The 135,445-nt window shown below is 30.9% G+C and overlaps 12 protein-coding genes across 23 annotated transcripts in view; 5 read left to right on the top strand and 7 right to left on the bottom strand.

The window, feature by feature from the left end:
• The window catches only part of LOC123012204 (protein dead ringer), a 71,394-nt gene extending 57,497 nt beyond the window's left edge, over nt 1-13,897 (bottom strand). For all 3 annotated transcript variants that reach the window (XM_044410075.1, XM_044410077.1, XM_044410076.1), the window contains exon 1: nt 13,634-13,897. In XM_044410075.1, the coding sequence (XP_044266010.1) occupies nt 13,634-13,687 (54 nt within the window). In that variant the 5' untranslated portion in view covers nt 13,688-13,897. The remainder of the gene's footprint in view (nt 1-13,633) is intronic.
• A 14,478-nt stretch (nt 13,898-28,375) lies between these two features.
• On the bottom strand, nt 28,376-42,638 carry LOC123011840 (spatacsin-like). Of its 2 annotated transcripts, XM_044409487.1 has the most exons (11): nt 42,403-42,638; nt 42,290-42,346; nt 41,146-41,427; nt 37,209-37,402; nt 36,813-37,149; nt 34,596-36,400; nt 34,366-34,545; nt 30,065-31,507; nt 29,186-29,917; nt 28,938-29,137; nt 28,376-28,893 (listed from the first exon to the last, which is right to left on the bottom strand). In XM_044409487.1, the coding sequence occupies exons 1-11, from the start codon at nt 42,587-42,589 to the stop codon at nt 28,536-28,538; spliced, it is 5,775 nt and encodes a 1,924-aa protein (XP_044265422.1). In that variant the 5' UTR covers nt 42,590-42,638; the 3' UTR covers nt 28,376-28,535. The 2 variants fall into 2 exon arrangements, with proteins under 2 accessions (XP_044265422.1, XP_044265423.1); XM_044409488.1 differs by lacking the exons at nt 41,146-41,427; nt 42,290-42,346; nt 42,403-42,638 and adding an exon at nt 37,481-37,612.
• Nucleotides 37,677-39,341, top strand: LOC123011842 (adenosine deaminase-like protein). The gene is made up of 4 exons (XM_044409490.1): nt 37,677-37,947; nt 37,995-38,673; nt 38,723-38,823; nt 38,875-39,341. Exons 1-4 carry the CDS (start codon nt 37,909-37,911, stop codon nt 39,064-39,066), a joined length of 1,011 nt encoding a protein of 336 aa, XP_044265425.1. The 5' UTR covers nt 37,677-37,908; the 3' UTR covers nt 39,067-39,341.
• Nucleotides 42,639-42,781: 143 nt separating the features above from the next.
• Nucleotides 42,782-44,154, bottom strand: LOC123011843 (RISC-loading complex subunit TARBP2-like). Of its 3 annotated transcripts, XM_044409493.1 has the most exons (3): nt 44,082-44,100; nt 43,962-44,022; nt 42,782-43,904 (listed from the first exon to the last, which is right to left on the bottom strand). In XM_044409493.1, the coding sequence occupies exon 3, from the start codon at nt 43,864-43,866 to the stop codon at nt 42,913-42,915; it is 954 nt and encodes a 317-aa protein (XP_044265428.1). In that variant the 5' UTR covers nt 43,867-43,904; nt 43,962-44,022; nt 44,082-44,100; the 3' UTR covers nt 42,782-42,912. The 3 variants fall into 3 exon arrangements, with proteins under 3 accessions (XP_044265428.1, XP_044265427.1, XP_044265426.1); XM_044409492.1 differs by having other exon boundaries at nt 43,962-44,154; XM_044409491.1 differs by having other exon boundaries at nt 43,973-44,151.
• Nucleotides 44,155-44,291: 137 nt separating this feature from the next.
• On the top strand, nt 44,292-45,832 carry LOC123011841 (phosphatidylinositol glycan anchor biosynthesis class U protein). The gene has a single exon (XM_044409489.1). The coding sequence runs from the start codon at nt 44,435-44,437 to the stop codon at nt 45,770-45,772; it is 1,338 nt and encodes a 445-aa protein (XP_044265424.1). The 5' UTR covers nt 44,292-44,434; the 3' UTR covers nt 45,773-45,832.
• On the bottom strand, nt 45,824-46,741 carry LOC123011845. Its single transcript, XM_044409494.1, has 3 exons — nt 46,709-46,741; nt 46,010-46,573; nt 45,824-45,959 (listed from the first exon to the last, which is right to left on the bottom strand). Exons 2-3 carry the CDS (start codon nt 46,532-46,534, stop codon nt 45,852-45,854), a joined length of 633 nt encoding a protein of 210 aa, XP_044265429.1. The 5' UTR covers nt 46,535-46,573; nt 46,709-46,741; the 3' UTR covers nt 45,824-45,851.
• Nucleotides 46,742-46,949: 208 nt separating this feature from the next.
• Nucleotides 46,950-48,055, bottom strand: LOC123011028 (transmembrane emp24 domain-containing protein bai). Its single transcript, XM_044408283.1, has 5 exons — nt 47,762-48,055; nt 47,580-47,700; nt 47,452-47,522; nt 47,269-47,395; nt 46,950-47,213 (listed from the first exon to the last, which is right to left on the bottom strand). The coding sequence occupies exons 1-5, from the start codon at nt 47,936-47,938 to the stop codon at nt 47,092-47,094; spliced, it is 618 nt and encodes a 205-aa protein (XP_044264218.1). The 5' UTR covers nt 47,939-48,055; the 3' UTR covers nt 46,950-47,091.
• Nucleotides 48,056-48,967: 912 nt separating this feature from the next.
• On the top strand, nt 48,968-50,785 carry LOC123011413. The gene is made up of 6 exons (XM_044408829.1): nt 48,968-49,119; nt 49,170-49,296; nt 49,357-49,429; nt 49,477-49,530; nt 49,585-49,734; nt 50,347-50,785. The coding sequence occupies exons 2-6, from the start codon at nt 49,192-49,194 to the stop codon at nt 50,517-50,519; spliced, it is 555 nt and encodes a 184-aa protein (XP_044264764.1). The 5' UTR covers nt 48,968-49,119; nt 49,170-49,191; the 3' UTR covers nt 50,520-50,785.
• A 1,006-nt stretch (nt 50,786-51,791) lies between these two features.
• On the bottom strand, nt 51,792-58,622 carry LOC123010571 (senecionine N-oxygenase-like). The gene is made up of 4 exons (XM_044407572.1): nt 58,358-58,622; nt 57,827-57,965; nt 52,420-53,034; nt 51,792-52,368 (listed from the first exon to the last, which is right to left on the bottom strand). Exons 1-4 carry the CDS (start codon nt 58,543-58,545, stop codon nt 52,057-52,059), a joined length of 1,254 nt encoding a protein of 417 aa, XP_044263507.1. The 5' UTR covers nt 58,546-58,622; the 3' UTR covers nt 51,792-52,056.
• Nucleotides 58,623-60,553: 1,931 nt separating this feature from the next.
• On the top strand, nt 60,554-64,362 carry LOC123010544 (senecionine N-oxygenase-like). Of its 2 annotated transcripts, XM_044407530.1 has the most exons (5): nt 60,554-60,656; nt 62,579-62,796; nt 62,935-63,073; nt 63,129-63,746; nt 63,802-64,362. In XM_044407530.1, exons 2-5 carry the CDS (start codon nt 62,609-62,611, stop codon nt 64,120-64,122), a joined length of 1,266 nt encoding a protein of 421 aa, XP_044263465.1. In that variant the 5' UTR covers nt 60,554-60,656; nt 62,579-62,608; the 3' UTR covers nt 64,123-64,362. The 2 variants fall into 2 exon arrangements, with proteins under 2 accessions (XP_044263465.1, XP_044263463.1); XM_044407528.1 differs by lacking the exon at nt 60,554-60,656 and having other exon boundaries at nt 62,461-62,796.
• Nucleotides 64,363-64,744: 382 nt separating this feature from the next.
• Nucleotides 64,745-69,084, bottom strand: LOC123010545 (senecionine N-oxygenase-like). 3 transcript variants are annotated; one of them, XM_044407532.1, is made up of 6 exons: nt 68,954-69,084; nt 66,099-66,663; nt 65,908-66,046; nt 65,564-65,860; nt 65,193-65,501; nt 64,745-65,111 (listed from the first exon to the last, which is right to left on the bottom strand). In XM_044407532.1, the coding sequence occupies exons 2-6, from the start codon at nt 66,284-66,286 to the stop codon at nt 64,827-64,829; spliced, it is 1,218 nt and encodes a 405-aa protein (XP_044263467.1). In that variant the 5' UTR covers nt 66,287-66,663; nt 68,954-69,084; the 3' UTR covers nt 64,745-64,826. The 3 variants fall into 3 exon arrangements, with proteins under 3 accessions (XP_044263467.1, XP_044263468.1, XP_044263466.1); XM_044407533.1 differs by having other exon boundaries at nt 66,099-66,290; nt 68,954-69,063; XM_044407531.1 differs by lacking the exon at nt 68,954-69,084 and having other exon boundaries at nt 66,099-67,039.
• A 1,691-nt stretch (nt 69,085-70,775) lies between these two features.
• Nucleotides 70,776-73,403, top strand: LOC123011065 (senecionine N-oxygenase-like). 4 transcript variants are annotated; one of them, XM_044408330.1, is made up of 8 exons: nt 70,776-70,883; nt 71,036-71,167; nt 71,663-71,867; nt 71,920-72,111; nt 72,165-72,303; nt 72,359-72,655; nt 72,705-73,013; nt 73,114-73,403. In XM_044408330.1, exons 4-8 carry the CDS (start codon nt 71,924-71,926, stop codon nt 73,384-73,386), a joined length of 1,206 nt encoding a protein of 401 aa, XP_044264265.1. In that variant the 5' UTR covers nt 70,776-70,883; nt 71,036-71,167; nt 71,663-71,867; nt 71,920-71,923; the 3' UTR covers nt 73,387-73,403. The 4 variants fall into 4 exon arrangements, with proteins under 4 accessions (XP_044264265.1, XP_044264264.1, XP_044264267.1 ...); XM_044408329.1 differs by lacking the exon at nt 71,036-71,167; XM_044408332.1 differs by lacking the exon at nt 71,036-71,167 and having other exon boundaries at nt 71,663-71,884; nt 71,949-72,111.
• Nucleotides 73,404-135,445: the final 62,042 nt, after the last annotated feature.

Below are 135,445 nucleotides of genomic sequence, written 5' to 3'. Positions count from 1 at the left end.
ATGTAATGGTTCAACCGGTTACTTTGTTTGACGAGAATTAAGTAGGCAGTCCCTGAAATGACGTAAAATTTCAGTCAAACAAAGGAATATTCATTTGATTACAGCGTCTACCGGCAGTACGGCCAAAGACTAGGCTTTCCGCGGAATGACGCATTACGCCCAATGACTACGACATATGTATTTCAAACTGAGATATAAGGTAAGTCCGGGAAAAATTGATCACATTTTGAAAAACCTGCTGAACCAATCAGATGCTCAGATTCACGCCCATTACCTTAAATTGTTAAACGTTAATGCACAATTAACCCGTAAATCTGAGCATCTGCTTGGTTCAATTTGGTCACGTGATCAGTTAATCTGACATTTGATTGCGATTAAATTAATGACGCTTCTATAAACCGACCCTACGATCAACATTTTTACCTAGAAGGGCTCTAAGTTTAAAAGTCCATCTATCCCGCTGATCCATCTCTCTCGGATTTATCTTAGGAGGGAGTAGTCCCTCCTGGGGACTTCTTTGTGAACCACCTTCCACAGAGATGGATGTATTAATAAAGTAACTAGGTAATTTATGAATAGATTCCAAACTAAATTTATCGTAACATCCGTTTTTCTACGCAAAAACTTTTAATTTTTAATTCAAGATTTAGTTTATAGCATTAAAACCTTAAAATTACAAAAAGAAATGTTTTTTCTTTTGTCTTAACTGATGGGACATTCTCTGTGTGTAGCTAAAAATAGGTACATAATATGACGGAAGTTTTAAGATAAAATTTCTATTCTCATTTTTTTTTTTAATAAATAAACAATCTGGTTGGCTGAACATTTAATAAATTTGACAAATTCCTGAATATCAATTTAAAATCAACCCCCAGGTAAATCAACATTTCTGAATTGTCTTATTTTCCAAAATTTTGTTTTCTTTTAGTGTAATGTTAAAATTCTGATTCATTCTGACAAACAGCCTTATCAACTAGAATTAGAAAAAAAAATTCTTTTCAAAAGTAAATACAAGGGAATAAATGAATCAAAAAGCAAAAATTTCTCTTTGCGTTACAAACCGGTCAAGTGGCGCATGTCACGATATAACAACTTTTAGCAATGTGATAAATGCATGTTTATTGATAGCCAGCTATTAATTAGATAGGCGTTTTAGGTGTATTTATGTAAGCATGTCTCCAATAAGCCCTCCCTAAATTTATAGCCGCGAAAAAGGTGTTTTACCCCCGCCGCGATAAAACACCGCACCTCGTTTTATAAATTCAATTATTCAAAATAGGTCGTGCATCGCAGCAGACAAAACAAATATTCAAATGCCACTATAAATACTTGGTGACAATATTAAAATGGAACCGTATATTAATATGAATGTAATGTTGTGGAGACTCCCTGCTGATCGCCATGATAAATCAATTCCCTACATCGCTGTACTAATAGTGTCCTCAGTGCCCCCATGGAGATCCTGCATTATTTATCACAAATTTATAAATCTCAAGGCGGCCCACGCCCGGACTTCGCCCCCTCCAATATGAACGATTTTTCTCCTGGATGGATTGAGATGATTTCGAGTGATGCAGCATTTTCATTTATTAAATTGTTCTTACACGGTGTGTTAGGGGAACGTGTCGTCGACAGGTAGTGAGTATTATGAAACCTGAAACTGGTGCGGTAAAATACCAGGACAAAAAAATCTTTAATGTACTTTAACAGTGTGTTAATCGACAGTTAGGTAACAGGTGAATGCAGAAGATTATCTAGCAATTATAGCTGATTTGTTAATGTACGAATGTTTGCCATAGAATTGATACGATACAAATTGAATTAAATTGAAATGGTGGAAAAGTAAGGCGACTTTTGGACCCTTCCTCACTGTCATGAGACCAGTCAAGGACTGCCTATAATATTATTTTCACTTACTTTAGCGAAAAATTTTTATAGAATAAAAAATTGGTCAAAAAAGACGCAAAAATGCAATAGTTTTGAAAGGGTTATGTAGGTACATACCTATTTATTGCTGTCACCAGCTGTATAAAGCATTGATCACAAAGTAACTTTTAAAAATATTAGGACATTTAGGACTAAAAGCTATAGTGCCTACCTCTACCTTCTCTCCACGCTAACAAGTGATTTCTAAAACACTCTATAAAAAACCTAGACATTCACAATTTTTTCTTGAACTCAAAAAAATTACTAGTAAAAAAATCTCTAAGAAAATCCGAAATATACCTACAGTTTTATGAATATAAAAATCATCCTATCCTGAATATATTTTCTTCCTCTTTTAATGGCTATAAATGCAATGTTTGTGTTAATTTTATTTATTTATTTATTCTTTTCATATGGAAATCTTCAGCTTCTTTAACTAGAAAATATACAGGGTGTTTCCCACGACTTTACGAGGCTTGCGCCTAATGTACGCATCCAAACATACAAAAGTCACAAAACAATAAATACAAAAAATACACATTTAATTATTTAATTTTTGGAAACCCATGACAGTAGTTGTCAAACTAATCACTGTTTCATTAATAGTCATAAACTGCGGTTTTTCGGAAACAATTATCATTTGTTCTATCAAGAGACGGCATGAATATGATTCTAGTTTATCTATCTTAATCACTAACTATAACTAAAAAGGTTGTAATTTTGAAAAGGTGAACAATAAACTATAGAAGATTATCCAATTTTTCAAAATTTGTAATCGAGTTCGTATCGGAATATGTATTATTGATTTCATCTTACATATGCAAGCCTTCTAAAATTATGTGAAACACTCTGTATAATCGTAACAGCTTTGATTGTAGACTCAATTTTAAGTCGTAACTTCAAAAAGCGATGCAAAATATGATACAAAGCAAAAGTAAAAAATAAAATCCTAGTTTTGGGAGACGTACTGTAGTACTCGTTCCCATTGTAGCACTCATCACTTCGTTCGTCACTTTCAACTAATAACGGGCCAAAATATAATAATGTCACCTTTACTACTTATTACATTTATACGACAAAAATAGAAAAGATTTCTGAATAACATTTAAAGCAATAAATAGTGAAAGACAAGCACTACTAGCAAAGTTAAAATATTTCTTGATACCTATTTGTAGACTTGGGTGTCAAAAAATTAGTTTCTATAAAAAGTCGTTATCAGTGCTGGATCTTTCAATAAATTGCTTCGAATATTTTGAGTAGAAAAAACTCATTTTCTAGCGTGACAGGTGACAGCTGAAAAGCTCCAACGATAACGTCTTTAAAAACGTAAACGAAATTCTTTTTCATAGTTGATTAGAAAAATATCGCAAATAATTTGCAATACATAAAACAATAATAGTTGAATTTTTATTGTAACTACAATGTCGCAGTTTGTGTCATTGCTCTAAAAATAGCTTCATAGAAAAATGAATATGCATAGTCACCTGATTAGAATTTTCTGATACTCTGTACCAGCGTATACTTTCTCTTCAAATATTACACAATAATAATTAAATATCGAAATGATATTGTTGCCAATCGTGTATGCATCAACTTTCACAAACTCCCATCATTACGACTAGAATGGTAGATATTTTCAAAATGGCCTTCGATGCATTTCAATTTTTTTTCTAGGATGCTTGCAAATTTTTAAACAAATCTCGAATATTTTGGCCAAGTGCCCAGGTCGGGGTTTTATATCATTTGCGGCAATTTATTTAAGAACGTTTAATTATCTGGCAACAGGCCAAATTAGTCAAATTCCATGTGAATGTAGCCACAATACGATTCTTTCTTCAATAACGACTTAATTAAATTTCATGGCAATGAACAAAGAATTGAAATTTTTGGAATATGATTAGTCATGACTAGAATTCGACTTAATTCGATTTGTACACACATAAAATTACGCACATTAAAACTCCATATTGAAATAAATGGACGTTTTATTTTATTTACTTTAGCATAATTTATCGGAAATTTCGTGGGTAATGGGATGACTAACTGCCACAATAAACAGCAACAGGTATGTTTCAATAGATTTTATTCATTCGAGAAAAGTTGTAAAAGATGGTTCCATTTTTTATCACCTTTTATATAGTTTATCATTACATCGAAACTAACGAAGTAAAATTTAAACTTTACAAAATAAAAAATAAGAAAATCCTGTTCAATTTTATGCATTTTTTCTTTTATTTGAATACCGTTATGTTTAATGAAATTTAATGATTTTACTAAAAGAATTAGTATAGTTCACTATAACCACATACAGGAGGTATGGCCCCGGAGTAAAATTTCAAGTAAGATAAGAAACCAGGAACATAAAACAAATGTTTAAAAAATGATATCTGTCCAAAAATTTTGACATTTATTTTTTGACATTTAACTTTTTTTATGTCTATTTAATAATACTGATGATTTTGTTTATGTTTTTTTTTTAATAATTATTTAGTAAAGGTACAAAAATTTTGTAAATAAGAGCCACAAATGACATTAAACAGAGTTACAATTTAGGATACAGCAACATTTTTTCCATGTTCTTGTATCTTCGCTTACATGGATGGCATTTTTCTCTGGGGCGCGAGTTCTGTATAGGCTGTTTCAAAAAGTAAGATTATCTACCTATTTTTTTAATAAATCGTTAATCTTTTTTTATAACTTACTAAAGTTATTTGTTGCAAAGTTTCAGCTTTTATGGGTTCCAAAATTGTTATGGAAAACACCTTAGTAATTACAGAATCGATGAAATTATATAGGAATTGATATAATTAAAGCTAATTGAGTGAGTAACACACCATCAAGAAAAATATTTTTTTAATTTAGATAATTTCAATGATCACAAAACTTTTTTAATAGGTACAATGGTTGCATGTGAGATGAAATTCTGTGGAACCATTCCTTCGAATCCTTTATCGATTGTGTAACAAACATTGGTTTGATATCTGGATCTCTGAACAATATATCACGATTACCATTCGACCGAAATAAATGAATCAATTTAAGTTTTACACAAAGAGACATCACGGACTCGATTAAGATAATCTTGTAGTGGAATCGCAACTCTCCGTGAGTCCGATACGAATCAGTATTGAATAGTGACCGAATCGATCATCATTCATCTAAACTGATTGATTTTATTCCAGCAAACAGTTGACAATTCAGGAATCCTCCACCGACAACTCACTCATCATCAACAATTTTCATTAATCTAAATAATGGAAGTGTTTACGTTATAATTACGATGGCCGATGTGATTATTTACCAATGACTCACATCAAAACAACATTTTATTGTTCACTGTTTGATAATTATGTATATTAAATGGAAATTTTGAAATTATTGATGGCACGCCATTACTATTTCACTAATTTGTTTTCCACTCTAATGCAAACAAATTAAATTTTATATTAAACGATCCATCAGGAATTTCACTTAAATGATCCTTTAATGATCATGCTTGAATGTTAAATTTGGCGGTTTAATTCTTCGCCGATCGTAAAACAAAGGGCGCTCTTTGATTGGTTGCACGCCGCTTGAGCACGCCTTTTATTGTTCAGGTTTACAACCGTGAAAGATTTTTTTTCGATTAGAGTCGTACAATGTATTTTCTAATTCGTGGAATAAGTTAATCTCGTTCTAGGCTCGATTTAATTAGCGGGAAGGTTTTAGGGCCGAGCCGCAACTATAAAAGTGCAATTTCGCGAGGTGAACGTAATTACGGGCCTGTTTTTATGCGGTGGCACTCCTGAAATTCGCCAAAGTGGATAATTGCAAAATGCACACAACCCCAAATTTCACCAATTATCCACAATGATAATATTTGAAACAAATAGAGAAGAAGAATGCGGGACCCTGAGAAATTTTGCATCGGATGTTTTACAAAACACTGTCAATTAATTTTAATTTTCGGATTCCCAAATCCTGGCCTTTCATTAAATCAGAGCTAATTGGTAGCAATTGGCGGAGATTTCTCTTGAAAGTGATATTTAATTAGAACAATTAATTTTAATCTATTGCAAGGTCAGTGTGAGATAAACGAAAAATTGAGACAATAAAAATATTTTTGTGACAGGTTGACTATAAAAATGTCTGAACGGTTTTTCCTAATTTGTGAATCGGTTCTTGACACCGGAAAGTGTCATCAAACAACAAACAAAACAAGTTAAAAAGAAATATTTGGATGATTTATACCAAGTTAAAAAAAATTCAACAAAAATTAAATATCCTACACAAATATAAATCAATTTAGCTAAGTAAATGCACGAAGCCGACACACTTTTTAAAGCTGACTTAAATATCTGTTTAATCTGTTTGTGTTTTAATTAGAAAGCACTTTTCTCGTTATTTTATGAAGCGTGGAATACTTGATAATGCTTTAAAGTTAAGTGATAAACGACCTTTCTCAGTTTGAATTTAATAAAAAGTTATTGTTATTTATATTAGGTAGGTTATTTGTATTAGGTACATTAGGGCAAGTAAACACTTATTGTAAATCCAGTTTAGATATCTAAAAATACAGGGCGATTCAGATAAGATAATGAACCTGACGATCTAGTGGTGCAACCCAAAAAACAAATTTCATTTACGCCTTTGATCAAATTTAAATTAGGATTTGCAAGTTGAATCCAAATTATTATTTAATGTCACTCTGACATCAGTGCAGAGCACGATCATTATTGCCATTCAGTTCTCGCGGAATGATATACAGTGCGATCAAAAAGTCTTTCTATCAAGTAGGCGACCTAGTTGAGGACGTATGTTGCATGGCAGTTCCTATGTTATCTAGATGTCAAAAAAATATTTTATAAAAATTAAAACATTGAGCTAATTAAATTGAATTATTCTATGAAACGCTTCAAAATATCCTAAAATGAGATTTTGTTGGCGTTTATTCATAAAAATTGTTCACCACGGTTTCCTATTATAATTTAAATAAAAATTATTTTGACATTTCTCATTGTGACATTTTATCTTCTACAGACATACGTTTTAAATTTCTACGCTTGCTTGGTAGACAGACTTTTTGATCTCACTGTAGAAATTAGAGAAGTCTTTTTGATATAAACCCAATACAAAATGTATGAACGAATGAAACATTAAAAGTAGGCAAACAGTTTTTTTGTTTTTAATCATAAATTGCTTGTCAAAGCACTGTCAGAGCAACATAAAATAACTTAGATTGCAAATGCAAATCGTAATTAAAATTAAATCAAGACGTAAATGAAATTTATTTTTTGGGTTGCATCGCCAGAACGTCCGGCTCATTATCTTATCTGAATCACCCTGTATAAACCCATAATTTCTTGTGGCAAAGCAAACTTCTTGTAATAACTTGATAATTAATTTTAATAAATCGTTTGATAATAACTGTAACTTTTCAAACATAAAATGATTTTTGGTGTAGGCTTAAAAAACAGTTTGTCAAATTTTATCACTAAACTGTCAACTATTTTAAAAATAAATTAGCAAACGCTAGAAGATTATTAAAAACGGTTATTGTTTATTCTATTTACTGTCTAAACTTTTTAAAGCACAAAAAATTGTTAAAATTTGCCCAACTACCAATAAAGTTTTTGAACATGAAATAAACCTATTTGCTGTTTTGACATAGACAGAAGTATTATATTATTATTAGAGTTGAGATTATTCTGATGTTTTTTATTGAGGAAGTTTGATTTATTTGATTTTGCCTTATCTCGAAATACTTTCGTTAGTACTTGTGATGGTAATAGTTTTCAATAATAATATTCTAGATACATTTGTATCAATATAATACCGTCCAACATCAGCATTTACCCACCTTGAACATATAGGTATTATTATAGCTCTTGGTCCATAATGAAAATGATTAGTAACTACTAGGAGCGAAGAGCAACTTCTCGACAAACTAAATAATGGTACCTTTTACTAGCTAGTAGTGAAAAAACATTCTTTCTTTATCTTATTTAAAGCTTTCGTTGTCTTACAGCGACGGTGGTGTCTAGTGGGAGATTTTGAATTATTTCATCTACTAGTAAAATAATAAAACAAAACTCGGGGTTAGTGCTACTTTAATAGTATAAAGAGAAAACAAAACTGTTATAATCCAATACTAGTATTTTTGGAGAGATTTAAGAATAAAATGGTCTTTTGTTCACAAGCTTCGAAAAACTCCAAATGATGGTGAAATTCTCATCTCTTTCGCCTCTAATCGATGTTGGATAAATTCTTTGAAGTATTAAATACAAACCCACACCATAAATTCTTACACAATAAGTGTAAGTGCACTAAACTAAATTAATTTTAGTAACAAAACTGAAAATTACAAGATATTAGGTCACTCCCGACGACCTAAAAACTTATTTATAATAGACTGCGCACAATGTATTCAATTAATCTTTTTTATAACAGCAAGTCTGACAATTAATCAAAACTGATCGTCACTCCTGTATCTGAAATTATTTCTAGACTATGATATTTTTGGTTCATTCATTGGCCAAAGCATTTTGCTCTCTTAGAATCGTTTATTAAAATTAAATGAGACCTTGTTTTAATTTACTAATAACAATAAACAAAAATTAGATATTCAATTTATTTTTTACTTTAGGAATATACATACCATGTATTCAATTTTTTTTATAGAACTGTTAGTTATGATCCACGTTTTAACTCTTTAAAATATGGATAGGTAATAATTATAATGTTAATAATAAACTTTTTGGTGGTATAAAACAATAATTTTTACAGTCAACAAGAGAAGATTAGGCCATTATATTCAATAAAGTTAGATGTATATAATTCAGATGGATTATCCCATCAATAAGGAATAAAGTGACTATACATTCCTTCGTTTTTACGAATAAATTAGGTAGTTGTTTATTCCCTTGATACATACCTAAATAACTATTCTTATAAAAAAAAAACTTTTTTAAGATGCATAATTATACCTAGTAAATATAAAAGTCACAGCAAATAAAAAAATAGAAAAAGTTACATCAGAATTTTTTTTGATCCATTTTTTGGCAATAAATATTTTCCAAACGTACCTAGCTATACCTAGGTAGATACAGGTGATTCTTAAATAGATCGACAAAATTTTATCACTGCTCCCCAAGGATAGATAAATGGAGAAAAACTGTACCCTTTTTACGTTTATAACTATTAGAGAGGTTAGAGAACCCCCTTGATCTGTGCCACTTACGGCGTTTACGAATTGTTGCAATGATCAAGTACATTTTGATCAAATTAATACCATGGTTTCCACTACCTTTGCTAATACTATTTACAACACATCAGTGGCGTACGCTTTACAAAATTAGTTTTAATAAATTTTATTTGGAGAACTGTTAAAGAAAGATTTTTTTTTAATATTTTTTCCAGCATGTACTTATTTGATACTACCAAGGATAAAATGTTGTCGGTCTATTTAAGAATCATCCTGTATATTTATTTATTTTACTTACAATAAAAAATACGTTCAAAAATGTTTATGTGTAATTAGAAATTACAAAACATCACTTGTTTGTTTTTCCTGAAAATACCTACCTTAACAAACAAATAATTTAAAATTAGTTAAAACAGATAAGAAACTTTTGATAAGTTTATGAAAAATAAAATGTTGCGTATATAAAAACAGTAATGGTTTCATTTATTTAAAGTTGTCTAATAAACGTAGACAAAGTGAAATCTGTCTCGAGCCCATCCATGACCATCAGCAGCCACCAAGGCCAAATGACTTTCATGATGCCCTTTAAGTGCCGTTATCTGTTAGCAACAACTGTAGCCCCTATTATTGTTCCTTTTCAAGAAGTAAATCTGGTTGGCCGCCCGCTGTAAACACTGTTTCTTTCGGTGCAATGACAATTTATGTTTCCCTTGTCAAACTTAATGTCGTTTTATTTTTAAAATTGATGCTTTCTATAGAAATTGCAGATGATGGGTTGTAAATCTATCAAGAGAAGATTAAAGACGATTTTACAAGGAATCTATTAAAACCCAACGTGATTTTCGTATTTATATTTGCAGCGTCGTGTAAGCAAGTACCTGCTGCTTTGCACATGTTGCTACATTATAAACTTTGATGGAAAATTTTGATTATAATTAGGATATTTTCACATTTTCTTTCAAATACACATTATTTTTGTTACTCCTATAAAACCACAAAATACCGTTAAAATTACGATTCATTGAGCAAAACAAAATTAAAAACTGATTTATGACTTAACTTCTTATTAAAAATTATTATAGATGATAATTAAATTTGTTGGACGTAAGTTATTTGTCCTTCAAAATGATAAAAACTAGAAGATTAAAGATGAGCTATTATACTTAAACAGTTCTTAAAAATCTTTATCTCACCTCTGATATGTAAAGGTAGGTACTAATTTCAGTTCAAACTAATTTATAAGATAAAGGCTCGGTTTATAAAAGGCGAATTAAAAGTTAATTCGCGATTAGCTCGTGAATCTGAGCATTTGGTTGGTTCATTTTGGTCATGTGATCAGTTAATCTGACGTTTGATTACAATTAACTTAATGATGCTTCTACAGTGCGATCAAAAAGTCTTGCTTATCAAGTAAGCGTCCGAGTTGAGGACGTATTATGTCGGATGGTAGTTCGTATGTTATCTAGGCGTCAAGAAATTATTTTACAAAAATTAAAATATTGATCTAAACAAATTAAGTTATTCTACGAAACGTCTCAAAACATGTTAAAACGAGATGTGGTTAGTGTGTAGGTACTCGTATTCAGACAAATCGTTCACTACGGTTTCCTGTCATAATTTGCATAAAAATTATTTTGACATTTCTCATTTGTCATTGTGACATTTTATCTTCCGCAGACACACGTTTTAAATTTCTACGCTTGCTTAGTAGACAAACTTTTTGATCACTGTATAAACACTGTATAAACCATCCACTTCAAGGACAGTTTTCATGTTCTTGATATGTAAAATATGGAAACCCTTTGGTGTAGGTATACAGATTCAATAAAATTTTGTACAGTTGCGATCAATAAAAACTGGGCGGCAGTTTTTCCTATAATGTAAATATTACCCATATGCGAAAAGTGACATGGAAAACTGTCATGTTGTTCCTTTTGAATCATGCTAGGAAGTAGGTATATACAAAGTGATTCAGAATGAATGATCATCTGTTGACAGTTCCAATTTTAAAAAAATTACCATTTTTAGTACGCTTTAGATTAACAACAATTCAACAATTTTGAGGGGTTGTACGACAAGTATTTCCGAAGCAAAACCGTATCCTGTTGCAGTGTTGCAAATTATTAACAAAAATACTTTCAAATCTGTTACCAACAGACACACTCTTTCTGGATCACTTCGTATTTGTTTGTATACCCTACAACAATTTGAAAAAAACAGTAGAAGTTAGAAATATAGGAATACTATTTATTCCCTCCCTGTAAGCAGCAAAACCTGAAACTGCCTACATTTATCGAAATTTTATCATCGCGTTTCTGATTTATGTAGACCGGGGGTGCATGAAATAAAATTAATCAAATCCGCAATGTATACGTGAGTCCAATGGAGATGTGTAAGGCGTGGCTTGATGATGTTCTCTCCCAATGGTAGGGCGGGAATCTCGTCCGAGGCACACCGCGATCGTAATATTGTGATATCAAAGCGCATATCCATAGGGACGCTCGACAAGCTTTCAATGCGCCTGCCCACAATTATCTTCCTAAATAACAATCACCATCTTTGTACGCGATTCGCGGCTGTCGAACCGAAACCGAATTAATTAAACAACCAACGCCATCGCGATTTGAAATGTTTTTTCAATTGTTATTATAAGCGACATCATAACTCAAGAGCGTTTCTGTTTTAACTACTTCAAAATATTTCTGTTTAAGTTTCGGTTTTACACTTCGGGTGCATTGTGTGCTTCATAAATATTGTACCGAATTTTCTTTGTTTATTTTTAGGTTTCTCACTTTTGCTTTCCCATCACACGAGACGCGGTCTCGACAATGAAGGAGTCGATAGCTTTGCTTCAATATTCACGGAGTCACAGTCAAATTGCCTAGAAATCTATAAGAACTGTGAAGATAGACTTCATTCGCGAGTAAATAGGTACCTATACGTGGAATTGATTTATTGATAATTCCATTGGGTATAATCAAGGGTGTGGTCCTGTAAAGCCACAATTATATACCACCGTGTCAGAATAGAGAAATTGAATACCTATTAGGCATTTTAACATGGATTTATTAATGAGCATTTGAAGTATTTTATTTATACCTTTACGTTTGCAGTAACAAGTAGATGACTGAATGTTTAGAGAAAAATAAATAAATTTTGGGTTTTGAACAACGGCAGTGCACCAATATCTTTTTTATTCAAATATATACCCACACCTACAATAAATAAAGATAGTATTAGTAGTATAAGTGACATAATGCATAATAAAATGCCGTATATAGCGTATATGAAGTTAAAAAACAACAAACAAATAATTTGCAAATCGTATTCAACTGTTACTTCATATACTTATCACTGTAATATTTACACAATTGGCTTGTTAAATCAAATTACCATATCCATATAATATACAAGATCTTCAACTTATTCAAAAAAAAAAATTAAAACGGTATAAAATGATACCTATAGCAGATATTAATGTATATTGAATGTCATGATTGTCTGCTACAATTTCAGGGAAAAATCAACAGAATTTGTAGAAAAAACTCCTATTGGCTAGCAAAATATAGGTACTAAAGGTGATATAAGACTTGAAGTATATTAAATTAAATAAATAAAGAGAAGATACTTACGATACCTCTACTAAAATATTTATAATTTTTTATTTCAACTATTAACTATGAAAAATAAGTACGTTCATACATATGTATTACTATAGGTACTATTACTACCTATTTCTAAAAAAAAAAACACTTCGCACAAAACATTTCGTATTAGTTAAGAAATTGTTTAAAATGATGCCGATATATTTCAATCGACTTTCAAGTAACCAAAATTTGAACTGCTTGTATGTAAAAGGTAAACATTCAATTTTTAACTAGGGCAATTGAGTCAGTGCTAATGACTATTATCTGGGCACTAAATACTATTTCAAAATTAAATAAGTGTGATGCCTAGGTACCTAACTTATTTTTACAAAAATCTTTAAATTTGAATATTTACAAGGTTTTGCATTTTAAATTTAATTATCGTTAAACCTATAAAAATGTAATTTAATAGGTAATTATTTATAACAAATATATTTTTGAGAAAAATAAAGTGAGTTAGGTATATCATAAAAAACTAACATAAATCTACATGCATAGATATACCTATTTACTATATTTGAATCTTTTAATTTTGTTGACTTCTTTATAATTATGTATTGCTTGTTTGAAAGAAATGAAACTTAAAATATTTCTAATGACGACAAAAAATAATATTTTTATAGCAGTTTCAAATTAATCAAACCAGCGATAAAAATTTATCGTAATTATAAGAGTGCTCATTTTTTTGAAAAAAAAAAAATAGAAAAAAGTGTAGGCACCATGCATGCAAACGAATTAATGCGAAACGTGAATATCACTGTTGTTGTTGAAAGGGGTTGCAAATCCTTTACCTGGGTTTAAAGCTGGCAGGTGCCTTTGTGTCGCTATTTGATCATTAAGGCATTTCCACAAAATTTATTTAAGAAAAGAAACTCACCACCGGACTATCATCCCCCAGATCACTTTCCCGTTCTTGCGGATCCATTTCCATGGCATAAACGGGAACCGGTTCTCTGTTTTTGACGCGAATTTTGATAAATTGTCTTTTGCAGAATGCTAAAAGCACTCTGCACACCACACCGAAAAACGAAAACCTAAACACACTCGCGTAAGCACCCGCGAAAAGTTTGGTTATGTCATGTGCTTTCAGCGTTCAATGCTGATGAAATGTGCTAGACGAAACACTACCAACAAACGCTAGCGAACATCTCCAAGCCCACTGGGGCCAGACCGGCGTCTTGCCGTGCTTTGCCCCGTCATTGTTCGAATCAACCAATGGAAGTGCCAGGAGGAGCTTAGAAAGTGGAGGGGCGGCTCTTAGTTGAGGGCTTACATGTAATCATACGATTTTATTGCATACATTATCCAATCGCACTTGGCATTGTATACATTGTTGATTCAGGTTTTGAGATTGATTATCTTACTAACCGCTCCTACGATATTATCTTTGTTGCACCGATGGCCATGACTGTTAAGATTGGAGTTATTTTTTTTTAATGGACAAAAGTTGGTTGTAATCGAGATGGGTTATGGGAACTAACGAAAATAGTATAGAAGTCTTCTTATGCATCTTTTACTTAAAAAACTTAAAACTAAATCTAATAGCTAATACCTATCTGTACCTCAGAGCAAAATAGTATTAACTCTAGTTTTTAAATTTGATTATTATGAGTAAAAAAGAAAGTGTAAAAGGTAGGTACAAACCCTTAAAAGTTATAAAAATTGATTCATTTAAGTACCCACAATATTGGAAATAAACTAACGTACAACAAACATAATACATATACAGGTGTGTCAGAACTCGCGCCCCAGAGAAAAATTTCATGTATAAGATAAGATACCAGAAATAAGAAAAAAATTCTGTCAAAAAATTTCAACATTTATTTTTTGACATTTGACATTTTTTTATGTCTATTTAACGATTGTGAAGATGTTGTATATGTTTTTTTTTTAATAATTATCTAGTAGATGCAGAAAAAATTTGCCGATAAAAGCCACAAATACTCGTAATATTAAACAGACTTCCTTGTTTCCTCTTCTAATAGCCTGTAGCAAAAAAACTTGGAAAATTATTTTTTCAACAAAATAAACAAAGTCAAAGTGATGCAAAATTTAAACTCTCATAACTTTGAAATTTTTACCTTACATGGCATTTTTATCTAGAGTGCGAGTTATGGCGCAACCTGTATGCTTACTCGTACATCTCCACAAAAATGCATATTTTTTTATTAATATTACGAAAAGTAGGTATTTCGTGTTTTATGGATATCAGTAAAAGACGTTAAGACATAAAAGTCAAATATTAAAAAATAAATATGAGTATCTAATGGTATCAGCCGTGTCAAGTACTCAAGTTATTGTTGAGAACTCATCACACAAGTTGTACAACCTACTATACCTACAGCGTGGCTCATTTGTGCTATGTTCAAACATCGATATTTTGCAAAAAAAAACATATCTATGCCTTTATTAATGTTTTCCATACTACATAAAGCGGTGATCCGAACCTTTTAAATCATTATGCAGATTACGTAGTATAATTGTTTCAATTTTCATTTGTGAAATATATTTTCCAAAGATAGGGTTTTAAGTAGTACTATTTTTACTTGTGGAGAGAAAAATCCGTATAAGTTAAAAGAATAAGATCAATGTCAAAATACCGGGTGTTTCATATAATTTTACGAGGCCTGCCTCTGTAAGATGCAATCAATAACACATATTCCAATACGAACTTGATTACAAATTTTAAAAAATTGGATAATTTTCTCTACTTTGTTCACCCTTTAAAAAATTGCAATTGTAGTTTATGACTATTAATGAAACAGTGATTAGTTTGACAACTACTGTCATGGGTTTACAAAAATTAAATAATTAGATGTGTATTTTTTGTGTCCAATGTTTTGTGACTTTTGTATATTTGGGTGCGTGCATTAGGCGCAAGCCTCGTAAAGTTGTATGAAACACCCTGTAATTCTTCATATGTTGTCACAACTTTCCAAAATAATTGTGGGTTCATTAAACATTTTTGTTTTTTTTTATTTTGATATTCTTTAAAACTTTTATGTTGCCATTAAATCTAGTAACTTTGAGAATCAATGGTATAATAATAAATTAATAATTAAATAGTTTTTGCAAAAACCTTGTCAAATATGTTTTATGCGAAGTTATTTCAGTGTCGAAAACTTATCAAAGTATAACTGGTTGCATTTAATTTCCATCAGGATCAGTATGCAATCATCCATCAACTTGTGTGGCATACATCAGTGTTCCTCATGAGAAGAGTACTTCTAATTTTTTTGCCGCAACCAACAATAGGTACCAAGCAATAGCACTAACTAATAAACACACACGTCGCGAAGTTTGGGGGTGATTTTTTTCTTTAATATCAAAGAGACAAGATTAATAATAACCATCATAATTATTTTCAAGATTCGAAATCAAGAAATTGTTGCAACATGTATAATGGGTTGGGGGCAAAAAAATTCTGAAATACCCCACTCATAAATAACCTTGTAAAAGTATAAAATAAAGATTTAATTTCATCATTATATGTATATTTATGTATTTTATAGATATGTAACGTGAAATTTTAATTACAAATTTCCAATAAAACAATAATTAATTATCAAAAAAATAAATAAAATAAAGATCGTGCATAAATTATGATTGCCTAACTTTTTTTCTTTTGGCATATTAATGTTTGTCAACTCGTGTGAACTGTACACTTGTGTACTTTCGATACTCATAGAATGTCCTTAAACTTACGGCACAAGCCATCATGGAACGTGTTCTTAGCTACCTACCTGTCTTATATCCAATTTTTGAAGAAACAAAGCACTAATAAACATTACAAAATTGCCGATATTTATTCAATTAATAAATGTAATAATGTTTAGTTGATAATATGTAAAATTCAACAAATCTGTAGGTATCTTACAAGTTACGTTTGATGAAATAAAGCTAAAATTAAAACAAACTAAACATAAAACTAAATGTAACTTGTTTTTTACGAGGAAATTATCTACTTGATACTTATAAACCACTTATCTAGAAAATGGCAATATCGCTAATATAATTTTTAAGATCAAATTAAGATATACAGGGTGATTCACGAGGAATAATGAGCCTGACCAAATTTTCGATGCAACCACCATTACTTTTCGCAAGTTATTTTGCGACAACTGTTATGTTGGTTGCATCAAAAATTTGGTCAGGCTCATTATTCCTCGTGAATCACCCTATATGTTAGTTGGATGCTAGTGTCAGGGCTTTAGAAAAAAAGTTTCTGTCTAGGTATGTTTTGTAAATAGATAAAAAAAAAGGCAAGTAAGATAAGACACCAAGAACATTAAAAAAAAGTTATCTATTAAAATTTCGAAGTTATGAAAGTTTAAATTTTGAACTTTGACTATCTATTTCTGTTGGAAAAATAGTTTTACATGTTCTTTTGCTACAGACTGTTCGAAGAGGAAACAAAGAAGCTGTATCCTGAATTGTAACTATGTTTCACGTTATTTGTAACTTTGTACCTTTACTAAGTAATTCTAAAAAACATACCTATACAAGATCATTGGTAAAAATAGACATAAAAAAATGTCAAATGTCAAAAAATTTTAAACATATTTTTATTGTTTCTGAAACATTTGGTTGCAAAAAATCGGAAAATGACCAAAGCATAAAATTGTCAAATTTTTATATTTATTCATAGTTGAACAGGGCTTAATTCTAAACGGTTATAAGCTAGAACTGACAGTTAATCTGTAGTAGGTACTACTCACTACTCATTGGGTTTTCACATAAGTGTTCAACTAATTGATTATCTTGATTTGCATTTGATGCTCTCTGCATTTAAGTGCGGCATTGCAGAAAAAATTATTTGAATGCGACAGATGACAAATTGACAACTAAATTCACAAGGACAACCCCTGTTTCAATCTAAAGAAAATACTATTTTCCGTTTTTATTGCAACCAACTGTATCTTAACTTACTTGTCGTTTTTTTGGTCTCTTTACAAAACACCCTGTATGTATGTAGGTACAATAGCGAGCATTAAATTTTGGTAGTCAATGTATGCTCTCTTGTGAAACCAACGTGTGGATGTCAAATAGCTGGTTTGAAATTGACGGAACTTCTTGCCAGCCCCAACTGATCAGCTAACTCAACTTCAGAAAATCCTCTCTCTAGCATGATAATTATTTTCACTTTGTTGGAGATAGAGACTGGGAACACAAGAAAATGTTTGGTAATTAGTTTTTGGCGTAGTGTCTTGACATTTATATTCATTTTTGACAAAAACACAAGAAAACTACTTCTTTAAAAAGAAAAAGATAAAGTTTCAAAATGACATTACCTACCAAAAGTTAATAGTCGCAATTGTACATACATGGGATTAAATACATAAATGTATACTTATGAATTTGAAGCTTAAATGTTCAAAATCATATCCCTTACCTTCAAATCATTTTACAACTCGTTGAAAGCGTTCGAGAGTGGTAGAACTTTATTGAAGGCCTTTCTATATTTTTTTATAAATTTCCACAAAATCTAATAGAGAGCAGTGAGTGACTGAAAGCTAGAGCAGTGAAAATTGAACTCAAGATTTTGTTTAATCAATGTTGCTGATGAGCACATATCGCACCCATCAGAAGTTGCTTTAAATTAAATTAATTTGCGATTAGAGTGCACTGGTAATATTGAAATTTGGTTGGCAACATTAAAAAATTGCGAGAATGAGACACGTGTCGAACTTAATACCTTCTACAGGGTGTTCCGTTTTTATTGTTACAAATTTAAACAGGTGATAGAATATTCAATTTTAAGACAAAAGTTTCCTATGAACATGTATCAAAAAATGTTATGTGAGCGAGCTACACCCCCTGAAAGAGATGCGTTTTTAATGAGCTTTTCCCACTATTGCTGAATAGATAAAATTAGAAAAGTTGGTACAGGAGAAAACCTTTAAACACCTTAACGAATTCAAAGATCAGTTTATGGCCTGTAACATAAATTTTAAAACTGAATTTTCTCAAAAACGGTAAGTTGTATCAAAAAAACTCAAGACTTTTTTGTGAAAAACTATGGAATTTAGAATTTTGTGGCTGAAAGTGGCAAGAACCAACAGCCAAAATAGTTAGGGTATTTTTTACCCTAAGACTAAAAATTTCGACATTGTATCTTTGAATTCGTTTAAGTGCATAAAGGTTATCAGTTGTACCAAATTTTGTAATATTATCTACAATGGTTTCTGGAATATTGGAAAAAATCCATTAAAAGAAGCACCCCTTTTAGGGAATGTAGCTCCCTCATATAAAATTTTTCGATATATGTTCATAGAAAACTTTTATCTTAAAATTGAATATTCTATCACCTGGCTAAATTTATAACAATAAGAACGGAACATCCTGTATACAGGACGAGTTGAAAAAGTCTATTAGTGATCTTTAAATGGTAAAATTAAAATAAATTATATTGGACATTGATATGTACTAATCTAGTCCATCGCCTTAAATTATTTTCAACTATACAGCGTGTCTAAAAAATAAGTTACAATACAAACTTGTGTTTTTTTAAATGAAACACCATATGTTTCTTAGCGTTTTTGGATGTAGATTTTTAAGACAATGTTTTTGCTTAGATTTAAAATAAGACGGGTTTTTTGATGAAATCATGCACTTTACAGAAAAACTAAGAGATCTAGAAATATTGTTTTTTACTACCGCAAAGAAGAAGGTACAAGCTATAAGGTTGTAACATTTTTTTAGTGTGTTGCATTTGCAAAGATAAAAAAAATAAAGGCGTTTGTTGAAAGTTCAATAACTTTAAAAATTAAAATGGAACACCCTATTTATTGTTTTTGCATTTAGAAGATTATTAAATTGTCTTTCTAAAATTAAAATTTACTTTTAGGTGTTTATAATCAGTAACTAAAAAGATATTTAACGTTAAACATTAAAAAAAATAATTACTATTGTTTCAGTAGCCAAAAAGTGCACAGTTGCACAAGAGATGGAAGAATTATCATTTAATAATCACATTTGTGTTAAACTGAATCCATTATTCTTTATTTTTACAATAAAATAATTCGAATTTCAGTATTTATAACGACTTTAACAATAATCTCTAGATAAATCAACTAATCAACGGATAAGTGATCCGAGGTGGAATTAGTATGATTGCCATAGTATCAACAATGCTCAAATATTGATAGGCATTGTTGCTACAATTAATATTGAATGTTTAAATATCTTTTCATTTAAAAAATTGCTACAGCTTTACATTCTGTACTTTCTTCTTTGCAGTAGTAAGAAAAAAATTGTTCTAGCTCTCTTCGTTTTTGTGTAATAATTTTTTTAAAGTGCATGTTTTCGTCAAAAAAAAAACGTTTTATTTCTAAAACTAAGCGAAATCAACTAATAAAACTTAAGCGTAAAAACATTGTTTTAAAAGGCTACATCTAAAAATGTAAAGAAACATACGGTGTTTCATTTAAAAAACACAAGTTTGTATTGTAACTTATTTTTGGAACATGCTGTATAGTTGAAAATAATTTTAGGTGATGCACTAGATTAGTATCTATCAATGTCCTATAACATTTTTTTAATTTAAAGGTCACTAATAGACTTTTTCAACTCGCTGAGACACCCTGTATATTTCTACACATATACATATTTTGAAGAATTGCCAACTTAATTTCAGAATTAAAAACTACTCTGATTATAGACTGTTAGTCGGTTCGTATTTCAAAGTTTTTGTTGTGAGTGTGTAGTTCTAAATGTTTTAGCATTTATTTATTCTTCGTTTATTTATTACCATACAATATTTTTTTCATAATACAGAATCCTCCTATTTAAAAGGATAATTTACCAGGAACAGGTCCATTTTCCTTTTTTCTCACAATTCTCTCAACCACCGTTTAATCTATTAGAGAATTTAACTTGCAAAGTCGTTGCATTTCATTTGGAATAAACCAAAGCACAATGGCATTACAAAGCGATTATCTCTGAAAAATCCGCATAAATCTTTCAAATGCAAATCACACATTCCGAGAAAGCGTAATTAATGTCCAGTTAAGCTCTTTATCCATTGTAGTACGAGTTCAACCCTCTTTCGATCAGCTTCCGTTAATAAAATTTCCGATAAACCAGTTCTTGGTCCCTTGGTGGCCGGTATGTGTTTGTAGAATCGTTTTTATTTACTTAAAAAAGAAAAAAGCGGGGGAGTGGTGAAATCCTTTTAATTGTGTGGCGATAGATCGGACAAACAACACGAATACGAGAATGATATTTAACAATAAAAGGATGTCTGATGGTAAAACAAAGTTAATATTGATAATTTGAGTTCTTCGAGGTATTCTCAAGAAAGCAAGAGACAATATTGACTCAGCATTTATAGTCCGGACGTTCAGACTCCATAAATATGTTCGTACCAACCTGTTAATTACCTAGATACGTTGTTAATGCACACAATATAACAACTTATAACTTGATTGATATTTATCTTTAATTCATTGTGTTTGTTCTTGGCTTGTGTGCGAGGAATGAACGGACATAGGCTCACATCAGAGCTTCGCACGTCGTTAATAAAAAATCTACGTTTCGAAATGTCCTACTCCTCAAATAACTCACAACAAAAAAGTTTGATTTGTACAATTTCGTATTTCAACGGGTGACCAAAAATTCGTAGAACAGAGTTCTGTTTATTACAATCGATGAAGAAAAAAAGTCTGCATCTTATTATGTCAATAAAGCCAAAATAAAATAGTCTAGCCTAGATTGTCCAATAATTCGAATTTTTGCATTTTAAAACTTTTCTTTCTAGAATTAGGTCTACCGTCTGGGCTTTGGGGAAGAATGAGTCAATTGTGTCGATTTTCAAATCATTATGAGTTCTCTTATCTCTGCTATAGTAATAAATTTTACCAAACTGAAGAATGCAGTAATGGTGACATTTGATTCATGATTTCTGTACTGTTTATCGAAACGACTCCATTTCGATATCTTAAGAATTCGACAATGTTGGAACCATCAGCGCTGCTTATTACGCCTTTAATAAAATTTATTTAACCTTGAAGTGACATTTTTAGAGTATGTCTAGCTATAAAATTTTTATTGTTGTGTATCTATAAACGATAATACGGTAATTTTAATAATTTAGAGGCGAAATGTTAATTATTCATTTAGGACATAACAATTAATTTTATCGAAAATGTTATTCCGATATGTATGCTAATAACAAAGAAAAATTATTTAGAATCTTTTTGTTATCATGAAAATGACTTACATGAGAAAGAAAACCCTTTTAAGACATATTTCTGATAAAACATAATTATTGTATTTAATAAAATATTTAGTGATCAAACACAGAACACTGTGATCTTTTTTCAAATTTAAGTGGGATACCTACTTAATGTTCTTTTTTAAACTTACTATATTAACGGGTATGCAACCAAAAGTAAAACCAATTAATTCTTTGAAAAACTATGATTGGAAAATAAATATATGTAATAATATGCGTCCATAAACCTAGATAGCTGTTTAGAGCGATAAAACAAATAATAAATGGCTTTTTAGAAAAATATATTCTTATGTAGTTTTTTACTATTGGTGTCACGTGTTTCAGCAAAAATGTGCTGTTTTATTAATATTTTAATTTTTTGTAGATAAATACTAACACTTAGTTACTAACACTCCTAGTTGGGATAAAAGAATTCTTACTTATTTAATTTCACGAAAAGCATAATGATTTTAATTAATAAAGATTCTCACTGAGTTAAAATTATCCTAAACAATGTAAATATTGACAAAGTTATCTGAGCGGATGGGCAAAGCTATTGATTTAATTTAAGGTGTACCTATATTTTCATTGGAGATTCTTAACAACCGCATATGTCGAAATTTTCTTAGTATTGTGGAACAAACAATTAAAATGATGTGGGAATTGATCATGCAGGTATGGCTACGTAAATATAAAGTAAACATTTGGTTTGTAAAATCCCATTGATACTTTTAAATCCATGTTTACAAAATGAGGACAAGAATATGTAAGTTTGGAGTAACAAAAAAACTACAATTTGAAAGGTAAAACGGCAAAATGGGCTGGAATTAGTCGCCGACGTATAATAATAAGAGTAGAATAGAATCGTTCTTTTTTAAAAGTAAATTATAAATTTAGTTATTATAATCACAACCTTTTTGATCATTCGACTTGTCATTTTACTAGACATTTTACAGACATACGTTTTCGGATCCAAGGATGACTCGATTACAAATTATCTTGATCGCTCGATACTACATAGATGTCCATCTTCTATAGTGTATAATGGTTAGTGATTTTTTGTACTTATACCTTATACAAAAAAATCACGATGTACAAAAAATGATCAAATTTTATTATTCATTATACTAGAATCGATTTCTTATTTGATCATACGAGTACCATGGCTTGACGTTTGACTTGACTTGTAGGTGTAGGTACTTAACTCCCGTGTGACATACAATTTTTTTTAGTTTGATTTACAAAAACTCATTAACTCATCTATGTATATTTTTTCATAAATTACAACAAAAATAGAGGATGGTTTAAAAATAATTGACTTCCACTTTTTGTCTTCACCAAACGATAGCTTTAGCCTGAAACATAAAAATTGATCTCGTTGTAAAGGAGAAGAAGGGTAGATGTATCAAACCCATCAAGAGCCATTAACGCCAGATAGTTCATCAATTAATCACAGTGTTGGGGCAAACTCCGCCCCCTCATAAATGATGTGTAATTTAGAAAAGATTACATGCTTTATAAAGAATTCATATTATTAAATCAGCCACTAATCGTCCGTCTTGGCGGAAAAAAAGAGCGAAGAGTCGTTGGCATCAGCCCTCGCCTCCTCCATCGTTCGCCGTTGAATTCGAAGCTCAATGTATTCTATATCCCGATAATTACATTCTATGTAGGCAGAGCAAGATTAACGATGTTCCTCGACACTGATATTAAGCGGCAAACGTCCATCTCCACTGTTTTTCTCACACGTGATCTCAACAAGAACTCTCGCACTCAAAGCACCGACAAGAGAAATCGACAAAGGGGTTGATGCCGATTGGGGCGCAAATAAATGCGATACGTCTCTGTCAGATTCTGGAAATACGCCATCTACGGAGGAGAATAAACGTAGCCGTTTTTGCATGCGGAATTCTGCAATTTGAGCGCGGTTTCGGCTGATTGATAGTTTCGCTTGTCACCGCGAAAACGATATAGAGAAATTTCCATTAATTTTACTCGAAACTTTGTTTTATATTAGCAGGGATGTTTGGGAATTCAGCCGCCGCCGCGCCGCTACGATGGATCATGACGGATTGCTTTCGTCGCTTCTGCTTTGTTTTGTTATAAATTGCCACAGACAAACGTTTAATTTAAATACACAGAAACGTGAAAACTCTTGCTTGAATCTCATAGAACGTGTAAAGTGCCTTAATTATTTTAGAGTGTTCGCCAAATAAAGCAAAACTTCATAATTATCAAGACTTTTTTATTTTGCTTTTAACAATTAATTTAATGAAAAATATGCTAAGTAACATCATTGATTAACCATATGGTTAATCAATGGTAACATAGAAAACAGAATACCCAGTATTTATGATTATATCGTAATTATTTTTTTATACTTATGTGTTTTAATTAAGATAAGAAACGATTAAATTTTCAGACAAATCAGTTCATTGTTTCTTGTGGTGTAAGTGTTATAACATTTTACTTCTTAAAACACGAATACTGGGTCTGAGAATGCCCCTTTATCATTTAGAAAAATTGCCACAAAGACGAGCAGGAGTTTCATTACTGTGGTTAGTTGTTATTATTTATTAGACATGGTTTCAAGAAAGACAAACATGAACAGCACGATGTATAGGATGGGGTCCAAAAACAAAAGACTGCGAAGAGCATTTTTTCCACAAGAACGATTGTGGTCTTAGAGGTCTTAGAGAAGATGGAAGTTCTACTGGAACGCAAATAGGTTTTTTTGTCTCGAAAGTTTAAGACTGTTTTTATACCGTCTTCAGTCTTGAGTTAATTCTTCACCCCTGAGCATCGCCAAAATTGACCGCAATGATGCTAAAAAGACTACATCGGTACCAGCAATGTAACACCTTTACCGACAAATCCAGATTTGTTCTGTGTAAACAGAACCGTGGTGGTTATGGTACGAGAGGTTACTGTTTAGACAATATTTTGGTCTGCATCACAGGCGACATAATGGCCCAACGTTACTTTCACAACGTGGTAGAAGCAAATGATTTACCACAGCTCAAGATCTCTCGTAATCAATATTTTCAACAATATAACACATGTCACATGTAGCCAGAGTTACGTTGGACTATTTTGGGTAAGATCAAATTGATTTCATACCTTGGCCACTAAGATTTTTCGATATTTTACCCATTGAAACAGTCTTGGACATAATAAATCTGATATAACAAACAACTTATATCCTGTGAGTTTTTCAATTTTCCAAGGCAGGTATATCCCGCACTTTGCAGTCATCAGTGGTTAGTATTATTCTATTATTACGTGTAGTAATAACCTACTCTGCAAAATCAGATAAATCCATTCTACGAAATTCTGGGAGATTAGGTAATTTAAGCTTCTATACACTTCAGTTCTTTGAAATTCGTAAGTAGTAGTAACCAAAAAAAAAAGAAAAAAAAAACTTTTTAACGTTAATCTTGCTAACATGGATATGAGACGTTAAGTCTGAAAAAATTAAAAATGTTGACAAGATTTTGCAAGCGCATTTTGAATCGAAGTGGAAAGATTTTGGGGCTAGAATATTACAGGGACGGTTTGAATAGAACTAGAGAAGATGCCTATGAAAGAAACGGCAGAGACAGTTTTTTTGCGCTCATCAGAGAGATAGCAGATTGGTATAATTTTTTTGTTTAAGTTTAAAGTTGCAATAAAACATTTATTTTGCTTTTCAGCCATTGTATTTATCATTTTTAGTTATTTGATACACTAAAAAAGTTGCATCCAGTAACAACTGACATTCACGGAAATCACGGAATAATTTTCAAAAACAGATTATATCCGTTTTATTTGTTCAAATATTTTAACGAGATGAAAAACGAAATGCAAAATTTTTACTGGAAACGTTTTATAAGTTCCTCATGTTTATACATGTACGTTTCATGTAATTTTAGTTTTGAAAAATTAAATATGCCTCGGAAATATTCAAGAAAACCTATTTTTCTATGAGTAAAGTGAATAAATATGTTAGAAATTAATCTTTAACCAAGCAGGGCTAAACTCCAAAAAAATGAAAATTTAAATAGAGAACCTTTTACAAGCGTCGTTTTACCTATCCGGGGACACAACGCATATTAATTTATTCGCAAATTTTATACAATACCGTGAATAAACTTTATTAAATGCATAGCTTTTTTTAGAAATTTATAAAAGTGCACTTATTTCAGTACATTTTCACCAGTACTACGAGACGTGAAAATTAAGTATCATTTGGTGGATGTTATTATTATAAAAAAATTCTATTTACATATTTATATAGAAAACAAATTTTAAGTTGCAAAACCACATATCTTCTCTTATACCATCAAAATAAAATTTAATTGGTACAATGACTACTTTTTTAATCGAATAAAAAGTTTGCTTCTGTTTCATTGAACAGCTTGCAAACTCATTAAAATTTATAATTTGTATGATTTGAAATAACCAAGTGTTGCGGTGGACGTAGAGAAAATGATAAAATAATAAAAATTGTACAGTTTGTGGCAAGTGCATTTCGTCAATAATAATAGTTAAGCACTTCACGAGTAATCAAAAAATGTCAAAAAAAAAACAATCGAAAACTTTATTTTTTAAATGCCAATAGGTATGGTTAAATGTATTTAAAGAAATTAAGTAATTATGAAACGGTAAAACTGGCCTATCCGCCTATCCCAGTTTATAAATTCACTTTTTACTCTCACCAAACTGAGTATTGTTCTAATTTTCAATAAAACACTGCCCTAACATTAAAAACAAAAAATGTTAACGGTAAAGTGACTGTATTTGAAACAAAACATTTTTTTAAGTGAAAATGTTAACTTTTATTAGAATTTCACCTAATTCCACTATAATTCTCAACACCTCATTGTAAGCACATATCTTATTGTAGATATTTGTTACAATTACCACCTACTTTTTATAAAAAGTATCATTCTGTTATTTCCACATTTTCACCCGGTATAATGTTCTAGAACTCGATTTAAGTATCTTTTCTAATAATGACGGTGTAATTACTGTCTGGAATTTTTTTCATATATGCCGGGAATTCATTCTTCATTGTTTAGAAGCTTTATCAGCTGACGTACACCTATGTATAAAGCATTCTTTGTTAATTCTAATGAATTCTGGGTATAGTTAGATAGCGAGGTACATTATTACTTAGTAAGTTTTTATAATTTTATTTTTGGTTTGAAAATTGACATAAAATGGTACATAAATTGTAATTTAACAAATTTTCTTTAAGGTATCCAATTAATTGATAATATAAAATATACTATGTAAATAGTGGCACTTAATAATTAATTTAAATTCAATTCAATTTGTTTTAATATAAACCAAACCACGAAATTTAGGCTTCTTTTCCGAAGTGTTGCCTATTGTAAGTTTCTACATTGTAGCTTTTGCAACGCAAAGCTTTTATTTTTATACTTTACCGTTATTTTATTATCTATACAACCATAGCAGCGCACACGCTATAGATAAAGCCACTAAATAAAAACAAAAACAAAATAAAGTTAATTTGTTTTTCGGTTAAAACAAAGACTTTATATCTTTTTAATCGTAAAAAACCCATTGTAAATTAGAATACCTATTTAATACAAAATTTGTTAGAAAGAAAATCGTTTTAAACAATATTTATAATCATTAATATTTATAATATTTCAACAATAAAACAAGTCTGAAATAAATCTATGTACAACAGTAACATTGTGCTCGAATAATTATTATTTAATAGAATCACATAAATTGTTAAACGCCCCATGCAAGACGAAAACAATAAGAAATGTACTAATATGTAGGTATGTACCTATAAGTACGTAATTTTGAATAACTCACCAAATTGTTTATTTTAATCTAATCCGTAATCTCAAAGACGCTGCTCAATACCTCGAAAAATACAGTTTCCATGATATTCACCATAATTTAGCAAAATGTCCATTTACATCACATCACAAAATTGTGATTTTAAAACAAATTAAACATACGTAAACATTAAACAATACCAATTAAACTCGCACTTTAGTAAAACTACTATTCGGAGAAGTCAAAACTTACAAAAAAAATTCTTCAAGATTCGCGGTCACTTATAAACTGAACGACTTTTACAAAATGTAACATGCGTCAATATCGTATTTCAACAAAATGGAACGTAAAAAATATTGCATTTGTGCGAGTTCTGCACGTGGTATTTATACATGACTGAGTTACGTTTTTATTGTTTTTTTTTAGTCAGGAAAATGCAATTTTCATAATCTGTTGTAACATTAGCTAACTTAAAACAAAATTAATTTAAAAACTCCAGATTAACATTTAATTAAACGTTTTGTGGAATACTATTACTATCCTTAAAAAATAGTACTAGTGCACTAGTCTATTAGGCATCATCTATTTCAATAAAAAAAACAAAAATTGCAATATACACACATGTTAAATAGGTATATAAATTTATTGAATAAAGTAAAAAGATAAAACTTTAGTTTGTTTCGATAACATTTTAAATCACAGCCACATATAAATACACATGTAACTAAAAAATCTAAATAAAATCACGAATTTATTGCAACGGTTTTCAACTCTTGTATCCTTTCTTCCACACAGTATCCTTCAAATAAACCAACTGCCCACTCGCAATCAAATCTTCAACCAAATCTGTAAACCCTAACTCACTAGCAATGCGGTATTTGACATGCAGTGACGGCAATCGACTCAAAATGTTCTTCATACATTTTATTTCACTCACAGAATTTATACTCGAGACTATAAACTTCCGTGAAATATCATGAGCTAAATTATCAGTCAATGGCAAATGTTTAAGAAAATCCTCCAAATATGTTGCGTTATTTTTCACCACGTAATTCTCGTAAAGGATGGAAGCCCAATCGGCGTGAAAATTGTAAGCCTCGACCAGAATCAACGATTGCTCAAAACTAAACAAACTAAACGAAAAATTTATTAAAAACCAATAATTTACCTCAATTTTGACGTTATAAGTTCGGCAATTTGCCCACTTTTTAAATTCAACAAACAAACAACTGAAGTATTCACCGGAACTTCGTTCAGTAGTGCCAACTGCAAAGCAATCAATTCGGCTTGTTTCGCTGAATTCATGGCTAGTGTTAATTTTTCGCCCTGTAGATGGAAATCAGTTGCATGAATATAGTTTTCCATTGCCTACAAAAACAGAAAATTAAAAAATCAACATAAATTATCTACACTCACTTTATTTAAACAAATTTTCGTGCCTTGGGTGTTCTCGAACAGTAAAAACGGTTCTTCATCGATGTTAAGTTTGTTATTTTGCATCTCCAACTTTGAAATCGAAATCAAATTTTTGACGTTATTTTGCGCCTCTCTTTCCCACAGAATCGCAACTTCAGAAAAGAGTGTAAAGTGAAGGGCTACTATTTTATAAAGGTCACGATTATCGGGACAAAACTTCTTCAAATATTCCAACAAAGCGACTTTAAGAGTGTTATCTTTTCGTAAATTTTTGCGCAGGAGAAATTCAAATTGGTCGTTTTCTTTCAGAATTTGGAAAACATAGTTCATTTCCGTGTATCTAGCAACACCAGTCAAAAGTCTGACCATTAATTTCCAGTCCTGGAGGATTAGTAAATTCGCGACGACTTCTTTTGATTTTTTTAAGACAATTGAAATTCCTTCCATGTTGCAGTCGGTGGTGAAACAGTCGTGGGCTCTTATCAATAGTTCAATAACGAGTGAAAGGTCCGATGGTTTGAAAGAGTAGTCGGATTCGATGTGAGATTTGTGTAAAGTGCTGGCATACGAGTAGATTTTGTGACCTAGAACTGAACAGTTGTCTTGTAAAAGTTGGAGAATTAGAAGGAAATCTTGATCGATGTTTAAATCCCACATCGTTAAGTGGTCGTTGTTGGAGTCTACATAGGAAGCAGTTGAGTTTATTAGCTCTTCGCAGATAAAATCAGCAACCTGTAAAAACGTTACATTTTTATAATTGTTCATACATTATACATTTCTTTTATTTCATTAGAAACCAAACAAAATTCAAAATAAAATTAAGCTGATTTTGTTTTTGTGTTAAAAAAAAACAGTGTCATTTATTTTGATAATAGTTACCTCATGTTTCGACCATTTATAAGCCCAAATAAAGTCATGGACCACATCGATCTTATTCATACAATTATCTTCCAAGGCATCTTTCAAAATCTTCATGTAATCAGTTGTCATCACAACAACCTGATATGGCACCTCAATATTAATACTAATTCGATAATTCATAAAAATCTTTTGTCCAATCTCGACTCCACTATGCAAATGTTCCGAAAGCAACTTTAAAATGGCCAAAGTATCGTTGGTATAAGACTCCACATTATCTACAGTTTGCATCATCTGTAGAGAATTCGCCGGACTGTGAGATGATGAACTAAAACTTGAAAACCTCGTCGACAATAAAGTTCTTCTGCGACTGTAAGTCCTCAAGTAGTTGACATTTGAGAGTAACAAACGTTGCTCAGCAGCCAACTGATAAGGCAGTAAAATTCCTTCAGCTAGGTTGTGACACAACTTAAGAGTTTCCAAATCGGCACTTTTGCAGCCAAACATTTTCTGAAGCTTCAAAGCCAACCAAAAGTTCTTTTTGTTAAGAACAATAGCAACAATTCGTTCCAACTGATTCATCAAATCTTTACTTAAGTCACTTTCGTATTGACTCACATCTTTCAACATTTCAATCAAGTCTTTATAAAGATACGTCGATTCTTTGATATCGAAAATGTCAAGATCTCGATGTTTGTCATCCAAATACAAAAACGCAATCCACATTTTTTTCTCGATTTCATACAGTGACGACAGATCGTACTTTTCCGACCACTCCCATGCCAGCTTTAGTAAAGTAAATTTTTCGAATAGATCGGAAGTCTGTTCTGAACATTCGAGGAAAAAATCCACGATGCAATCAGCTGTGACGTTATGTTTGGCAAAAGTTTCGTTACAAACCTTCCAAAAATTCTCATCATTTCGGTCATTCATTTTATTTTGCCATTCTTTCGTCAGAATGAGATCAGGAGGAAGATTTTCGATTTGAGAGATTTTTAAAGCTACTGAAAATTTTTGTTTTTCTAATAACGCGTTTATACATTGGATAATGGCTTGACGCGAATTTTTCGTTTCAAACATTAAACTGATATTCAATCTGACTCCACAATTACTAGAATAGAGTGCTTTCAGAATTTCTAACAAGTTATAAAAGTTTGGGTAATCAGACGAGAAGTATTTCCAAATTTGAATCTTGTACAAGTTTTCGACTATTAGGATTTGTTCGTACATCGAATTGCAGTTAAATTCTAAAAGTGCGGATAAGAGTCGGATTGCGGTGGTTTCTATCCAGATTTTGTTATTCAAGTAAGTCATTTCGTGATCGGCTTCGCTGATTATGCTGTTTTTTCGCAAGTTTTTCAACATGGTTTGGAATGTTTCTAATTTTTGTACTAAAGAGGGATTTGTGAAATCAAGGTGGTAACAGCAAAGCAAAAATTCCATAAAGGTTCGTAACGGATTCTCCTACAAAAGCAGTCATTTAATTACCTAAATAAATACCATATTAGTTATCGACTCTTTGATTGGTTTTGTATTTTTGTTGTATGTAAAGGCAACGGGCAAAAAAATATTTTTTCTACTTCGGTGTTAGAATAAGTCTATTCCAGCACCCAAATGACGTCATTTGAGTGCTGGAATAAGTCGTTCGCGTTAATTTAATTTTAGTGACGGACTTTCTTTACAATTCATTTTCAAATGTTAAAATAAGAATTATTTTTATTTTTTACAGCCGCCTAAAATTATTCCATATAACTAAGTGTCGCCAACCGTCGCAAAATTAAAATTTTTGTTTTTTAATTTATAAAATGATATAAAGTGGCAAAATAGAAAAAATAGTATAAAGCACTTGTTGCAGAAGGTTCTTCAAGCACCCATTTGTTTTTTTTTTCAAATTTGTGCTTGAATATGCTTGTACCTTCTGCAACTTGTACTTTAATATACTATTCTCATACCCAAAGATCTAAAATTTTGCGAGTAATTTAATAAACTACAAAAGAATGATTTTTAGTTTTTACTAAATTTAATTAAATTTAATTTTACAGTATTTTACAATCCAAACAAATATTGCAAACAGGTATAAACTGTAGGCGCTTTACTCGTATATTACATCGGTACAATTTTTTTTTAGACCAAAATTGCAATATTAAAAAAGTGTTGAGAAAGTTAAGAAGACGATGTTTTACGAAAGAAGAAAAGCAAAACATTAAAGTAGATCATTACATTTATACAGGATGCGCCAGAACTTGCGCCCCAGAAATTTTTTTTAAGTAAGATAAGTTACCAGGAACATGAAAAAAATGTTTAAAAAATTCTATCTGTGAAATAATTTTGACATTTATTTTTTGACATTTGACATATTTTATGTCTATTTAATGATACTGATAATCTTGTATATGTTTTTTTTTCAATTATTAAGTAAAGGTACAAAAATTTTGCCAATAAAAGCCATAAATAACATTGAGCAGAGTAACAATTTAGGATACAGCTTCTTTGTTTCCTCTTCTAATAGACTGTAGCAAAAAAACTTGGAAAATTATTTTTTCAACAGAAGTAAATAGAGTCAAGGTGCAAATTTTAAACTCTCATAACTTCGAAGTATTTATAGAAAATTTTTTTTAACATTTTTTCGGTGTTCCTGGCATCTTACTTTATATGGCATTTTTCTCTGGGGCGCAAGTTCTGGCGCACCTGTATATGTACTATAAATAAAATAAAATACTTAACAAAGACCGTTTGAGCTTTTATTTTTTTTTCGTACTTGTGTTACAGGTGGTTTGGTGTATTTGTGGTAACGAGTGTACACTAAGATTCAATAAATTATTATTCTTTATTAACAATTAATTTAAGATTAATTTAAGTATGTCTCTTCTATAACTTCTACAAAAAACATGAAAGAAAAAATATTTTTGCCAATCTATGAAAATTTTGATTCCTCGGTTTAGTTTTTTGTGTGGAGAGAAAAATTTCTCCCTACACGGTTTTTTGAGACAAAAACATGTTTTTGTGACATCTAAGAATATTTAAAACGATAAAATTTCACGCGGCAAATTTTAAATAATTAATAATACTGTATACTTATTTGGAGACAAATAGATTAAAATTAGTGTTATCGGTAGATAAAATAACATAAAAATATTGAAATTAAAAGAAATAAATAGGAGACTGTGTTGTCACGAATTATGATTTGAGTGATTCTGAAATTTTAAATTCCTTTATAATTTCAGCGCATTAAAAAAGTTCACTGAAAAAACTAACTAAACTAAAACAAAAAATTTGAGGAGAAAATATGAAATGAAAACGATACTGTTGTTTTGAAAATGAGTTTCATATAGACACTTCATAAAAGCGAACATTACTAATCGTCCTGTAAAATGAGGCAAAATTTGAAAGAAAAAAAACAACAGAAGAATGTTTAGTCTATTTTTAACTTAAAACTCCTGTTCTCTGAGACATTCAGTCGACATTAGATACATACATACAGGCTGCGCCAGAACTCGCGCCCCAGAGAACAATGCCATGGAAAGAATGTTAAAAAATTTTATCTATAAAAATTTAGGAGTTATGAGGGTTTAAATTTTGCACTTTGACTCTATTTATTTCTGTTGGAAAAATAATTTTCCAAGTTTTTTTTGCTATAGGCTATTAAAAGAGGAAACAAGGAAGTTGTATCCTAAATTGTAACTCTGTTCAATGTTATTTGTGGCTTTTATTGGCAAAACTTTTGTACCTTTACTAAATAATTGTAAAAAAACATATACAAGATCATCAGTATCATTAAATAGACATAAAAAAATGTCAAATGTCAAAAAAATAAATGTCAAAATTTTTTGACAGAGAATTTTTTTAACATTTTTTTCATGTTCCTGGTATCTTACCTTACTTGAAAATGTTATCTGGGGTGCAAGTTCTGGCGCACCCTGTATATTAAAAAAAGTACTTTCTAAATAAATAATATTTTTATATATAAAATGGCAATTATTGAGAAATTAAAGAACCAAAAATTAAGAAAGCACTGACTTACACCTAATTTTAAGTGAAATAACCAAATTAAAAAAAAGATACCAACTCGTTATAGAAAATAACATTTTGTGTAACTTTCGGTAAAAACGTGGCCTTTTCTAACTAAAAAAATAGCTGTTTTCGACTTAATAACGTCATCTTATTTGTGTGTGTTTCGATTATTTGTAAATTTTGATAAAAATAAATAAACACTATAAATTTATAAATAAAACTTGCATAGCAAAAATCGATCAAATTTTCTCCCATATTTTAATTAAAACAACAAACCAATCAAAGAATACCAACATAAAAAATACACTTACAGGAATAAAAATTTCAAAACTCTCCAGAATTGTCTTTGGATAATTACTCTTTAAACAATCCTCCAACAAATTCGTAACTGAGTTCGCCGAAATCGCTGTCGTTTCATAATTTGTGAAAACTCTACACAACTCACATGAAACCGAAAGCCAAGTCAACCAATTCGTTATAATCGAGTCAGGCTAAAAACCAAAATTCAAAAACTAACCCACTATAAAAATTCAACGTAAACCTCATAGCTTGTCGCAAAAACCGCCAACAACGGATTCCGATACAATTGGCAGGCCTGCAGCAAAGCTTTGGGTGGATCCGTACTATTGTGACACCTAATTAAAGTCTGGAGCAGAGTCGCTTTGATATTGGAAACATCAATTTCGAAAAAATCTGAACTTGAACTACTTCCCCCACTTTCAAGACTCGATTGCGATTTTCCGGACATCGAAGCGTATTGATTCAAAATGTCGAGATTTTTGTGCAGACCTACTTTGAGCATGAGACTCTTTCGGGAGTAAGAGACGTTTTTCTCCTCGACTTGGATATCGTTAACGACTCCGTGTGTTAAATGTTCCAACATATTCGGACTTTTGAACAACTGGATCAGTAGTTTGATCTGATCGAGAGGATAATCATGGATTTGGGCCAACAACAGAAACGGAAGCCACAAATTACGACTTGCGCACGATTTGAAAAAAAGCTCGGGTAGTTTAATATTTGTGATTTTGCTAAATTGGATTGTGATTTCGTAAAGTTTCAAGGCTTGCACGAGCTGAGAGCCGCTCAAAAATGGGTTACATTCAATTGATTCGATAAGGATTTTTTCAAGAACGTTTTGTACCACATACGGGTCATCCTCGTTTAAAAGCAACTCCAAAAGTGACTCTTTTTCGTACTTGGACTCACTCAAAATTTTTGCAACTCGAATCAAAACTCGCACTTTATTCGAATCAGCTCCGACCATTTCACTAAAAGCGACACAACTCGACCCGATTTCATCGCAATCAAAATTCATAATTGCCAATTTGCAGTTTTTCCGATCTAAAATTTTCAAATCGTGTGATTCACCCAAAATGTATTTTTTCGCAGCAACGCTCGGTCTTGCTTCTTTCAAGTAAAATTTGTAGTCGATTTTTTTCGAGTAGCCATATTTTTGAATAACTTCAGTATAGAAAAGCGCAAGTTGATTATTTAATGATTTTAATTCAAGTAACAATTGCTTATCGATTTTCAGATGTTTCTCAATTAAATCGTAAATGGACAACTCACATTTGGGCGGTCCGGTAATTTTATTTGAACAGACGGTATTAAAAATTTCATTTTGTTTTAACATATTTATGAGAGAATCGGTTAAATTTAAATTATTTATGACTAACGAGTACTTTTCGATCATTTTGGTAAAATCACATTCTTTAGTAAAAATTAATAAAGTCAATAAAATTAAAGGATTATCATTGAAGAACGTTATAAGGTCATTTGAAAGCGTATCAACAACGTTTAAAATATTTCTAGTTAGTAAAAATTCGCTAAAACCATTCACTAATGAACGAAAATCACCAATCAAACTTAATTCTTTGGTATCTTGCGGCAATTTAAAATTTTTCACGCAAACATTTAAAACTGTATAATACTGCTTATCTAAACAATAATCAATCAATAATTTAATAAAATGATCCACGTTTATCGTCGACTGATTTTTTCCTAAAATTTGGTATAAATTAGCTAAACTATAAGAATTTTTCAGTCTTTCCAATATTAAAATCACGTTATTTTTCTCCTCGTTTTGAAATATTCCGAATTTACTCAATTCATTATACAGAACGTGTCGTAAATTCGTGGCAACAGATTCATCAGCAAGAAAATTTAACATTTCGTTTGTGATTGCAAATTTTTTGAATTGGTCTATTAAAATACCTTCCAACATATCGTCTATTTTAGATTTGTATCTGATATTTATCCACAAAAGTAAATTATTCAGATCATTGTTGATCAACAAATATTTCCAAAGCGTTTCGGCATTTAAAAACGTATTTAGTCTAGTGTCTGAAAAAAAAAATACAAATTTCTATAAAATTCGTCACATCAATGGTCAGTGGTGGCCCATTATTTGTTTCTGCTTAGTTTTATCAAATCTATACAAAAAAATAAAAAAATCAAGAGCAAAATAGCACCTACATTTTCATCTAGAGAAATATAGTAGGTACAATTAGTGACAGCTTAAGAATTATTTTTAGATAAATTAGAAACTATAATAAACAATTTTTTTAATAATGAAAAATGTGAACTACCACTGACCCACTTGTACTTGGAGAATAGTATAATTTTAACACAGTTAAAAAAATATTCACCCCACATTTTTCTCTTCTATTTAAACATTAGAAAAAAAATATAAATGAACATTCTTTTAACTGTTTTTTCAATTCTTATTTTTTTTTAAATTATATCTGAGCCAAACCTTCTGTTTTCATTAATAGAACTGTAGCCACTTCTGCCTTGAAACCCTCACTGTGTTTATCCAAACATTCCAAACTTTCTGTGGGTAATTTATACTTTGAAATCGTGATCGCATTTTCCAAAATCAGATTAAGAAAAGTCCATAATTGTTGCAAAGTTTCATCAAGTTTTTCAATTTTCATGAGATGATTTCCAATATATTCCCTCATATTTTTGTTGCTTGTGGTATAAAAAATTTTGGAAAATTCTGCACCTGGATCAATTCCAATATTGGTCAAAACATGGGAAGCCCGGAAAATTTGTTTTCTGTCCAATAATTCATGTACCCATTTTAATACCTAAAAAAGCACATTTACGTAAACATATTATGCAGTGTAAGGTAAACAAAAAATGTTACTTCTTCTCTGAACCAGACTTGGGCTTCTTCCAAAGTAATTCTTTTTCGTAACGAGAGAAAATGAATTGCTAAACTGACATGTGAACCCTTTGCTGCTGCCTCTCTGGCTACTTCCTTATCACCAACGTTGCTCCATCCGTGCCAGACTCCTATTGTTTCTTTATTTAAGGTCGCAGGTGGCGGAGGATTCATTTCTGGTAGAAAAAATAAGGTTATGTCAGACACTTTCACTTAAATTAGGCATACACAAATTAAAATTAGGCAATTATTACCTAAATTATAATTAAAATCGCACGTAACCACACATCGATACAGCACAAAAACAAAACAAATGACCATCTGACGTTTCTTATATCGTGAGTCATTTGTTTCCTTGTACTTATCAGTCACGTGGTCACGTGTTTGATTGGTCGTATCGGACTGTTGAAGTTTGATTCACAGAAGCCCATAATGCGTAAAATGATTTTGCTTTCAGTGATTACTGATTTGAAATTCTAATGTTAAAAAATGTGATCAATTTTACCTACAGACTATTAGTTTTATCAAAAATTTACATATTTTTTTTTATCCTTCGTTGCTGAACTTTTTTACCGACTGGCTGCTAATCCTCCGTATTCCGCTATTGTGTGGACAAAACGATAGTGTTTTGTTTACAACACGTGGGCACATAATCTATCTGTCCTGTGGCACATATTTTAAAATGGAATTTGAACAGTTTTGTAACTTATTACCGAAAATAGTCAGTAAATTTCTCCATTTCTACATCATTGTATACATATTTTTTAGGAATTGCACGCTCATCTCAATGGCTCTTTAAGCGCTTTCAGTTTACAAAAACTGGGATGCTCCAACGAACAAATATCCGAATATCAACAATTAGCGGACTTGCAAGCAACCGAAAAAACCTTAAATGAATGTTTTAAATTATTCAAAGTAGCCCATAGTGCTACTAAAAATCAACAATCAGTTTACTTGGCCACAAAATACGTAATTGAGGATTTCTTCAATGAAAATGTCGCATATTTAGAATTACGGACGACTCCAAGAGAAGAACAAAACATGACGAAAGCAGATTATATCGAATCTGTGATTAGAGCAATAAAAGATTGTGATAAAAACATCATTGTGAAGCTGCTTCTTTCAATTGATAGAAGCGATGACTTGAAATGTGAAGAAAACTTGGAACTTATTATTAAAATGAGGCAAAAATATCCCAATGTAATAAAAGGCGTTGATTTTAGTGGTAACCCTTACAATGGCACTTTCGACCCCAAACTATTTCAAAAAGCACGAAATTGTGGCTTATTTATCACTCTACACTGCGCTGAAATAAAAAATGATGAGGAGGTTGAAGAAATTCTCAAATTTAGACCCGACAGAATTGGGCATGGGACATTTTTGCATCCTAATTTTGGGGGTAATGATAGCATTTGGAAATTATATCTTGACACAAACATTCCATTGGGTACGATGTACCACTCTCGCTGAGCTTGTTGGTCACATTTTTGTTACAGAATGCTGTTTAACATCAAACGTGGCATGTGGAACGGCGAAAAGTTACAAACAGCATCATCTGCAAGAATGGATTAAAAATTCATTACCATTTACTTTATGTGTTTGTACTTTGGTAACTTTTTTGACAAACATTTTAATAGACACTTTTTAGACTGATGATAAAGGCGTATTTGGGACGAATTTATCCAAAGAACTGGGATTAGCCTACCAATATTTTTCTTTAACACCAACAAACCTCTGGGAAATGACTCAGAAAACGGTCAGTTACACATTTGCTTCAGATGAGGAAAAGAAAGTACTCACCAAAATTTTACAAGACTGGAAAGTGAAAAATCACTTCTAACAAAACAGTTTTATATTTCAGATTATAAAAAATACAATAAATAACTTATATTAATACTTTTATTAAGGTATGACTTTTGACGTGTTTAAAGAGAATATTTTTTCTATTACTCACGTCAAAAGTCTCCACCTATGAACTAATACGTCGTTTTTTGAGTAGCATTCATACAGATGAATACCTACCAAAAATAAAAGAAAAAAAAGTGGTTCAAATGATGTTAGTATGAGTATTATAAAAGCAAAAAGAAAACAATGTAGAATTCAAAATTGCATTTAAATAGGGCACATCACAATTTTGTTACACAAATGTCACCTAAAGGCTAAGCTGCCATCGACAAACATCAAAATACTACAGCTATATACCCGTTCTTAATGATTGGTTTTTCGTATTATTCTAATTTCCATTTAATTTCGTTTTAATGCAGGAAAATCAAGAGGTCAACCGCCAGTATTTGATTCTACCCTGTTTTCCTCTTTACTATTTCACTATTAATTTTTACATGAGCATGAGAAAAAGTGCAACAGCTATAAATTTCGCAAAACATAACGGTTATTAGAATTCTCAGCGCTGTGAACAGGAAGATACTTAACGATTAAAATTCTTAGCCTCATTGTGGGACAATGAAATAAAATATAAAAATATCAACAACAAACAAATTCTTAACTACATTAAATGCAATGATTGGTCTTGGCTGTGTCCAATGATGTTCGATTACCGAATTCAGACATTTATACCTAAAGTATTATATACATGCAGTACAATTTCAATGCGAAAGACTTGGGTTACAACATATAAACGAATTTTTTCCAACATTTATGAGTTATGAGCTGCTTTTATGGTTCACAACTTTAGGCGTTTTGTTCAAAATTCAATTGATTTGGAACGTGCCCAACAATGGCAGTAATTAATCATAAACTAGTGATTAATGCAGTTAGTACCTATTATTAAACGATAATCCGATCTATTTTTAGATTTAAGTAGGTGTTTGAAGTGTCAGTATGTCTAGATTCACAAACATTTACCCGCCTTAGAATCGTGAAACAAAAAATATTTAAATAAAGCAGCCTGTGACGAAGACGTATTCAAACAATAAACTGATTCTTTCGAACCAACATTCTGCAGTAAATATTCGTAAATCCACCTTATACTGATCAAAATGTAAGGTTTATTGTCTTTTATAAATGGTTATTCTTAAATACTGAATCTTGATGTGTTATTTTAATTAATTTTTTGTATAAAATCCAGATTTAAATAAATCCTTTTTTTCAATTTAAATTTTGCGTTCTCTGAATAAAAAAATCGTTGCAATTACATAATTACGAAAATTAGAATTTACAAAACAACAATTTATGCGTTACATATTTTTTAACAGTATAATGACATTACAGAATTGTGCGCATTAAACGCCTTGGATTTATCCATTTTGTATTTTTCTTGCTTCGTTGTAACAGCTCACGATTTTTACAGCTTAGGAACATCAAACAAATTTTTATATACATTTGTTACTAACAAACGATAATTATTGCACTTATATTAAACAGACCAGTCATTCGAACTCTTACAAGCTAATGAAATTAAAAAAAAAAGCCATTTTACAGAAATAACACTCATGGAATTAAAAGCTATTAGTGAAGTAAGTAGATTTTTAATTTTCAAGGAATATAAAATGACTGGAATGTTTATGGTGGTGATTCTGCAAAATATTCAGTCATTTTTGATTTCAAACAAATCATACAAGAAGCAAGAACTGGTCACCTCAGTGTGTCTAAACTAAGCCAAGAAATGAATAAACCTGATTGTTTGAGGTGTCACTCAAACGAACGATAATAACTTGAACTAAAAGTTATGAATTGTAACTCGTGTGTCTTTTTCTTTTAAAAACTAGCGCGAATATACTCCTCAACCGCCACCATTTGCTGTGTCTGTGCGGTTTTCGTTCGTTCACCGGCAACCCAAGTTTCTCTCTTTCTTTATTTCTAATCTCTCTAACTAATGTATGAAACGCATCATCGACAAATGTTCTCAAAGCCGCCGACGTTTCGTAAAATGGACAAGCGAATTGTCTCGCCAACGTCCTACCTTCCTCCGTCGTGACTTTCCTCTGCAATTGAAGATCGAATTTGTTGCCGACTAGAACTAAGGGTGTGTCTTCGGAAGCTCGCACTTTCTGGATAAGTTTTCTGTATTCGAGCGCTTCTTGGAAGCTGTGTCGATCCGTGACGCTATAGCAGATCAGGAAGCCCTCGCCGCAGCGCATGTATTGGTCACGCATTGCTGTAAATTCGACTTGACCAGCCGTATCTAAAATGTCCAAAAGGGCCGCTTCGCCGTCAATTACGGCCTGTTTCTGATACGAGTCCTCTGGAAACACCAAGTTAGCAACATAAATTCCAAAAATGCAAAAGCTGAAGGATACTATAAAAAGAAACTAAACATTTTGACACTTTGTTTTGAAGACCTATCTTTAGTGTTTGTGAAAGCGCAAATGAGTTCATAAAGTGACAAAACACAGTAAAACATTCGAATCAGTGACAGATAATCAATTGGAAATAACTTTATATTTTTTCAGAATTAGAATTCCTACATTTTGACCCCGCTTAAAGTGTTTTTTATTGTTTTTGAGACAATTTATATATGTATTTTGAATTAGTAGAAATATGATTGTGCAGTGATGTTGTCACGTCCTCTTTATCTACATGTAAATGCAATAATGTGTAAAATAAAAAAATATTTCGTAAATAGTGTAGTTTTCTGATGTTGAATAGGAAATATACGACCTTACTACCAGTATAGTTTTAAAATGTGTCTATGAAATATTTTGTTTATGTAACACAGTGAACATTTAATAAAACAAGTAAGTTTAAGCACCTATGCTGTAAGCTAAATTAGTAAGCAGTTATTGTTTTTACCCAAAATAACAATTACTTCAATTTTTGATGAATTCTGAGATTTTGAAAAAAGTTCATCCTGAATAAGAATAATTACTTCAATTTTTGATGAATTCTGAGATTTTGAAAAAAGTTCATCCTGAATAAGAATATTCCAATATGTGCTATATGCTTAAATAGCAATGCGGTGCAATTGTGTAGTTCTGTCCTTTCACTAAACAGGGCATTCCACCTCCATATTTTATCAAAATAGGCATTTTCCAATGTGTTTAAGAATCAATTTCACCCAAAATACTGTATCGTCCCCTCAACTCGTGCACAAACTTGTTATTTACCTATGGTTGGGTCGTGATAGTCCAAAAAACTGTGGTTTACAAATTGAAGAGTGACGGCTACAAACACACATCATGAATAAATGTACATATGAGAAAAGACGAGAGTTTCTCACCAGATTTTCCCACGCCTCCGTCTCCTAAGACGACTATTTTATAAACGCGAAGACCTCCGCTAGTCTTGTCTTGGGTGTTGCTGGCACCGGCTGTAGGCCTATCTTCAACTTCTGAACCTTTACCTGATCTGTTTGATTCTTGACGGGATAGTTTACCTTTTTTCTTATGACTAGCTTCACCTGCCATTGTATTTGTGATTTCAAGTGTGGTTACCGAAAGTGACACTACTTTTATTTATAAATACTGGTTTATTTCAAACATTTAATAATATTTGCCACCCCCAGAATCTTCCCGCAGATCATTTTGAGGATGACATTTTAGACATTTTGAAAGAAGGCGACATCTAGCAAGATGAGATAAAACTACACAAAATTGGGCAGCAGTTAACTGTTATAATTTTGTTTCAAACTACGGAGAACTATCAAACAAAAATAACCCTTAAATAAAAAAAAAATATTATTCTTAATTCAAGTCAATACATTTATCTAAAAGAAAAGGTTACTGTACAACTATCCTCTGTTCATATAAATATCTAAAATTACATATATCTCATGAATCAGTTTTGTCATTGAATCTTCTTCACTACGTCCAACAGCCATTACAGTAAAAGGTGTATCTAATCCAAACAACGCGCAAAGTATTGGAGGAGTTTCTTGAAACAATTCTATGTTGTATTTAATATCTAATTTTTCAAAAATGTAATCAATTCCTACTTTATTTTTCAATTTAAACTGTTCTTGGAAATCTTCAAAAGAAACATTTTTTTCTATCATTCTCTTCTTAATAGCTGTCGAAAATTCCCCAATCATGACTGCTCTGTTAGGGATAACATCTAGAGTTGTTGATAATTCACTGTATTTCTTAAGGACTTCATGACTATCTGACGTAATGCTGTTAGACTCAGCAGTAAACTGTTCTGTTAGTTCTGGACACGTTTCCCTAATTTTCTCCAGCATATCTCGTGCTGCAAGTTGCTTAGCTTGCTTTTTGGTATTAGCAGTTGCCTGAGTTGTTATTGAAGCAATACTACATTCGTAAGTAAATTCCCGGCAGTGTGGAGGCCCAACGTCAGAAATCTCCTTAAATTCCGGATAAGGAAGCTTTAATTCACAGCACATGTCTTTCAAATTCCCTATAAAATTAACTGGCGGCTTTAAGGGGCTATCGGATTCATTTCTATGAGATTGTGCATTAAACTCTTGAGCAGGGTTGCTACTAGGGTCATATAAACCTTGCTCGGCAAGAATTTCTAACGCTTTGCTTGCAGCGTTATGTTTTGCTACTTGTTTTGAACGTCCAAATCCCATTCCACGCACATTTGCAACATTAACTTTGTAGTGAAATTCGTTTTCATGTGTACCGGTTTTGCTCATTACCAGGATGTATTCAGGAGGAGAGAAACCACGCTTTACCGTGAATTCTTGGAGCACCATAGCAGGAGTTTTGGTATTTTGTTGAGACATTTTGAAAATCGCAGTAAATCCACCAAATAGGTAGGTACCTACCAAATAATGCGAGTTAAAAATAAATGACATTTACAAAGTATGACACAACAAACCAAAAAATTACCTTTAAACAGTCCGGTTCACGCACATTCACGAATCAACCTAAGATCAAAACTAAAAATAAAAAATCCGTTAAAATTTTTGTATTTGTCATTGTCAATTCGTCAACACACGAGGTATAAGTGGTTAAAGTTCCATGCAATGACATTTACAGTATGTATTTATGGTTGACTAGATTAAAGGCACAAAAAAAGTTTATTTTATAGTGACCAATCAATTTAATTTAAAATTTAATTGATTTATTAAAGTTGTACATTTAAGTTATAATAACAGAATTTTATTTACTCTTGGTTTATGCTTCGAGTCGTTTCTTTAACCACGACCTTGTACAAAATTGTTTGACAGATGGGAGTGTCATTTTGAATTCATACTAACCTCACTTAATTCTATTAATTATTCAATCTGTAATTTTCAATATCTTCGAAATTGTCCCTTAAAGGGGATGAGTTTTTGAAATTGTAACATCATGGCACTTGAAAAAAAAGAAAAATGTCAGGACTTAAACCAAAATTGTTACAAGGGATGGACCATCTTCCTCATGTACCTGACAGGAATTGGAATCCGCTATTGGTTAATGTTTTCAAGATATCAAACCATAATTGCAAACCATATTGAAATATCCACACCTCTGAACTCATGGAAACGAGTATCGGAAGGACTTTGTCTTCAGTCCAAGGGTATAAATCCATATGACGGGGATTTACTCCATGAAGCACCAATAACAATATTATTCTATAAAATATTGACACAGTCGTGGAAATTGCACATTAAGACTATATTTCTCATCGTTGATGCGGGAACAGCAGCGTTACTGTATTTTGTTGCAAAGAAATACATGTTTCACCTATTTATTGAACAAGAAGAAAATAAAAAGCAGTACGCCCAGAACAGTAAGGAATTCTTGTTATCAGGGTCTGATTTCCTTAATTCACCAGTTTTTGTAGCAGCGGCTTTTCTTTTTAACCCTTATACAATTTTCAATTGTGTTGGCCAGTCGACTATAGTGTTTCATAATTTTTTCGTAGCCCTTTTTTTGTTTTCTATGCTAAGCGGTAGTGTTGTTTTGAGTTTACTCTCTCTCGCGTTATGCACAATGATGTCTTTGTACCCGATAGTATTAATTATTCCAGTTTTCTTGTACTTTTACGGTATTTACAAAAATAAATTTCGTGCGTTTATCACACCAATTTTGTTTGTTGCCACACTTGCAGCATTCATAAGCATTTCCATTACTTTAAGCAACGGTACCGCATTTATGAAAAACGTCTACGGTTTCATAATAACAGTCCCAGACTTACAACCCAACATCGGGTTATTTTGGTACTTTTTCACCGAAATGTTTGACCACTTTCGAGACTTATTCATTAGCTCTTTTCAAATAAACGCAACCATTCTGTATCTAATTCCACTGTCGGTTAAGTTTCGCAAAGATCCATTTTTACTAACTTTTGCACTTTTATGTCTGATTTCAGTTTTTAAGTCGTATCCATGTTTGGGTGATGTTGGATTTGCGTTGAGTCTTTTGCCTTGCTTTATTCATTTGTTTAATTACTCTCAACAAGGATTTTTGGTGGGAGTGATTTTTCTTATTACAACAGCTTTGGGTCCGATTTTGTGGCATTTGTGGATCTACTCAAACTCTGCAAATGCAAATTTTTATTTTGGAGTCACATTAGCGTTTGCCATAGCACAAATTTTTTTGGTTACTGATATTTTGTTTGCATACCTGAAACGTGAATTTTGTTTGAATCATGGGAAGGAAAGGAAGATTGATGGAAAGGATGCCTTGCTTATTTTAGAATAGACCATTTTTTAAGATTTGTGTGATCTTGATGTTAATCGCAATAAATAAGACTTTTTTGTACAAATATTGTTTTATTTCCTTATACAATTAAAGACTTGGTACTTGATGTTTGGACTAATGTTTTGAATTGGCTTTCTAATCCACTTTCCTTCACCAATGGGTTAAACTTAATCATAATTGTGACCATCTGAAATTAAATCAGTTACAAATATTGTACAAACAGTAAAGATTGATTACATTTTTGATAATATTAAGGTATTTCTTGTCAAAATGTAAAAGCAATAGTAAAAAATAGGTCATCTTTGACCATTCTTGAGTTAAAACGCACTTTTTTGCAAGTCTCAATATCTGAGTTGGTGAATCCCAGAAAAGACCAAACGTTGAACTTTGGCGTTCTAAGCAATCATGAACTTCTTTTCTTGCGTTGATTGTGTTATTTTCCAAACAATGAATAAGCGAAAGAAGCTCCTTTACACAGACTTCAGGACATGTTGACTCACTAGCATTTCCTTGTCTTTGGCTTCTAGTCTTCTTTTTACTAATTTTACCTACATTTCTACGGTTTCTTATTTGTTTGCTTTCAAACGATTTATTTCTTTTAGTCACCAATTCCAAATTTCTCTTCTGGAGTCTATCCAATAAATCTACGTTTTCTCTGTATTCCTGCTTGTCGACTGATTCTTTCCATATCCTTTTGCGTTCCTCAGCAAGGATGAAATTTTTTAAATTAAATTTCTTGTTTTTACTCATTTTCAAAAACATAACCTCAAATTTGGAATTTTAACATTTCTTGTTTCTATTCTAAAAAAAGAAGAGGGGATACATAACAAATTAAATTAAACACCCTTGAAATAGCTTAATATTTGTGATAAATATTAGAATAATAATAAAAATTAACAAAAAAAACTAAAATAACATCTGATAAAAAAACCTTACTTGCAAAAATACATTATTGCTAATACCATCATGGTTCACAGGAAGTCATAAATTCATTACATCTTTTAATAATAAATGTTTATTTTCAATACCAATCTCAAATTTATTTATTATTGTATTAAAGAGAAACTTTATAACTAAAATTATCGGATTTATACTTTTGAATCGTTTTATGAGGGAATTTATTTGATGAAATTAGAATAGAGATTTGCAAATCGATGAAGCTGCCCAAAACGTAAACTCAAGTGTCCCAAACACATTTATTTCAGGAAAATAATTTAGGTACAAAAATTAGTCCAATAATGTACAAAACTTCGAGAAAAAGTTATATTTAAATATTACAACAAAACAAAATAATCAGTGGCATTGATGTTTGGCAAAAACTATTCAATTAATTTTTTTGCTTTGAAGTATCTTCTTAAATAGAGAACTTGCCAAGTAGCCAATCCCAACAGACAACACATTGAAAACACTGAGAAGTACAATACCCTACTGTTTGTTGACTCTGCAAAATAAAACCAGTTGCAACCGTCTATTAGGTGTAGAAGTAGTATACTCACCATTTGTATCTCTCATCTCTTCCTCCCTCTTCCTCATAAGAGCAAAGTCTTGGACAATTTCATTTGACAAATCCTCTAATCTTTTTAATTCCTTTTCTATGGGTTTTAGTTGTGCAGCTTCACCTAACTAAATGTTTGATAAATAGAATTTGGTTCAATAGTTGTTTTTAATTAATGACATACCACTTCATAATTTTTCGTTTCAACTCCATGTTTTGTTACTAAAGACACATCTTGTCCAATACCTCTTACATCTAGACATGAAAATACAAATCAAGATTTTTTCAAATACAAAAAAAATATAAACTTACTTTGAGAAACACGAGAAATAAAACAAATCTCGTACGTGTCGTAACTTTCCGTGTTGAATGTGAGTTTTCCTTTTGTAATGTCTTCTCTCTGATATAAAATATGTCCTTTCGAGTCCCTAACCTAAAAATAAAATACTCGTTTCGGAGTTCCAGAATCATCAAGAGGATATAATGCAACTTACGACACAGTCAACTTTTTGACCCATTGCCTCAGAAACTTCGAACTCCCCAATAACTGGTACATTTCCTTGCAATTCTTCTTTTAAACATTTTTGTGTGTTGGGTTTCAATGTCCACATAATACATTCTACGTTAACAAAATATATACAAAGTAAACACAAATTAAACCTGAAGTTCATTCTTAAATATGCTTCTTAACAGATTTGTTGAATAATACATAAATTATTATTTTTTTATAAATAAAACAAGTGCTGTTTCCAATAACCGATGAGGTGGCTGACAAGTGACAACACGTCTAGCGCATGCTGCCTACTATTTATTATAGCTACCGCTCATATGATCTAACAAAACCACACGAGCTAGAAATTAAGCTTAGCCAAACCAAATCATCAACATCAAATTTTGGTGTATAGAGGGTTGTCATTTAACATTTCTTCTATCCACATGAAATTTAAAATATTAAAATGTGTAATCTTATTATCAAAAATATATTATTAATGTATTTGTCATAAAAATGTAAAATACTATTATACTATACAAGTTTTATAAGACGATTTATATATTGTTTATTAATTTTTAAAATAAGGACTACTTTTTTTTGAATTTGACAGTAAGTACACATACTCGTAAATTTTAAAATAAAAATAGGTAAAGCTACATTCAAAAAAACGGGAAAATGTCAAAAAAATTTAGAGGTTTTTTTTCAATTTTTCCATGATGCGAACGTGTTTTATTAAAAATAGATTAAAATATTTTGATGGCACTCGAAATTCTGCCGCTAAATTCATAATTTTCTTAACATTTTCCAGGTGATCGACAATTCTGGCTCTTTACTTCACTTAAATGCGGTTACACAAGTTGGTATAAATTTAATGACATTGATAGAAATATTTTTGATAGGTATTGTCAAGTTGACAATTGACAACTAGAACCAAATTTACATTTGGAAAAAAATCATTTCCCGTTTTTTTTTTATTTTGAATATAGCAATTTTATAAAATTTAATCATAAAAAGTGTAAATGCTTGAATATCACAATGCTACTTAAAAATAAAATTTTTCTCTACTTAGTTAAGTTAAAAATTCTAATCCACTGATTAATTGTTTTTTAAACATACGTTTACAGTATTTAAGCGGCATCCGTCATGCGCTGGTCACCGAAACCAGTTCCAATTATTATCCAGTTTCCCAATTCCCACGATATCAGTTTCCAGGTGGTTTCCAGTCATATCTGTTATGCCAGTTGCTTATTCATTTATTGGACGGGCTAATTTTTGTTTTATATTTTACTTAATTTTAGTGCGTTTTAAGTGTTGGCCATTAATTTTTGTTCTTATTATCAATTAGAATATTTGTGATATGTAAGTGCTTCACCCATTTAATACTGAGATGTTTTGACTAGGATCTTTAGAAGTTCAGACGTGTAAAAAAATATGGCTGATTGTGCAAATTCTGATGAGAGACGAAAACTCACTTATAATTTTTCCATTGTTGCAAGAAACGATGATTTAGATTCAGGGGACAACAGCATTGAAAATGTATAGTTTCAAAATTCATCAAAACAAGTTTTTGTTAAGATTATCCAAATTGTCTTGTAGATTCGTGCAAATCAATATAGAAATGGATCAACACTGGAGCTTCGGAGGTCCCAACGAATAAAAGACAACAAAGGTTGTTATTGACTTAGTAGATTATATTTATGAATTCGCAGTTTTTAGGAAATGCATTAACAGGAAAGCTTCGGCGGTCCCACCGAATAAAAAACACCGAAGGTTGTTTATTGATTTGATTGATTATAATAATATTTTTGAATTTGTTGTTTTTAGAAAAAGAACCCATCCATCTAAATAGATTACTGTACATTCAGACAATAATTGGCAGAGCCGTCGGGAAATCGCCAGAGGAACTGAAAGAACCTCAGCGTCCATTTAAAAGGAGGGCACATATCAGTTTGGATGGAGCATCAACGGAAAAAGGTAAGGCTCTAAATACAGTATGTCCCCGGATTGAGTTTACAAGAGGGAAAAAAATTATCTTTGATTTTACTCCAAAACTGCAAAGAAAAAACATTTTTTGCTTTACCTGAAACGAGCAAATCTGTAAAACTTCATTATTCTAACTCAGTCGAAAAAAAAAGTTTATTTTTCTCTTGATTTTGGACTTTACTTTTCTTTGCTTTTTAAGTCCTATCACATTGGCGGTTTTGGGGATGCGTCCACTTGGTTAAGATAAAAAAAATGGGCGTACTTTTCTTTTCTCTCAAATTTTCTTCTTCTGTCATTTTGCAAGAGTTTGCAATTGGGTGATCCCAAATAAATAAATTAATAAACTTATTATAATCGACGATAGCAGCGATGAAAGCGATTTTTGCTTTAGTGATTTTGAAGACAAGGATTGTTAGAAATATAATTCTTAACAATTATTTTCATGCGTTAACAGTTACAATCTACATAATAAGCCCACTAAAATCCAATTTTTTTTGACTTGGATTATGTTTTAACACGTACTTTATCTATACGATTAAAAAGTAAATAAACAAGACTTGTAAGTTCAATAAATAAAAAGTAATTGCATAAATTTTTAAATAGTTGCAGGATCTACTGAAGGATCAAACGAAAAAGAAACCAAAGAAAATATTTCTCTCAACGCACAGACGAAAAGTTTAAATTTTAATGAGAGTTCTGTTTGCCAGGAGTTTTCAGGGTTTGTTTTAAGACATTTTTTAGGACTGAAGAAACATTCTTTTGGTTTATTATTCTAATACTAAATTCTCTTGTAATTTTGTTGGCTATCTCTAGCCTTTGATTTTTTTTTTATGTTCAAGTAAAACTTTATGTTATATTTTATAGTTACTAAGAGGATGTTATATAGTTGGTTATATTCTTAAGAAAACACCTTCAGTAATTGTTCCACAAGTCGGTAAAGGATGTGTTTCTTTCGTTTTTTTTTTTTGTTTATACCTATATTTTATGTACCTATACTAGGTAATGTTACCTATACTATGTTTTAAATAAAATTTCTTTATATTTACCATACTACCACAATTAATTGTCTACATCTTTCTCTACTCTACCCTGATACCATAGCTATAACTTCAGAAAGTTTGAAAAAATAATTAAAGCTGTCGCATTTTTTTTAATCATAATGGAGTTTCTTGGTCAAAACAAAGCAGTTTTTTAAACAAAAATAAAAAAAATCTATTTACAACTTTGGTAATTTTTTTTCATATTTCATATTTTTATGTTTGTATTATTTACTTTTAATAATACATTCTTTACTTTTTTCTTTTAAACATAAAGAAAAAGTTTGCTCTTAAATTCCAACAGATTACGATTACGATCGTTTTACTTCAGAATTTAGCTCTACGTAAAACATTTTTGCGTTGATAAAATTAATTTTTTTTTTGTAAAACCTAAAAAATGTATGAATGTGTTTTAAATTGAAAATTTTCACGTCAAATTTAGTGTTTCTTATGATTGTTCAATTTTAAGATTTAAATCGGTATCAAAGAGTTTGTTTATGTCAAGAAACACTCAAAAGATTCCCGAGCGCCAAGAGAATAAAATACCAGATTATTAGTCAAAAATAACGTAATAAACCGTTACTTTATTCCCTGTTGGGACGAAACATTATTTTTCTATTTTGTGTTTAGAATAAGTCTATTCCAGCACCCAAATGACGTCATTTGAGTGCTTTAATAAGTCGTTGGCGTTAATTTAATTTTAGTGACGGACTTTCTTCACTATTCATTTTCAAATGTGAAAATAAGAATTATTTTTATATTTCACAACCGCCTAAAATTATTCCACATAAATGTCGCCAACCGTCGCAAAATTCTTTACAAAAAAAAAATAAAATTTTTGTCTTTTAATTTATAAAATGATATAAAGCGGCAAAATAGAAAAAAATAGTATAAAGCACTTGTTGCAGAAGGTTCCTCAAGCACTCATTTGTTCCTCAACTTGTACTTTAATATACCATTTCATTGTTGTATAAAGAATGCCTATTTAAAGGTTGAATATTGGGTTTGGGACACTTTTTATATTGGAACTTTATTATATACGCTAATCTACATATTTACAAGAATAAATTATGCGGACTAAATGTTTTGTAAGATACTAAAATACGAATTACGAGTACTATATCCATAGATATAAATACAACGCTACTAAAATATTTAATACATTATCCTAAAAATAGTAGATGTAGAAAACTATACGACATGGTTCATGTTATATAGGAAATAAAATGAATATTTTGATAAGTAGCACCACTTGAGTACCCGTGAAAAATCTAATCTAATGGACCTTAACAAAAGATTCATTGTTAACAATCTTGTACCTATCTTCTCGGAAGTTTTGAAGATCATCGTATAACCTCTTGACACTTTCATCTCTCAGTTTAACAATAACAGGAGCAATAGGCGTGGTGTTTGCCGCCGCTGCCAAATCCTCGTAATAGCCTTGCTGGTCGGGTCCCATGAGATGAGCTTGTCTCTTGGTGTATCCCTTCGCCCATCGGTTCTGCATATCTTTTTCAGTGTCCATTCGCATCATCTCACGTGAAGGTAACGACATCGAACCATTGAGGTATTGGCAAAAGAATCTAGCCTGTAAAATCACTATTAATTCTTTCTAACTGCACCATCTTTCTAAACCTACCTGAAGATCGAACATTTGGAAAGCACAGACATTGAATGGAATTCCGATGAAGCACATGGTGGGTTTTTCTATGTGTATCATATGTTTGTAGAGGGGCTGAATGTGATTGTTGTCGACGGTTACTCCGCACGATTCGTGCAGAAACGGGAAACTATATCTGTAACCGGTGCAGTAGATTATCGTGTCGAAACGACAACAAGAACCGTCGACAAACTCAACTTCCTCTTCACCTTTGATGAATGAAACATCGGGTTTTTTGCTGACATTGGCTGGGTATTCGGTGTTGACAGCTTCTTTCGTGTGGTGGCTGAGAACGACTTTTTTAGCCACTGACGAGATGTGGAGAGCTAAGTCCAAGCCCGAGGGACCGGCACCTATTACAAGAACGTTTTGATTTTTAAATCGTTCGGGCGACCGGTATTGGTGGCTGTGGGCGATTTCACCCTTGAATTTCTCTTGACCGGGAATTTTCGGGATGATAGGGTCGTTATAGTGGCCATTGCAAATCATTACAGCGTCGTAAATGTCGACGATTTCTTCCTTGGTCGGTTTGTGGATTGATTTGATTTGCCACTTGTCACCCATTGGGCGAATTTCCACAACCATTCGGTTAAACTATAAGAAATCTATTTGTAAGAAAAATAAAAACATATACAAGTTAGAAAATGAAAAGAGGGTTAAAGTAATAGTTGCAAGATTGAGTCTTTAATTGTTATTAGTTTAAAGGTTTAAATTTGAAACATCCATATAAAAAAATATTAATGACAACTCATTCGGGTGTAATTTTTGAAACCTAACTATTTTGCAACAAAAGATGGATGGTTAGAAAATATCAACAACCTCAAAATTAGCAAGAGACTTTTACGAGTATATTGAAAAGCAGAGAATAACACTTTTTTCTCAAGTGTAAGTAAACACATTTTTTGCCGTCAGTAAAAGCATCAATACAGGGTGCGCCAGGACTCGTGCCCCAGAGAAAATTTTCAAGTAAGGTAAGATACCAGGAACGTGAAAAAAATGTTTAAAAAATTCTAATTTTGACATTTATTTTTTGACATTTGACATTTTTTTATGTCTATTTAATGATACTGATGATCTTGTATATGTTTTTATACAATTATTTAGTAAAGGTACAAAAATTTTGCCAATGAAAGCTACAAATAACATTGAACAGAGTTACAATTTCGGCAGGGGCGGACTGGCAAATTTTTATATGGGGTGCTAAGTTGAAATGAGGGCCCAATATACAATACAATAAAAATATGTATAAAAACTACTTGTCACTTGATGTAGTAATTTTTTTTTGAAGGAGTTTATTTCCTCTACTGAGATTGGGACGTCAGTTGAAATCATGATGGTTTAATAAACGAAAATAAAGTTTTTAGATGAACGTCTTCAGCGGCTTTTAATTTTTGTTTTTTTTTTTTTTTGTTTCTATGCATCAAATTTATACTTATATTTAGATTTTTCCATTATTTATGCCCACTAATAATTTAAAAAAAAATAATTAAAATTACAACCATACAAATTACAAAAAGACACTCTTTGATTTGGTGTAAACGGAAGTCTTGTAGAAGCTATACATTTCCGGTAGCAATAGGTCCTCCCAGTTTTTGTATCATAACTTCTTTTCGGCTTATTAATTTCTGTTTTTGATATCAAAAATTAAAAGCCCAATCATTTTTTTTACAAAAAATGGTAGTTTCATATTGCCAAAATGTACCGTTCTCGAGTTATTTCAGTTTAAACTAAATTCTAAACCGCGCTGCAAAATCAGAATTTGCGTACCTTGGAAACAATCCACTACGAATGACATCGCTGTCAATGCTGTCATATTTAAAGTAAATTTCATTAAATCCAAAGGAACATTTGTTTATTTCTTGATGATTAGAAAAGCTGTAATTTTTCTATTGCTTGATGAGTTGGATTAATAAATACTATGCTATCTATTGTCATTTGTAGAGGAGTATTCGTGATTAAAATTATGACACAAATTTTTGAATCATTTGTATAAATCCACGTGGAATTTTTCTTACATGCGTGTAAGACCTTATAAACAAAATTGAGCTAAAATTATTGAAATTATAGTTTTATTTGTTATGATGGCAATTTTTTAATTCCTTCAAACTTAGCCTCTGCGAAAAACGCAATTCAGCACTTCATGGATTAGCTCTATGCGTTGTGGAAAGTTTGTTTACAAATTTAAAATTATTGATATTATTTCAATGAGCTCTTTACATAATAAGCCTACCATAATTGGGGGCCCGTAAGACTGGAGGGCCCGGGGTGCTGTGGCACCCCGGCACCCCTGGCCAGTCCGCCCCTGAATTTAGGACACAGCTTCCTTGTTTCCTCTTTTAACAGCCTATAGCAAAAAAACTTGTAAAATTATTTTTCCAACAGAAATAAATAGAGTCAAAGTGCAAACTTTAAGCCCTCATAACTTCGAAATTTTTATACATAATTTTTTTTTTAACATTTTTTCCATGTTCCTGGTATCTTACCTTATATGGCATTTTTCTCTGGGGCGCGAGTTCTGGCGCACCTTGTATAGAGAGGGAAGAAAACTATTTCTTTTTCCCGCGAGGGTTCAAGGGAAGAAAAAAAACATTCTTTCCCTGTGTTCCATATATGTATATTTTTTTCTGATATAAGACATCTACAGGCCAAGTAGTTTTCAAAGGAAGAAAAAAATTCCTCCTTTGTTTTAAATTCCTAACTCAAATTTTAATATCATTTATAATTTTTCGTAAGTATGTTTAAACTGTGTGTATAAAATTGTGTTATAAATATAGCAGTTGTAGTATCCCTAAGGCGGTTTATAGAAGAAGAATTAAAAATTAATTCGTTGTGTTAAAAGTTAATGCGCGATTAACCCGTGAATTTAGGCATTTGGTTGGTTTAATTTGGTCACGTGATTAGCTAATCTGACGTTTGATTGACACTTCTATTAATATGCTATTTTAGCACAAAATTCTCTGTTAATGTGTTTATTTTTCTAAAAAGAGTATAAAAATGAGCATTGCAACTTGACATGTGATTGGTTCTTGGCTTAGAAATAACGTTAACGTATGTACAGTTGGAGACAAAATACTTTGGTCGTCACTTCTCTGACACTTTAATGTAATTCAAGCCTTAACATTAAAATGAATGACAATTTCAAAGTAATGACAGCTATTATATTTTCCTATCAAAAATATGTACATACAACTTGTCAACTATGATTGACAGTAGCTAAAAATAAGGTTAACAGTCCTAAAGCATGCTTTACAATTTAATGTCACTCAAGTGACATTAACGACCAAAGTATTTTGTCTCCAACTGTACATACCTATAGGTACAGTTTAAAAGTAAATGTCTGTTTGCAAAAAACACAGAAAATTGCGCAAATTATTGACTGTTCTAAATAATAGAGATAATAAGTTCACGGATGTGAATAAAAAACAAATTTTAGACATATAGGGTTATTCATAAATATGAAGCAATATTTGAACCTCAAAAATGACCTATAAAATGATGTTAAGTTAAATAATAACTTGTGTCCGATTTCTATTGATAAGAATTTTACGGCCTTCGGAATGTGGGTATGGAAATTGATTTTTTTTTGTAATAACTTTGGAACCATTTGACCAAATATTATAAAATGTGGAATAGTTACTTGCGAGAGCATACCCTTTAGGCTAGTAATTACGAAAACCGGATACATTACTCAATTTCCGGTTTCAGCAGTTGCAGGTCACATTTTTTGTGTTTTTTCGTTTTTTTTTTTTTGGCCTCTTAACACTAATTTTTTATTGCTTAAATCTAAAGAATAATCAATTTCGATTAAAAAAAGCATAACCTTTTATACCACTAAAATGGACCGTTGTAAAGATATAATTTAAACTGAGGACTGCACAACGCTGAAAATGAAAAATATGGATTTTGAATAAATGGTATCCACGGCAACCAATAACCATGGTCACATAAATCCCTGCCAGGCATCTGTTAACTTTGACAATAAATTTTTTTGAATTTGTTATGAATCAAATGCTACGAGATCCATTTGGATTTATAAATAAGTTATGTTTGAAGTCTGAGGTAAACTCTTTTATTAAATATTTTCGATTAATCGTCCAATCTCAAGTTGACAGATGCCTGACAGCAAAATATGTGACCATGGTCATTTGTTGCCGTGGATATCACTCATTCAAAATTCATACTTTTTGCTTTCAGTGTTGTGTAGTTCTCACTTTAAATTAAAATATCTTTAAAACGGTCCATTTTAGAGGTATTAAAGGTTATGCGTTTTTTATTCAAAATTGATTACTCCATTGTTTTGACCAAAAAAAAAAATGTTAAGAGGCCAAAAAAAACGAAAAAACACAGAAAATATGACCTGCAAAACCGGATACATCTACTCAATTTCCGGTACCAGCAATACCGGAAATTGAGTAGATGTATCCGATTTTCGTAATTACTAGTTTGTTTAAACGGTATGTTCTCACAAGTAACCATTCTAAATTTTATAAGATTTGGTCAAATGGTTCCGAAGTTATTACAAAAAAAAAACACAAATTTCCATACCTGCATTCCGAGGAATGTAACATTCTTATCAGTAGAGATAGGACACAAGTCATTATTTAAATTAATATAATTTTATAGCTCATTTTTGAGGTTCAAATATTGCTTCATATTTATGAATAACCCAGTATATGAGTGACGCTAAAACTGATAAAACTCCTAATGGAAGAGTGCTTAGCATAGGACGAGGACAAATAAAGGAAAGTGTGATGTTTCATGTCTGGGGTTTTGCGATGGATAAGATAGGTTGATTTTTGAAAATGGTTTTATCATTATTATTTTTTCATAATCTGATAAATTTACCATTTTTGCACATTTTATAAACATTTTTAATATCATAAATATGACTTATAAGTGTTGAGAAATTCTACCTTTAAGTTACCTTTTACATCACACTCGTATCATCTGCGGTATGCTATAATGGCACAATTCAAAAGATTCCAATTTTAGGAAACAGTTCTAAAAACTTTCACTTGCGTAAATATTATCATATGATTTTATTTCTAACACCAAAACAGGAAATTACTTTTGGCTCTGTCAAACTAAGGGATAGATGTATGTAATTTATTCTTAAAGAAGTAAATTTCATCTTTTTTTAGTGCTAGAAAAAAATTATATGTGAAATACATTAACAATGTAAACATAATATTAATATATTCGCTGAGATTCTGTTGTGCAATGTTGAAAATGTTAATTTGTATCTCGTAACATTATAATGATTATGATGATTTTCTGCAGTAGGAAAGATTTTGCTTACTTTACTGATGACAAGTCAAATAAACAGGGAAAAAAACGAATTTAAAGTCATAGTTGCATTTTTAATGTTGCTGAAAATATTACATACCCTAATGTGCTGCCGTATGTGAAAGTGGTCGGCATAGAGATTTAAAAAGTCCAATATTTCAGCTTGGGTTAAGTAGGATTTATTTTGCTCCGGAATGGGAAAATCGGGATAACCCATCACCTCTTTGGGTAAATTAGTTCTGAAAATAAGTACAAAAACATTGATTTTAATTAAAAGCTAATCAGTCGAAGTGAATGATCAATTGATTATAACCTGACCTACATCTTTTTTGAATAATTTTATTTTAATGATAAATTATTCCAACAATATTGTAGGCCTAGTTTGATTAATTACATAAGCGCATGATTGATTCTATAGTTTATAATAATTTTTCTCATTTGCGTGTCAAGAATTTGTAATTAGATTGAGTTACATGAGAGATATTCATCAACGTCGATGTTTCCAAAAAATACTAAAAACACTGGATGTCACGGGGTCAATATGCTGTAAGCAATTCGTCGAATTTATCATGCGGAAGTATACGAAAAAATGAAACCAGATTTCGTCAAGAAATGCGCCTTAAAACAATACCTCAGACCCTTATACATGGCGGAATAAACAGGAAATCCATATTGATCTGATCCAACATTATCAGTGTAGACCCAAGTGCCCCCCAACTCGGAGCCCATCTCCAGAACATCACAGTCGATCCCTTGGGCACTCACATGCCTTGCAGAAGCCAAACCGGCAGCACCAGCACCAACAATAGCAACACGCATTTTTATTTAGTTTTTTTTCAACTTCGCTAATTGTAACCACTGCGAATAATCTTCAAGAGTAAATGATTCAAGTTGTCAAGTCGTTGCCACTTATATGTAAATCATCGATACTAAATATGTTTATCTGTGGAGGTATTATCGCTACCAATAGTTATTCTCTATCCTTATTCAAGATATGGAGAAATACATGTATGAAAATAACGCTAAATTTATCGCCACGCAATATATCTTGAAGAACTGTAATTTTTAATTTACGATACTTTTATGTCTGATGAAACTGGAAGGTGGGTTTCCGTAAGCGATAGGATGATGTAATTGACTTTAGATTTACAAAACATAACAAACTCTTTTGGATCGAGAGATATAAAATTTATAAACCTATTTATTAAATGCATCAGTAGGCATATTTTTATTAATACGTCCTTATAATCTGTATTATGTTACTTATACCTACTTAACGGATATAGTGAGAACAATAATTTATCTTTATTTATAGCTACAAGCTACAACCAACGTCTATATTGATAATTAAATTTTTGAAAATTTTTAAAGTTATTTTAAAAGAGCACGTACTCATTTTTATTGGCACTATTGTTATTGTATTGACAACAATTGTTTTTAATGGTATTAGAAAAAAAATAGTGTGTAAATATCGGCTATTAAAATTAGCATGAGGGACTAAAATAACATAATTATTACATTATTTTGTACTCAATGTTAAAGAGTGATTTTATTAACTAATTTTAGTAGATACAGTAAGTAGTCTTTAATGGTCTAGTGAAATAAAGTAATTTTTATCTACTGTTTATATTCAAGAAATTCTGGTAGGTGAGTACAAAATAAAGCGAAATATTATACATGACGATAAAGATTGTTTAGAACTACTCGTGAAAAAAGTCCAGTCGTGACTTCGTCACTCGTAAACTTAACCTTTTCACTCGTAGATAAACAATTTCTTTATCGTCTTGTATAATGAATAATTATTTTTCTACCATTACTCAGGTCAAATAAAAATTATACCATGATATTCATCACTGTTAGTGCTTTATTGTCTAAGCATTTTGTTACGTTTTCATTAAGGTTTTATTTAAATAATAATACTAAAGGTAGTTAGTACATCGTATCTTGTAGGACTCGTAGATTTGGTGAAATTAATTTTGATTTTGTGCATGACTGTAATTTTTAATCACAGAATTTTTGGGATTATTTTGACAAAATGATCTTGCTTTGTTTGACGCTTTTAGGGACGATTAGTTCTTTTTTTGGAAATGCAATGGAGAAAGAATACTCTTTCTAAATCAGACAAGTGGAAAAAATTGTCCGATAGTTTGTTTATTAATAAAATTCTACGTCTTGACGAAATTTCAGTTCCAGAAATATCCAGTGCAAGAAACTATAAACAATTTAAAATCATTAACTCCACACTGATTATTACGGGTCATTGGAAATATTTTTTTTCTTTTCATTCAATAAACAGGCTAACGGAAGTGAATGGCGATACATTACTGTCCATTACATTACACAAATTACCACAGAAAAGTCAAAATACAAACTAACGTTTTTCTATGTAAGAAATTTAACATTCTAATTGTAATAAAAAATGATGTTTTAATTTTTATTAACCAATTTTCAATTTCAAAATTTAGAATGATCATTGTAGTACATTGCACGACCGTACAATATACATATAAGACTGACCTTAAACTCTTTAGTAAAATGCAAATTTCTGGATTAACTGACGATTACAAAGTTGTTTTACATAAATAATTAATGCCATCTCAGTCATGTTCAAACGATTCATCTACTTTTATAGAACGAACAAATAAGGTAAATGACCACTATCAGCGCTGTCGCCTATTGGCATTGAGTATTCTTCATTATTTTTATTATTTCTAAAGTAACCTTTGTTCTAGTATGTATACTTGTACAGGGAAATTTAAGTTTTATTGTCAAGTCCAGCTTAGCATTGCTAAGCTCACTTAAATAGAAAACAAATTTGATTAGTTCAAAACATTTAAATTAAGCTCAATTCTGTTGAGAACATAAAACGGGGCTTTTTTTATACCTAGTCCCTAAATTCAGATCAGAAACTCTTACTCTTATTTTTAATGGTAAGTAGGTATAATTCATTCAATTCCTTATTTTAATAACTGCCCGAAAATGTTTTTCGAATAAATAGAGTTTTGGAATCTGCTAATAATTCTAAAAAAAGGCGGTAAAAAAGATTAATTTGCTAAAAATAATAATGAAAATAAATAATAATAATAAAAATCATCAACATCAGTGCAGTGTAAAGGTTGTGGAAATTATTTGTCAGAAAATTATGTCTGTAAAATGGATTCTTCTTCTTTTGCCGGATCAAATAATTAAATGATAAGTTCAAAAAGTTATATATACAAGGTGTTCCTTTTTTATTGTTACAAACTTAAACAGGTAATAGAATATTCAATTTTAAGACAAAAGTTTCCTATGAACATGTATCAAAAAATGTTACGTAAGCCAGGTACACCCCCTGAAAGAAATGCATTTTTAATGGAGTTTTCCCACTGTTGCAGAATAGATAAAATTACAAGAGTAGGTACAGCTGACTACTTTTAAACACCTGTACGAATTTAAAGATCAGTTGTCGAAATTTTTATCACGGGTCTCTTACACGGTGATACAAATATAATTTTTAATTTTTATTTTCTTTATGGTCTGTAAGACAAATTGTAAACTGATTTTACTCGAAAACGGTAAGTTTTATTGAAAAAACGCAAGAGGCCTCTTTTTAATGAAAAACTATGAAATTTAGGATTTTGTGGCTGAAAGTGACAAAAACCAACCGCCAAAATAGTTAGGGTACTTTTTACCCTAAACCTCCCAGTTTAGGACGCCCCTGAGTAAAAATTTCGACATTTTATCTTTGAATTCATTTGGGTGTATACCTAAAGGTTATCAGTTGTACCAAATTTTGTAATTTTATCCACGATGGTTTCTGAAATATTGGAAAAAATCTGTTAAAAGATGCACCCCTTTCAGGGGATGTGGCTCCCTTATATAAAATTTTTTGATATATGTATATGTATAGGAAACTTTTATCTTAAAATTGAATATTCTATCACCGGGTTAAATTTGTAACAATAAAAATGGAACAACCTGTATATTCCACGCATGCGACGTGTAAATATTGTATATGTCCTAGGCTAATTACAAATTCAATCGTTTTGTAAACGATTGAACAAATTCTATATTAATGAATAAATGCAAAGTTTTCACAATGCGATCGAAAATTTTAGCCGAAAACTCTATGTGAAAACTTGTGATATCCTCAGGGCTCATCTATTTTGCAATGTACTTCACAATTTCATACAAGACTTGTTATATTATTGTAATTAGCGTTTTATAAAATGATTCCCAAAAAACGACTTATTTTCTGAATTCGTTTCTGAAGAGAATCTTGTTCCGAAAAGTAACCCAAAATAGTCCGTAAAGTAGTATTTACTTCTTCGAACTCATATCTCATCAAATGAAATCGTCCGTAAAGTTCATAAGATTGTCCGTAAAGTGTGCATGTTGTGTAATGTTAGTTGCATAGTTCTCGAATGCAAAAATCAATTTTAATTTTTTTTAAATTTGTAAAAAGTGAATGACAAGGTAGGCAAATTACTTTTAGTTTTTTTATAGTTCTTTTAGAGTATGTTGGCAAATATTGTCACGTATCAGAAATATTTTCCTGAAAAGAAGGCATAACTTTAGTGTTACTCCTATTAATTTAACATTCTGTTCTGACTTCATTATATCCATTCGATAGCATAGTAACAAAATTACATAATTGTGGTGTTTGTAGACAAATGAGATAAAGCATATGTTAACAATCTTTATTTGACTTTACTAGATAAATCAAAAATTATGTTATTCAAATTGTGTCAGATACTTGAAAACAGAAAGACTCAACAATGGACACAATACTTTTAAAGATAAAGACGGATAGTTAAAACTTAGTGAACCACAGTTTGTATCTCTAATCGTTCACTTTGAACGTACATTTCAGATATACTAAACATTTAAAAATATCTCAAAAATGCGTGTTGCTATTATTGGTGCTGGTGCTGCTGGTTTGGCCTCTGCAAGACACGTCTCAGCTCAAGGAATAGAATGTGAGGTACTGGAAATGGCACCTGAGGTAGGTGGCACCTGGGTGTACACCGACGATATAGAAAAAGACAGTTTGGGATATCCGGTACATACTGCAATGTACAAGGGCCTAAGGTACAGTAACAAAAAGTTTTTAATAACAGTTGATCACTTCTTTGGACCGAGATAATCGCTGAACTTTCACTTATTTGTCAACAATAATCAACATAAGATAACACAGAGAATTTAAAAATCTACGTTTCGCGGTTTTAGGGCAAATCTGCCAAAAGAGATAATGGGTTTCCCCGATTTTCCAATTCCTGAGCAAGATGGTTCGTTTTTAGATCAAGCGACCATTTTACATTTTTTGAACCTCTATGCCGACCACTTCAACTTAAAACCATTAATAAAAGTAAGTTTTTTTTTTATCAATAACGTAATCAAGAGTTACATTTCGTAACTTGTAGTTCAATCATATTGTTACTGAAGTTCGCCCAAATGCGGACAAATGGCTAATTAAAGCAAAAAATAAAATTACGAAAACAGAGATTACAAATATTTATGATGTGGTAATGATCTGTAACGGACATTATAATACTCCAATCAATCCCACTTTGGCGGGTCAAGAAAAATTCAAAGGTCACGTTATGCACAGTCACCAGTACAGATCGAACGAACCATTTAAAAATCAAAGAGTTTTGGTAATTGGTGCTGGACCTTCGGGTTTAGACGTCGCTTTTCAAGTTTCAGAAATTGCTCAACAAGTTGTCATCAGTTATGACATGACTAAGAAAGAAGTAAAGGGTGAATATCCCTCCAACGTGGTCAAAAAACCCCAAGTCCTTTGTATTAAAGACAAAGAGGAAGTTGAATTTATTGACGGCTCTTGTTGTTCTTTTGACACGATTATATACTGTACGGGATACAGATACAATTTTCCATTTCTCCATGATGACTGTGGAGTGTCTGTAGAAGATTTCCATGTTAGGCCGCTTTATAAACACATGATACATATCGAAAAACCTACCATGTGTTTTATCGGTATACCATATTATGTTTGTGCCTTCCAAATGTTTGACATCCAGGTCTCTTCAATTTTATAACTTTTTACATTTTATTAATGTTAAAGTATGATTCTAGGCTCGCTTTTACTGTCAGTACCTCAATGGTTCAATGTCACTGCCAACCAAAGAACTGATGTATAAAGACACCGAAGAAGACATAATTAAGAGAAAAAATAAAGGCTATTCTGAAAAGCAAATGCATTTGTTGGGTCATGAACAACAAACATATTTTGAAGAGTTAGCAAGCACTGCGAAAATTACTCCAATACTGCCTGTTATTTGTAAAATTTGGAGTGAAAGTGATAGTAGTTTTTACAAAGATCTCAAAAATTTTAGAAAATACAAGTACAGAATTCTTAATAACAATTCATTTGTTACCGAACGCTATATCCAATAATGTGAAAATAATGAAACTGTAGTAAAATACAGTAGTTTCGATAATTCGAACCTCACTAATCCGGACCGAAAGGGACCAATTTTAATTGTTTTATCCGACATAAACTCATTTTACAGACATTTTAAAACTCATTCTGGTTAATCCGGACTTTCGTTGATCCGGACAAAGTCCGGTGCCATCAAGTCGGGATTAGTAAGACTCTACTGTAATTAATATGAATAAAATATGAGCATTTCTTAATTCTTGTTGTTTTTTATTAAAAGATGAAGCATCCTGTATCCAATCCTCTTGACAAAAAGGCATAATGTTCCTCTAGCACCATTCTAGAAATTCTAGTTAATATTAATAAAATTTCCGCCAACGTAGTTGTTTTTAGGAAAACCTATCAATTTCTGGGTGTTGAAGTCTACAGTCTGTAGAGTGGTTTCTCCATTCTTGGAAATCACATTTTTCGATAACATGTCGAAATTTTTCAACTTGGTGAACCGTAGAATCGTCGAGTAGTACTAAGATAAAGGGGTTCTTTTGCTCGTATAGAAAATTTAAGTTTTTTTTTTTAAGCATTTATGTATATTGAGTACTACGACAAGATTCTAGGATTTATTCTAATGAGACTTCTGTGTTAACAGCAAAAATAAGATTTATTTTTTTAGTTGTAGGTACAACTTATTACCAATATAAGGAAAAAAATCAAAACATTTCCATTATATTTGTATCCAATTATCATCATCAATGATTTTAAAACAGTCGTTCAAATTACGGTTCATGATAATTCTGAGGTACAATTTTTGTATCACTTGAGGTACCTTTTTTATCTTTGCTGTTTCAGCCAAGTTATCGAAATAGCTTCCTTGGGCTCCACCGAGCTGATGGTATTTTGACTTAGGTACACCAGATTTCCGTTTTTCTTCCTCAGCTAATTCTTTTAACATATCTTGTTTTTTTGGTAACTTGAAATGACCAGTAAGTGTCGCCAAAAAAAATCGAACCTGGATGAGGGTTATTACTTATTAAACAAAGTTACTAACATGTATGGAATAAATAACGTATAAAAATGGCTATTTCCTTACCTGTATATCAAACAAAGGAAAAGGACATGTTTTGAATGGAATTCCAATAAAAGCCAACGTGGGATTTTCTATACTAATAATTTGTTTATACAATGGATGGACGTAATTGTCGGTAACTTTGACTCCACAGCAGGTGGATAAAAAAGGAAACTCGTAATTAAAACCAGTGCAAAATAAAACCTCATCAATTTCTTCGCACGTGCCATCCTCAAAAATTGCCCTGTTTTCAAGAAATTCTTTTATTAAGCACTTCTGATGCAAAGTATCATCAGTTGGTAAAGCATCTTTAGATCTATGACTCAGAAATACCTACAACAAAAGTGATTAATAACGTTTCCATTTTCAGCAGCTTATTCAGTTTATTGACAGACCTTCGAAGCCACGTTCGCAATTTGTCGCGAAATGTCTAATCCTGAAGGACCTGAACCTACAATCAACACTCTTTTGTTGTTATAAGGTTCAGGTGATCTGTATTCATGACTGTGTTTAATTCTTCCTAAAAAACATTTTACTCCTGGAATATCGGGAATGAAGGGATCACTGTAGTGACCATTGCAAATAATAACTGCATCGTAATGCTCTGTCTTTTTCTCTCTCATTTTAACATCTTCGTAATGAACAGACCATAAAAAATTTTGACGTTCAATCCAGATCACGCGTTTAAAGTACTGAAATTTTTTTATTTATTAATCATTCCTTTTGAAGTTCGCAATACTTTGATATGAGGATTGATGTGGAATTTATCCGAATAACTTCTAATGTAATCTAGAACTTCTTCTTGTAGTAAATAAGATCGATTTTGTTTTGGATACGAGAAATCCTCAAAGGCCATCAGTTCTTTCGGCAAGTTCGTTCTGTTGATAAATAAGTGTGACCTTTGTATGTTTAAAGATGTAAAAAACTGACCTTAGACCTTTGTACATGGAAGTATGAATTGGAACGCCGTTTTCATCGCAACCAACTAGATCTGTATAGTTCCAGGTTCCTCCCAAATTCCCAGTTTGTTCAAAAATATCAAATGCGATATCTTCTTTCAAACAGTGTCTCCCAGCACACAAACCTGCCCCCCCGGCACCAATAATAGCAATTTTCATTGTACTATAATTTTTTTAATCAATATCGGCTCAACTGTGTAATGACTAATGAGTGTATACAGTTTGTTATCTCTGTCTGCATTAAATGTTATGATAACAAAATTTATTTTTGTGCCACAATGGAAGCAAGTCTGGCAGGCGAATTACTTCGTCTCAGCTTATTTTTTATCATCTCAAACTTTGGCCAGAAGCCATTACTTAGATGATATGTGCAAAAAGTGATGAGAAGGAAAAGAATTCGCTATACTGTTTTAACGATTATCGCAAAAACATTTATTAAAAGTGATAAAAATACTTGCAAAAACATTGTAATAAATAAATTATTTATGAACTTGCGAAATCATTATAGGGGAGATTAAAAGACCCACTTTTTCTTGCTAAAAATAAACAAAAATCATTGAAAAATGCGTAGAGAATATTCCCGAAGTTATTATTTGAAACAAAATCAATATTATACCAAAACATTTTTACGTCTCTTTGTGCGTTAGATGTGTTGATGTGTAAGTAATAAATAATAATAACATGTGTTAAGCAACTTAAATTGTAAACAGTAAGAGACCATTAACGTCATTATTGATTTTTTTTTTGTATAGCTCATTATAGTTATAAATCAAATATTTTAAAAAGAAGGTCCCAAATCCCAAAGTAATCGCAATCATATGATTGTATAGACAGGCTGATTCTTAAATAGACCGACAAAATTTTATCCTTGGTAGTATCAAATGAGAACATGCTGGAAAAAATATTTAAAAAATTCTTTGTTTAAACGTTCTTCAGATAAAATTTATTTAAAAGTTATTTTCGAATTAAAGCGTATGCCACTGATGTGTTAGCACAGGTAGTGGAAACCATTATTAACGTGATGAAAATGTACTTGATCATTGCAACAATTTATAGACGCCGTAAGTGGCACGGATCAAGGGGGTTTTGCCTCTAAAAGGTATAAACTTAAAAAGGGTACAGTTTGTCTCCATTTATCCTTAGGAAGCTGTGTTAAAATTTTGTCGGTCTATTTAAGAATCACCCTGTATATACAATAAATTAAAGAATAATATTAGTAATGTTATAATTTGTATGGCTCAATTGGAACATTTTTCAAAAAATGTTAACCAAAGCTATAGATATTTGTATACAATAGAGGAAAATGTATCTTTTCCTCACAAAGGTTCCCGAGACTTGGCAGGGAAGAAAAGACACTTTCCTTCAGTATAATACATATAATTTTGCCTACGATCCAGCAAGAAAAACTTCAAAACTAATAATTTCTCTTTATATACCAGTTTCGCCATTAAAACTAGCAGCATGTTTTTTCGTTTCTATGGGGGAGGTAATTTTTACGTCCACTTTTTTTCTGAAATTAGGATGGAAAAACTTACTTTCTGTTAGAGATTTTTTGTAATTGGGAGAAAAAATGTTTCTTGAAAGAAGCCATATGTATTTTTTAACTATTAGCATTGCAGAGTAATAAAAATAACTTAAATTATGATAAGTTTAAGTAGTCGTATCATATAGGCATACTTCTGAATGGTTTGATATATTGTTATAATAATTATGACTTTATTTCCAGTAGATAAAATTCCCTTGAATTTGTTTTTCACTTCTTATCGGAGGCTATACTCGTATAAAACTTTTTTGCATAACCTTAAGTAAATATTTAAACAAACTGCACTTTTTCTGGAATATATATATTTATAAAACTTTAATTGAAGGCTAAAATTCATATCCACATTCCATTGATAAAATACTTTTCAAAATATTTATATTAATGAAGCAAGAAAGAAATAAAACGACAGTTTTAACATTGAAAATTTTCTGTTTCTACACATGTTATGAAGATAAAATTGTTGATAAAGTTCCTTATTTATTACTGTAATTTGATTTTTTATGTAAAACAATGCCTTTAGCTTTTTTTGAAATAATAAATGAAGTAAAAACAAACTGTTACATCGATGGTACCTACTTGTACAATTAAACTGGATAAATAAATTTCGGTACAAAGATTTAATCCTTGTAAATAGATGTTATAACATCTATGTAATAAATAAAACAAGGAAAATTCCTACAGTATGTACAATAAAGCAAAATGTTTCATTATTTCACAATACAATAGAATAAATATGTAGGTAGCAATATTATAAAGTGGATTAAAGAAAGGCCGCTTAAATAGAACCAGTGTTCTACAAAATAAATTTAACAGAATAGTACTTATTCTCAAAAATCGTATTGAAAATTTTTCTTTCAAAGATAATTTGCATGTAAATAAATTGTTATTTGTATAAGTACCAAAAAACCAGATCAGATGTTAATTAGTTTAAATTGATCTTTTCCTGTGGAGATCCACTATTGGAAATAATACAAATTAATTGCTGTACAATAATTACATTCTTCAAGTAAAAGAAACTTCAACAGTTCAGGATTCGATTTTTTACTGTATGACTGGTTGTCTATATTAAACATCGAATATGTATTACCTACATCTAAATATAAATATTTTCTGAAATACTCGTATGTAATAGATAATATGGATAAGAGAAAACTAAGTTCTTCGATTAATATATCCCTGGTATATTCAAAAATTTCAATTCATTAAGTTCAAGATAGTAGCGACAAATGGATCAATAAGAACTTTAGAAAGGTCATTTTAATAATACTTATAATTAATCTTACCTAGTTATTCCTTGATACTGTGAAATTATAATAAATTACTTAGTTTAGTTTCCCCTTTCAAAGAAAACAAAACGCAGACTAAATTTTTTACAAGTTATGGAATATGCAACCAAAATTGACTTAAGCGGGACATTCAAGTTATTACTTATTATCTTACTTAAACACCATCGAAAATAGTGAGAACAGATAAATACAAGATGTTTGGAAAGTCGCGCACCTCCGTGACACTGTATCATCTGACGGTGTCCTAGACAACAAGAAAAATGTTTTGCAAAAATCTATCCAAAAAAATTTCGATGTTATGAGAGTTTAAATTTTGCACCTTGACTCTATTTATTTCTGTTGGAAAAATAGTTTTCCAAGTTTTTTTGCTAAAGGCTATTAGAAGAGGAAACACAGAAGCTGTATTCTAAATTGTAACTCTGTTTAGTGGTATTTGTTTTTGCTTTTATTGGCAAAATATTTGTACCTTTACTAAATAATTATGAAAAACATACACAAGATCATCAGTATCATGAAATAAACAGAAAATGTCAAATGCCAAAAAATAAATGTCACAATTTTTTGACAGATAACACTTTTTAAGCATTTTTTCAGTAGGTACTCTCGGGGACTACCCAATTACTCCCTTTCAAGGATTTTTAATAAATCAGTATGTGATCTGATATAAAACAAGGTGATTCACGAGGAATAATGAGCCTGACCAAATTCTCGATGCAACCACCATTACTTTTCACAAGTTGCTTTGCGACAAATGTAATGTTGGTTGCATCGAGAATTTGGTCAGGCTCATTATTCCTCGTGAATCACCCTGTATAATACAATATAAATTAGTATTAATGAGTATCTAATGTACCTACGTAAAAAACTGCAAATTTAATGTTTATAAATAATAAATATTGTAAAAGTAACAGTTCTTCGATATTTGTGTTAAGAAAGGTTTGCCTGGATAGATTAACCCGCGAACAACTCTACCTTAAATTGTAGAAATTTATTTTCAAAATCAATGTTTTGTTCGCGAAACTTATAGAGCTTTTCGTCCATTTTATGGTCGACATAATCTACCTCTGAGGAGACTATTCGTGCGGTGATGGATAATGTTTGTATCATTTTTTCATTGCATGATGTAAGACCACCAAGAAGACAAAGAAATGTGCGTACCGCTTCTGTAAGTGAAAATTGCACTTGCACAAAGAAAATTCTTTCGAAATGAGGAAGAAGCGCCGTTATCATTAATTGTGTGCGATATTGACACTTGTTCAATACATTTTGGTTTCCAAAAATGCGCCGACTTACAGCCAAAAAACCCCAATTTAGTGACAACATTATTCGGGAAATGGTCCTATCACTTGTCCTCCAAGATCGTGTGATTTTACGCCTCCAGACTACTTCCTTTGGGGTTTGTTAATAAATGCATGGTTTATGCTAACAAATCAACAACTCAGGAAGCGTTGGAGGTCAATATTTACCGAGACATAAGGCCAGAATTATTGGAAAAGTGGTGCGCTTCGTAACGAACGATTATACGTAAGGGTCACATGCCGGAAATCTTTTTCAAACCATAAACGGCGGCATTGAATTTACTTTAATAAAAAAGTAAAAAAAAAAGTTTTATTAATTTTTTAATGTCCTATTTCAATCTATTTTTGCCCTTCTCTCGATTTATCTATTTTTAAGTTCTCAAGCACTTAAAAAAACACCGCCCTTTATTTATTTTTTTTTAAATATTGTAACAATAGGTAATTGAACATTCAAGGATGTAATTTTAAATTTATATTTTTCGTTGCCTTTGGATTAAAACTAATTTGATGTTTATATTCTACTTGACAACACTGAACACAACAATGTGTGGAAATGTGTGTAAAAAGACTGTAAGGGCAGTAGTTAATTGCAATGTATTGAGAAATTAAAGGCTGATGTTTTTCTACAGGTATGTGAAATTCTAATGCTTTTCTGTTGCATTTATTGTAAATAATAACTATAGAGAAAGAAAACTAGCAGCACGATAATATGCTATTTGATATAAATATTTTGATGCATTTTTTTTATTTTTATTATATTTATTTAATTTTTCTTTAATAGAAAACATCTGACATAGTTTGAAGGAGATTACAATTTTTGGTATATTTGCTTGCAAGTTTGTTGGACTTTTTAAACACTATGTATTTTTAACTTAGTCGTAATAACTATGAAAGATCTGCTCATTTGTGAAAAGTGAGTCACCATTTTCTTACCTTTTGACATATCATCAATTAAAATGCTTTTATTCATAATTATAATTATAAAATAATTATCAAATTATCTTGCATGTAAAAAGTTTGAAAGTATGACATTTCGACTTCTTTTAACAATTGATGTGAAATATGAGGTTCAGGTTGGGAAGTGATTACTTCCCAAATTGAATTGTCATGTTATGTTTTTCGAAATTTGATATTTTTTTATTGGCTTTCTGTTCTTTGAAGATAATTGTGAATAAAATAGTATACAAACCTTGATGGTCGTTGCTTCATTGTACCTCGGCTTATTGCTAATTTGGTAATGAAGCACCTCTCATCTGGGTATGTAATCTACTATATTAGTACGATACGTAGTTTGTTTTCTCACGATTTGAATTTTGCAGCATTTTTTATAATAGATATCTAGTTTTACCAACTTTGGGTACTGATATTGAATTTTAATTGTGGTGTAATACATTTTGTTTATTTTCAGCAACGTTGGCTATAACGATTTAAGGAAACAACAAATACATTTATTTCTTGTAATTTTTGGCTAGTATAAAGAATATAGATGATTGTGCTTGTAAAAAATTTAAAGATATGTAGCAAACTTTTTAACTTGACATCAAGGTGCATAATTACTTTTGGCTAAAAATGGCTATCAAATAATATGTGTGATTAAAAATAACCTTCTGTAGGTATGTTAAATTATACAGTAAGTACTTTGTTTTCATAATTGTTTTTTATAAGCACAATGAAAGTTGCTATTATCGGTGCAGGAAAGGCAGGGTTGTGCGCTGGAAGACACTGTTTAAAAGAAAACATTGCTTTTGATATTCTTGAACAAACTGGTAATTTGGGAGGAACGTGGATCTATACAGATCTAGTTGGTTGCGATGAAAACGGCGTTCCAATTCATACTTCTATGTACAAAGGTCTAAGGTCAGTTTTTTTACATCTTTAAGCATACAAAGGTCACACTTATTTATCAACAGAACGAACTTGCCGAATGAACTGATGGCCTTTGAGGATTTCCCGTATCCAAAACAAAATCGATCTTATTTACTACAAGAAGAAGTTCTAGATTACATTAGAAGTTATTCGGATAAATTCCACATCAATCCTCATATCAAAGTATTGGGAACTTCAATTAATAATAATATATGATTAATAAATAAAAAAATTTCAGTACTTTAAACGCGTGATCTGCGTTGAACGTCAAAATTTTTTATGGTCTGTTCATTACGAAGATGTTAAAATAAGAGAGGAAAAAACAGAGCATTACGATGCAGTTATTATTTGCAATGGTCACTACAGTGATCCCTTCATTCCCGATATTCCAGGAGTAAAAAGTTTTTTAGGAAGAATTATACACAGTCATGAATACAGATCACCTGAACCTTATAACAACAAAAGAGTGTTGATTGTAGGTGCAGGTCCTTCAGGATTAGACATTTCGCGACAAATTGCGAACGTGGCTTCAAAGGTTTGTCAATAAGGTGACGAAGAAACTTTGGTATTCACTTTTGTTGTAGGTATTCCTGAGTCATAGAGCGAAAAGTGTTCTATCAGTTCCTGATACCTTCTATCAGAAGTGCTTAGTAAAAGAATTTTTAGATAACAGGGCAATTTTTGAGGATGACACGTGCGAGGAAATTGATGAAGTTTTATTCTGCACTGGTTATAATTACAATTTTCCTTTTTTATCCAGCTCCTGCGGAGTCAAAATTATCAACAATTACGTCCATCCGTTGTATAAACAAATTATTAGTATAGAAAATCCTACGTTAGCTTTTATTGGGATTCCACTTAAAGCGGCGCCTTGCCCATTGTTTGATATCCAGGTAAAGAAGAACACATATAAAACATGAAACAATAAATCTAAAGCAACTGCTTTCTTTTGAAGATTATTATGCTCCACGTTAAGCATTAGTCCTTTTTTAGGTTAGATTTTTTTTAGCGACACTGACTGGTCATTTCAAACTACCAAAAAAAGAAGATATGCTTAAGAACTTACTCGAAGAAGAAAAGCGTAAACCTGGTGCACCTAGTTCAAAATACCATGAACTCGGTGGAGCACAAGGAAGTTATTTCGATAACTTAGCTGAAATAGCAAAGATAAAGAAGGTACCTCCAGCGATACAAAAATTGTACCTTAAGGTTATCAGAGACCGAAATTTGAACAACGGCTTTAAAACCATCGATGACCACAATTAGACACCAAAATTAAATAAAAATGCCTAAAGCATTTTTGTGTTATTTTATTTTCCCTGACATAATAACGCAAGAAAATCTGTGTACCAGAATACCTAATTAAATTTTTGAGATTACATTTTCAAACTTGTTCGTGCTACTTTTGGTTTAGGGTTTTTAAAAGTCCAATTAATAAAATTAAATTAATTAGCTATGGACAAAGTTTTGTTAACGGTATTGGATGCAAATAAATCGGCACCTAAATGCCATTGTATCAGCATCGTGTTCCAGTGAATGGAAAATTAATTCAAGAAAACAGCTCGAGTGCACATTTCCGAGTTCGTATTTCAAATTATCGCTGGATCTGACATGTACAACACCTGCTCGACGTGCTTATAGAGAGCGGGTGCGATACTCCCATGGTGTGTTTGTTGTCTCATAGTTCGCACTTAAAACGAATTGAATGTACATTTGCACATCTCCATGTCGTGACATTCGCTTCGACTAATCGAATTTGCAACGGCGACTTTCGTGAAAACTCACTGTTTTGACAGCTTTGTTTGCCGATAAGAGACGGTGGGAAAAACGTTGTTGCTTCCCCGCTCTTTTTGTCAAGATACAACACCAATGCAGGTGTAAAATTACCGTTACTAAGTGAAGGTTAATTAAAGAAACCTTTCTGATCTCACAATTCTTCACGAAAAAATCCTACTGCATGTTTGCAATTGCTAATTGCTTTAAGTCAAGTAAACGTCGGGTTCTTAATCAGATTTAATTGTACATTTGTTTCAAACATGTAAACGAATACACACTGGACTTCGTTTTAGAGATTTTAGGAAGAACTTTTTATTTATTTTACAATACAAAAATTTATTTAATTTCTGCTTGGAGACTTCATTGACATGGTGAATTGGGTCTAGACAATTTGGTGTTATAATTATTATAACAAAAATATTATTTTTTTAATTTTTTTTTTGTTTTACAAAGATCAAAGCTTTGCAATATTTAAGAGGTCTTTCACTTCCTCACACAATCAATCTTTACTCGATATTCAAACTTCTACAAGGAGCCTTTTACACTTTGCTTTTCTGCGCGATTCCTATTCTGTACACTCTTTTCCAAATATTTCTTAATTTTTATTATTTGACCATATGTACATTTTTATCTATCAAGAAACTTTCTTATATTGTTATTCTACATCACCAGGTCTAAAAAGAAGACCAAATGCCTTTTGAAAATAACAAAGTATAAGTACTCTTTGTTAGTTAGTTACGTTCATAGATATATCTGCATTAAAAACTCTTTCCTCAATACAGGCCATGAAAAATATTGCCATGTTTTTGTAAATCTCACCAATAGTTTGTGATACCATTTGGAGCAACGACAGATTTAAAATTTTTTCACAATTAAAAATAATTATACCTACAGTATGCCCCCGGACTGGGTTTACAAAAGGAATTTTTTTTTTAACTTTTATTTTACACCAACATTGCAAAGGAGAAACATTGTTTGCTTCACCTGAAACGAGCAAATCTGTAATTAAAATTTTATTATTCTGATTCTGTGAAAAGAAAAGTTAATTTTTCTCTTGATTTTGGACTTTTATTTTACAAATAGCTATTTTTTGTATACGCTCCCGAAAACAGCTGTTGATTTTGGACTTAGAATATTTTTTTTCTGCTTTTTAAGTCCTATCACATTGGCGGTTTTATTTATTTGACAACTGTATGTCACTCTGACAATTAATTTATTAATTAAATAATGATAGTTCTTGTTAAAAATGACTTTGGTTTTTACCTTAAAGCTGTTTCTTTGAGTTGCTATTTATTAAAATTGTTTTTCAAAAGCATTTTTGTTATTTAACTTGCGTAAATTCATTTATTGTCAAAATAATAAAACCAATGTGATAGGACTTAAAAAGCAGAGAAAAATTATTCCAAGTCCAAAATCAAGAGAAAAATGATCTCTTCTTTCTACTGAGTAAGAATAATGAAGTTTTAATTACAGATTTGCTCATTTCAGGTAAAGCAAAAATGTTTTTTCTTTGCAGTTTTGGCGTAAAATCAAAGCTATTTTTTTTCCTCTTGTAAACTCAATCCGGGGACATACTGTAGGTATAATAGGTTTTTTTCAAGGAACGCTTAAATTTTGAGTTAATTTGACCTGTAATTTGGTTCACAGTATTTTATGTTGTATGTACCTTCACTTTATCAAATTTTTTTGTGATGAGGCAGAAATTTGGAGACTTTTTTAATTCTTTTATTTTTGACGGGTATGTTTTTACTTTCATTCAAAGTTTTTCTTTTTATCTAACATGAAACATAACGTAACGCTCCATATTGGTTGTTTCTATTTTTCTTGTTTTTTTTTCTTTTTTATAATTATTGTTGTAATTAACGTATGGTCCGAAAGTTTTGTGAATTTTTTTAGATTGTTTATTTTTTAAACTAAATGTATAAACAACTAATAATATAAACAACAATAAATAATCCATAATCAAATTACTGATAGTGAATAATTATCTTCAATGGCTCTCAATTTTCTTCTGATTTGTCCCATACTCCTTTGGGCAAGAGCAGGATTGATTTTTCTAAGCTTTAAAAAAGATCGACGTCGCAATTTTTTATTATTATCCTATCTCTTGTTATACACTTTTCTGTACAATATTGTCCAAAACTCTTCAGTCAATTGAGCCTGAGGTACATTGGGAGGATTGTCTATTTTGGGTACAAAATTTACATTGTTTTGCTTGCTATTTTGTAGCTTCTCGACCATTGTGGAATGAAGGCAGATTAGACCAAAACATTACATCATCATTGGCATGACGTGTATTTAACACTTCATTGAGTTTGGAAAGATATCTTTGAATATAAATGGTCTTTAAAACAGCAAATCTTCGACCTAATTTTTGTAGTGAAATGGCTTCATTCATTCTTTGTTTCCTCAAAATTCTGGGTCGAGGACTTTTGGACACATTAACACGGGGTATACCCTCTTCACATTCTTTTATGGTCCGATAAATTGTTGTTACAGAAATATTTTATTCTCTATAAATTGCAGCAATTTCACGTTTAGGCATTCGGCAACTAGATTGTAAATGCCTTAACGAATGTCTAGCGTATGAAGTATTTTCAAAAACCCGAACGAAACAACTAAACTGGCATAACATAAACAAGTTAATTGTCATATTTTACTTCCAGCAACAATCGGTTTAAACACCATTTGGTATAAATAAAAACCATCTAAAAAAATCCCAAATCTTTAGAACCATATGTTATTTTACAAATTTATGGGACATACAGATGCAGGTGATGAATAGATGAAGATACAGTAAGTAGGCAGCAATTTTTCATTCACGACTTAATCATTTTTGAACCATTTCCCGTTTTGTTTGTCAATTTAACCAAGTTTTGAAGGCTTCTGTGCATCTGTGCTAACAATTTAAGTAACTCGTATCAACATTACAATATCACATCACAATGATGATTCGTAAAACTTGAAACTACTTGTCGACTTTGTTTTCATGCCTAGGTAGGTTTCATACACCTCCTGTTATAAGTAAAGTCTGAAATATAAATTTTACCGGAATGAGTACAAGATTCTTCAGAAAACGACTTGCATTAAGCAAAATTTCTATCATCAAAAGAGAGAGAGAAACCCTCATCTCCGTAAAAATAATGAGAAAGGAAGAAAGGAGAAAGGAGTGGCATAGCGTAGAATAAATACTTCAAGGTCTTATTAAACTAGTTTTTTTTTTACTATTTTTTGCGATTTGCCCTCTTTATACAGTTTTTAAACAAAATTTTTTACTTTAAGGATTGTTGTGACCTTTGGTAATGTCTTAATTTTAAAAGTTATAATTTGATATAGTCACCTTTTGACATCGCACATGATGACGTCGCGTTATTCAATTTATTTATTAGAGAAACAAAGTGGAGGCAAATTACAAAAAAGATTTTTTTATTGTCCTTCATTCCCTCAAAACAAAATTTTAATTTTCTGCCCATTATGCAGTTCTTTTTATCTCCTCGACTTGACTTACCCTATAGATTAGCAGACCGTAAACCGAAGAGTAAGCGAAGATCGAAGAACCAGCAGTGTTGATGACTTAGTGGCTTGTCGGAACGCAAATATTTTTCGCGTTTCTCGATCATAGGAGGCTGCCATGCACGTGTTTATAGCAAGACCGTGAGAACCGGCGCTCTTCCTGGCAGAAATCCCGCAATGTAGATGCGTGTGCAGCTTCCTAAACATTCGATGATTTTGCTGTCAATACACGTATTTTACGTAAAATGATTAGTGTCGCTGGAGAGTCCAGACAGTGGCGGAGGTTAGCGTCGATAAATTTAAGAAAAAATGCCGCTAATGCCATTAAGTCATCCTTTTTACGGCGCTTTATTTATGAACGGTGCCTGATGGTGGATATGCGTGTGAAGCTTAAGGACACGAACTCATCATGTTGTTCTTTGAAAACGCCGAATTTGACAAACAATTAAAACACTTGGGAAATTGTTTTCGTGTGTGTGACAACTTTTTGATTAGGTGTGCTAATTCATGTTACGGGTAGTCGCGTAGCTGTATAGCCTTCTTGACAGATTTCATAAACATCACAGTATTTTATGTACCTTTGTTCATTAATGTCCGCACTAAGTGCAGGCATATCAAAAAAGTACGATTTAATTAAGTGAAGCTATAAAATATACCACAATCTCGACCAGTTGGAATAAAGAAGCATTTATGGCTGCTTTTCATGAACGTAAATTATACGCATATTATTTTATGATTTATTTAAGGTTTTTATATTTCAACATGGTTGAGGCTAAAAACAGGTCGTTTATTGTAAGCAACACTTTTTTACAAGACGTTTTATTGGACTCATAAATTTTTACCATCTGATAAAAATTTATCTTAAAAATAGACATTCTTTCATGCTGGTAATTTTAATAATTTCTTAAGGAGCAATTTTAGATACCAATAAGTGAATAAGTGAAAGTTAAACCAAATTTAATTTTGATAAATGTAGATATAAAGTGTTAACAAAAAAGTTTAGAATCAAACGTTTTTTACCTAAACTATGTACTTTTTGAAAAAACTTTTTGATAAAGTACTACAAAAACGTAACTGCTTTTTGAGAATAACATTTTTGGATTTTTTTTAACTCTGAATTTTGAAATAGTTATTTATTCGACGAGTTTGAGTGTAAATCGGACTCTTTATTTGACCGAGTGGATTTTTAAATCACGAGTGTAACGAGTGGTTTACCATTCACGAGGTGGAATAAAGCGTCCGATTTACACTCAAATGAGTGGAATACAACATTTTATTCTTCAAATTAGAGTCAACAAGGCTTAAACTTGCTTTAAATCTGTTAAAAATAATTTGATGTTTTGTATTGAGAAATGCCAAACAGTTGTCAAAACTGCCTTACACGGGAGAAAAACCGTAAATTTTGACAGTGTCGAAGAATAAAACAAATTAGTTTTTTAAACGAATATTGGTTTCAAAAACTAGTTTATTGAAATTTACTTTTTTGTGCGACTGAGTTTAGATATACTCGTATATATTTTATTAAATAAATATAAAAAATAATTATTTATTTAAATGTCCTTAATAATATACTATTTTTTGATATTGTCTTAAAGTATATAAAATGTTTCCTAAAATAATCCATAAAAAATAGTCTGCAAAGTTGTATTTCGTTTCGTGTAATCGTTTGTAAATATGAGAAAATATCGTAAATCGTAAATTTGGACGATACTCCGTAAAAAAGAATTTCAGTGACCATCGCAAAGCTGGATTAAGTTTCATGAAGTGCAGACTAAAATTCGAAGACGACCCAACCGGGATAAAATAAAAAGCCAAATTGGACTAGATTCGGTTTAATTAAACAATCTCCTTACTACATGAAAAGAACGTTAACATTATTTTTAATTTTTTTTTGATATACTTTAATCTGTAACATTTTTTAACTTTTAATTTTTTTAAATATGTAATCTAAAAACACTTTTTCAACTGTTGAGTACGTACCTACTTCACATTTAAAAATAAAAATAATATTGACGTTCTTGTCATGTGTATTAATTTGCTGAAGATGGTTTAATTAAACCGAAACTTGTCCAATTCGGCTTTTTGTTTTATCCCGGCTGGGTCGACTTCGAATTTTAGTCTCCACTTCATGAATTTAAAGAATTACGATTTCAGAAAAAAACTTAATTCGGAGCACAAAGTTATCTTTTTTACATTCGTCTATCGACTCAGAGAATAACATGTTATATTTTGTGCCTTGTTAAACAAATAACTATTTTTCTTTTCTTTTTTATCTTACCTTGTGAAAATTCTGACAGTTTTAATTTCTTTTGTTAATAATTTGCTTCCAAAAAATACATTTTTGATGTTGCCATTTTGCTCACAGAAATGTCATGTGGAACAGTTGCTTAGCGTTAAATATATTATAAAAATTAATTATTTCTAATTAAATCCTATTTTTTATATACGCTCCCAAAAAAAAACAGCTGTTTTAGGGACTCAGGTGAGTCCCTAAAATGAGTCTTTTCCGGACTCAATAAAATAGTACGCAAAACGGTTATTTTAGTTACCTACTCAGTTTCCAAAAACAGTTTTTGCGGACTAAAAAATAAAATTGGTTACTATGGTAACGAAATTTTTTTAATTAGTAAGAAGTGTGAATTCGAGTTTTGGGAGCTTTAACAAAAAAAATTGTATGCACCACGTACGCAAAAGGTTTTAGGTGACTCCTCTCATTAAAGACTCGGCTCCTGCGTCGCCTCGTCATTAATTACAATTGGTCCCCTAAAACCCTATTTTGCGTATTTGATAAATAGCTATTTTTTGTATACGTCTCCGAAAACAGCTGTTTTAGGGACTCATTTGAATCCCTAAAATGAGTCCTTTCCGGACTCATTAAAATAGTATGTGATTTACACTCAAACTTGTTGAATAACTAACTTCTATTAATGAAATGAGGAATGAAACATAATATTAAATTATTGGACTCGTCCATAAACACAATTTTTTAAAAATTGTACCTTTTCTTAATTGGGTCATCCTGTAACTTACAAACAAAGGGTAAAATAAAAAATATTGAATTTTTGTACGAAGATTGAGTAGTAATCAAGATCTTCAAGAACTATTATTTGTTTAGTTTTGTTTTTTTGGGGAAATCGAATTTTATAAATATTTTTGGAAAATAATTGTTTACATAGAACATTCTGAATTTTTTTTGTGATCTAATTTTTAAAACAAAATACTTTTTTTTTATTGAAGTTTAGTAAATCTTTTGGAAATTTGGAATTTTGGCTCCTACGTCGCCTCATTAATTACGATTCGTCCCCTAAAACCCTATTTTGCGTACTTGATATACTGGGTGCGCCAGAACTCGCGTCCCAGAGAAAAATGCCATATAAGGTAAGATACCAGGAAGATGGAAAAAATGTTAAAAAAATCTATAAAAATTTCGATGTTATGAGAGTTTAAATTTTGCACTTTGACTCTATTTCTGTTGGAAAAATAATTTTTAAAGTTTTTTTGCTAGAGGCTATTATAAGAGGAAACAATGAAGCTGTATCCTAAATTGTAATTCTGTTTAATGTTATTTGTTGCTTTTATTGGCAAAAGTTTTGTACCTTTACTTAATAATTATAAAAAAACATATACAAGATCATCAGTATCATTAAATAGAAATAAAAAAATTTCAAATGTCATAAAGTAAATGGCAAAATTTTTTGACAGATAGAATTTTTTAAACATTTTTCCATGGTCCTGGTATCTTATCTTACTAGAAATTTTTCTCTGGGGTGCGAGTTCTGGCGTACCCTGTATAATAGCTATTAATAAATATCAACTCAAAGAAACAGCTTTAAAACCAAACTCATTTTTAACAAGAACTATCATTATTTAATTAATAAATTAATTGTCAGAGAGACATACAGTTGTCAAATAAATAAAACTGCCAATGTGATAGAACTTAAAAGCAAAGAAAAATAATAAGTCCAAAATCGACAGCTGTTTTCGGGAGCGTATACAAAAAATAGCTATTTGTAAAATAGTCTTATTTATTGAATTGACGATAACATTTTTGAAATACTGACATTATTCCAAGTAAGCCACTTTTTTGCTCGGCTGGTATGAAAGAAGAAAAAATAAATTACTTTAGGGCAGTGTTTGTTTTTGAGACAGCGGTTTTCTAACAAATAGAATACGGCCTTTAAAAAGTTTTAATCTCCACAGATAGCTTTCAATTTTTCCATACTACTGCAAAATTAGGGTCAAATCTTTTGCGAAGTGCGAAGACCGCAACTCGAACTTGTGTACAAATGCAGAAATCGAGTGCGTGTTTCAGAAACTATTCTCTTGTAGGCAATAACCTCATCGATTTTTCCGGTAGTTTTAAGCATCACGATCGATATGTATTGGTCTAGTTGAGTACTTGCTTGGATCTGTACAATCTGCACGACTGATTTATGCGACTACCAAAGGTTCCAGGATCGTAATAACACCGTACACACCCGACCTCTATTCATCTCTTTCTGTTTGCCATTTCTTATGACGCAACAAAAGTAGCTAATGTCAAAACGAAACCAATAAATTATTATACGGGTTAGCAGCGATAAGATCCTTGATCCTAGGTGGAAAGGATAGTAAAAGTTTGATTGGCGAAGAAATCAAAATTGGTACATCATACATCAAATTCTTTTCCAGAAATAAACAGCTTTAATATTCATTTATTTGATTTAAGATTTATGTAATAATTTATTTGTCTGAAAATTAATTACAGGTGTAATAAATTATTTTAACTAGATATGATTAAGACTAAATTCTTTTCGTTTTTCTTCGTACCTAATTTATTAAATTTAAATGTTTTTCTTCTTGTGGTTGATTAATTGATCAATACCATTAAGATAATTATTTAATACAGCAATTAATCGCCTTCGCGTTATGAAGCAGTTCCTGAGGATAATCGATAATCTGAATTTCAGTTTTTTACTTCGATTTATGAAATGATCTGATATCCGAAGATCATTTCTCATAGATACCGGATTTTGAAATTGTTGCAACAAATCTTCGATAAAAGTAGAAGACATTTCTCACCTAAATCACATTGAAGCAAGTAATTTATTCCCATTACACTCTAATTTGCTATTGCCAAATAACAGTTTCACCAAAACTCTGGTTATTTATTTCTAAGTTCGCTGTTGTCCGTGTTATTTGTTGTCTAGAAGATGTTGAAAGTGGAACAAAATTTTGCAACAAAATGAAAACGGCACGAAGTTTTTGTTGTCGAAATAAGGTTCAAACACGCGACTAATTTTAACATTAACTAGTCGAGTTATAATTAAGACAATCGGTATTACATACATCTGAGTAGTTTTATTATTTACAAAAATTAAGAAAAATTTATACAATGTGTTATTTATTTATTAAATTATTTTTAAATTATTTATTATATCAAAGCTAGTTACAACATTTTTGATTTTTATTTTCTAGTGAGTTACGAGTATTTATTAGAGTAGTTTTTTTGATATTAGAATAATTGCATGCAGGTGTGTTAGGACTTCGATCGTTAGGACTCTGCCGAATCAAAATAAAAGAATAAGGTCAGTGAGTACGTGTCTATAATCCATAATTTCATAGTAATTAACCATCGCTTTTTTCTATCTGTAACTGTTCCAAACCATACGTGTTGGCGATTAATCACCATGTTATGAAAGTTCACAGAATGTTCATGCCGCATATAAAACACCTGAGCAACCGTGATTTCCGAAAAATTTGATCCACTTTGTTAAGGTCAAGTGGTCTTTAAATCTAACAGTTCAAGTCATGCCGAATTCTTCGTCTGTTCGTCTAATCGTAACTAGAAAACTACCAATGATTTATTGATACTGTTTTTATACTCAATGTTGGATGCTTACTGTTGCAGATTTAATTCTTGCTGAAAATTCAGTCTAAATTATACAGGCTGGATTATAAAAAACGCTTCAAGCCATAATTTCATTACTTATTTGATCAATGTTGAGCAATTTTTTGTTATGAAAAGTTTGTTTTTGTTTTAGATAAAATGAATAAAAATGTCATATTTTTTCCACAGCCTGTTTAATTTAATTTTCAAATTGCCTGAAATCAAAATTTAGTTATAAATAATAGTAAGTGAGCTTGTTGAAAGATAATTTAACGAGAAGTCTAAAAATAATAAAATATACAGGTTGTTCTATTCAAAAAACTGAAATTGACGATCACTTTTGATGAATAGGAAGCAGCATTGATTGTGCATTTATCCCAAATACTAGATAACAAAAAACTGTTCAACTTTGCTGTAAAAAGTATTATCATATCTTTAAAAAATAATGGAGTTATGGCTTGAGGCGTTTTTCATAATCTAGCCAGTACATTTTACTTCAATATACATATACTACTCCAAAAAATTAAAGGAACAAAAAAATTTCCTAAATTTTTTGGTGATTTTTGAAAGGCTGTATAACTCATCGGAAAATGGTCATATCTACTCGTAGATTTAAAAAAAAAAACATTTAAGTTTCTAGTTTTGAGATCTTTTGTCAAATATTTTTTTCTGTGCGACGGTTATCAGTTATCACGCAATTCTAAGTAATAGCCCAAGAAAAAAAAAATCTAAATTCTTCTGTTTTTGTTTTGTTGGTCCACGGACGTGGAGAATTTTTTTTAGTTAAGTCAATTTATAGGTCGGATAGCATGTTTGTTTACCTTTAATATACTCTTTTCATATTGTCTTTACGACAATTTGTGGCTGAGATATCTGACTTTAAATAAAAAATTATCCTCTTGTCTTTGATCATGGATATCTCAGCAACCAATGACCATACAGAGAATACAAGGGTAGTGTCAAGAACTGGAATAAATGTCTTACAAGATCATTTTATGATTTTTTAAAACATATTTTTTTCCACCCTCTACTTACAATGATTTAAAAAAAAAATAGAAAAAGGTAACTTTTTGCCTTGTTTTGGTGTATTCAGTAATATTGATGGGGAGACTAATGTTTTTAGGTGTTTTTACAGCTTAATGTACCCCTCACAACCCCGTAAGTTTTTTTCTTTATGTTAAAATGATATTTTATCGTCTAGATACTCTAGATGATAAAAAATGCATCCATTGTTGTTTATCTGCGGTTGTTAGTTGCTAACGATCTTTGACATTAGATTTCATTGTTGAATTTTACTTTGACGTTTATAAATATCGACCAAATTGACTACAAAATTAGTGAGGATTGAATAAAATTTTATATTGTACACGGCAATAAAATTTTCATAATCTTTTCGAGCATATGCATATTGCTCTCAAAGATAAGATTCAATTTTATCGTCTTGTATAATAAATAACTATTTAAAAATTCAAGAAACAATACTGATTAATTTTTGAAAAAAAAAATCAAAAATATTTTTTTGAATTCTTTTTCGACTTTTTTTTTTAAATTTAACTAATGCAAAATTGTAAAAAAGGCTAAAAAAATTGTTTTTCTCATCTTGGCGAAGATGAGGCGATGTTCAGAAACAATATGTACAATTGCTCCTTTAATTCTTTTGCGAAAGTTTGGTCCTAAAAACGGTTTGATGGATCGATTTAAAAAGTAGCAGGGCTGTGGGGGATACTTTGAGCTGTAAAAGCACCTAAAATCATTAGTCTCTCCATTAATATTGGTGAATATGCGGTAGATTTACTAAAACAACGCAAAAACTTACTTTTTTCACATGCTAGTCGGCCTATGCATTGACTTAACTAAAAAAAAAAATTTCCCTCATTCCCTCATTCAAATTTAGGAAATTTTTTGTTCCTTTAATTTTTTGGAGTAGTTTAGTTGATTCTAATTTAAATGTGTTTAAAAAACTAACCTTTATTAAAATCTTAGTGGTAAATTTGTTTATTTAAAACTAAACTAACTTTTTTTTTTGGTAACCAAAAGTCAATTAGCAGAATGTCAGTGGCTTCTGCTCAAAACAAAATTAACTATAAAAAAGAAACGATTATTTCAACAAATAAGATAATTCAGAGCTAAAGGAATAGATGAGAAAGCAACATAATTATGTTGTCCAGGTTCAGAAACACCTTCAGGGTTGTTTTCAAAACTTTTACATATTTTGTATTTAGCGTTTCATTTTCACAATGTATCTTACTTTATTTTATGATTTATGATAAAGAAGAAAATGCTTATAAAAATTTATAGTTGAAAAGCTCTATTTCAATGAAATCTATTGTATGGTCTAAAACAGATGCACATTTTTTAAGAATCAGTAATCCTACTCCCTTTTTCGATAGTAGTCTACAATTATATACAGTAATTGGCAAGATCACGTAGTTGCAGTGCAATACTGCTCTCTGCGAAGCACGACAATCGTGAGTAGTGTTAATAATTAAAACAAACGTAATTACCGCAGACCATTCCGTTCTGTTTAAGTTGCTTTTATTCTATTACTAATACGAGGTATTCTAGACATATTGGTGGGTTTTAAGATTCAGTTAAAATAAAATTTGCTGCAATTAGATGACTAAAACAAAAAAATGGCTTAGAACAAAGTTTAACATTTGAAATATTCGATTAGCAAATATATGAAGCTATCGATTTTGATGCAATGATACATTACAACCAATCGCTGGGTGTTGCTATCTATCAGACAAGGAATTTCATCTCGCGATCATTACTAGCTCCGCCTTATTTTGTCCCACTTCAACTAAAACCTTAGTTAAGCACCCATATTGTAGATCATGGGAACTATTACGACTAATTCCACAAGTTAGGGAAGTCTTTCGATATCGAAAATGTTTCTTAAACGTACAAAAAATCATGCGGTAAACCGCATCTTTACTTTTCAGATATAATGGCGATTTTGACTTAAACTCCGACTTTGACTTAAACCGCAAAGTGATGTTTATTGTTGTTTATTTTAACATTTGCGAAAGGTGTGCTTCTTGTGGATAGGCGTTTCGAGATTTCGTTCTCTTTAGTTTAGCCACATTTCTTTACTAGGAAGTTGTTATATGACTATGTTACATGTTTTTATTCAGTTGAAACACTTGAAATTTATTAGATCAGATACAGCTTCAACATTCTCTTGAAGATTTTTACATTTCGATCAAAAGCCTTGTAGTTAAAATGGTAACTGTTTCACTTCTTATTAATTACTTTCTTTAACCAACAATGTAATGATTTTCAATGAACGTTTTATTAATGTTATAAGATTTCCACAACCTCTACTTTCCTCATAACGATTAATATTATAACTAGTGTGAGTGTGAAAAAGATAGCATAGTTGTGACCAATGTAACAACTATGAACAGATTATTTTGATATTAAGTGTGTATACTGAATATACCCACCTATATACAGGATACAGATCTCATATTGCCTCTATTTGCCACATCCTGTAACATAGCGCCGCTGAAAAAGCAATAACTAGTTAGGTATGTAAAATATGGCAAGGTTTTCAGAAAAAAAACAAGTTTTTTTAAGTAAAAACTTTGACGTAGGACGTAAATAATATGTTGAAAACTTTGCTTTTTGGGGTTGCTTTTTTAACATTGCTAAAGTTTTTAAAAATACTATATGAGAGACAGTTTTAGTAAATTTAAAACAAAGCTGAGCTAAAAAAACAAGCTTAGAGCTTTGAACTTTCCTCTATTTTAATCTAATTTTGACAAAAATAACAATGTATAGATAGGTACAGAATATTTTTTCTACGTAGGTAATATACTTACTCGTCATGGGCGCCGGGGGCCGTGCCCCCCCTGGGACAATAGTGGTTGCTATTTTATATAAAAAAAAATTTTTGATGTTTTTAAAACTTGTTCTAACTTAAATTTTCATGAAAGAAATAAGAAACTACTATTTACATTTTTATCACGAACTGAGTGATATAAAAACAGACGAATAAAACTGTTATTATTAATTTCGACTCTTTTTTTGTAGTTTGTATGGGTAGGTACAAAATCAACAAAAAAAAAGTAATTTTTGTCTTAACACAAAATCATAGGTAAAACCCTAGTGGAATAACCTTTACCTAAAGTACATTTTTGCAGTTAACTTTTTTATGCATTTATGAAATAAGTATGTAATAAGAGTATAGACTTCAACTGTGCAATGTTTTTGTTTATTATTTATTTGCATTTTTAATTCAGAGCAATGTGTGTACTCGTTTATTCTTATTTATTATTATTCATTATTTTATTATTATTTTATAGTTGAAGATGTATAGTAATTTACGTTACAGATACTCTAAGTCAAATATTACAGTACGAATGAGATGTAGAATGAGGCGACGAAAGAGTCGATCCTGAATATCGATTTTTTGACAAACTTATTTGTAATTATTGATTGATCCATTTTTCTGAGAGATCGATATTTAGATAAGGAGAAAAATGTTATTTGGTTTTTTTCTCTTAAAATGTTTCGGCCAAGTTTTATAATGGCCATCTTCAGTGTATATATGTTTATAATTCACTGTGTTATTATTGTCCATTCGACACCATTTTACAAGAAGTCCTTAAAACTCATCCTGTATAATTAAACAAATTGTTATCAATTTGTTAGTTTAGAGAACTCCTGCAAAATAGTTATTTCAGAGAGCAAATAGGAAGAAATTAATTAGGGAATTTGTAGTTTTTTAGTATTTTTTAAAATATATATTTACATTATTTTTTATATTGGACAAAATGAAAAAAAGTTTGTACCTACTAAATACAAATAGATAAAAAGTTTGTACATTATCTTGTAAGACAAGGTTTTTAATGTGCACCATTTCTCATTAAATCTTAATCGACAATCATCAAAGTACCAATATGATTAGAGGACTTATTATTGATTGCTACTGAAATAGCACCGTTGCAATGGTGTGTCAAGCCATACAACATTATATTACAAACATAAATGTTACGATGGCTATCACAACGTAAAATTTTTACACCTCTTATACTAAGTATCGAAGTTACAAATATTAAATTATTGCTTTCTATCACAATGTCAGTACAGAAAATATCTTTGACACTATTTAATTGACATTAAAATTTTATAATTTTAAGAATATTTAAAGTATAAAAATAAAAGAAATTGAAAACAAAGACAATATACTTTGAAATAGTTTATTTTTGGGTAAATTGAAAGCATTTCCAACTTTATATTACCACCTGGGTGTAGTCATTTATCTCCAATATTCCTCCTCGACAGAATCTCTTATAGACTGCACTCTGTTCAGGGTCTAACATGGATAAATTTGCCTTGTCGTTGAACTAAAACGGAAGAATATATTTTAAGATTAACCACACTATAATGACGGAGGAATCCGGAAAGCGGGTTTAACGCTGTTTCCATAAAAAATGAACTTATTTTCATACTGAAGTAATTATTAACGTAAATCTATGAATAATAATTGTGAACTAGAACTTTCTTTGTTTATTAAAGTTTTCGAAAAAATCACACCACATCGTCCATGGTAAGTACCACCCATTTGCCGTGGTAGGATAGCTCCCGTGTTGCTTCCTTTCACATTTTAATCGTGTTGAGGCGTGTCATTACATGTAAAGTGCCTTACTCTTCTCAATAAAGTCAGTTGTGTAATAAAACTGTTGGCGGTCTTGCGAAAATCAAAGGCACTATCGGCACTCGCTTTACTTGAGACTATAAAAATGCATTCCTCACTTTCAGTGTTTGTATTTTGCATTAATTTCTCTTTTATGTATAAAGTTACGAAGAGTGTAAAGACAGAAAAAAGAAAAAAAAAACTACTCAGACGTTTTTGTAAATCACCATGTGCCTATGTCTATTTTATTTTGCTTTAATTACAAATATTTTACATAATATAACATTTAGAAAACCTTATTTCAGAGCTAATTTTATTTGGTTGTGTATTTCTTTTTAACTATAAAGTAACTACACGTCTAAAGAAATTAAAACTTTGGTTAAAAAACGCTAAATGTAATAATTGAAAAATTATGAATAGTGTGAGATCAGCAAAAGGGTATTTTTTATTTATCTAACTCAACAAATTACGGTATCTTTGTAGGAAAGTGAAACGAGAATTTTTAAACACATATTGAGATTTCTTTATTCCTTCTTAGTAGGAATAAAGAATAATAATAAATAATCCAATTTTGGACCTATTATAATAATAATTATGCCTATATATTATACTACAACTACAAGCTCACTAATGAGATAATTAAGACAAGAACAAGATTGTATTTTTCATCGTAGGTTTCTATTGCTTCTGTTTGAGTCACGTTTGTGCTGCTTTTTGTAAGCTTTTACTGCTTTACCATGATTCTATTTACTATAAGTACTGTTACCTACCACAAATTACGCTTGATGTTAAATGGTGAATTTATGTTTCATGCTTAGTAAAGCGGAGAAACGATGAGATAATATGTGCAATTAAGTGCAAAGCTATGAATCAACTAATTTCCGAAAAAATATCTAATAGTGGTGGCCACTAGATGATGTAAAGTTTCTTAGGGAGTACCTAGCATTATTTATTACTAGAGTGCACCACTCTTGCTGGGATTTTAACAAGCAGTTCAGTAAACGTTTGATGGAAGCGAAAATGTGATTTCAGCATTTTAAATTTTTAAGTATTGAATGACATTACAAAAATTTGAAAAAAAAAACAAGTGTGTATACAGGTGCGCCAGAACTCGGGCCCCAGAGAAAAATGTAAGGTAAGATACCAAGAACAAAAAAATGTTATCTATAAAAATTTCGAAGTTATGAGAGTTTATGTTTTGCACACCTTGTATACAAAGTATTCAGTAAAAAACAGCTTCAAGAACTCTATTATTTATTGTCACATTTTAACTAATGTTACATCAAAGATATTAAAAGACTCTAAACTGAACTTAAGTCGGCAGAAAATTTTGAATGTTATTAAGATAAAAATTATGAATTGTATTATTTTCTAAACGTGTAATATTAATTTTCTGACCGTTTGATTTATAGTAGCAATAAATTATTTAATCGATCCAGAATAAGTACCAATGTGAGACGTGTAAGAATGTTGCATTCTCATTATCATTATCTTCTCGAAAACTGCTATCTCCTATTCGTAACTTAGAATAAACTAAGCCTCTGTAATTTCAGGGTGCTGTTATAATTAATTCAAAATTATAGGCACATGCGGAAGTTTAAATAAAAATTGATGGCTATTCTGACACTATATGCAATTGTTTAACAACCTTTAGGTGAGAAGCGATTGTTAATTTTATGCTGTCTTTTAGACAGTTTAAGGTTTTAAGTTGCAGTTTTGATTGGAAGATTCGTGTCCATGAAACTGTTGAAGTAGTCACGAACTTGAGCAATACCTCAATAACCTATAACCTGGACCGACTTGGATTTAAGAGCCCTCCTGTTTTGGCGTGTCGCTCTGCTTCTTATATTTTTTATATATTATTTTATGTGCTACCTACTAACATCTAACTACCTACAGGAAAATTTACAATACAAAATGAAAAATGAAAATACAAAGGGCTAATATCAATTTCATTATTTTTTTCTAATTTGTTTATGTGAAAGGCATTGTGAAAAATGTAAATACAATTTCGAGATTCAACTTGATAGGTTCTTGTAGATACACAGTGTATTTCAATAGGAAACAACAAATTTTAAAAAGTGTCATAAAATTTCAAACCGATTAACTAGTGGTTAAATATGTAGTACAAAAATAGGTATATTTACTGGAAAACCTAAATCAAGCAGGTTTTCTTCTTACTGAAAAAATGCTACACAGAAAAAATTGACAAAGAAGATTGGAGCAATCAAGAGAAAAATGGCAACAAAATGTTATACCTATTAGTTTTCCCCGAGACTGTAAACTGTAGAGTGCGCCAAAACTCGCACCCCAGAGAAAAATGTAAGGTAAGATACCAAGAACATGAAGTAATGTTAAAAAAATTCTATCTATAAAAATTTTGAAGTTATGAGAGTTTAAATTTTGCACTTTGACTCTATTTCTGTTGGAAAGTTTTCCAAGTTTTTTTGCTACAGGCTATTAGAAGAGGATACAAGGAAGCTCTATCATCCTAAATTGTAACTCTGTTTAATGTTATTTGTGGCTTTTATTGGCATTTTTTTTACTTTTACTAAAGAATTATAAAAAAAAAACATATATGTACAATATCATCAGAGTCATTAAATAGACATGAAAAAATGTCAAATGTCATAATATTTTTTGACAGATAGAATTTTTTAAACATTTTTTTCATGTTCCTGGTATCTTATCTTACTTAAAATTTTTCTCTGGGGTGCGAGTTCTGGCGCACCCTGTATATTTAAAATACAAAATCAAAAAGCTTTCCAAAATAAAACAAAAGCCAAACATTTTTAAGTATACAAATAAACTAATAAAATGTAGAAAATTTTTTCAAACTTAGAAAAATGATTCACAAACATTTTGATTTTAATTTTAACATTGCGCCAGGAAAACAACGCAATTATTTAAAGATTTTTAGTATATTTTGATAAATTTATAACACTACAGTAGCTCACTATTAAAAGTCGGTGTAAAAGTGACTAAATTGTTGCCTAGGATAGGACGAGCAAAACTGGAGGAAACGTATAAAAATATGGAAGGAGAATGTGTTGTCAATTTTTTAAATATGTTTCTGTCATTAAATAAAATTCCACCGATTAAAAAAGTAGAAGACAAATTGTCTTCTACTACCTTAGTGTGCTATACACTCCCTCCAAAACTAATTACAGCATCACCAGGAGAGTGGTAGCGTAGTGTAGTAGGTATATTTCTTCATTTATTGGCAATAATCTACAACAAATAATCAAAACCAAGATAATTACTGTTTGGATGCGCATCTATTATGGTGTCTGACGTTCTCATTTTCTCCCTCATTGTATGGTCAGTCGCTGTAAGAACATAGTTTAAAAGCTATAATCACTTTGACACATAAACAATTGCAGACATATAATGAACAATTGCAGACAACAAATGGCCCGCAATTTGTGTCGTCACACGCGTCTAGATCGTGCGGGCCTTCTCTTTACTACAACACATTGATAACTGCATTAATCTATTCAACCGTGTTTTAATTTAAAGGTAGTGTCCTTATTTCTTAACTATATTCAATAAAAACATCTATTTCTTAAATTTTTGTTTTTTTAACAATTTAATTAAAATTGTATATTGGATGATGTGTATATTATTTCAATTAAATTAGTTTGAACAGAATAATAATATATTCTCTAAGCAAATCAATGCAACTTTGTATTGATAAAATACTATGATTTATAAATTATTGCATTATAATTTAGCAAAAGACTATGCATGGAATTCTTCAATTATTTACCCAATAATTATAATAAAATTTAATTATGTTCGTGTTCGTAACAAATTGTAGCGAGATACTATACTAGCAGTACCTATAGATAGATATCTGTCGACCACTCCCACGAAGTTACTTCGCGTATCGAAGATGATTCTTTTAGAGAAAGACCTAGCGTTACCTAATATTGTAGTTTAAAATGCAGTTTGTATAAATTGATTTTAAATATTTTTTTCATAAAAACAATTTTGGATTTTGAATTACACTAGAAAAATACACTGTATTAAAAAAATCTGGTGTGAACATCACACGACTTTCCTTATCCCACTTATCTGGAAAACATCCTTACGACAATAATCAGAGACAATAATTTAGTGTTGGAAATCCGAGTAGCAAACCTAACCTTTGCATCAGTGCCACCTGCTGAATTACACGCGAAATAGATGATAGTTGTCGCGGGTTCGAGAGTAATGGTGTATTTTTTTTTTAGTTTGGCACCCATTATTATTTTTATTTTATCAAATTTTACTGTTTAATAAGGTATATTTCATGATTCAAAATAATTTTTATCCCCATGAATTCAACCGTATAATTTTGTGGCCGATTTTTGGTTTTTGCGACCGAACGGTACGATCGATTTTTATTTTTATCAATTGTTTCGTGCTGCGTCTCCTTGCTACAAGTAACTTACATACCAAATTTCAAGTTTCTAGCTCTTATCCTTTTCGAGATATGCTGTTTACAGACAGACAGACACACACATACGACCCAATGGTTCAAACCAACTTTTTTGGTTGAAGTTGTTATAATTCGTCCAGAAATGTAGAAATCTGGGTAGGTCAAATTTCAGTCGATTACAATACTTTCCTTATAGGATAAGAAAAGTAAAAATTAAGCAGCGAAAGTCTTATCTTATAACTTAAACGATGAACAAAAATTTCTCTTAATTAAAACAGGGTCGGTAATTACAATGTGGTTTCTTCTCATATCATATTGGTGTCATTTCCTTTTCACATACCTATAGGTAGGTATATTACTTATTTACTTGAAATACGATAATTAGCCGAACCATGAAGAATACTTTGTAAGATTCGTTAAATTTAAAATTTAATTATTGATAATTGACATCAATAGTCTGTGCCGACAAGATCATTTACTATTTTATTAAGTAAATAGCAAAACCATTGGCGGCTTGTTAACCTAATCTGAAACACAAATTTTAACAATTTTAATTAATTGAAAATATTCTACTGGTAAAATCGGATTAAACTTATTTAATTAGTTCTCCGTTGATAATCATTTCGAGTTAATAAACTGATTGCCTTTTTACTTTACCGACAAATTTGGACATCTTCATATTAGGTCAGTGACAAGATGTTTTTAAAAATCAATGTATAAAATTTAATCGCACACTTGCCAAACTGTAAGAATTCTTCGAGCATTTTGTTATTGCACATAAACTTAATTATAAACTTATTTTTATTGTTCAAATAATAAATATTAATAAACAAGTTGGAGTTTACCGGCTATTTTTCCTAATAAAATTTCTATTCAATTTTACAATGTGGTTGTTTATAAATAAAGTTTAAAAGAGGATATTATAGTTATTTATTCTAAGAGTTTGAGTGTAAATCGGACGCATTCGAAGAATAAATTATTATTATTCGTTTCATTCGAATAACAAAGCAATTTCATTTTGCGTGTGTTTTTGTTTAGAGTTTAGAGGCTTTTATTGGCAAAGTGTGCGAAGCTCGGCAACTATAGGCGGGTACCAGATTTTACAGAAAAACGATTTATAATTTTAACTCAGTAACCATTATTTTTAATATTTTTTCGTTTTCTTCTGGATCTTTTGGCGTCACAAATGAAATAGCACTGGGTTATAAATGTCATCTGATTACAACATAGTGTTATAATTCACCTGAGGAAGACCATCACTTTATGGTTGAAACGCATCGTGCTTTAAAAAAAATAGTTTGAGGAGATAGTGACGTGTTATTTAATAACTACTGCGTTTTTGAAAAAAGTGGTACGTAAAAAATGTTGAATTTTGTCAGTTCTACACGGTTAAAATTCATATATTTATTTTTATAACAGCCTGTATATTAGGTAGATATTGTTGAAGTTACAGATAAAAAACTGTAGGCAAGGGCAAAACTGAATGTTTTTGACGTACAAAGAGTTAAAATTTACAAACTTTTGATTTTCTAAAATTCTGTTAGCAATTTCTGCGAAACCCATAGTATAGTTTCGAGTAAAAAAACAAGAAAAGTATGATGAAATTTGTAATATTGTTCTTTCAGTTCATGAATAAATTATTTGTGAAAAAAGTCAGATTTGTTATTTATAAATTTTAAGCTTGCTTTTAGAAAACTAGAGCTTGGTTCGCCTACATTAATACATATTTAGATAATTATAAAAGTAGGCTAATTTTCACAAATTCTGTACCTAGTGTTGAAATAAATCAAGAAAAATGTCTAATTGTTATTTTGTGTTCCCGGGCAAATGAAATTATTCGCTGTTTTGTTGGTTGCCTTCATCAAAGTACATGTTCATTTCTTTCACAAAGCAAGCACATCTATGGCAAGCACCTTGGCACCTCGGTCGATGCAATCTCCATGGACCTTGGGTTGTCAAACCCCTGATGAACGTACCCGTTCGAAATTCCCAGAATTCTTCATGGGAGCTCCCACTGAGCGATTTTTATTACACTTTCAGATAACTTAAATTTGGTATAGCTAATTAGGTGATATTTCACGGTGTTTACTTAATTAATTACATCTCCAACAGAAATAAGCATGAACCATAGTACACAGGAAAATCATCGCGATAGTCCGGACAATCAATTGTTGGAAGTTAGAATTTAATAACGTTAAACAAAACTCAAATCGCATTTGTCAAAATGATTTACTAGTCTTCATTCACCAACAATGAAATTATCGATGAAAAAGCGTTTTGGACAATTTCAGTGCAATGAAATTCTGATTGATTTTGCACGCTATTTTACTATGATTAATAGATGTAGTTTCTTTGTTTACATTAGCTCTGATTAAGTCATAAAACAATCCTACGGATTGTTGGAGTGTGTACATAAATAAGTTAAGAAAAACACACTTTCTCATTTATGCTATTCGTACATGGATCAGTACCTATCTAAATAGGTGACCACACCAGTTATACCACCTGAAGATCAAGAAATTCTGTGCAATATTTATACAGCTCCTTTTCTATGAGCAATTTTCTTGAATTTTCTATTTTTTAAAACAGCAGTCTTGAAATATACTACTCCAAAAAATTAAAGGAAGTGATTTTTGAAAACCTGTAACTCATCGAAAAATGGTCGTCATCAAACCGATTGACCAAAGTTTTGCAAAAGAATTAAAGGAACAATTGCACATATTGTTTCTGAACATTGCTTAATCTTCATCAAAATGAAAATAGCTATTTATGTATCAAGTACGCAAAATAGGGTTTTGGGGACCAATCGTAATTAATGACGAGGCGACGTCTTTATTGAGAAGAGTCACCTAAAACCTTTTGCGTACTGGTGCATACAAGAATTTTTGTTAAAGCTCCCAAAACATGAATTCACACTTCTTACTAATTAAAAAAATTTCGTACCATGGTAACCAATTTTATTTTTTAGTCCACAAAAATTGTTTTTGGGTACTGAGTACCTAAAATAACCGTTTTGCGTACTATTTTACTGAGTCCGGAAGAGACTCACTTTAAGGACTCAAATGAAGTCCCTAAAAGAGCTGTTTTCGGGAGCGTATACAAAAAAAACTATTTTTTTCGACTTTGTTACAATTTTGTATAGTTATTTGATACAAATAAAAAAAAATAAAATAAAATTTGTTTTTTGATTATTTTTTGAAAATATGTAAAAACATTTAAGAAACAATAAACTGCTTAATTTTTGAAGAAAAATTCAAAAACATGTTTTAGATTTTTTAAAATTTGTAAATAAATTCAAGAAACAATACTAATTATTTTTTGAAAAAAAAATCAAAAATTTTTTTTTTAATTTCTTTCGAATTTTTTTTCAAATTTAACTAATGCAAAATTGTAAAAGAAAGCTGAAAAAAATTGTTTTTTTCATCTTGATAAAGATTAGACGATGTTCAGAAACAATATGTACAATTGTTCCTTTAATTCTTTTGCAAAACTTCGATCAATTGGTCCGGAAAACGGTTTGATGGATCGATTTAAAAATTTACTGGGATATGGGGGAACATTAAGCTGTAAAAACACCTAAAAACATAAGTCTCCCCAATAATATTAGTGAATACGAGGTACTTACTTTTTTCTCTTTTCTTTAAATCAATGTTAAAGGTGAAAAAAAATATTTTCCAAAAAATCAAAAAAGGATCTTATTAGGCATTTATTCCAGTTTTTGACACTACCCTTACTACCCTTATATTCTCTGTGTGGTCATTGGTTGCTGAGATATCGATGATTAAAGACAAGAGGATCTTTTTTCATTTATTAAAGACAGATATCTCAGCGACAAATTAACATAAAAAGAATATGAAAAAAGCATATTCTCTCCTTTATGTATTATTGTTAGGTTGGAAATAAATTTATATTATTATTATTATTATATTAAAGGTGAGCACACATGCTATCCGACCTATAAATTGACTTAACTAAAAAAAAAATCCCCACGTCCGTGGACCAAAAACAAAAACATAAAAATTTAGAATTTTTTTTCTCGTGCTATTATTTAGAATTGCGTGGTAACCGTAGCACACAAAAAATATTTGCTAAAAAACCTCAAAACTAGAAACTTAAAGCTTCAACATGTTTTTTTTTAATCTAGATACGACCATTTTTCGATGAGTTGCAGCCTTTCAAGGATCATCAAAAAATTTAAGAAAATTTTTTGTTCCTTGAATTTTTTGAAGTAGTGTATTTGAAACAACGCTTTGGAGCTAGTTAATTTTAGTTAGTTTTATCAAGTAGTCTGGTATGGTGCATGCACTGTGTGAAAGACTCAGAGATCCTGAGACCGTCGCCGTCGTCGGTAGATTTGCGTGCATGCGAACCACTCAGCTGTGTCGAAATTGCTTTTTCAGTGGCGTCGACCTGAACAGGAAGAAAGTCTCGACAAACACGATTTTTTTCAATTACAAAATTTCTGACCAGAATCCATAAATTAAAAATATCCATGCTTGTTGCAACTCGAAGCTCATTATCGATTCTTCTTTTTGACCAAATTTTCGGCTTTTCGTTCCTTGATGTCTTAAACGGTGATTAGTGTTGTGGTCAATTTGATTAATAATCCATTTACTTTACTAGATGTCGCAGTCAAACGAGATCATTTACTTAAAATATTTAAGCTCGTTAGGGCAAGTTCCAATTAATAAACACACTAATTGGGTATAATTCGCTTTTGCTGCCGCTAATCTTTCGATTGTATCGGTTATTAAGTTAACAGATAATATAATACCCTATATGTACTATAAATTGACTCATCGACGAAACCAGACGCAATTTGTCTTCTATTTTGAATGTTAATAAATAATCTTGTTGCCCCAGTATATAAATCTTAGAGTAATTTTTATACCCAAACTTTATAGCGATATTGTTGCAAAAAGAGCCTTGATGTAATTACTAAGCAAAACTGCTGCATATACATATAAAAGAGAAAGAGCTTAGTGTAAACGTTAAATAATGATTTTACGTTTGAAAGCTCAATGTGAAGTTACGCAAATTAAGTAATTTTCTCTAAAGCATTCGGAAAACGTCTTTGTAAATAACTTGACGCGTATTTAACTCATTTTAGAATTAATTTCTTATATTAATCAAAACTGTTCGTTGCTTACCTGAACCCTAACGGCTGTGAATTATCGTTGTAAAATATTTCAAATTTATTTATGGCTTACTAAAATTTGTTAAAGTTTATGAGTTGTTCTAAAGATATTATGAGATGACACATTTATTTAGTTTAGTTGATATTCAATTCAAAGATAATTAATAAATGATATAAAATATTTTATAACCAGATTTGCAGACGTAAAATAAGTTTAGTATTTTAGTTACTTCCATTTTGAATACAAGTAGTATTTATTGTTATTTTGTCGTATTGTAATATGTTTTCTGCAATTTCACACCATCGTCCAAGTCATAACAAGCAAAAATGAGCTACAGAATATTCCCATTTCTCAACAAGAAAGGTAAGGACTTAATTACAGCAGCTGCACAGTTGTCACCATAAACCTTATTGGCCAATTTTTTGCATACATTTAATATAGCAAGCTGATTCAGTTAATTCCACATAATATGGTTTCATATACACACGATAATTTTCAATATTTACAAGCAGAAGCTCTCATACTTTGCACAAACATCCATTAATAGTAACAACTTGTAATTATACACGTTCCGCAAAAAAATATTTTATAAGCATTAAAAGCAAAACCTAATGCAATCCGGTCATTTCAGACTATAAAATTCGAGCATGAAGCTGTCAATGAATACAAGTGTTTACATGGATTATTAAATTGGTAATGAAGGTACTTAAAAGACTTCTACAAGTCTTGTACCACAAGCTATAGAATTTTAATTAGATTCGGTTTCTTAAGGTAATATTATAATTAGTAATGTTACTAAAGTTGATGCAATCGAAATTTTGTAGGAAAATGCGCGTTGTTCGTTATTGTGAATCAATTGGCAAATCCGATCAATCGAGGGTTGCAAATGCAAACAATGTGTTTATTAGTTAAGCTTCACAAAGCGCATTAGGTCCTCAAATCTGCAATTCAAACCATTAATCTGCATCTGTTGCATTTTGAAGGGGTCGTTTGTGGATCATCGGAAGGGCGAAAGGAAAAAACTTGCTTTTCTTTCGTAATAATATTGGTTTAGAAGTCTTGGTGGAATGTATCAAGCATAAATTACCAGTTTAAATTCAATAAACTTAGTTTACAAGTTAATAACTGTGGCGTAATTCGTAATTGGTCTGGCAGTGCGGTGTCTTGAATTCATCTCACTGATAAGTCGTTTACAACAGCAGCACGTAGCTATTTGAGACAAGCTTCAGCTTTCAGACTGGAAGAAAGATATTTTTATTAGTGAACTCGGCTAGTTTCCCATTCTTCCATACAGTTAAAACATTCTCTATACTTAATTGTTCATGAAAGTAGCATATACAGGGTGCGCGAGAACTCGCGCCCCAGAGAAAAATGCCATATAAGGTAAGATACCAGGAACATGGAAAAAATGTTAAAAAAATTTTATCTGTAAAAATTTCGAAGTTATGAGGGTTTAAAGTTTGCAGTTTGACTCTATTTATTTTTGTTGGAAAAATAATTTTCCAAGTTTTTTTGCTATAGGCTATTAAAAGAGGAAACAAGGAAGCTGTATCCTAAATTGTAACTCTATTCAATGTTATTTGTGGCTTTTGTTGGCAAAATTTTTGTCCTTTTACTAAATAATTGTAAAAAAACATATACAAAATCATCAGTATGACTAAATAGATATAAAAAAATGTCAAATGTCAAAAAATAAATGTCAAAATTTTTTGACAGATAGAATTTTTTAAACATTTTTTTCATGTTCCTGGTATCTTACCTTACTTGAAAATTTTCTCTGGGGCGCGAGTTCTGGCGAACCCTGTATAGGGTGAGTCACTACCGCGGCGTCAAAAAATTGGCGTCTCAGAAAAGCAACCCATTCAGAAATTTACTAATAATTAATAGTGAAATTGGCGTATTTTTTAATAAGATTTCCTATTGGTGCATAACTAAAAAGCCACAAGAGCTGTGATATTATGAACTAAAGTAAGCAGATTTTCGGAGTAATTTTGAAAATGTTTTTCGAAATTTAGGATCCCTACATTTATTAAATGTAGGTATAGGCTTTTTGATTGGATTTTCTCAAAAAAGCTTATTGATGTGGTACAGTGACGGACAGTGAATTTCGTCCACCCAATTTCCATGACAGACTAAAAGTGTAAATTAGTCTTTAGGTTTTTATAACCTTGTTTAAAAATTTTGATTAACGTTTGTCATATTGACAGAATGCTCGTTGCTCCTTTGCTACCCTCCTATGCTTTGTCTTGAGGTATAGTACCAATCCATTCTCAGGTTGAAAATCCGGTCCAAAATGTATAAGAATTTGTTTAAATTTGAAAATACGTACTTATTTGAATGTCAGTTATCATGATACTAGGCACAGACAATAGTGAATTTTTGTGAATTCACGAAAAAATGGCGGACGAAATTCACTGTCCGTCACTGTACAGGGTGCTGCATTTTGGATGTCCGAATAGGGAATCTCCGAATCTAAGATGTTTAGCCAAAAACGAGTATAACATTCTCATTTTTTGAGAAAATAATATTGGTTAAAACCGCATCGCGCTATCACCTTTTGTTTTCGACTTACAGACAAAAGTTGACATTTTGGCGAAATCTAAAAAAATTCATATCTTCGTTATTATAGAAGATACGGATTTGAAATAAAGACATTATACAGGCACTTTTTTAAGAGGAATTTAATAATGTAGTTAACATTTTTTCAGTCATTAGTTTAGCCGTAATAAGATATACTTGTATTTTTTTAAACGGAAATCAAAGGCGGCTATGGCAGTTTTGAAAAGCTTATTTTTTTCTGATCTAAAAAATATATATTTGTAAGAGAATATTTTTTATAACTATATTTAAAAAGTGAAATACATATTTTGTTTGATAATAGTTGGCCATGGAAAAACTATTTCACTCCAAATGTGTAAATAATAATTAATAAGAGTTTTGTGAACTGTAAAATAGAAGAAAAAATTATAAAAATTTAAAAAATACGATACGGTAGAAGCATTGAACAAATATGCGAGCGCCTCAGAATAAAATTATTACATATTCTTAAAAAAAATCCAAAAATAGGAAAAATAAATGTGTCAACAGTCAACACAATTAGAAAAAACATTTTTTTGATGATCTAATGGAGGTAGGATAACGTTTCACATAGACGGAATTTGGGTATTTGAATAGCCATATTGTCATTTTTGTGTCATATAAAATATATTTTATTGAAGAATTAAAGCGGCTTTTTTTTACAACTCTCTATGTATCACTAGAAGTTGCAATGGTAACGTTAGCTTGTTTAAAAACAAAGAAATGTTATTAGTCGCCAATAAGTTGATTTACAATTTATTTTGCATCTTTTTCATTACTTAGTACTTAGAAAACTCTTTCATTAGTGACACTGGTTGAATATAATATAGTTTAAATTCTTTTAGTCGAAGATGCAACATTTTTTCATAGCCAACTGCAAACAAAAATCAAAGATAATTTTTTGCTAAAAATGTATTATCATAATTTGTTACAAATATATATTTTTCAGATACGAAAGAAACAAGCTTTTTAAAAATGACATAGTTCCCATTCATAGATTCCCATTTAAAAAAATACAAGTTTATTTATTTACGGCTAAACAACCAACTGAAAAAAATTGTTAACTACATTATTAAATTCTACGTAAAAATAATGTCTTTATTTGAAATCTGTGTCTTCTATAATAACGAAGATATGAATTTTTCTAGATTTCGTTAAAATGTCAATTTTTGTCTATAAGTCGAAAACAAAAGACGATAGCGAGATGCGGTTTTAACCAATATTATTTTCTCAAAAAATGAGCCCCAGAATGTTATACTCGTTTTGGCTAAACCTCTTAGTTTCGGAGATTCCCTATTCGGACATCCAAAATGCAGCACCCTGTACATTATTCTTTAGCAAAGACAAAGTAACTTTGTGTTAGTTTTAAAAGTTGTTCTGAAAAAAAATTAGACATTATTGGGATTAAAAAATAAATGTGAAAACATTGAAAATCGAAAAATAAGAAGTACCTAGTGCAGTCAAGGATCCACATTTAAGCAAGAGAAAGATAAGCAATGCAATCAATACCTGTCAATAAATTAACTCATTTTTCAAGAAATTTGAGGAAGGATGATTTTTATCACAGTGTAACTGGTCTACGAACTATCATCAAACTACGGGACTTCGGAGTTTTTTTCACAAAGTTAAGCACTTTGTATTTTGGAAATATTTCATCTTTTCCGTTTTTAGACAAAAATCTATAAAATAATAATAATCAAATTACCTTGCAGGTGAAAAGTTGGAAAGTATGACATTTCAGCTTTATTTAACAATTGATATGAAATATCAAGTTCACGTTGGGAAGTGGTCACTTCCTTATCAGTTGATATGTAATATGACAGTTCAGGTTGGGAAATAAAATAGCATACAAACTTCGGCGCTTCGCGCCTTGATCTTTAAATTTCGCCTTGATAACGAAGCACCTGCACCTTCGGTATATAATCTACTATACACGCTGTGTCAGAACTCGCGCCCCAGAGAAAAAATTCAAGGATGATAAGATTCCAGGAATAAATTGGAAAACAAAATGGAAAAAATTGAACATTGACATTTAAAATTTTCTGCCAACTTAAGTTCAGTTTTGAGTCGTTTAATATCTTTGATGTGTTATATATTAAAATGTGAGAGCAAATAAACTAGTTCTTAAAGCTGTTTTTTACTGAATACTTTGTATACAGGGTGTGTCAGAACTCGCGCTCCAGAGAAAATTGTCGAATAAGATAAGATATTAGAAACATGAAAAATACGTTTAAAAAATTCTATCTATAAAAGAAATTTGACATTTATTTTTTGATATTCGACATTTTTTATGACTAATAATACTGATGTTATTGTATATAATTATTTAGTAAAGGTACAAAAATTTTTCTAATAAAAACCACGAATAACATTAAACAGGGTTACAATGAAGTACACAGATTCCTTGTTTCATCTTCTAATAGCCTGTAGCAAAAAAAAAAATTTATTCTAACACAAATAAAGTCAAAGTATAGAAAATTTAAATTTTTATAACTTCGAAATATTTATAGATTGAATGTTTTTAACATTTTTTCCATGTTTTTGGTATCTTACCTTTTTTATATTTTTCTTTGAAGCGCGAGTTCTGGCGCACTCTGTATTTTATGCGATTTTAATAAATAAGAAAATTTTAATTTTTGGTTGGTGCAAATGTTAATTGCTCATGATACGATAAGTAATAAAACTTCTTGAAATTATTAATACGTTGGCAACGGTAATCTGATGTATGGAAACTGAATCTTCCGTAATGTATTATTATTGTATTCATAAATAATGTTCCCGTGAGCTTTGCGGTCACGACGGCCGAGTTTATAATACACATACATTTAAATGAATTCATATTAAACCACAGCCTGTGGAGATCTCAGTTTGATAGCACTATATAAGCTCGATTCTGTCACCTACTAACAACCGTTTCCATGTTAGGATTTATGTCTATCTTGTAGCCTTTTTAATTTTGAAATCTCTTATTTAAAATCTCGATGGTTCCTGGGTCGGATCGTGTTTAGCACTCGTTTTTTTTATTCTGACTAATAAAATCCCACTAGCGCGAACAACTTGTCAATAATTAAGATATTCTTGAAAAAATTATAAAATATTAATGGTTGTTAACGCCATTTGTCACGCAAATAAATTCTATTCAAATACGGTGTCAATTTATTGACAAATTCCAACAACTGGTCAAGTTTGTTAAAATTATTTACAATAAAACGTTATAAGAAGCAGCTATTGTTACTGTAAGCCGTTAATGTCATCGTAAATTCTACTTAGAATTTGTTGCGATGTTTGATTAACGATTATCCCTCCATTGTCAAGCGCGACCTGCGTTCTTAGTATAGAAGCGTAACTTATTTAGAAATGGTGCACTCAATAAGAATTGCCGGAGGCTTTTTTAAGAATATTATTTTTATGAAAACAATGATTGAATATACGAAATTCTAGTATTTTTAAAGTCTTGTTTTAATACGGCTTGTTATGTATGTAAATAGCCTAAAATCTCTTAGCTGGCGGGGTCCCTACGTGTAAATTCTTCTTTTAGTGCATTTTGTTTAAAAGGAATCACAATCAGGCATTTCTCAGAATTTGCTTTTTTTCTTAAGATAATGTATATCTAGTATTCTGTGACCAAAAACATTATGATCGATTTTTTTTCTTGACTGTGTTAAAACAGTGGCGTCAGTGAATGTAAATAATGATTACCAAATAAAAAATAAGCAGATTTACAAAATATTTCAAAATTATTTTGATCTGAACAATTAATGGTTTCATTATTACGGATTTACGAATTTACAAAAGAAGATATAACTGCGTTTCAAACTCGGTAGGTCATAGAAATTCAGATTTAAGGTGGCAACATTTATACTTTGAGAGTTTTAGGTTGTTCATTTTTGTACAATTGCACCCACTGAGCTTGAAGATACGTCAATTTCAAAATTTGTGACAATTGCCGCTTTTAATACATTTTGTGCTTTTTCTCTCCTACTGTCTCTTCTGTTCCACGTTTATTCCTTTTAGAAAACGTGTCTTTTTCAAGACAAATTTTTCTGGATAATTTTTTTTACTAAGCAAAGTTTTTTAAAGATTCCAATAATTCCAATAAAAAGAAATAATGTTTGAAAATTTATTATAAAAAATGTACCTAACATTAAATTCCCACTCTTCTTTCCACACATTTTAAACCTCTCTTCACTCTTCGGGTTCCAATCAACAAATTTCCACATTCTTTACTGTGAGCACATCAGAATTTTGCCATATTATTCTCTTCTATTTCATATTCTCATTTTAACAACAACATATCTCAACACATTCTTTTCTTTATATGCATATGCACTTTCACTTTCTTCCAGTACCTTACATTCTGTTCTTCTTTTTGATCATTCCTCAAATTCCTCAGTGTATTTTTCCCGATTCAATTTTCAACCTTCCCTTTTTGTACTTATGTTATTTTTTCAGACAGAATTTAACACAAATGTTATTTTTATGACGTATCGCGATCTAATTAATGTTCACATTAGTAAATTTTTTGGAACTAAAATTAAAGTCTGGTTTACAGTCGCAACGCCTACCGAGATGTCAGTCATTTTGAAACGTACTTACATAGAGTAATTTGGGAAAAACAGAGATTTCCAATGCAAATTCTAATGAACAAATTTGATTTCTGAAGAAGTCTAAGGTACACGTGGCTGTCTTCATTTTGTTACCAGCTAATTTGATCCAAAATCGTGAAAATTTTGAATATTTGTTATCAATAAATTTATTAGAGCTAATTTTAGTTTAATTCTATATATTTAGTTTTTTTTGTTGTGAAACATTTCAAATTATTGTATCTCCCTTGAATCACATAACTTGCAAATATAAACATTTTAAAAAATACGTTTTGCTTGAAGGAAGAATTCCTTTTTTTCCGTCTATTTACAGAACACACCCTGATGTATGAACAACAGTAAGTTTTGAATTAAAAGTTATACTTCTTTTCTGTAATTTTTAATAATGTCTACACAAAAATTAGAGCAATAACAAATTCTAATAAATAAAAACAAAACTTGAAACATGTTTGAGGTTGAGTTGCTTTGGTGCAAGAAGGTTTTCAGTATTCAAAAGTGATGCATTTTTTTCTACGGAGACTAGTTCACTACTGTAAATTCATCTGTGTATTTTATTAGCAGTAATAAAATTTGCAAAACAAAAACTATGGTAAGAATAAATAATATTTTTTTTTATTTCTTGCCTCTCTACGCCGACTATAAATTCCATCAGTGGAAATGAAAGTATGTGTCAGCTCGTGCTCTTCTGGGAAGTCCTAAAACCAATATGAATTCAGTTTCCGTATTGTGTCTGTTATTTTCTGAAATCATTAACAATCAATTAACGTTTCTGTCAGGTAACGTATTCTCTACACATGGTCGTTAAGGCGCCACCAGGCCAACCAGCTTCTTATGCCACCATCGATAATCTTAGATTAACCGATCTGTACCATTAAAAGCAATATACCTAATAGTAATAAAACTTATACTTTACTATCCAAACTTAATTGCTACACAGTTGAGCTGCGTAATAATGCTACCTATTTTGCGAGCATTTGTGCAGGGTGTTTTAGAACTCGCGTCCTAGAGAAAAATGTCAAGTAAGTTAAGATATACAAGATGTTTCAGAATTCGCGCCCTAGAGAAAAATGCCAAATAAGATACGATACCAGCAGGAACATAGAAAAATTGTTATAAAAATTGTATCTATAAAAATTTAGATATTATTGGGGTTTTGACCTTATTTATTTCTGCTGGAAAAATTATTTTACATGTTTTTTTGCTGCAGGCAATTAGAAGAGGAAACAAAGAAGTTGTATCCTGAATTGTAAGTATGTTTAACGTTATTTGTGGCTTTTATTGGCATCGGTAACAATAAATAAACATAAAAAAGGTCAAATGTCAAAAAGTAAATGTAATAATAATAATAATGTATTACGACTATAATGTTTTGTTATGTATTTCTTTATTTGTGAAAAATTTTACGTTTTGCAATGACGCAGTGTTTAAAATTGAAATTAGACTACCGTTTTTTTATGTGATAATTATGTTGGTAAATCAGGCTTTGTAGATATTTTGTAGTTATTGAATAGTTGTCCATCGTTAATTAAAGAGTGGGTAAACAAAGTTTGAATAGCATTTTTACTTAATTAGGGTTTCCTGTACGGTTTTGTGCGTCGGCTTCGTCGACCGAAAAACTGTCCAATAAACAATTATCCGGTCCGAATGGGCGTCGATTAGGCCCAATTACACCACTAACGAGCACGAAAATTCCTCCGCATACGCGGTATCATCGGGGAGCATTTTGTGTTGCCGAAGCCAAGTACGAGTAGGTACACGTTACAAACTTGTGCCGCCGCATTTTCTTTATTTCCCATTAATTAAGATGACTGAGGAAATAAATCGCAAGAGTTTCTCTCTTTTAATCTCAAAGTAAATTACACGGGAATGACCCGTATGTGCGGTGCTGAACTATCGACAGCCAACCGTAGTATCAAGATATCGTGAAGCCAAATCGTAAATCGCTCAAACAAGTTGCAGATCCCGCGGTTCACTTCACGCATGAATGATCGCCCACTTTTTAGTGTTTAACCTAACGATGTGAGGCGAATATTAAAACTTCCAACGGGGTTTATACCCCACCAATCTTGAAAGAACTCTAGCTTATTTACCCATTTAAAATATCTTATATGTAAGTACTCGTATCTGATCTACTACTCCAAACTAGAGTGACTAACATTTTTTTTTTAGTAAAACAGGACTCTAACTACGATGGAAATTATTACTTCTTTTGTTTCAATAGATTGTTGCTACATATAACGATAAAATAAAACAAGCAAAACTAAGAAATAAATAAAAAATATCAATAATTTTTAACTCCATTTGTGATTGTGAAAAAACAACGAAAGAAATGAAATGGCCCTTGTAGCTAATTTTTTATTACCACAGTGATTCCACAATTCACTCCACAAATCTTGAATGCAATCTCATCAAGTCATCAATATCCATAGCATCTACTAAAATTTGCATTTCTAAAACAAATTTTTAGTAAAAAAGATACAGGGTGTATCACATAATTTTACGAGGCTTGCGCCTGTAAGATGCAATAACTAATACATATTTCGATACGAACTCGATTACAAATTTTGAAAAATTGAATAATCTTCTCTAAAATACTAGGTGATTTACAACAATTTTACATTAAAAGTAGATTTCTTTTAAATGATTTGATAAAAGTAAAAAAAAACGACAATGACATACTTTTAAATTTAGATAATAATATTAAGACTTTCTAACGAAATTTGATAGTAAGATTTGTAGGGTTTAAAATATTTGTAGACCGATTAAACAATTGGTGGAAATAAGAAATACATATAATATTTTCAATAAGATTATACGAAGGCTAACTATTTTCAAATCTTTATTTTTAGTCTCCCAGAGTACTAAAAAATGTAGTGTTATAAATTTATAATAACGTTACCAAAAACTAAAATTTACGTCCAAGTTTGGAACAAATGCTAAAACAGCTCAATTTTAACAAAAAATTTAAATAGCAAAAGGGGTCGAGTGAAACATTATTTGAGGATATTTTGAGCAGTATATTCCTTAAATTGAGTTGTTTTTTTTATAACCACTTTTGTTTCCTCTCACAGTAATCTAAGAAAAAAGAACATGGTTGCATATATGAAAGCAACTTCAAAATTATGTGTTACTCGACCCCTCTTGCTTTTTGAAGGGGTGGCTCTGGGCATTAGAGGGATGCAGAAATAACTTTAAAACTTTGATAAAATTTGATCCCTTTTTATTAAAATTGACCTGATTCAGCATTTTTTCCAAACTTAGACGAAATCGGAGATTTTGGCGGGTGCAAATTTTAGTTGGGACAGCCTGTATAATAATGCTAGAAGGATTTTTCAAAGTATGTACATACTCGTATTTCATAAAAAGGACACGAAATGTATAATCAACAATGAATTTTTTCTTCTATTTTACCTAAACATTTTTGCGTTTTCGAAGATTTCTGTTTAATTTAAATTTTTGAGTGTGTGTAATGTTATTACTTATTCTTATTTTATTCCAGATAGACGTTTTTATAAAAAAAATTGAAAATTAGAAAGAAATAACCTATGTATTTAAATCTACAATAAGTAATGCAAAGGGATAAAAAACGATAAAATATTTAAATAAAGGTAAAACCCAAATTAAGAAGAGAAGGTTGTTATAATTATGTGAGTAGATATAACCACAAACGGGAAATCGAAATTATAGGTGACTGAAATCAGTTTGCTTGTAAAGACGAGTCACTGAAACGGCAACTCACCGTCCGTAACGACGGGATTATCTTTCCAAGGTGTTAGCCAGTCTACATATTTCCAACTGAACATATTTCATCCACCTTTGTCACTTTCCACTTCAGATACCACTTCTTCGGTCGAATATTTTAGATTTTAGGTATTTTTTCGCTAATTTTCTGAAACGAGTTTCCACTCGTTTATTTTGCAAAGTTGATAGAATTGTCACAATTCTCCTTCATCGACGTCCCATTACTATGTCATAGTGAGAAATACGACCACTGTTGATGCATTCCTGCTGCTAAGTTAGACTAGTTTTATTTATCGATTCTTAGAAATATCTACCTACATTTAATTATACCACTCATTGTCGTATATTTTCTTCTATCGATACATTTCAATTAAATTTATCGTTGATCCTTCCTTATCCGTTCCGCCGTGGACCCGACATTATTACTTCATAAATTAAACATCTCTGGAAAAATCTGCATCGTATTTCACTCGGGATTCACACAAAGACGTTCCGCTTGCGCACGTATGAAAAGGGGATGATCCTGAATTTGCTTAAGAAAATTACTTTCACCTCTACAACCATGCATGTTGCGGCTAATGAGCAGTTCAATGGGTTCAGGGCGACCAAGGAATTATGTGCGACCACCTAGTTCAACTTCTTATTGAAACAATCTTGGTCGGCTTTATATCACATACAATATGTTTTCTACATGTTAGCTAATTAGCTTCATTCCTTATTACATAAATATCTATAACACACCTGTGGAACTTGCTCGCTAACTATGCCCTGAAAGTTATGTTGAAGTGGATGGTAATTCTACTTTTTACGCGACCATCATTATAAGATGTTTATACATTTGTTCCGGATATTAATTCAAGCTAATACCATCGGCATCTTGTTCACACAACGACATTTGCGCTGCTAATTTTGCTCATATTACAAAACAAATTCAATAAACCAACAGAGAATAGTTAAGGGTGTACATGAATTTTTCTAAAAATTTCAGAGCTTATCTATAGGCAAACGCTTGGGGACAGCAAAAATAAAAAAATCCACATTCAAATCCAAATCAAAAATTTTTTGCACAGTCACAATTGCCATGAAAAAAAATTGGGGAATTTATTAATAAAAAGACGGAATTATTTTCTTTATATGCTACTTATCTGATCGACTACAAAATGGATGGTCATCACAAATGTTTAATAAATTGATGTTTGTTAATTAACAAATAAAAGAATCAAAACTTTACTCCGATTTAATCACGACACTGAAATGAGTAAAATGCTGGAGTCCGTGGAACTTGTAATAAAATTCGAAACGTCCAGAAAATTTCTTGAAATAATTAAGAGAGACGAATGCGAAGCGATTAAACTTTCGATTCATTTATTTCTCCATAAAATTAACCTCTTTGCTCACATGATTACAAGAAACCATCTAAAGCTGTAAAGATTCAATCACGGAACTTCTAGTGTGTAAATCTATCTAGTATTGATGATAAACTATTGATGGGTTGTCGTCGAAAGACAACATAGCCCAGCCGGCGCTAGTTCGAATCGCTTGATTTTCCCCACACGAAAAGCAAACTGTTTCTTTCTAAGGCATTGAAAAGAGCTGTTCAAGAAAATGACAAGAATGGCCAATTGACATCGACGTCATTAAGTTCTGGTGCTACTTTTTGCTCCGTTTCGCGACGATGCAGAGCATGACTTACATACTGATTTAAGAATTGTTGCTTCTTGTTTGTTCTTTCTTCAACATTGTCGCTGCTGTTTTTATAGGGTGTAGGGATAGGAGAAACGCATAAACGGAAGTACAGTAAAATAATTTTGAAAATTGGGAAAATATTAAAAGTGTCTTCTTATTGTAAAAAATGTAAACAATTTTCGAACTTGTAATTCTTCTTGGCTAACTAAGACACTTAATTTTGCTCTTGGGTCTGTAAGCAACGTTTCGGCGTTTTACAAAAAAATCAAGTGTAATCGAGCTTGAATAATGAACATTCCACATATAAAGTGTTAAATGAGGTAGAGTCAAAGTGGGCACATAACTTTTGGGTTTTAACCGCACTCAAGCAAGTTCTCGAGTCGGGACGGATCCTAATTGTCAATGCTGACGCAGCATCTTCTTTTGATAATAATAACAACGTCCCACTTCAATGGCAGCGTGTGTCATTTTTTAGTCGACAATTCTGCAAAAAATTCTTGACTTGGACAAGACAAGTCAAAATTATTTCGGGGAATAATTGAGGACGATGCTGCATCATTAACTATTTCAAAATTTGGCCCTTGCTCAAGACAATGCCGCTAATTGGGAACAAGAGTTCGCATTTTATCCTTTTGTTTGAGAGTTTTGCAGTTTCCTGGCGTAATTAGAATAATTGGATTAACAAAATCAGTCTTGACATAGGTCGTTTATGCAAAATATCAAACTTGGACTTAAAAGCACGTTCAACATTATGCAGAAAATGGAAAAAATATATTACAAAAAACGTGTTTTGAAACTAAAATGTTTAAAATTTGCATCTTTATAGTCTGTAAATAGCAAATGATAAATAAGATGGTTGAAAAAAATTAAAGTAGGTAGGGGAGCGACGAGTAATTACGCTCAGCGGTCAATGGCGCTCATGCTATTTATGACTTATTTGTGTATTATTCAAATTTGTTTATGGACCGCCATCTAACCTTATGAAAAGGGAAGTATCTCGTTCATAAACCATGTTATTCAGCAGTTCGAATAGTGTTGTTCGATGTGTTGTGCGTATTGTTGTTATTACTTCACTTAATATTTCTACATAGGTTTGTAAGGCCATTTTACACTTTTTCTTAATCAGAAAAAATGAAAATACTGTATCTACACTTGTAGATTACAACATTATTAACCATTTTTGATAAATATCCGCCTTTGAAGTTATGTCAGTGTTTTTAAAAGTGTAACACAATCTGGGTAATTGATGCGCTCAGCCTGAAATATGCTTTCTTTGTAAAGAATTTGGTAAAATCGAGCTATGGTGTAGGTGTTGTTTTTGTGAAAAGTAGATTTATGCAAGCTGTTCAGGGATGTATTTGTGATGAACATGGATATATTTGTGATTATTGCAAATAATGTTTAAAATGTTAAATTGTTATCGAAAAGTCAAATAATTTTTTTCTACTCCCACATCTAAAACACGGATTATCGTATATGTTTCCATGACGCTAAGTGACCTTTTATACACATCTTGACAATCCGTGACTTATTACGTATTAGTCACGTTGCTAATAGCAACTGTCATATTAGTCACGGGCTGAAGTTAGCTTTCTGTAATTCTAATAATTTTTGGAGTGTGAATCTGGCTGCACGAAACTAAAATCTTGGGGGAAACGCGTTGTAGCACGAGCAGAAAATTTTTGGTCGACTGTAATTTAAATTTTGCCAGCAAGAAAAATATTATTTATTGCTAACTTCACTGAGGTGCTTTCTGTCAGTTGTCATTTAGTTGTCATTTCGACGGGGCTGCGGCTTTTGAAAAATGAATGAAAATGATGTTTTCAATAGAATTTGCACTCCACCCGAGATTATCGAAGCAGCGGTCTCGGCAACTGCTAGTTTACTGCCGGAAAAATAAAAAGTCAGTACAAACGCATGCATATAAACTTTTCCAAGATTTGCGTCAAGAAATTAAATAAATTCTTTATCTGAGAATGTGCTGCTTGCATATTTTCCAGATCTTTCGAAAAGGATGAAACCGTCTTCTTTGTGGACAGTCTACTTAATGTTGCAGATGACTCTTAAAACCTAAAAAACAATATTGAGATAAGCAAATATGCCAAATTGTGTGCGTTCCTGAAGGGTAAATTTGTTGGTTATAAATCTAAAAAGTCGAAAACAGTAAATTAAAGAATTCTTATCGTCTGCTCCTGCTAAGGAATACCTATTTACAAAGGTAAACTATAATACCAAATTAAATTAAAATTAAGTACATATGTTTATTTTTTTATTTTTAATTTAATTATTAATATAATTTATTTATTTAATTTTTGTGTGTTGATCGTAGAAAAAGTATAGTATGTAACTCGTGTATAAACTTCTCTGGACATTCGTTTCATTAAACACTCATGTCTGAAGTGGCGTTTATAACACTAGTTACATAATATACTATTATTAAACGACATATAATCTTCTCTTGAGTACTTTTTTGGTGTGCATTTTAAAGTAATAGTTAACTTGTTTCAATTTAACGCCATTGCACTTATTCGAGCGGCATTACCCTGTTGGGCAATGACGCTCTTTGCGCGTTATTGTAAAATCTTTTTATTTTACATGTTTAACTTTTATTTTGAGGATAAAGTTAGTTTCTCTACATTTCAGGCAATCGATTGGCGAAAACAGAACTATAGAATAATATTATTCCTCTCAAAATATCAATTTGAATTTAGGTGAGCGCCATTACCCATCACTCCCCATTTTATCTTTTTTTTTTAATTCTTTCATAATGTGTAAATGTTCTCAGTGTAGCTACACCCAAAATATTAAAAAATGATTCAAGTAAATGTGCAAAGGTGTTACTTTATTTTTTCCACATTTTCTTACTTTTTATTTTTGGATTTAGGTAAAAGAGTTACTTGTAGCTGTTCTGTATTCTAAACTATAAGAGAAGCATCAGGCTTTAGGGTTTTCACCACGAAAAAAAGCGCAACATTTAACTGATTAATTAAGGAATGACAAGCACACTTATCGTATCATAACTAACACAAATAAATAAAATAAACCTTATTTTATTTGGTAGATGGTCCAGTTAAACGTGTTTTTTTATGTAAATATTTCGAAAACTTAGGTAAAGGGAAAGCTGTCAAAACTCTCACAAAATCATTTGAGTAATCTAAAAACGTAATAACATTGCCTTCTATTTAAAATAAGGAAGTTGATACCCACTTCCGGTGTGCCGCCATCTTGAAATTATTTTCAAATAAAATTTTAGATAAATACGTCATTGTTAAATTTCCAATCCTTCTAATGTAGGGTTTAGCGGGAACAACCTGTATACAAGCTATTCCAACTAAAATTTGCACCTCCTAAAATCTCCGATTTCGTGTTAGTTTAGAAAAAGTGCTGAAACAGGTCAATTTTAACTTAAAGTGGAACCAAATTTTATCAAAGTTTGAAAGTTATTTCTGCATTTCTCTAACGCCCAGAGCTACCTCTTCAAGAAATTTAAATAGCAAGAGGGGTCGAGTGACACAAAATTTTTTTGAGATTACTGAGAGAGGAAATAAAAGTGGTTATGGTTTTTGTTAAAATTGACCTGTTTCGGCATTTTTTCCAAACTTGGACGCAAATTTTAGTTGAGAGTTGTATATGCTAGACTAGCAACTAACGTATTGGTTTCCCAGTGTATAACATGCAGCGGTTAGTAGGGGTTACTGCCGACTAGTTAATTTATGTGTCGTAAAATTCTTTGAGTGGTCAGGTATGCACTTTATCCTGCTTACCAAAACTGTACAAAAATTAATTTGCGAGATGTTATCTGTCGGCAATTTATAAGACTTGCAGACTTCCACTTCTAAAAATGGCTATTAAAATTTGTCATCTGGCACAGCATGGGGCCCGAATGAAGAATCGCCGACCAGCATATTTCTCCTCAAAACATATTATTACACCCGTTCAATGTATACAAAATGCGATATCAATTGCGGCTATCAAGATCCAGACCCCTGCGTTTCGATCGCGGCGGCTGGGAGAGATAATACGCAAAGCCTCCCGTGACGAGTTTGCAAATAATCGACTTTTGTTTTGCAGACAAGGCCTTCTCGGTCCCGTATCCGAATTTATCAATCATCTCTTCGGTGACATGATGTAAATCCGGCGCGCTTTTTGTATAATTCCGCTGAATTTGTAATTCATGACGGATGTGGTTGTGAAACATGTCATGCTTTTTGCAAAAACGTGCCATCAGTTTCGAACAAAAATCGAGAAATACGACTAGACTTTGTTATTAATTGACGCAATCAATAACGTTTAGTCTGTTTAAATAATATCTTAAGAATGTGGGCTGTACATCATCCCGGGTTATTATTAATTAAAATAACACTGAGGCTGGAAGTAGGCAAATATCAGGCCAGATAATGGGATGGATGACTGAAGTTTATTTCTTAATTAGACCCCCGCCGACCCACGGATTGGATCCAAAACCCACGTACGTGATACTGGCCAGTCTTCACACCGGCTAGACCTGTAAATCAGGGCCTTATAATTAATTTGAATAAAACATGGTAAATATCGGTATCCGTAACGAGTTGCATCCATTTGAAAGCACTCACTTTTCAATAAGCCCTTTTCTGAAACTTTCGAAGCGCCGAAAGTATGCACACTATTTACAATAGAAAGATTTCTATGAATATTTTACACATTTGAATTTCCGTTTCCTTTATTAATTTTGCTTCGTAGCTTCCTATGACGACCTTTTGTTTTTACATTTTATATAATATAACGTTACTTCGACGCATAACTGACTTCTTTCATTTTTGTAAATAGGTCTAGCTATAGCGTCGTTTACAATTTCCTATTTCATGTCATAAATTTATCAATGAATCTATTAATTTCTCTATATGAGAGCCGATTTTTTAATCATGCACTCTGAACCCAAATGAAAACAAATGATTTCATTTAACCGTTAACTTTTAATATTTAAAATAATGGAAAACATGGACCTTTACACATCAGAATATATACCTGTATTATTAAAAACGCCCCAAGCCATAATTTCATTATTTTTAAAGACGTTATAGAACTTTTTTGCTCAAACTTGGACAGTTTTTTTTATGATTTTTTTTATATGAATACACTTTTTTCGGTGCCTGTTTTTTTTCCAATTTTAACTTAATTTTTCTAAAACAATGTAATAGATTTTGAACAGCTAACCTCAGAAATCATATTTGTTTACAATTTGAGTTGGTGAAGTTTAAGACTACGTTCCAAATTTAAATTTATTTTACGAACAAAATTCTCAATATCTCAAAAACTATAAACATTCGTATGAGGCAAGTTAAGAAGTTCTTTTGAGCTCTACTAACACCTGTTAAAATATTTGCACAAACTTTAAAATCACACTGTACATGTATACATACGGTATGTATGTATGTACATGTACTTCAATACATTTATCTGCAGAAACTATACGAACGTTTATGCATTCGCTTTTCAGTCGACTCGTACAGGATAAAAACGTGATTTCAAAAAAATTAAAATACATATTAGTTATATTACAAAATGAATGATTTTTTCTACATAAAAATCACACACTGCTAATTACAAGCTCTTGAAATTTTAAATATTTTATTTAGTTTATAAACTTTCCAAGCTCTTTTGTAATGGTTTTTAGTTACGCATTTATAAAAATTATTCTATATTACCAATTATTATTTTTGTGTGGAAATTAGATACTGAGTCAGTTACTATGGTCAGTTATCCTAGCTATAATGATATGTAATGTATGTACATACATACAAAGTTAGATTGGTGAATAGTTTTTACCCCGGGTGTACTACATAGCTACTGTAATCGTAATATTTCAGCTTTTATTTAGATAAATGCTACGAATATGTAGAAATCTGTTTGATGCTTTGCAGATATTTATCTTCAAGAGACATACTCGTAAGTCTAAGGCTCAGATTATATGCAAAAAGGATATTTGTTACATATTAAGAGGTATATCAACAAAATTGTAAGTTTTCTATGCATATCTAATGTTTTTTGATTAAAATAAGCCAATTAAAAAATGCATATTTTGGCAACTTCGTGCATATTTTAGGAAATAATGCATATTTGTGCATATTTTCTTCAAATCACAAATTTCCGATTAAAAATTTCAGTTCAAGTTAAAAATTGACCAGTTTAAGAAAAATGATCCGATTACAAAATATGTTAATGAGAAAACAACCAGTAATTCGTAAACCGGACTCAATCCTGCTGAGTGTTTCCTTTTTAAATTCGTTTTGTACAGGGTGAATATGAGGTTTAGAATCAAACGGTTTTTTTTAATTATTTGCCTCTGGAAAATAATAATTAATATAAAGTAAAGTAATATAAAAAATCTGATCCTATTTTCAAAACGAAATTTTGTTTTGCTTTGAGTTATGCGATTTTTCATGTCAAAATTGTAATTTATGTAACTTTTTTTTAAATTAATAAAAAAGTAGATAGTCTCTAACACAGTTGTTTTTAGGAGAGTATACAAAACATTTTTTAGTGGGTTGCCATTTAAAAAAATTAAAATTTTTGTAGAACCCAAAAACAAAAACAAAATTCGAAAAATTTTATTCTTGATAAAACATTTAATTCATTAATTAGTTTTTAAAAAAATAAATAGTCTAAACAAAAAATATTTGGTTCCATACTTTTTATTCATCTGGTATAAAACGAATAAATTCTTCTATGTGGATAAGTAGTTGCCTGCAAATGAATTTTAGCAAAATTGTGATATGATCTGAAAAGTACAGATTTCTTAGAAAGGCTTAATTACTAGGTTATTGAGAAATGGCTTGGCTGAGGCAAAACCAATTTATTTATTCTCTTTCGTTCATCGTGTGCGGTTCAAGATGATAGAAATACAAACTTTAGTGCATTCGAGGATAAAACTTTGATTTTTTATTGTTAAAAGTTTTGCATATCGATGCACATTTGGTATGCCAAATATGCACGTATTTTCACAAAAATATGTATTCGAGCCTATTTCTTAATATTTTGTGCATATTTTTGTGAAAATACGTGCATATACAGGGTGCGCCAGAACTCGCGCCCCAGAGAAAGCTCTCAAGTAAGGTAAGATACCAGGAACATGAAAAAAATGTTTGAAAAATTCTATCTATCAAAAAAATTTGACATTTATTTTTTGACATTTGACATTTTTTTATATCTATTTAATGATACTGATGATCTTGTGTATGTTTTTTTACAATTATTTAGTAAAGGGACAAAACTTTTGCCAATAAAAGCCACAAATAACATTGAACAGAGTTACAATTTAGGATACAGCTTCCTTGTTTCCTCTTTTAATAGCCTATAGCAAAAAAACTTTGAAAACTATTTTTCCAATAGAAATAAATAGAGTCAAAGTACAAACTTTAAACCCTCATAACTTCGAAATTTTTATAGATAAAATTTTTTTAACATTTTTTCCATGTTCCTGGTATCTTACCTTATATGGCATTTTTCTCTGGGGCGCGAGTTCTGGCGCAACCTGTATATGCGCATATTTTACGGATTTTTCGTGCATAGGAGTATAATCCGAGCCTTAGACATAACAAGTTTTGAAGGGTGTAAAGATTAATATATAAAGTTTACGGTAATTGCTCTCACTTCTTAAAGCTGTTTCGGGTGTTACTTTTGCATAGTGGTATATGTACTCAATTTAGTTCTCAGACAATTTACAATTTTTTGCTTTACTAATGATTCAGAACATGAAAAACAATTCTTACAGTAATTACTTTGATTTTTTTGCTATAAAATATTTGTGATTCTTTTTCTCCTCAAACAACCTATAATTGTAAAATCCAACAATGTGTAAAAAGTTCATTATGGTATTTAAAGATATAGAACATAAAATGTCGTTAATAACCCAGCAAGGACTCGACAGGTTTGATTACACTGAGATGTTGTCAATATTTATAATAAAATTTAATGGTGATACGCATGACATACTTAATAACCCTGATGTAATCTGGAAAATATCTCAATCAAAATCTCGAATTAAAAATTGTGAAAGATTTAACATAAATGGAAAGATAAAAATTGGAACAGAAAAGAGCTTGAAAATGTTTTGACTTTTATAAGATAAGAAGAGTAATAAATAAGGCAAAATACGTAAGTGAAAGAGTGTTTCACGTTTCGCCATCCTGTCGTTGATTTACTGTTCTATAAGCAATATTTTTCCATTGATTTCTTAATCGGCTATGCCCCCTACCGCAGATGAATCAGCCAATATCTGACATTCGTTGCAGAATCCGACCAGATCTCATAAAGTAAACATAACAGCAACGTAGATCTAGATTCAAAGCACACTCTGTGATCCAGATCATGGGGGTCGCGGGACCCATAGACGATCGCGGAATACCAACGGACGGGTTCGTTGCGTGCCCAGCCTCACAAATCGCTATCTGGGACCAGCTTTCCGCTATTAAATATTATAATTCGGTCCTGCTATGTGCACTATTGTTTACCACAGGCAATAAAAAATTACGACGTATTTTGTGCTTCGCTCAAATCGCGTGCTCAAGACTCTAAAGCGCGCTTAAGCGACCCGACCGACGTTCTACAATATTTTTTCTCCACTCGATAAAATATTGTTTGGTAATGACACGATTATTATCTGCAAAAACGCAGCTTATTAAAAATTATATCGTCGAAGCCGCATTTGGCAAGATTCCCATAGACAGAGTAAGTGGAATTCAACATGGGGTCAATAAGGGGGGAGTTTAAAAAGAAAACAAATTATAAAGTTTATTAATGGTCGTGGCACTTCAAAAATGCGATTTTACAAAAAATAAGACCGATCGAAACAAATAGGTTTCAAATTGGGGTTCAACATGAAAAAAATTATACAGGGTGCTTGGTCCAAGTCGCCCCGGCTGATAACACCTAAACTTACTTCTTTTTTTCAAAAAGTAAATATTTAAGTAATAATATTCATTCTTGGCTTTCTTAATAAATGTATCAAATTTTTTTATCACATCTGGTGTTGCCGGAAATGCTACCAAATTTAGTTTTTCAAATGGAACACCTATGTTTTTTTTCCTCCAAACAATAATAATTGATATGAAAAATACTGTAAACTACAGTGCGATCAAAAAGTCTTTCTATCAAGTAGGCGTCCTAGTTGAGGACGTATGTTGCATGGCAGTTCGTATGTTATCTAGATGTCAAAAAATTATTTTATAAAAATTAAAACATTGAGCTAATTAAATTGAATTATTCTATGAAACGCTTCAAAATATCCTAAAATGAGATTTTGTTGGTGTTTATTCATAAAAATTGTTCACCACGGTTTCCTATTATAATTTACATAAAAATTATTTTGACATTTCTCATTGTGACATTTTATCTTCTACAGACATACGTTTTAAATTTCTACGCTTACTTGATAGACAGACTTTTTGATCTCACTGTACTATTTATTACATTATGCGTAACACAATGCATTCAAAAAACATATTAAATCTTAGAATTCTATACGGAAATTGGTCGCGTACCCTGATTTTTAATTTTAAAGGAAAGGTGTGAATAAAAAAATGCTTGGATACAGTTAAATTGTTGGTTTGACAAATCTAATTTGTCAGTTGATGAGCGAGTTCTCTTATGGAAACTCTTGGATTTTCTTCGACTGATAACAGAACATTCAGATTTCTATTTTCTTGTTCTTCACAATGAACCACAAGTTTTTTAGTATTAAGAAGCGAACATATTCGTCTCATTAGTTTTTGAATTCGACTAAATATCCAACGATTTGGGTGAACTCTATTTTCTCTATACTGTCTTTCACCTTGCGCTCTATTTTTATTGCACTTAAAAAACACTTCAAGCTGATCTACCAATTCGTCGTAATTATTATCATCCATTACTAAAAATTTCAATAAGATTTTTTGACAAATGAGGCTTTGTCAAAATAACAATTAAACGGTATCCAAGCGTATTGCTTTTTGCATGAATACCTTGACAAGTAAAAAATTTGCTAATAAAATTCTAAAATTTAAATTGTTTTCTGAGTGCATTATGTAAAGTAAAATGTAATAAATAGTTGTTGTATTTTTCATGCCAATTATTATTGTTTCGAGAAAAAAAAACATAGGTGTTTGAAAAACTAAATTTGGTAGCATTTCCGGCTACACCGGATGTACCAAAAAAAGTTGATGCATTTACTAAGAAAGCCAGGAATCAATAGTGTTATTTGAAAATTTAGTTTTTGAAAAAAAAGTAAGTTTAGGTGTTAACAGCTGGGGCGACTTGGACCGAACACCCTGTATAGACCTTCCTTAAACTTGTGATTTAATGCCCACCAAAAGTGTTTTTTTTTAATTTATCTATTGGCAAATTTATGAAAAATTGTGTTTTATTTAATTCGAGTTTAAAATTTTTGAAATTACCGGAGGAAAAGAGTGAAAATAGTAATAATTAATAATATGAAGTATTAAGTTCTGATAATATATATTTTTTGAAATAAGTTGTAGGTTCAAATTAAAGCGGTATTTGGTTTATTAGAGTAACGATAAAATACAAAGTGTTAATTATTTTTAGTACCAAGCACACTAAAATTTTTGACAATGAAAATTTAGAAAATTTCCAAACCGTCTTGACGATTCCAAACCTTATCAGCAAACGCATTCAACTCATTAGCACCATGTAAATATCTTTGGGGCACTGGATTTGGCTGCATTTAGGGCGGATACGTTTGGGGCTATATATCGCTAGGGGCAAATTCGTGTCGATAAACTGGTTATTTGGTGGGTTGCCTATGCCCGATTTAGGGGCCGGGGGGTCTTAGCAGCAGACAGCCTTGCCCTCAGCGCCAACGAGCACCTGTGCCGTTAACTCGAACACCTGAGTGCTTCTCCTGCCAAGCGAATTAACTGTTTGATCTGAAGTTTTTCACAAAAGCAAAGATGAAAACTTAGCAGATGGGAGCTGAGAGTGGGAACAGAGTAAGCAAAAAAGATCACATGAATTCGTGTAGTTAAAAATGAAATTGATTGCTCCAAGACCAGCTCCTGTCATAATCTCATCTCTATACATATTTTCCAATTTAAAGACTTAATCGCACCACCAAATCTCCCCTGCTTTCGAATACTTTCAAGACGCATAATTGTAGATATCATCGTAAACAAGCAGTCTCTAAAATGTTGTTAATGATGATTGGTGCTTTGGTGCCCGATGATTAAGAAGTCATTGGAAGGGGGAGGTTGCATGGGAAGATAAAATTGATTAAAAAATAAGCATCTACAAAACTAATAACAAATTTTCTTACTAAATACTTGTTCTACTTTATTCAAAAGCTATAGTTTCAAACGAACGACTATTATATTTAATCGAGTCACGCGAGCAGGTTTGGCGCAATTTTACAAGAAAAAATCTGTTCCCATGGCGATCGCAATTTGAGATAACCTAATTATTAAAATAATTGCAACAAAAATGTTTGTGAAACGATAATAGATGACTAGCCTTTTGTATTTGTATTTTAGAACACGAGGGAAGATGAAGATTGTCTTAATAATAATAGAATTCTATACAGTCTTGATTTTTAATTCAATTCAAAGTGAACTAAAGATATTAAAATGATTTGCCATTTGTTGTAGATAGATAACCTGTTGTTTATTTCTTAAAGCAAATGTCTAATAGTTTTATGGTAACACAAAAATAACGTAAGCAGATTGCTTCACACTTCATTTTTTAAACTGCAGCTTGCATTTTTGACTTTCTCTCGTGCTGCACTTTATAAAAAGAACTTCAAAACACTTATCTTTCCTTACAGAGTGTTTCAGAACTCGTGCCCTAGAGAAAAATTTCAAGTAAGATGAGATACCAGAACATGTTTCAAAATTCTATCTGTCAAAAAAATTTGACATTTGTTTTTTGACATTGGACATTTTCCATTTAATGTTACTTGTATGATCTTGTACATGTTTGTTTTTATGATTATTTGTAAAGGTACAAAAATTTTGCCAATAAAATCCACAGATAACGGCAATTTAGGATACAGCTTTCTTATATACAGGGTGCGCCAGAACTCGTGCCCCAGAGAAAAGGTAAGTTACCAGGAATATGGAAAAAATGTAAAAAAAAAATTATCTATAAAAATTTCGATCTTATGAGAGTTTAAAGTTTGCACTTTGACACTAATTATTTCTGTTGAAGAAATAATTTTCTAAGTTTTTTTGCTACAGGCTATTAGAAGAGGAAACAAGTCAGCTGTATCCTAAATTGTAACTCTGTTCAATGTTATTTGTGGCTTTTATTGGCAAAATTTTTGTACGTTTATTAAATAATTGTAAAAAAACATATCCAGGATCATCAGTATCATTAAATAGATATAAAAAAATGTCAAATGTCAAAAAATAAATGTCAAATTCTTTTGACAGATAGAATTTTTTAAACATTTTTTTTCATGTTCCTGGTATCTTATCTTACTTGAAATTTTTCTATGGGGCGCGAGTTCTGGCGCAGCCTGTATGTAGCTAGGATAATAATAGCCTGTAGCAGAAAAACTTGGAAAATCATTTTTCTAACAGAAATAAATAGTGTCAAAGTGCAATATTAAAACTCCAACAACTTTTAAATTCTAAACATTTTTGCCATGTTCCTGGGATTTTACCCTTACCCATTTTTCTCTGGGGCGCGAGTTCTGAAACACACTGCATGTGCTGTAAATACTCTTATTGAATGACAACTGACTTTGAGATAGAAGAATCTGTCTGCTGTTTTGAAAATAAAAAGAAATAGACTAAAAAAGTTAACAAAAAAAAGATCAATTAAATTAAACAGCTTTATCGTAATGATGTGTTGTTCATTAGAAGCTAGTTGAAACAAGAGAATGATCGTTTAGTCGAAATAATAATGTAATAATAGATTGATAGGTTATTAAACTATTGTCAGAAAAACCACTCGAACAATCTGGAATAATTCCAGAATATAATTTATTAGAAATTTAAACTAGATTGCATACGGATTAGTAGTAACTTGTATAACAATGAATACATATAAGCTGCTAATATTTTTTTTACGAAAATTCCTTATTACTGGTAACAAAATCTTAAAATACTGAATTAGAAAAAATATATTAGAAAAACATTTAAAATAACTTTTGTTGATAAATATCTATATACTAATTCTGGTGGTAATGGTAATACAGTCTTATAAAATAACTCTTTCAAGAATTACAATTTAGGTATATAAAAAAGTTATACTTATACATATAGGTACATATACGTTAAAATGTGGATTCAAACGAAAAAGTTGAAATATTATTTATCTCTTCATATTATAATATTTTAAGATTACAATATATTTTTGTACAATATGAAACGAAGGAGAGTGGACACATTGAAAAATTCTCTTCATAAAAGCTATTTCCACACAATGGAAAACTGTCAGTCGTGGATTCTGAAAATGTTTTAAATTCTTTTTAGATGTTTTCTCATGACTAGTGACAGCATACTTGTGATTTAGTATGAGTGTGATATTTTATTTAAGCGCGCTTTACACGTGTTAATAAATTCATCGAGTTGATAGTTTATGTGCGACGTTCTTTTTTTACGGTTGTGGGCAATAAATAAAATTTTAAGTAAAACTTTTAACGCTATAGGCGTTGATCACAAATCAGATTTCTGGATATATGAGAGTTAAAACGGTCCAATCACCGTAATGTATGTAAAGTATGAAACAGAAGTCGCACGAATAAATCAAATGTTGTGGCCATAATTACAAAAATTCTTTGACTGTCGTGAATATAATTAATGGGTCGTCAGGTGTTCGCTTCGTACAAATTAATACGGATAAAATCACATTCCCATGGAAAACTTGCAAAAAGTATCAAAATTATGATTTTATATGATCAGGAAGTTCAGATGAATGATTCTGTACGCAATTACTTGGAACGTATGCATCTCTTGGACATTTTTGCGCAATTAAATCCAACACAGCTTACGCAAGGAAGCAATATGTTACCACTTACCACAATATCATTTTTACCATTTTGCGCTGTTGCGTCCCATAGTTTAATTGTGCGCTTAATTATTATTACGTTTCAAAGATATTCATCTCCATTCCATTTATACGTCAACCGTCGCAAAAAGGTCCAATTAAAACAGACATAAATCTGGACATTAGCTAGCCACTCACGTATTCAAATCCATGTTGCGTAAAGTGGCGTCACGTCAATTGGTTTTAAAGACGTGACGTCACGACGACCCACTTTTTGTTGCTGTCTTTAATGAGTAAAGGGCTTACTTCGGTTTGTGAACACGGCAGGTGCCAGCCCCACCACCCATCTTTGATAGATTTCAGACAATACGTTCATATATAGTTAAAGTAGGTATAAATAAATAGTAAAAACGAATTCATGGGGCAGAAAAAACAATCCAACAATCCTCTATTTTCCGGTTTTCCTCTTGGAAACTTGATGAGAAAGTGTTATCGCACCTAAAAAATAGTTTAATGTATGATAAATATGTCTTTACTGTATTTTTTCAGTAATTAGCATATGATAAACTATGTAAATCACTAGTCCGGTCAAAATAGACATTTCAAATAACAAAAATTCCGACAGAGCTAAATTTTGGTGGGGATCTTGGGTACACCATTAGGAATAAAGTGTCAAAAGTCCCCATCGATCCCATGTGTGGTAAAAAAGTTATTCGGGGTCAAAGGTCAAAATTTGACGTTTTTTAGATTTTTTCGAAAACGGTAAGTTTTATCATAAAAGTAGCCCAGACAAAAATTATAGACCTTAAAATTATCTACAAAAATGGTCCTTATACTTTTTTTCTAAGATTCACCATTCCTGAGATATCGCAATTCTAAAAGTTGAAGGAGTCACGTTCTACATGATAATATGCACATAGAGAGTGCGCCAGAACTCCCGCTCGAAAGACAAGGTACCACAAACATCGAAAAAATTAAAAAAAAATTCTATCTATAAGGATTTCAAAGTTATGAGAGTTTAAATTTTGCACTTTGACTCTATTTATTTCTACAGGGAAAATAATTTTTCAAGTTTTTTTGTTACAGGCTATTAGAAGCGGAAACAAGGAAGCTGTATCCTAAACTGCAACTCTGTTTAATGTTATTTGTGGCTTTTATTGGCAAAAGTTTTGTACCTTTACTAAATAATTGTAAAAAACATATAGAAAATCATCAGTATCATTAAATAGACATAAAAAATGTCAAATGCCAAAAAATAAATGTAAAAATTTTTTGACAGATAGAATTTTTTACCTAAACATTTTTTCCATGTTCCTGGTATCTTATCTTACTTGAAATTTTTCTTCTACTTCATTAAAGTTATAAATATCTCGATTCCATTAGAATTAAAAAGAATTTATTTGGTAATACATAGAGGATGTTCAAAAAATCGTGCACTTCCTTGAAAGGGAGTAATTGGGTAGTCCCCAGAGTACTGGAAAAATGTTTAAAAAATTCTATCTTTCAAAAAAAATTGACATTTATTTTTTGACATTTAACATTTTTTTACTACTAAAGTTCTATTAAAATTTTTATCTTCGCACTGCTAATGTAAAATCACAAAAAATAAAAATGAAACAATATCATCATTCTGATTACATCGGCCTGAAACAGGTGTCGGCATTCACAAAAACGTTTTGCTGTTATAATAGTTAAAGTTAATACACTAATATTTTCGCAAATTTTAAATCAAAAATCTTTTTTATTATTTAAAATATTACAATATTGCAAGTTGATTTAAAAAAGTTTGCAAAATCAATTGTCCAATTTACCAATTTTACCATCTTATGAAATGATATTTTTCCCAAACAATTTTCTAATAGTGTCTAGACCTGTCATTAACTGCTGAGGTTGGTCTAGTGACCATTTCATTTATCTTCTGGTGTCCTTGCTTTATACAGGTTTTAAACCTCTTTTACACGCCCCTGTGTTTTTGTCTCAGATCGCACCTTCTAATCATCGTAGACCAGTGACACAAATGTTAGTTATTATGGCAGTATTAAATAAAACGGGGGGTTTTTACCAACTGTTAGATTGTGCGGTTCGCTTTTCCTAAACTTTTTGGTTCTCGATTTAAACAAGTCGGTAATTGATGGGTAAAATAATTGGTAATGAAATACGAACAGAAAATATTCTGATTTAATTTGTTTCAATTTAGTAAATAATGTTTTCTGGCAGGATTATGTTAATTTTTTTCACAAATTATAAGTATAAAATAACCAATTAAAATTTATGGTCATTCAAACTGGAACAGGAGAGGTTTCATACGTTTTTGTTGAGTTTACATTGCTGTTTTTCATATTACCAGTTTTACACAGAAATTGACCATTGATTCTTGACCAAGTGGGACATACAAAGTGGACTAGTGAGATTATTTTAGTAACTCCAATCGCTGTTTGAAATTGCTGAAAACGCTATGCTGAGTAGATACTATAAAGTGATAATAGCGATAATCTTTTCCTCATTATTTGTTATGTTCTTAAAAGTACCATTTACAATCAAAATAACGACATTATTATGGGTATTTATTGAGCTCAAAAAGAGGAGGTAATTTGCAGTATAATAATTATCGTTAGTAGGTATGTACAACCACTACAATCCTAGACGTGGAGGTTGAAACTTGTTGTTACATACCTACATAAACCTAATAGGTAGGTATACACAGAGTTGTGCAAAAATATTGATCAATTTTTCATCGCTTCTATTTCAATAAAATTAGATTAAGCAAAAAGTTTGCAAAAAGAATTATTTCTAAAATAAAATGTGATCGTTCTCGCAACAACTGAACAAATTATTCGAATAATTCCACATTTTAACGAGACGAGAATTAGACGTTAACAATACTTGTACTTGGCAGAATTTATTTCAATTGGAAGAACTCATTTGAATTAGTACCCACTAAGTGGCAGTGACATTAATTATATTTCTCGCCAAGTTTAAAAACTTTCCATTGCGTTCGGTAACCTGAAAAATGAATTACATGTAATACACTGAAACTCAACAACGAAAAGAGGGTAGAAATATTGGCATAACCTCGTTTAGGTTAATTAATTGTCTAAACCCGATTTGTAGTCATTCGAATGCATAAACTCAATGTTGCTCAGGAGTTGAAATATTTCCGGTGTAGGTTCTCCAACAGCATCGAACATTCCCACTGTTAGTCGGTAGCCGAGGACACACAAACTGTAAAAGAAAAACAGGAAAAAGTTAAAACAAATCCTATAAATGAATACCTCGATACGAAGTTCTCCCTTTTAACAAGTTTCTGAACTGGATCTGCACTCACTGAAGCACAACACAGACATGTTTAAGAATTAACAGCCGAGATTGTATTTAGGAATGTGGACACGATGCTGCTCTTCACAAAAGACTCTTCATTTCAGATCACTCATTAAAACTCTTTTTCTTCCGCTATTTTGCGCCATACTTTGTGGTTCACATGACGTCACAATGAGACATATATTCCAAATGTATGACTGCTTAATTGGATACAAGATGATTATACATGGGACATAAAATTTGACGAGAAACCGTTATTTTTGTTTTCAATTATACTGTTTATTTGTGGCTTAAGGAAATGACGCTAATAAACTCTACTAATTGTGATTAAATAATGGGAATACAAGCCGTCGGATTCCGAATAGACAAACTTTTGCTTGACAGGTACTTCTAATTACACCCCGGTTTTTAAGTGGTTTTGTGTTTGGTTTTCGATCAGATTTATTTATATTCAATTTTTTTTTATATTTCTTATTGACAATTGTAAGTATACATTTCTGACAACAGATGCAACTTACAACCTATAGTTTACAGCTTTACCAGCCAAAATAGACAATGTTACACTACTCCAAAAAATTAAAGAAACAAAAATGTGCTTAAGATTGCGTGCTAGCCGTAGCACAAAAAAAATGCCAGAAGATCTCAAAACTAGGAACTTAAAGCTTCAAAATGATTTTTTTTAGTCTACACCTTTTTCAAGTGTAATTCAGAAACCATCACATGTAATTAAGATTAGTCAATTTAGTTTCAGAAATCGTAAATTGAAATTTAGATTAGTCAATTGTCTTTCAGAAAATGTTAATTGTAATTCAGAAGAGTAAAATGAATTTCAGAAACCATGAAATGTAATTCAGATTAGTTAATTTAATTTCAGAAAGCATAAATTGGAATTCAGATTCGTCAATTGTATTTCATAAAGTAATAATTGTAATTCAGAAACCATTACATGTAATTCAGAACAGTAAATAAATTCAATTTCATGTTACATGTAATCCAGAAAATTTCAATTGTAATTCAGATGAGTAACTTAATGTTATCTCAAAATGAAGTTCACACATAAACACGAGTTATTTTATTTTCAGAATTAAAGAATTACATAAACTTGCCATTTTGCAAAATACACTTTCTGAAATACAATTGACTAATCTGAATTTCAATTTACGCTTTCTGACGCTTTCTGAAGTTAAATTAATTAATATGAATTACATCTGATGGTTTCTGAAATTCAGTTTACAATTCTGAATTACAATTAATACTTTCTGAAATATAATTGACTAATCTAAATTACAATTAAGGTTTTCTGAAATATATCTTAAGCTGTAGATACGACTATTTTTCGACGAGATATAGCCTTTCAAAAATCACCAAAAAATTTAAGAAAAATTTCTGTTCCTTTAATTTTTTGGAGTAGTGTATATAAAATGTGAAAAACAATTGGTCACCTATGAAACAATACACGCGAAATTTTATAAACCTTTATGATATTAATTATGATCGAAGCCAATGCATTGTGTCAAAGTATTAAAAAATATACCACTATTAAAGACGCTGTATAATAGTATAATAAATAACGTTCAAAACACTGAATCATAGTCAAAGAGTAGCAAATTTTATTTAAAATCACTGTCTTTTTTTAAATTTTGTCAACTGGAATAAGCGGTTTTATTATTATTTTACGCAGAAATTCGTTATCAGGAAGTAAGAAATCGTACGGAGCAATGCGTCTTGTCAAATCGTTGGCGTCCAATAAAATCAGGTGTCGGTGCTTGCCGGTGGTTATCTACTAAAAAGGAAGAAAGGGAAACTGCGGAATTCTTGTCGCCTGTTCATTGATGAACGAAGCAATTGTGTGGTGGATAATTAGAGACAAAATTTTATTGAGAACAGCTCGCATCACTTCCCCATACGGCAAGACTAGTGGCGCACGGATCCGACCCGTTTTGACCAAATACAGACAACGAGGACTGTCTTTAATTACCCGATAATTCACAGACTAGGAAGAAACTTAAACCAAGTCCTAACGAGTGCTATTATGAATATTTAGTGCTGCCGGTTGGGAAATCCGTTGTGCTTGCAATTAAGAAAAACTGAAAATAAAATCGAATTCCGATCGTAGCTCGGCAAAATTTCAGTGGTTACGTAAGAACAGGTGGTTTTTCATTCAGGTTGCTTGGTATGCCAATAATGGACTTTATTTTCTATAATGGAAGGTCGATTAATCTTATTTTTCCGAAATTATAATTGAAACTTGATTGCATCATTATTAAATTAATTAGTTTACGTATTATTAAAAAATAAAGTTGCAATATTTGTTCTTGTTTTCAGCATAATTAATTTGAGACACGCTTAACGTGATTTTGTTCTACTATAAACCACTTTTACGATCGTTTTAGCGACCTCTCTGCTTAATATCTATTTATCACGTTGATGTATAAAATCGAAAAGCACATTAAAGACCACCTTGAAGAAATGAGTTTCTATTTTTACTTACAAATGTGGTTGCTTGTTTAACAAAACTTATATAAACCATTTTATATGTTTTGTAATAAGAAAAAACAAAAACTATAGTATCAGAGCTTTTATTGTCCAAAGTTAACTTATTAATTTTTATATTCATCCCAATTGAAAGAACATACCTAAAAAAAATTATAAAATTTTTACTTTATTTGTGTGTAATAAAATAAATCCAATAATACAAAACATCTCAGTGTAGACATTTAGTAAAATTTCAATTCAATATTCAATTAGGTAATTTGTGTAGGTTATAAAGTCAAAGGACACTATGACCATAAATAAATTTTAACAATGTATGAAATTTGAGAAATGTTATTCTATTAAGAGATATTCCCTATACGTATTTTATTAATTATAGTAAAAAGCAAAAGGTTAGGTGAAAACGCAATTGAGAGACCTTAATAAAATTTTAAAACTGTTAAGAATGTCACTGTTTTTGTAAAGTGTTTGAATGAACTAGGAAACAGTAGAAATAAACAACTGCAATTTTCGTATGCTGTCTTGAGAACTACTTGTCATAGAGGCTTTTAAACGGTTTTATAGTGTTATAGTATTCCAAATTTCGAACGTTTTTGCTACTATAAGTTGATTGAACGTTTTTACAATTTTTGAAGGATTCATACCTTTAAGGATTCAAAAAAAACGATTTTCTTCAAACTTGATTCAACAACGTTTCTAGGATTCCTAGAATGTTTCACGTAATGAACACTTTGTCCAAAAACTTTTAAACCGTACACGAAAATGCTACAAAATATATTTTTTAAATGACAGATTCTTTAAATTTCCTGCATACTCCGTTAAATAATTAATTTTGTAAAAATTAAATCTCTCATACTTTGTAGCCATTGTGAAGCCATTTGAAACATTTATTACTGTCTACTATTTTAATACCCCGTTTATTATTTCAATTACTTGCGAAATTAATTAAACTTGTTTGACAGAATAAATCTCTTGAGAAAACACCATCTTTAACCTCTATTAAAAGGTATTATTCGTTTTCCCGATAGAATTACGAATTTGTCTTTAGGATTTGCATTGCGAATTTTATGCTTTGGTCGTATTTCAGAGATCAGAGGCCTCATTTATATTGAAATAGGACCATCAGACAAAGCACCTCCTCGTCACAGGGGTCCACTACCACGTCTAGCACTGCTCTGACTAACGACTGCTATCCACGCTATCAGCAATAGATATGTGCCGACCGGTGAGGCTCATTTGTTATTTTTAATGAACCGCCGATTTATGGTAAACATGCCTTATTTGTAATAAACTTGACTAAATCAAGAATGCTTCATTTGTTCTTGTATGGCACCTCATTCGGAAAGGGGTAATTGAATCAACAACGAAAATTTGGTTTATTTCACCCCAGACAGGTGAGTGGAAATTATTAAATTATAAAACATTTAAACAAGAATTTAACGAAATAGGTGTCTGAACCTGAACCTATGTTGAACTTCAATATCTTATTAGAACGGAAATAAAAAAAGATAAAGTTTGTCAAATGTGGACAAGTGAGACAATTTAAATTTGTAGCGCTAGTTAATCTGGACAGCTAGAAAATGTAAGGATTCGTTTCGTTTTAATGACAATCGTGTAAGGCTATGTTTTTTCCACTTAATAAGGTTATACTCGATTTCGTAGCGTGACTACTAGGCAAGTGTTGCAACTGAAACTTTTTTTAAATTAAAAATTGTAACAAAATTCTTGTTTTGTGTAAAGACTATAACTAACTTGTTAATCATTACTGTTGAATAAGGTAAATTTATAATTTAAATTTTCCAAAGAGCGGATGATTCATAAGGTAAAAGCTAAAGAATGATTTAATTAAATTCTGCCACTAGCTATACCTACTGATTCGGTAAAATAACTAAACTTGTTGTTTAACATACTATTGAACGGTGTTTATCAGTTACACCATGGGTTGAAAAAATTGGAATTAAAGGATGCAATGTCGTTGGCAATGAAATGATCAGCAGAAATGTATTTTTTTATTATGAAAATTTCTATAAGTATAATTTATTTAACTTAAGATGACCAATTGCAGAAAATTCAAAATCGGGACATTAGTAAAAATAATTATACGAAATTTATTACAGGACACAAAAAAATAGGTCTTACTAATGTTACCTAGGTAGCTATATCGATATAAAAATTTAAAGATAATAAGAGTATAGGATGCCAAGTATTGACATGAAAAATAAAAAACAATTTTTGAACTCTAATCTAATAATAATTAACATAGTAATTGTTTGTTTTGAGTTATTTGCAATTTTTTCGGTGTGAATTGCTTTGAGAGTTCTTTCATTTTCTGCAAACATGAAAAAAATCTATTCAAGCCAAATTAATAGTCTATTTGGTCATTATACTATAAGCAATTTTAAGTATTTCTACTTTCAGTTGAGTTTTTTTTACAATGATCACATTTGAAATGACTGACGATATGTAAAAAGAAAACATTTTGTCTTCGCTGCAATGAAAATCTCAAAAAATTGGACGGTTGGTCACCTTAAACTAACTATAACTATATATAAATATAACTATAACTATAACATTAGCAAAATTATATCTAAAAATCGTTTTTTGTTTAATTTTTCACGAATATTTACCATCCACTGTCTAAAAGGGTGGTTAAGTAATTATGTTGGGGTTAGATATTTAAATAGTCACTTTACTAAATTTTCTTTATTTGTCATTTGTCTCAAGTAAAAGTGTGGTAAAATTCGCTGGAGATATTTATGGAGGTGTCAGAAGTCAATAAATCTAAGTCACAATTTTTCTTAAAATTATTTATGTGGTTCAGGTGACACTGTATTTTATTATTATTATTATTATTATTACTCGTATTATCAATCCTCTTTCAATAAAGATCTTGTTTTTCACCTTTGCAACATGATTAACTGACTTACACTGATTGGCTTCTTAACCCTCCATATACAGGAAGCGCCAGAACTCGCGCAGAACGTAAGGTAAGATACCAGGAACATTGAAAAAATTCTATCCACAAAAATTACAAAGTTATAAGACTTTAAACTTTGCACTTTGACACTATACAGTATGTCCCCGGATTGAGTTTACAAGAGGAAAATTTTTTTATCTTTGATTTTACGCCAAAACTTCAAAAGAAAAACATTTTTTGTTTCACCTGAAACCAGCAAATCTGTTCTTAAAACTTCATTATTCTGATTCAATGAAAAGAAAAGTTAATTTTTGTCTTGATTTTCGTTTCAGGTAAAGCAAAAAAGGTTTTTCCTTTGCAGTTTTGGCATACAATCAAAGATAAGAATATTTTCCTCTTTTAAACTCAATCCGAGGCCATACTGTATATTTCTGTTGAAAAAAAATTCCAAATTTTTTTGCTACAGGCTATTAGAGGAAACAAGGAAGCTGTATCCTGAATTGTAATCTGTTTAATGTTATTTGTGGCTATTAAAAATTAAAAAAAATTGTACGTTTGCTAAATAATTATAAAAAAACAAATACAAAATCATCATTAGACATAATAAAATGTCAAATGTCAAAAAATAAATGTCAATTTTTTTTGACAGATAGAATTTTTTAATAGTATATTAAAGTACAAGTTGCAGAAGGTAATCTATTCAAGCACAAATTTGAAATTTTGAAACAAGCAGCGTAGCGGTGAGTTGAGGAACAATTGAGTGCTTGAAGAACCTTCTGCAACAAGTGCTTTATACTCTTTTTTTCTATTTTGCCGCGTTGTATCATTTTATAAATTACTCGTAAAAGACGAAAATTAAAAATAAATTCTAGAGAATTTTGCGACGGTTTGCCACATTTATAATAATTTAGAATAATTTTAGGGGGCTGTGAAAAATAAAAATAATTCTTATTTTCACATTTGAAAATGAAAATGAATAGTGAAGAAAGTCCGTCACTAAAATTATATTAACGCCAACGATTTATTCTAAACGCAAAATAGAAAAACATTTTTTTCATGTTCCTGGTATCTTAGCGTATAACTTCTCGTCACGATATTTGAACTGTCGTAAATCTTAAGTCGGGTGCCCGAATTACTCTTAACAATAGAGACATTTGGGTTGTTGTAAATAATCCAACAGTAAACACCATCTGGGACACCAGATCAGAATGGTCCGGACTTCAATAATTTTTCAATTTGCAATAGTTTTGAATGTTATGTTAAATAAAAGATTTTACAAAATTATAAAAAGAAACAATATGTTGTATTTTAAGAAAATGTACCTACAATAAGAACAATAAAGAATGATGCATAATTATGTTGTTGACTATATTGTTGTTTTTCAGAGTGGACTCCGATGATACATTTATTTGTTTGATTATACGATAATAATAAACCCTTATTTTGAACATTAACAAGGTTGGTACTGAGTTATTTTTGTCCTCTTATCGGTGGTAAAGGGAGGTAAACTGATGACGAATCCATACGTAGGTATTTAAAGAAAAAATTGACATTTTCTCAGACACTTTTGGCTTTGCTCTCCAGCGCGTTTGTCTCGATATTTAGTTTTGTTCGTTGTGATTATAAATTAATTTATTTTGTGTTCTCTAATTGGCATAGGTAAAGAT

This window comes from Tribolium madens, unplaced genomic scaffold, assembly GCF_015345945.1.
Source record: "Tribolium madens isolate multiple individuals breed KSU strain unplaced genomic scaffold, Tmad_KSU_1.1 Scaffold_91;HRSCAF=231;Tcas5.2_LG7, whole genome shotgun sequence".
Classification (NCBI taxonomy): domain Eukaryota; kingdom Metazoa; phylum Arthropoda; class Insecta; order Coleoptera; family Tenebrionidae; genus Tribolium; species Tribolium madens.
This window is presented reverse-complemented; position numbering and strand designations above follow the sequence as displayed.

What these genes read in the sequence shown, in the direction of transcription:
- LOC123011842 (XM_044409490.1), top strand. Translation starts at nt 37,909, where the DNA reads ATGGAATTTGAACAGTTTTGTAACTTATTACCGAAAATA. An exon ending in GTAACTTATTACCGAAAATA is followed by an intron (nt 37,948 to 37,994) that starts GTCAGTAAATTT and finishes CATATTTTTTAG; the next exon opens with GAATTGCACGCTCATCTCAA. An exon ending in CATTACCATTTACTTTATGT is followed by an intron (nt 38,824 to 38,874) that starts GTTTGTACTTTG and finishes GACACTTTTTAG; the next exon opens with ACTGATGATAAAGGCGTATT.
- LOC123011840 (XM_044409487.1), bottom strand. Translation starts at nt 42,589, where the DNA reads ATGGCAGGTGAAGCTAGTCATAAGAAAAAAGGTAAACTATCCCGTCAA. An exon ending in CTATCACGACCCAACCATAG is followed by an intron (nt 41,428 to 42,289) that starts GTAAATAACAAG and finishes TGGTGTTTCCAG; the next exon opens with AGGACTCGTATCAGAAACAG. An exon ending in GAAAGTCACGACGGAGGAAG is followed by an intron (nt 37,403 to 41,145) that starts GTAGGACGTTGG and finishes TTTTTCTACCAG; the next exon opens with AAATGAATCCTCCGCCACCT.
- LOC123011843 (XM_044409492.1), bottom strand. Translation starts at nt 43,866, where the DNA reads ATGTCTCAACAAAATACCAAAACTCCTGCTATGGTGCTCCAAGAATTC.
- LOC123011841 (XM_044409489.1), top strand. Translation starts at nt 44,435, where the DNA reads ATGGCACTTGAAAAAAAAGAAAAATGTCAGGACTTAAACCAAAATTGT.
- LOC123011845 (XM_044409494.1), bottom strand. Translation starts at nt 46,534, where the DNA reads ATGTTTTTGAAAATGAGTAAAAACAAGAAATTTAATTTAAAAAATTTC. An exon ending in ACCTTAATATTATCAAAAAT is followed by an intron (nt 45,960 to 46,009) that starts GTAATCAATCTT and finishes ATTTAATTTCAG; the next exon opens with ATGGTCACAATTATGATTAA.
- LOC123011028 (XM_044408283.1), bottom strand. Translation starts at nt 47,938, where the DNA reads ATGAACTTCAGGTTTAATTTGTGTTTACTTTGTATATATTTTGTTAAC. An exon ending in TATTTCTCGTGTTTCTCAAA is followed by an intron (nt 47,523 to 47,579) that starts GTAAGTTTATAT and finishes TTTCATGTCTAG; the next exon opens with ATGTAAGAGGTATTGGACAA. An exon ending in AAACGAAAAATTATGAAGTG is followed by an intron (nt 47,396 to 47,451) that starts GTATGTCATTAA and finishes TCAAACATTTAG; the next exon opens with TTAGGTGAAGCTGCACAACT.
- LOC123011413 (XM_044408829.1), top strand. Translation starts at nt 49,192, where the DNA reads ATGGCTGATTGTGCAAATTCTGATGAGAGACGAAAACTCACTTATAAT. An exon ending in ACGAATAAAAGACAACAAAG is followed by an intron (nt 49,430 to 49,476) that starts GTTGTTATTGAC and finishes CGCAGTTTTTAG; the next exon opens with GAAATGCATTAACAGGAAAG. An exon ending in CCGAATAAAAAACACCGAAG is followed by an intron (nt 49,531 to 49,584) that starts GTTGTTTATTGA and finishes TGTTGTTTTTAG; the next exon opens with AAAAAGAACCCATCCATCTA.
- LOC123010571 (XM_044407572.1), bottom strand. Translation starts at nt 58,545, where the DNA reads ATGCGTGTTGCTATTGTTGGTGCTGGTGCTGCCGGTTTGGCTTCTGCA. An exon ending in ACATACGGCAGCACATTAGG is followed by an intron (nt 53,035 to 57,826) that starts GTATGTAATATT and finishes GATTTCTTATAG; the next exon opens with TTTAACCGAATGGTTGTGGA. An exon ending in TCCAAATGTTCGATCTTCAG is followed by an intron (nt 52,369 to 52,419) that starts GTAGGTTTAGAA and finishes GTGATTTTACAG; the next exon opens with GCTAGATTCTTTTGCCAATA.
- LOC123010544 (XM_044407530.1), top strand. Translation starts at nt 62,609, where the DNA reads ATGCGTGTTGCTATTATTGGTGCTGGTGCTGCTGGTTTGGCCTCTGCA. An exon ending in GCAATGTACAAGGGCCTAAG is followed by an intron (nt 62,797 to 62,934) that starts GTACAGTAACAA and finishes TCGCGGTTTTAG; the next exon opens with GGCAAATCTGCCAAAAGAGA. An exon ending in TCCAAATGTTTGACATCCAG is followed by an intron (nt 63,747 to 63,801) that starts GTCTCTTCAATT and finishes GTATGATTCTAG; the next exon opens with GCTCGCTTTTACTGTCAGTA.
- LOC123010545 (XM_044407532.1), bottom strand. Translation starts at nt 66,286, where the DNA reads ATGAAAATTGCTATTATTGGTGCCGGGGGGGCAGGTTTGTGTGCTGGG. An exon ending in TCCATGTACAAAGGTCTAAG is followed by an intron (nt 66,047 to 66,098) that starts GTCAGTTTTTTA and finishes ATTTATCAACAG; the next exon opens with AACGAACTTGCCGAAAGAAC. An exon ending in TTGCGAACGTGGCTTCGAAG is followed by an intron (nt 65,502 to 65,563) that starts GTCTGTCAATAA and finishes CTTTTGTTGTAG; the next exon opens with GTATTTCTGAGTCATAGATC.
- LOC123011065 (XM_044408329.1), top strand. Translation starts at nt 71,924, where the DNA reads ATGAAAGTTGCTATTATCGGTGCAGGAAAGGCAGGGTTGTGCGCTGGA. An exon ending in TCTATGTACAAAGGTCTAAG is followed by an intron (nt 72,112 to 72,164) that starts GTCAGTTTTTTT and finishes ATTTATCAACAG; the next exon opens with AACGAACTTGCCGAATGAAC. An exon ending in GCCCATTGTTTGATATCCAG is followed by an intron (nt 73,014 to 73,113) that starts GTAAAGAAGAAC and finishes GTCCTTTTTTAG; the next exon opens with GTTAGATTTTTTTTAGCGAC.